The sequence below is a fragment of the Leucopleurus acutus genome (assembly GCF_964270905.1).
Source record: "Leucopleurus acutus genome assembly, chromosome: 6".
NCBI classification, from domain to species: Eukaryota; Metazoa; Chordata; class Mammalia; order Artiodactyla; family Delphinidae; genus Leucopleurus; species Leucopleurus acutus.
Window position 1 is genome coordinate 62164242 of NC_139149.1, and position 144179 is coordinate 62308420.

Sequence of the window (144179 nt, forward strand, 5' to 3'; positions counted from 1 at the left end):
TCATGTCTTACTGTCTCCATCCCTAGAACGGGTTTGACAATATTAATTCACTGGTGGTTGTTTTGAAGAACAGGTTTATTATTACCAATACACATTATACTTACTTTCATGTTATCATTTTGCTTTAAAAAATTCATTAGTATGTTTAAAAGATAGTACAAAGATTCTCATAGATGCATTAATCAACACACTTACTTGCTCATTTTTCTTTTAATTTTAGTTTTCAAAAATGCCCAAAGGCTACATCCATTACAGGGTAATGGACTGCAAAATGTTATTTAATTGCAAAGAACATATTTACTGGAGTTACGGAAAAGAAAAAACATATAATTCTATGAACTTCTATCAATTTAAAGGAATCAAAACAACCCCTGGAAAGGGGTAAGAGAACGCTTCCTCATGTTCTCACTCTCCCTCTCGCTCCCTTCTCTGCTCATTCACCTTAGCTCCACCGACCTTGAGAAAGCAGGAGACCTTGGGCCAGAGTATTTTCTACACTCAGAAGGCCCGAGACCCGTGGCTCAGAACTCTTGGGAGATGGATGTATCTAACACCCTCCTGGTTTGATTCTGATACAGGGCTTTAGAAAATTGCTCCCCACCAGCAATTTTCCAGAGCCTTCCTCCTCTGCAGCCTGAGAATGTTCAGCAGATAGATCTTCCAGGGACTGGCGGGGGGCAGGGGCTAGTGGGGGGTGGGGTGAGGGTGGGTGCAGCAGCCACAAGCAATCCCACTCATTGTGAGTTATTCCGGCGCTTTCCTCACTCACCTCACAGATAGTCTGAGCATTTTTTGGAGGTGACTAACCATGGCCTTACACCAACAATCTTATTTATGATTCTTCAATTATAAAATATTTTAAGGGAAGATTTTCCCCATAAATTTAAAACTGATAATTAAAAATATCAATAGATAAAACACATAAGTTCAGGTACACTTAATATACCCAAATTTTTCCAGCAGATCCTGGTACCATTACATATACGATTATATTTAATTCCATCGAAGATGATTACTTTGAACTGGATTCGCCTGCTGTCTATTTCTTGTTCCTCAGGGATCCTGTGAAAAATCCAAGGAAATTCCTTGCTGATTGGGGAGATATTAGATGCAACATATGGCCCACACATGTGATTAGTATTCCTCCAAGGAGAAACGCCAAGGGTTATATTTAGAATATGGGGTATGTGTTCAGTGGTTCTGGATGACCCAGGGGATTATTAGATTCTTCGTGTGGAATTTTCTGTAGTTAAAAGAGGAATCTGGAATTCTGACTGTGTGTTGGAGCTCATCTGTAGGCTTTGTCAGGTGTGAGGCCTGCCACATTTTCACTATTGTGTAGTTTCTTGAAAGCTATTCCTATAGCTCTTCAGAGATTTTCTGAGTTTCAGGGTCTCTACCATGTATTTTAGAGGAGGCTAAATTTTTACTTTAGAAAGTACACAGGTACTTTCTAAAGTAAAAATTAATAATTCACGAACAATGTTATTGGCCCCCAAATAAAATGGATTGAGCCTATAATAGCATTGCCAGTTTTGTGCCTACCTTAAATGAAATAATTCTACATTTTATTTTATTGTTTGTCCTGATGTTTCACCACGATGGTGTTTTACCATGCATTTGATCACGGCACTAGAGAATGGGATAGGATTTCTGATAAAATTCTGATGTTCATGTCTCCGTCCTGGGAGGCCACATGCTGATAAGTCGGGATTTCTGCTGCCTTGGTCCAAGGCCTTGGCTCATCTGACCACCTCAGATGCTCCACATTCCCTTCTCCATCTCCTGGTAGGATGTCATCTACTGTACTATGAACTCCTCGTTTTCTGTGTACCCTACTTAAGCCACTGAAGTCCTGAAGAATGTAAGGGCTGCCTATACTTGACTTTTCCACCTGAATATCCTACTCTCAACTCAGAATCAATACCCCTGACCAATTTACTCCTCAGAACTGGAGGTTCCCTTTCCCAGTTACCTGACTGCTGTCCTTGTGGTGACACCTACTTCTCTTCACTCCCAGTCAGCCAGATGAGAACTCTTGGGAAGTATACTTTTCTTCATTGTCTTACACTAATGTCTAAGTCCCTTTACTCACTTTCCTCTTCAAGTGTTTGGATTCACTTTCCATGTTCTCCTCATTTGACATTGCATGAGAAGCTTTGATTCTAGCTATTTGCCGTGACTCCTGTGTCCTCTCTCTCTCTCTCTCTCTCTCTCATTTGTGCTGCTCCCCTGGCCTCTAGGCAAACTGCACCAAGCTTAACTAGTTTATCTCACTCTCAAGGGCCACCTCTAGTAAGAATTTGCTTAACTCATCCAGCCTGGTTTTCCACTACTGCCAAAAAAACTTTCACTTGTCTCAGGTTAATTTCCTTTGGTCTTTTATTCATATTAAGATTTTACTTGCTTCTGTTTATTTTTTCAGGCATTTTTTTCTTCCTGAAATATTCCTTTTCCCATCTTTCAGTTCTCCATATTCAGACCTCTGATAACCCCGCCTCACAGTACTTTCTTCTTATCCTGTACTTAAAATTAACGAAACAAATCAAAACCATAAAAATGTGTTCATACTCTTTGATCCAGTAATACCATTTCTAGAACTGTATCCTAAGAAATGAAAAATTAACCAATGAGAGAAAGCTCTTGGGCACAAAGTTTCCTCTCCCGCACAACATTATTGATGATAATATTGAAGAACTGGAAACAAACTCTATATCCAATAATAGAATTAAATAATTATCATACATCCCTCTGTGGAAATTTTGCATGCACATAACAAATATTATAAAGACTGGAATTATATGAAATTTTATTTAAAATATAAAGTTAACTAAACAATAGAAACAGAATGCATAATATTGTATGTATATAAACATTTAAAGTCAGTCCTTAATGTGCAAATTTTAAACAAGCTTGGGTATTCCCCTTTTTTTAGATAATTTAACACTAAAGACGTTACTGACAAAAGAAAAACACATCCATTTACAAGTTTCTATGTAAATAAATTTGAATTTTTGTTAAAAAGAATCTAACATCTCTTATGTGCGTATGACATTCTAGTTACTTTATAATCATTTAATCCTTAAAACGTACCCAGTGAGGCAGGTATTATTAGCTCCATTTTGAAAAAAACAAGCCAGGAGAGGGTAAATAATTCTCCCAGGATCACACAGCTAGGAAATGGTAGATTCAGAATTTTCCCAGACTCTGATGCATGATAATCTGAAACAAAACGTTTCAGAGGACTTCAATATTAAATAATGTGACTATTATCATCCTTAAAAAGTAGGGGACAAGAGAAAGAGAGTTTTGGAATTACTTACATGGACTTCTTCCTAAGGAGTAGTGGAAAACATCACAGAGGTTAATGACAAAGGCCATGGTGGTGGACAGGTTGTCTTCTGGGAGCCCTTGTTCACCATTCTTAGCTTAAGGTTTATGATTCAGAGGTGACAGTAATAAAATTCTTCAAGCACTTGCATGGTTTGATTAGGATGCAACCCACCCTCAAAATCAGATAGAAGATTGGATGCTACTGTCTTTCTATAGGTGGCAATTCAGCTTGGTCCTTCATGAGACTTTGGTTGCAAGTAATCTGTCAGCTTTCCAAAGGTAGTTGGAGCTCCAGACTCAGGGCTGTTTCTGGAGCACAGAGGATCCTGGAGTTATCTCCCATGTATAGGTCTTAAGAAGCTGTGAGGTTTGGGCAATCTTTGGCTGCAAGGGATACCTTGATCTGCAGAGAATTTTGCAAAAATAATGTTGGCAAAAAGCTAATTTTACTGAATTCATGGAACTGGTAGCCACCTGGAAACGGGTATTTCAGAGATTCATACATTTTCCTCTGGGACTTAACAGTGTGGATTCCTGATTGAAGAGGACAGGTAAGATGTAGTTTTTGAGCTTCTTCCACGCTCTTCGAGCTATATGGGGGTGGCCTAGGCACCATGGATGCAGTGCTAGCGAGAATTTTAATCTCACAGTGATTTGGTTATTAGGTCAACCTTTGATTCTACCCAAACTGTGCTGTACTTGTCAGAGCCTATGGATAAATAACGCCATTAGTTAAAAAGATGAGACTGTTCATACCTAAAAAACTCAAAATTTGTTTCGCATGGCTATGGGCAGAAAAAAGGTCAGTGGCTAGTTTAGTTACTCATAAGCACCATCAGATAATTTTCAGAACAGTCCATGGGGTTAGCATGAATTGGGGAAATAATGCTTAGACACAGCCCTTTGTTACTAGAGTGACCAAGACAGACAAGGATGGAGTGTACATTTGTTGTGTGGGAGGAGGGTCGAGGTAGGATGGCTGAAGATCATGTACGGCCAACTCTTATCAAGGTAAGGGAGAATGGAACTGCCTTTCCCCCTTTCCCCACACACATTTCAGGCTTCATATTATTCATATTGCATTTATATATAGTAAGATTCATATTATTCATATATATTCATATTGCATTGTTTTGACATTTTGTTTGCTTTCAAGTCTGCCCATACTGTGTATTTTAACTTGAAATCCACTGTGCAAAAATTCTGGGATGCAGGAGGTAGTGAGGAAATTTTAACTTCCCCAAGCATGGTGCTAGCTTTTGTATCTCCCTCAGGGTGGCATTACTTTGGTTAAAATTTGCAGTTTTGTGAAATCTGTTCCCTGTTGAAGAGTGAGGAGTCCAAAGTTTAGAAGTGCCTCATGTCCACCAGTAGCCTTAGCATTGTTACCAACACGTTGTTAAATAACTCGGTTGTGTGGTATTTGCTAATGTGGGTATTAAAATTCCAAACAATTAAAAAAAATTAAAGCTTTTAGCGTGAGCAGCTTCAGGGGACAGAATATGCTGAAATTAGCAGAGGGGCATGGAATGACTAAGAAGATCCACCAACCCTTCTACCTGAAAATCTTAATGCCAGAGTAGAGAGGCCTCTTGGATCTTGTTTTTCTTTCTTTTTTTTAAAAAAAAAAATTAATTAATTAATTAATTAATTAATTTATGGCTGCGTTGGGTCTTCGTTGCTGCACGCGGGCTTTCTCTAGTTGCAGCGAGCAGGGGTTACTCTTTGTTGCGGTGCGTGGGCTTCTCATTGCGGTGTCTTCTCTTGTGGAGCACAAGGTCTAGGCATGCGGGCTTCAGTAGCTGTGGCACATGGGCTCAGTAGTTGCGGCTCACAGGCTCTAGAGCTCAGGCTCAGTAGTTGTGGCTCATGGGCTGTAGGCACGCGGGCTCAGTAGTTGTGGTGCACGGGCTTAGCTGCTCTGCGGCGTGTGGGATCTTCCCGGACCAGGGCTCGAACCCATGTCCCCTGCATTGGCAGGCAGATTCTTAACCACTGTGCTACCAGGGAAGTCCTGTTTTTATTTCTTTTTAAAAGTACTTTTAAGCTTACCTAAAGTCTCTTTTTATTATGGAAATATAAAAACAAATATGCAGTCTAAACTTATCTTGAGAATTCTATTCACTTGGATGATTTTCAAGCTAGATAACTGTGATGCAACTTGGATATTTTCTTAGCTTATGTTTTCTGAAAAAAAGATTCAATATTTTGCTTTTGATGTACATCAGATGAGCAAAGAATAGAATATCATATCTCGATATGCTACTTAGGGATTCTATTATGAAGAAATTTTGGAGTTTTCATAGTGGTTGTTATATGAATGGTATTATTTTTAATAAAAGCATGACTTTTGGCCATCATTTTATTCCCCTTTCACTGAGCTATAAGCAGCATCAGATAACTTTCTTAAGATTGTGAAGAAAAAACCCTATTATTCTATCGGTGACCTTTGCCAGGCACCTGCTCTCTTGAACTGCTCATGTCTCTGGAGTGTCTGACTAAGGTTTCTTCTGGTCAAGCCATCGACAATCCAAATGTCAAACAACAATGTGGCCATTTTTCATCTTGAGATAAGCGTTTCTCCAGTAAGATGATCAATTAGTCTCATTCACATTGTAACACTCCTCCCCATGTATTTTTATGCCATACAAGGATCTCTATAGTCCTATTACCTTCTTATTAGAAAACCTCTTCATTTAAATTTCAGGCTATTGGAACACATAATCAATCCAAACACACCTCATGTGTGACCTATACGTGTATTGACAATTTCATTATACCAAAACATCCTGCAAAGGTGGTATTATGAAAAAAAAACTCTCTTCTTAAGGATATGAACTAAAGTCTTTCATAGAAAATGTCCCACTTTATTTCAAGTTCTGGAAATGTTTTTTTTCCTGAAGCAAAATTTATGTTTAATTAATTACAAATAGGATTTTTTTTACTTGGAAATAAAGCATTTCATGGAATGCTATGTAAGAAAAATTCCAAAATGTATTTGCTTTTTGCTGTAAAGACACTTAAGATGCTATATTTTATTCTAAAGAAAAGTATAATGTGGGAAACATTAGGTGTACATTTTGAGAATAATTCTCAGAGAATCATTACATATTACTTTTGGAAAGTTTGAGTGCTGTCTGGGTTTGCATAGCTATAGCTATAACCACTGCTTCAAATGCAGCCAGATTTTAAATATGAATTGTTTTTTTTCTTAATTCCTTGTTAATGGTTCATCATCCACATCTACCCAAGTTTTTTTTTTTTTTTTTTTTTTTTTTCTACCCAAGTTTTTGAAACTGTTTTACATTACAGCTGGACGATTTATAAATCCTGCCCAAGAGATACCTATGTTTTAGAGAGACTTATGAATGCTCTCGTTTTTAGAGAGCTAATTTTTAATTAATGAAATTTAAAAAGGCCCTTTCAGAGAATGTTACTTGGGAGCTCAGAGTGCTTACACCTCTGAATATAAACTGTTTCAAGTCATTTTAGGAAGCACAATAAAACTATAGTACTAAATATATATGCATATGTGTGTCTGTGTATAGTGAGAGAGGAAAAATAGTTCCATGTCCAGAATCAGTCTTTAGTAACACACTTCAGAAATTTGGAATGGTTAACATAATCAAAACAGCTGGCTTAAAATAAGAAGATACTTTTCGACATTTGAAAGTGAAACAGCAGTTCCAATAGGCATTATTAATAGAATGATCTTCATTGGTTTATTAATTCATTCTTTCCTAAGACAAGCCAGTGACAAGCACCTAATCTGGGCCAGGTAATGTACAAGGCACTAGAGATACAAAGATAAATGACAATCTGTGCCCTCCTAGAGATTTTTTTCCTCTTGGAGTTTTAATGTTTAATTTCTTTTGTGCTTTTATTAGGAAGGAAAGGCAGAAGAGGAGGAAAATGATTGTCTAAAATAGGAATGGAAGCTTGAGTCAGAAGTCTGAACTCATTCCATTATTAGAATGGTCTCAGTTCTCCAACTGAAATGAAACATACACACTCCTTTTCTCTCATGCAAAGGGAGGATGAATAGTAACAAGAAAAGGGCATGGGTTCTGGAGTCAGGAAGGTATGGGCTGGAATACTAACCCTGCTACCAGCTGGATTGTGCCTTTCTGTAATTTACTTAACTAGCCTCCTCGTAGATTGCTTTCTTCATTGCAGAATGGGAATAGAAATATAGGTTGGTCCTTGCTAAAAGCCAGTTCTTTCCCCTCCTAGTGCCTTCCTTTCCCTTCAAGCACTGAATATCACTGATCTGAAAACAAGGTTCCAAACAAAAAAAATTAAAATAATTTGAAACCTGGGAATTATAACTTTCAAACGATGTAGCTTAACTGCTAACCTTGATGTTTTATAAGTTACTGGAGTAAAAATGATGTTGGGGACCCCTAATTTCTTGGTCTGTCTGTGCATGCTTGACACTGGTCCCAGACTAAATATAGCACATCTTGCTCCTTGGGTCAATATAATTTCTAATCCCTAGGTTGAATGAGCAAACCTTCCCAGACAAAATTTAATTCTCAAATGCATTTAGGTAGACAGTGGATATATCTAACAGTGCATCACCAAGTGAAAACAGGTCACCAACATTAGCTCAGCTAACTGAAAAGAAACTTGCATTAGGAAGCCAGCAATCTCACCAACAATCCTGCTGGGGATTGACTAAACATAACTGTTAATTGAAAAAAAAAATATTAAACATAGAATATTAGGGATATATTCTCCCACATAATTCCCCGAAGTGTAAATGGAAGCTCAGCAAGTGCATCCTCAGAAGCGAATCTACCTCTTAACATCCACGTTCGTCGCTCAAGCTCCATTCACAGACTCTTGAAGGGGGGTGAAAAAGGAAAGAAAATCCCATGGAATTTTCAGGTAAGAGTCCATCTCTTTGCACTTACCAGTTCATCACAACATAGCCTTAGCTTTAAAATGGCTGAACCGTTTAGAGTCACGTGTTCTCATCTCTGGAGGATGGACTTGGCCCTTTACCTTTCTAGAATAGATTAATGGGTTTCATCTCACTTACCCACATGAAGGACAAGGTTTACAAAGCCAGGCCCCTCTGATTTAGATGGACTGTAAAGCACTTTTTTTTTTTTTTTTTTGGCCTTGGTCAAAATGTCTCTGAATTCTTAGACTTAAAGCTGAAAACAGGCTTTATGCTCTCAGAGTGTCAGGAGAAGTTAAACGTCTTTATTTTTCCATTCATTTCCCTTGAAATAAACAAGCCTATATGTTCCAGTTTATTCACTAACTGGAATCAATTTCTGCGGTGGATGAAAGTTACTATCACAACTGAGTGTGAAAAATCAATGAGAAATTTAAGACTGCTGTTTCTGCCACCACTTGTAATGATTACGACAGCAGGCTTAGACTGCCTACACAGTAGTCCTATAAGCCAGGCCCCAAAGAATCCTTATATCTCTGTGCAATCCTTCCTAGTAAAACAACCATTTTAATCTAAATGAGACTGAAAAAGGTATCCTTTAGCAATTTGTTGTTTGGCTTGTGGCTGGTATTAGTTTTCTGTAACTGCCTTAGCAGAGTAGCACAAACTTAGTGGTTTAAAACAATCCAAACTGATTATCTTACAAATCTGGAGGTCAGAAATCTGATGTGGGTCTCGCTGGCCTAAAGTCAAGGTGTTGGCAATGCTATATTCCTTTCTAGGGGCCTTAGGGGAGAACCTGTTTCCTGGCACATCCAGGTTCCAGAGGCTCTGTATTCCTTGGTTCAGAATCCTCAAAGCAAGCAATAGTAGGGTGAGTCTTTGTCATATCACATCACTCGACACTGATTCTTCTTCTGCTTCCTGCTTCCACTTTTAAAGACCCTTGTGAATACTGGATAACCCAGGATAATCTTTTTATTTTAAGCTCAGCTGACTAGCAACCTTAACTCCATCTGTAACCTGAATTCTTCTTTGCTCTGGAACATATATCCACAGTTTCTGGGGATTAGGACACAGACATCTTTGTCTGCCACGGGCTGAATAAAACCTCCTCTCAAAACAAATAAAAACAAGCAACAACAAAAAAGGCAATACATTTCCCTTTTTCAGAAGAGTAGAATAAAAACCTTTTTCAGATGAAGACATTTGTCATTTGGTTGGAGCCTTGGGAGCAACTATGTTTGAATCACAAACCCCGAGTGAGCCTTGTCGAGCTGGGGGAATTCCCAAACTAGTGACAGTCGGAACTAAAATAAAGTTCTGAGTCCTCTGGGGGTTCACCTCCTGTTTCAAACAGTAAACTGGAGTAAACAATTACTTTCTTACAGGTGTCTGGAGGAAACAGTTTAAATATGTATCATTCTAATCTGAACTGGGCTGAGAGAGCTAGCTGTCTCCCCTTTCCTAAAAGCTTACATTACAAGTTCCTGTACTAGGTGTGAAGACCCTGACTACCGTACTGGCAATCCAGGGTGGGCAATTTTGTAGAGAATGGCTTTGATTGGCAGCTGGCGCATAATTAGATACTTACTATCATTCCATAATTGGTACATCTTTCTCTGTCTTTTTCTGATAATTTGGGGATAAGGAGTCATCCTTATTTCCTCTTCTTCCTCCCACCCCTCATTTCTGCCTGATTGTGTCTTTACCCAGCGCCTCGCAAATGGAAGGGTATAAGTTATCATTCTGTGAAATGTGTGAAGTTTTTACAGCAGAATCCTACGTAACTGAGGCAAATCACCAGCCTGGGCTTGGTTTTTCTCTATTGCCTTCTCATTCTTCCTCTGACCGTTTAAAAAATGTGATATAAAGGATCTTTCCCAAGTCAAAAGATTCAAAGTATTTCCATAATGCTATAAAAAATCTTTGTACTTACAACTTTTTATTTATTTACTTATTTTTGGGTGCGTTGGCTCTTCGTTTCTGTGCGAGGGCTTTCTCTAGTTGCGGCGAGCGGGGGCCGCTCTTCATCGCGGTGCCTGGGCCTCTCACTATCGCGCCCTCTCTTGCTGCGGAGCACAGGCTCCAGACGCGCAGGCTCAGGAGTTGTGGCGCACGGGCTTCGTTGCTCCACGGCATGTGGGATCTTCCCAGACCAGGGCTCGAACCCACGTACCCCTGCATTGGCAGGCGGATTCTCAACCACTGCGCCACCAGGGAAGCCTTGTACTTACAACTTTTATTGGCTGCATAATATTCTCGTAAGTGGACGTACAATAACTTACCTGATTTCCTCGTTCTCTTTGGGCATGTTGGTTACTCTCTAGTTTGTTATTTCAATTTGCAGTTGAAAATAACAGCAATTATTGTCTTGTGTATCTGTCTTCTTGTTTTCTTTCACCACTTTGGTTTTTCCTTGGTACAGTTCTCCGTTTGTTGTAGTAACTCCTCAGATAATCCTCAGTGGATGGCAAAATTTCGGAGTCACTTCATGTCCAAAGTTATCTTTGTTTTTCTCTTCATTAAATATTCATCTGGATGGCTGTTGATTTTGGGTTGAAAATTGCCACACGCAAATATATGGCAATATCAAACAAGAGAAATTCCATCTCCTCAATAAGAAGATAATTTAAAAGTTTTCTGCTAAAATTGAATATACAATTTTATACATGCAAACAAAATTGGTAATGTATATTTATAATATTTAACTTTATCTTTAATTTCATAACACAAGCATTTAAAACAACATATTAAAAAAATCACTTGTTCTTGTTTGAAATACTGCTTTCTTTTTTCTTGTTGAATTCGTTAATATTTTTGTTGTGGTAGAATATACATAACATAAGATTTACCATTTTAACAATTTTTAAGTGTACAGTTCAGTGGCATTAGTACATTTACATTGTTGTGCAACCATCACTACTATCTATCTCCGATTGGTGTTATCTTCCTTCTGGATTAGGAATTTATTAGAGGTGTGATTATGTGGTTAGAGGGTTTGAATCACCTGCCTGCTTTGAAATTCAATAATATTGTAGTGTCAAGCGCATGGATTATAGCGTTAGACAAACCTAGATTTGAGTCTTGAATCTGAGTAATATTTTACAACCTTGGGGAAGTTATCTAACCTCACTAAATCTCACTTTCTTCTTCTCCAAAGTGGCGGTAATAATGGGACCTAATAATACCTAATAATAATCTGTCTGAAATGATATATATAAAGTACATAGTATGGTGCCTGGCACATAGGAAACACCCCTTATTTATTTAATAATATGTAAACATATGTAGTATGTAAACCTATTATTTATCATTATCATTATTATCATCATATTCACAATCATATAGAATCAATTATTCTTTGAATACTGTGGCTTCTGGCATTTTACCTCCATATTGTAAGGATATTTTAAACAATATTTGCATTTTGAACAAGTTGTGATAGTATCAGGATTATGTAAGGTGCCATTGGGGTGATTCTTGTTAGACTTGAAGGATCACCTTTTTACAGAACATGGAATTAAACCACAGAAGTATTCACAGCACACCACAAGGCAGATTTCAATATCAGATGAAGTGCAGTGGGAAAGAATATAAAACAATGAAAGAGAGAGACAGAGGAAAATAGATTGATTTTGAAAAAGTCAATAACTAGGGAAGCTTCTAGTTATTAATCCATTAAGGAAAGCAATTGTAGAAAAAAAGGGGATCAACGTATAATCAAGTCCTGCAAATATCCTCACAATACACTCATGAGACAGTGAAGAGTGTCTAAGCCTAAATACAGGAAAGCTTACTATTCCCAGCCTCACACAGCCATTCATTGGCTGATTAGAATTTAGGTTCCCAATCCCATGATTCCATTTGCCTGTGGCTCACTGATTAAGGACTGAGTTTAGAAGGAGGTCCTTTTTACTTGGAACAAGTGGGTCTTTACACAGACACAGACTCATGGAGAATAGACAGAGCACAGCTGAGTGGCAGAGCTGACATTTGTCCCATGAGATCCCTGCCTACCCTTCTCCACCTTGCTCCCTGCATCAGAATTGGCAGGCAGAAGTTGCACTAAAGGGCTCTCTCTCTTTTTTTTTAATATATTTATTGGAGTATAATTGCTTTACAATGGTGTGTTAGTTTCTGCTGTATAACAAAGTGAATCAGCTCTATGCATACATATATTCCCATATCCCCTCCCTCTTGCGTCTCCCTCTCACTCTCCCTGTCCCACCCCTCTAGGTGGACACAAAGCACCGAGCTGATCTCCCTGTGCTATGCGGCTGCTTCCCACTAGCTATCTATTTTACATTTGGTAGTGTATATAAGTCCATGCCACTCTCTCACTTCATTGCAGCTTACTCTTACCCCTCCCTGTGTCCTCAAGTCCATTCTCTATGTCTGTGTCTTTATTCCTGTCCTGCCCCTAGGTTCTAAAGGGCTCTCTTGCCCTCCAACTTTCTGCTGGTTTTGGCCAAGGAGACTGGAGGGAGGAGAGTTTTATCCTTCTTGTCTCCTCCCTGCGGGCTTGGGTCAGGCTGGCTGTGTCCTGGCTTCTGTCTGGCAGCCCTCTGGGCACAACCCCTCAGTCTTCAGGTTCCGGTAACTTCTCTACACTCTTGTTAGTGCAGGGTAAAAATAACCCCAGTGCACTACCGTATTGTTCCTTGTTCATTCCTTATACCTTGATCATAACCTTGTAAATAGTCCTTTTACCAAAATCTCCTCAAACAGTCCCCATATTATCAGCTTTCTGCTGAGACTCCAACTGATATACAAGCTTTATTGCTGCTAACCAGAACTTCTGGGGAAGAAAGAAGAGGTGACCTAGCCTAAGAGGGATCTAGATGCTTACCACTCCAGACTGGGTTTGGCCCATGCTGATGGGAAAAGAATGTGAGTGCAGTTATTCCAATAGCTATGGGTCCTCCAGAAAACTGGATCCTTCCTCTTCCAGTCAAAGGGGATATGACATTTGCATTGATGGGGTCTCACCAGGACAAGAAGAGAGACCTGCACTGGGTGGTGTCCTGTTGCCCTGGGCTGTCCTGGAGAGTTGGCCATGAGGCCCCTCCCCTGGGTATAGCCTTTTGTCTAGAGTGGCCAGGTAATCTGGAGCTGGGCAGCCCAGGCATTTACTGATTCTTAAAAGTCATAGAGCTAAAAGGCAGCCGAATCCTTACATTTCAGACCTATCATTGGCACCTAAATTACCGTGATTTTTTTGGCCACACTGTGTAGCAAGCAGGATCTTATTTTCCTCACCAGGGATTGAACCCATGCCCCCTGCAGTGGAAGCGTGGAGTCCTAACCACTGGACTGTCAGGGAATCCCTAGTATATATAATCAATATAATATCCCAGTATTATAATCAAGCTTTATATCTAAGGCTTTCAGGCTTTGGATACTTTAAGGAACAGTTTAGTGACCAAATAAAGTCATTTGTTTGGAGGTCTCTAGACTCCTGAGAAGAGATATCCTGGGAAGCCCTACCACAAGACCAATGTTGTCCCATATGGAGACAGCAGCTTTGACGTTGGGGTTGCTGCTTTATGCCCTCTCTTGGGAATGCTTTACACATTTGATAGGCTGCCAGGCTCTGGCCAACAGGGAGAGCTTCTTCTATTCTATACGAAATGGGAAAGCCCAATTCTAACCTTACCTCCAAACCCCTTGACTATCATTTAGCTATCTTCGCTTCTCTAACTGCTTCAGGCTTTAATTTTCTACCCCTCACTTCGGTAGCTGACTGTGTAGAGGCTACCTTTTGTTGTTACTTCAAAGGTGTATGTTCATTTATTTATTCAATTATTTATTGAGTGGGCAGGGACCGGGCTATAACGGGCAACTGTGAATATGATGAATATAATCTCTGCTGTCCTAGAATTTATAGTCTAGTGGAAGATACAGATACATGGAAAGATAATTACACATGCTTGTTCCTTGTTTTGCCAACTTTGTTGTAAGCAAGAGGCAGAATTCATACCTACTGTTTTGTATCCATCAAGTACTAAGTACATGGTAACATTCAGTAAATACTTTGTTTTATACATTTCCTGTTAATAGTTCAAAGTTTGTTACTCTGTGTATTCTTTGGTGTCAAAGGCATCAGATCTGGCCTCTAGGCAAGGAAGGAAATCAGATTGCAAACTGATGCTTGCTTAGCCCTCTCTCTACACTCCGGGACAGCGGTCAAAGCAGACTAGCTCGCTTCGGGTGTCTGCTAGACCTGGCCAGCTCCCCCATTCTAAGCCTTCTTCCTGGAGGTACCCATGCTCCCTCACTGATGAGCCTGCCCACCGCACTGGGAAGAACTATTTTACAGTAAGGAAAAGAAAAAAAGAGGAAAGAACAGAAAGCTCTGTATCTAAACCAGTTTCATCTCTCAGGGATAAAAAGCTGTTCTCCAAATGACTTCATTGTAGGGAATGGGAAAGGAGTCTATCTGAGGCTCACTGGAGTTCAGCCACTATCTCTTACTTTGGTTTTCTTGCTACATTCTGGATATGTATTTCCACTGCTTGATGTATTTTACTATTGCTCTTTTAGGAACTAAAGCCCAGTTATTCCAACTAATATATTCTAATATTGTTTGGGAATGGTTAGTTTCAATTATTAATTTAATTTCCAACATTCTTGACATTTTAAGACTTTTAATTAAGATGAATTTGTTAAATGCATCAGGATTTGCATGATGGAAATGGTTCTTTGCGAGGTTCTTTTTAAACTGAGTGGTTTTAAATGGACAGTAGCCCTTATATTGGTCACTATCATTTAGTATTAATACTAGCCTTTCCAACTAGATCAAATTAAAGACTTAAATCAGATGCAAATTCAAGAGTTAAATCAATTATAGTTATAATTACATTCATAAATTTCTTCAAAATTTTATTTTTATGAAGTTACCCACTTATGTAACTTAATTTTCATTCATCTTAACCAGTTATGATTTTTATTTAAGATTGTTACCTTAACCTGCCAGCATGTCCGTCTTATATTTGTAGTAATTTGTTCATGATCTTAGGCTTTATTATGTATGTATTTATTTACAGTTTTATTGAGAAATGATTGACATATAACACTGTATAAGTTTAAGGCGTATAGCATAACGGTTTGATTTACATATATTGTGAATAGGTTCAGCTAACATCCATCTTCTCATATAGACACAATAAAAAGAAAAGAAAGAAGAAAAGAATAACGGAAAAAAATTTTCTCCTTATGATGAGAACTCTTAGCATTTACTGTCTTAACTTTCCTGCCTATCACACAGCAGTGTTTGCTATAGTCATCATGTACATTATGTCCCTAGTACTTATTTATCTTATAACTGGAAGTTTGTACCTTTTGAAACTTTCCTTCAATTTCCCCTCACAAGTCTGATCTCTTTTCTATGAGCTTGGTTTTTTCTTTTTTTCAGATTTCCCATGTAAATGAGATCACATAGTATTTGTCTTTCTCTGTCTGACTTATTTCACTTAGCAAAAGGCCTTCAAGGCCCATCTGTGCTGTTGCAAATGGCAAAATTTCATTCTTTTTTACAACTGAATAGTATTCCATTATATATACACACACACACACACACACATATGCTGTATCTTCTTTATCCATTTATCTGCTGATGGACATTTAGGTTTCTTACATATCTTGGCTATTGTAAATAATGCTGTTATGAACATTGGGGTGCATGTATCTTTCTGAATTAGTGCTTTTGTTTTCTTTGGATATATACCCAGGAGTGGAATTGCTGGATCAAATAACAGTTCTATTTTTAGGTTTTTGAGGAGACTTCATACTGTTTTTCACAGTTGCTACACTAATTTACATTCCCATCAACAGTGTACGAGGGTTCCCTTTTCTCCACATTCTGGTCAACATTTGTTATTTGTGGTCTTTTAGATGATAGCTATTCTGACAGGTGTGAGGTGATGTCTCGTAGTTTTGATTTGCATTTCTCTGATGAATAGTGATATTGAGCATTTTTTCATGTGCCTGCTGGCCATCTGTATGTCTTCTTTGGAAGAATGCCCATTCTGGTCTTCCGGGTTAGACTTATTTATAATTTTGAGGCCACTGGAACTTCTTCTAACACTGTCTGCAGGGAACGAGGTAAAAGGCTCCTCTGCTGTTTACTCTGCTGCTGGACTAAATCCTAAACTACTCTTCTAGACCCAATCTGGTGCTCGCCGATCCCACTGAGACTTTCTCCACAGGTGACTATAACTCATTTATCCATATAGTTCATTTATCCATCTAGTTCTTACCTTGTCCTTCTGACTGGAAGTGCTCCAGTTGTCTTCTGGCTTACAACTTCAGCATCTCCTAACTTCCCCATTCCAGCAACAACTTCAATGGCTACCACAGGAAATGTTCTCCCAACCTCCACATTGGAAGGGAAATGATGCTTCCATCAGACTTGTCCCAGGCTTGAGATGGAACCCAGATGCCCTGTTCCTTAAAAAAAATTTTTTTTTTTGCTAATTAAATGTTGAATTGTGGAAACTGGTGGGATGGATTGGATCAGAAACCAGCCTAGAGGTGGGCTTAGGGCTGAATGCTTTAGATAGAATTAGAATATAGCACGCTTTAGCAGAATTAGAATATAGCAGAAAGCCAATAACTGGTATTTTCAGCTATTACTTTAATATTTGCAGCTATTCTGCTGTTTAAATCCTTTTTATAACTAGGATGAATTAACCAGAGCTGTGAAAAGCATAATTTTTCTCAAGGAATCTCTAGGAGAAGGAGTAATGATTTTCAAGGTAGAGAAAAAAGTATAAGTATTAAGAATGAATTCACCTAAGATGGAATAAACCAGGAATCTATAAGAAAATACATCAGTTAGGTTTAGACCTTGTAGCAAGTAACAGGAACCCAAAATAATAGTGGCTTTACCTAAGTGGAGCTTTATTTCTCTCCATGTAAAAATATTTCTCGATTTCTAGATTTCTACTTCTGTAGACAGTCCTTGAAGTCATCAGGGATTCAGGCTCCCCCATCTTTTGGCTTTACTGTCTCTAGTGTTCCATTTCCTGGCCCAAAGTGGCTGCTAAAGCTCCAGCTGTCACGTTTGCATTCCAGCCAACAGGAAAGAAGGCTATTACATATATATATATTACTTTATCACATTAGATATAACTTAGTCATATGGCCATACCTAGCTGCTAGGGAAGCTGGGAAATGTCTTTTACCAAGTGGCCACATGCCCAGCTAAAAATCAGTACTATTGCAAGGAAGAAGGAAAGATGTTGGGGAATAGATAAATATGATGTAACTGGGGACTGTTGGGGGTAAAAGGACCCATGAGCATTCTATGAAAACAACTGCCAAAGAATTTCTGCCTTCTAACATTAAGCAAATAATTTAAAATAGATGTGAAATCATTTTCTGGAACATTTTTATAATAGAACTACAGCACAACTCTCAAGAGCCCGGTAGTAAAAGCACATGACAAGTTATAACTCTTAATGTAGGTGCTGAGAATGAAGAAGAGTGAGTGACTGTTGAAAACAAAGACCTCAGAGACTTTCGGATGAAGGGACACCAGAAGTGTAACAGCAGCCTGTCACAACGTGAGGAATGGTTTTGATCATTGTCAGAGGAGTACCTCTGAATCGCAGATTTGGGACTTGCAGAGTTTTATTTGGGTCAGGTTCTCATGGGAAGCATTTCTGTACTTAGATTTTCAAATCAGAGAAACTGAAATCTCAACTCCAGAGGATACCAATTATTTTCAAAGTAGCATTTTCCTTCCAAATGAGTCAATTTCAGTCCCTTCTTGCCATTTCCTGAAGCAATAATATATTTATCCAGTGTACTCCAAGTTAACTTAATGTGCTTAATTTGTTATGAGGGAATGATTCATGTACCCTGAAAAATAGAATTCACTAGTTTGAGTGTGGGTAAAAAATCCAAAAGAATGTTCCCTATGAACCACCAGATCACTTACCATCACATTTGGCCTCATTTGTTCCCTCTGGAGGACTTGCAGATCAAAATCTCTTGAGGCTAGGGAATCTTTCTATTTCACTTGGTATCCCAAGTGCCTAGCACAGTGGCTTTCACAGAGCTAGCTCTCCATAAACATTTGTTGAAATAGTCTGAAGATGGTTCATCAGAGACATTGACAGAAAAGCACAGAATCAAAATTAACAACACAGCTCTTAGTTAGTCTTGGGTTGTTTTTAGTACTTCTAAGAGAAAAGAAAATTCACAGCAAGACGGCCCTGGGAAGTCTTGAGCTTTTGTAAAGAAGTGATGAAGGAAAAATATTTATTTGACAACTGCTCTTCAGTGTGAAAAATCCACAGCTGTAAACCACAACGAAGCAAAGAAAACCTAATCTATAAGAGCTTAAGCATTTTTCCATACTACATGTCAAGATACACGATTATTCCTTTTGCTACTTCTGTTTGCCAGTTCTGCCCATTTGCCAAAATAAAGACGTTCTTTCTCCAGCCAAACCTCAGCTGTGAGAGTGAACTAATGACTTAAGAATGGAAAACATGCTTCCTGCAGGAGGATTCCTGGGGAAGACAAAAACCATGTAACTAGGACCAGTTATAGAGTTCGTGAGGCTCAGGGCAAAATGAAGATGTTGGGGCCCTTTGTTCAAAAGTCAGGAAAAAAGTGCCATTAAAGTTACTAAAATATAAAGCTTTTTCCTTTCTTCCACCGCCTCTCTCTTGACTTGTCACATTGCTTTTTATTATTACTTAGTTTTGCTTTAAGTAAAGAAGAATTAGACAGTTTAAATTACTGGTGTGATTTTTACCATTCATCTTTTTATCGTGGAATTCCAGTTTTTTTTGTTTTTTGTTTTTGTTTTTCCGGTACTAGGGCCTCTCACCGTTGTGGCCTCTCCCATTGCGGAGCACAGGCTCCGGACGCACAGGCTTAGCGGCCATGGCTCACGGGCCTAGCCGCTCCGCGGCATGTGGGATCTTCCCGCACCAGGGCACGAACACGCGTCCCCTGCATCGGCAGGCAGACTCTCAACCATTGCGCCACCGGGGAAGCCCTCAACTGTTTTTTATTTCACTTCTCGATACATGCACATTCTACCAACACTCCACAGAAGCCAATGTCTTCCATAAAATGCTTACCTTGTACTTGCTTTGAGTCCTGCTGAACTCCCGTGCTGAGTCCACTAGAATTCTGTGCTCAGGCAGCACCAGGACCGCTACATGCAAATGGGCTGGCAAGGAACTATGGACACACATATATTGTGCATATCTGCTTATGCTGCACTATGCTGTGCCTTTGGACTTCACTTACAAAACACAAGTTCAAAGATAAAATTATTATGAATTTCAACACAGTGACAGTAGCACATTAAACCAAGTATGGGGCCCTTCTGAATGTGGGGCTATGTGACTGCCCAGGTCACACATCCATGAAGCCAGCCCTGCAAGTAACCAAAGTAAGAGTTACTCTTTCTTTTTCAATAAGTTGAAAAATGTGTAATCATAGGAGGAGCACAAACAAAATGAGCACATGGCAATAGGGGCAATATAAAAAAATAGTACTGTAATGGGTAACTCAAGCATGAGGTGAATCTTGAAATATTTAAAAGAGTTAATAGGAAAAAAAGAATCTGAAGGCAAAGTTCAATTGAGAGACATCTGAAGTGCAATAATAGTTGTGTGGAAAATTAGTGGATTAAAAATTTTTAAAGAATTAAACATTTTTGTTTATTGCTGCAAACCTTACAACTTTTAAGAACTAAAGTTTAAAAATTACAGAGCGGTCGTATTAAAAAACTACTCACAATTTTAATATATTTTGAAAAATTTGTTGCATATATCTCTAACATGACCATGTTTACTCCTAAATCAGGGAGATGACTTAAGAATAAACAGTCTTGTTCTTTTCATGCACTCAAATTTTGTATAACTTTGTCGATGAGAGTCAGCACCATAATAGCCCCAAAGGAAAATCCATCTAAACATTTTCAACTTGAAGAATTTAAAGAAACAATGATAAAGAAGGCATTAATTTGTTTTCATTTTAATGTATCTTGTTTTATATTAGGGTGAAAAATTCAGCTATATTTTCAAATGATCAATAAAAATAGAAATAGCTATATTAGAATGATACAGAAAATCATTTGTGACAAGAGGGCCATGATTAAGTTGTATGAATATACAGCTCTGTGAGTATTAAAGTGTTGCTGCCAAATAAAGATGTATTATACACTCACTAATAATATTTTATAATAAAATTAACCAAAAGCCAGATTGTTCTTGTGCTTAATCAAATATTCCTTAAAAGTAACTCTTCCAAACACATACGCATGCGTGCACGTACACACACCCACACCCACACACACACACTTGACTATGCATTGAATATTTCTAAAAGAACGTTCAAGAATGTGTAGTTAGGTGGTTCCACACCTCTGGGAGTGAGATTGGGTGTTGAGAGAAAGACTTTTACTTTTCACCTTTTCCCTATCTTCTATGCTATTTGGATTTTTTGTCAGGAACTTGATTTTGTTTTAATAATTTAAAAACTGGTTAATTAACAAAGGTAGTCATTCAGTGTGTATACACTAAAACACAGTCTACAGGCACACAAGGAAGATACATGTTTCTACCTTGCCTTCATTTCTTTCTTAAGTTGGTTGCAGCCAGCCTCTAGCCAGGGGGGCATCTCTGCATTAATAATGTCATTGGGGGTCCCCAGAGAAACAAGAGTCTGCAAAGGAGAGGCACTTCTTGCAATAGAAAGGCTTAATTGTCAATCATGAGGAAGAGCAGTATCCATGAACCTTTTCCTGTCATATGTTGTATGTAAATGATATTCTCTCATACTTTTAAAACATTTTTTAAATGGAAAAATTCAGATATATACAAAGGTAGAGAGAAACGAGGCCCCACGTATCCATCACCCAACTTCAGCCATGGTCAACTTATGCACAATCTTGTTTTGTTTATACTCCCACCCATCCCCTCCTCCCAACTGAATTATTTTGGAGCAAATCCAAATATCCTATCTTTTCATCCATAAATATTTCAGTATGTATTCCTACGAGGACTATAAAAAAAATAACCACAATACATTATCACATCTAAGAAAATTCTCAGGAATTCCTTACTATTGTTAAGTATACAGTTACTCTTAAAATTTCCCTGATTGTCTCATAAATGTTTTTTATGGTTGACTTGTGTCTCTGTTTTCTTCCTTACCCTTTATTTGTTGAAGAAACCAGTTACTTTGTCCCACAGAGTTTTCTGTAGCTTCAATTTTGCTGATTGCATCCCCGTTATCAACATGTTTTCTGTCCCCTGTATTTCTTGTAAATTAGTAGCTAGATCTGGATGTTTGGTCAGAGCATCTCCTATTATTGGGGAAGACTACTTCATAAGTGGTACTGTGTACTCCCTGCTACATTACCTCGGAAGCTGCATAATGCCTGGATGTCTCTCTCTGTGTGAGGTTAGCATTGACCGGCAGTTTAGGGGCTGTCAGTAGAGCGCACTGTAGTATCCTTCTCACTGGCCTCCCCACTTTGCCCTTGCTCCCACTCCATAAGGGGTATTTTCTGGGGAGACTGAGCTGTAGGTTGGCTCGGTGATTCTGCGGATCTCTGTGGGTCGGCTGGGCTTGGCTGGGTGATTTTTTCTGGGCTCATCTAGGGCTCACACACTAGTTGGTCAACTAGCAGTCTGATCTAAGGTGGCCTCCAGTGGGATGGGATGAGCCCAAGCATGTTCTCATGGGTAATTACAAAGGTCCAAGAGCTTTCCATATTTGATATAATCTGAGTCATTAAAAAGAGCAATCTTTCTTAGAAAATTCTTCATTGGGCTTCCAGTTAGTTTTCAATATGAGCATTCAATACAGATATACTATCTGATAGAGCTGACCTTTCTGAAGTTTCGGCAGTTCATTTTGTTTCTTATGTAACAGGATAAGGTTTATCATTAACGTATTCTTGTTCTTGTACTTAAATAGTTTTATAGACTTTCTGACGTGATTAAAGGTCTTTATCATTTTATTCTTGAGCTTGTCAGTTCAGTCCACACCAGAATTCTTTATTTCCTTTAATTTGTCTCATTGACTCTTTTACTTTCTGAACAATTCTTTTTCTTTTGGAAACCAAAGCAGATTTACAGACATTGCTGTTTTAGCTGTGCCGGCCTGTTTATTCAATTTATCCTTAGGAGATTCAGGTGAAACCTGTTGCAGTTACCTTATAAGCTTCTGTGATATTTACTTTACAAATGTGACCTTTAGGAGATCAAGGTAGGCATTGACTGAGTTGACAAATAAGATAAATAGTGGGATGGCAAACTCAGGCACAGGTAGAGGGGAGAGTCACTCTGGTATGATGCTTATATGAGATGAGGAATATTTTCACCCCCCAATGTTGGAAGCAGCTCTGCCAAATCATTCATTTCTTCAATAATTTACAACTTCTTGGGCCTCTTAGAGTATAAAAATTATATCTATATCTATTTTTGCCCCCTTGGCTTGACCAAATATATCTTATTTGTTGCTTCATACTCTTCAAACAATTTTAAAAGTAATAATTCACTTCATAGTGACAAAACCTTGTGTCATACTTCAGGAAGTGTTAATTCAGAGGCAAAAAAAAAGACCCTAAAGCTCAGGAAGATGGCTTTCCTCTAGCTCATGGCAGAGGCGAGAGCACACAAGCCTAACTCTATGCTTACAGGCAACCCCTTACTCACCCCATATGCAAAAGCAGGTAACTTATAGCCTGAACTTGAAGGATGTTGCATAAGAAAGTATTTTGCTGGAAATTAAGAATTGAAAGCCTTGGATGGATTTTGCTAAACAACACAGTGATCTGTGAATGCTAAAGAAGTGGAAAAGAAAAGCAACTCTTTTTTCAGAGCTTAGCCAGCCTTATGTGAACCCTAAGGGACAAGCTCAACAATAATTAAAAATGAGAAAGAGCTTGAGTGTCTTACGTTATAAACAACCTTACAATCTGGGAACTTCAAAAAGCCTTCTGGAATACCATTATGACAAATCAGTTAAAAATATTATCAGTTTAACACTGATCAATAAAACACTCTCAGTTTAAAAATATCTCTTGAATGTCTTAACACTGTGTTTGGTACTTCCAGGGAAGGCAGATGAAAAGAAATTGGCCCTCATAACTTTTTAAAGAGACAGTAACCTCTTTTGAGTCACAGACTACTTAAGGATCATTTGAAAGCTATGAATTGTCTCCTCAGGAAAATGCACATCTGAACATACACTCCAAATTTTACATTTGGTTTTGGGGAGTTTAGTGGGCTTTCCAGAAGCCCTTTCATGGATCCTCTTGGGGTGAGTTATGGACTTCAGTTGCCCCTAGTGCACTGGGAAGAAACTAAGTAGGAGTCAGATATTCCCCTAACTTGCCATTTGATCTTGGTGAAGTCATTCATCATCTTCAGGACTCAGTTTCTCCATCTGTGGAAAAAAGAATAATGGACTCAATAACCTTCTTTACATAACGTCCTCTGTCTTTTGGACAGTAATCTGGCTGGAAAGTTAAAATGAACGCTCACACAAATTCAAGGCAAAATTTTCCCAACATTTATTATGAAAACTGTTAGACAAGCAGTGAAAAGGGGAGAATTTTATAGTGACCACCCATATCTCCTTCACTTGAATTCTACCATTAAGTTTTATCACATATTTATGCACTTAGTAATTCCTCTATTCATCTATCAATTCATCTCTTTAAAAATGCATTTCAGGGCTTCCCTGGTGGCACAGTGGTTAAGAATCCACCTGCCAATGCATGGGACAAGGGTTCGAGCCCTGGTCTGGGAAGATCCCACATGCCACGGAGAAACTAAGCCCGTGAGCCACAACTACTGAGCCCTCAAGCCGCAACTACTGAAGCCCATGCACCTAGAGCCTGTGCTCTGCAACAAGAGAAGCCACTGCAATGAGAAGCCTGCACACCGCAACAAAGAGTAGCCCCCACTCGCTGCAACTAGAGAAAGCCTGCGCACAGCAACAAAGACCCAACACAGCCAAAAATAAATAAAATTAAATAAAACTTTAAAAGTGCATTTCAAAGTAAATTAGACATCCCTACTTTCTAAGTTCTTCAGTACGCATATCATTAAGTTGAGTTCAACACTTGTTTGCAGTTTTCTTCTTTTGGTGTGAAATTTACATATAAGGGAATGCACAAATCTTAAGTTTACGTTTGTTGAGTTTTGACAAACTAGTCACTCTATAATTGATCACTTGCTACACCCCAACTCTTCTGTCCCTTCTCTGTTTATTGTACTCGGCTGGAGAAACCAAAACTCTGCTTAAATCCAGCTCTCCAACCAATAAAAACTTATCTGTGATGCTGAATGAGATGAGACAGAAACAACTATGTTGACTGTGTGTTTTAAATTCATGATTACTAGCATCAAGTGGGGGCTTCATGCTTCCTAACAGTTATACTGTTTGCTTAGTCAGTTTCTCCCACATTTTAAACAAGTGTTTTTCAAACTATCTGTGGTGAAGGGCCAGTTTCTTATAATTTAAAATTCATTTTAGAATAATACTTTTTTTTTTTTTTTTCGGTACGCGGGCCTCTCACTGCTGTGGCCTCTCCTGTTGCGGAGCACAGGCTCCGGACGCACAGGCTCAGCTGCCATGGCTCACGGGCCCAGCCGCTCCGCGGCATGTGGGATCCTCCTGACCGGGGCACGAACCCGTGTCCCTTGCATCGGCAGGCGGACTCTCAACCACTGCGCCACCAGGGAAGCCCTAGAATAATACTTTTATAAAATACAATTGAAATGGGTTACAAGAAAAATGAAATAAAGACATGCAAAATGCAAATTCTAAATTTGTCTAAAAATTACTCTGTCAAATTGCTATAAAAGATTCTAAATGCTTACTCTTAATTTCTGTATTTATCCTTTCATGGACAGGTAACAGAGAATTTGCAAGAAAGCACTGGTCTGCGTGCTACCCTTTGAGTAGCACTACTGTAAGTGTCTAGACTATTTTGTACCTTCTCTCCTCAAACCGCCACCACCTCCTTGCCTTTTTTTTACTCTCAGTTGATGACTTCCCTTCACCAAGACACTTGAATGAATCAGAGGAGAATTTTCACAGCTCTCACCATCTACCTGTATCTGCATCCATATGTACTGTCCTTTCTCATATTACTGTGGATGAAGTGCCACATTCCTTGAAAAGGCCAATCCTTTCATCCATTTATGGCGTCACACTCTGAACTCAAGGGTGTTGCAACGGCAATTCTCTCCCTCTCTTCTGCATCGTTGTTCCCCCTCCCTATCTCTATATATCATTCCCATCAGCATACAATCATGTTGTTATTGCTCCCATCTTAGAAAACCTCCCTTGGCCCTCCCTTCCTGTCCAGCTACACACTTACCTCTCTGTCCCTTTCCTGCAAAACTCTATGAATTAGTTGTTTATACCAGCCCTCTCCAATTTCTCTCCCTAATTCTCTCTTCGACCCACTTTAGACAGATCTTCACCCCCAGCACTGCATTGAAACTGCTTTTTTTAATGTCACCAAAGGCATTCGCATTTCCAAACCAGTAGTCATTTCTTAGTCCTCATCTTCCTTGACCAATTGGCAACATTTGACAGTTGATCCTGTTTCTTAGAACACTTTCTACCGTCTTCCAGGACATCACTCTAGTTTGCCTTTCCTCCGACTTTTCTGGCCTTTCCTTTGGAAATGTTTGAGTACCCAATCCTTGGATTTCTCCTTTTTCCTGTCTCCATTTATTCTCTATATGATCTTAGTCAAATTCATGACTTTAAATATCATCTATAGGCTGATGAATCTGAGGTTCTCGGAACCTCTCCCCTGAACCCCAGATCACCTGCTTATATCTCTCATTGGGTGTCTAGTGAGCAACTGAGCATTTCAAACTTAACATGTTCAAGCATGGCTCCAGCTACTTCCTTCTGCCCCCAAATGCTTTCTCAGTCCTCTGTATTTTAGTTAATAGCAACTCCATCCTTCCAAAGCCCTAAAACTTTGGCATCATCATTGGCATTTCTCTTTCTCACACACCACATCTAATCCCTCAGCGATTCTTGTTAGGTATCTCAGTTTATCCAAATGATGAAGAGTTTTTGCATAAAGATCGAAGAGTAATACTTTTTAAAACAGAAATACTAGGAGAATGCCAAAATAGCCTCTGTGCCCATTGAATATGGGGATGGAAAATGAGCAGCCTCCATTCCAGAAGGCTGCAGAGGGTTGCTGGGGCACAGAATGTTCTCAGATTCTCCACAGGCAAGAGAGGAGTCAGATTTTGTAAACAGACTGAGGATGAGAGGAATTTGCTAACGTTAGAATTACTGTTCAGAGGGCACAGAGGAGAAGACTCAGGAGATAACACTGGGAGGTTATGTCATCACCATCATCATCATCATCATTGTCGTCATTGCCATGTAGTCTCACAGCCTATTAGAAGAGTAGTAGGGATACATGTACATATAGATGCACTGGGTTGGACCCTAACATCTTAAATGTGATATACATGTGGCAATGTTAACTTACTAATTTAATGCCAAGGCCAAGTAATCAATAATGAAGTCCCCAATTGTAGCTAATTTATAAGAATTGAAGAAAAAGGACAAATATTGCATGATTCCACTTACCTAAGATACCTAGAGTAGTCAGATTCATAGAGACAGAAAGAATGGTGGCTGCCAAGGGCCAAGGGAGGAAGGAGGGGAGTCAGTGTTCAATGGGTAGAGAGTCTCAGTTTGAGAAGATGAGAAAATTCCGGACATAGATGGTGGTGGTGGTGATGGTTGCACAACGATGTGCATGTACTTCATGCCACTGAACTGCACACTTAAAAATGGTTAAAATGGTACAGTTTATGTCATTTGTTTTTTACCACAATAAAAAAATTGAAGCAGTGTGCATTTTAACACTTGCTAATCCAAGTGAGTTCACAGAATGTCAATTGCACACACTAATAGGGGTCTAAGGCTATGGAAAGTGTTCTACTCAGTTCCTTTTGTTTAATCCTCACTTAGCCTCATCAGGGAAGTATAACTATCTTCATCATAGAAGAGGGAAAACAGAGAACCAGAGAGTGTTCCTTTTTTTGTTTGCTTTCTGTTTTAGTTGATTTATAATGTGTTAGTTTCAGCAAAGTGATCAGTCATATGTATATATACATATATATACACACACACGTATATAAAAAATATATATAAAAGAATCTGAAAAAGTATGTATATATAATATAGATTATTACAAGATATTGAATATAGTTCCCTGTGCTATACAGTAGGTCCTTGTTGTTAGCCAGAGAGTATTCTTATCCAGTCATATAGCTGGTAAGCAATGGAGCTGGGAATTATATCAAAGCAAACGTGTCTCCAAAGTGTATGTGCTTTCTACATGCTAACCCCATCACACTGCAATAGGGGAGATGTCAGTTCTGTTTTTAAAATGTTCTGAGGTCCACATTTAAGCATGTGGCACAGTAGCGGACCGCTGGCAAACACTAGCAACAGACAGTTAAGGCAGCTTCTTGTAGACAAAAGCCAGACTGTGCTCAAGTTGAGAAGCCAGTGCTGTGAACCAGAGCAAGCTCCAGGAGAAGTGACCAAGGCCTTTAATGAAAGAACACTGCTCAGTGGGAACACTGCCGAAGGACTCGCCAACATACATCGGATTCCTCAGCCATCTCTGCACACACAGGCAGTAATTGCTGTCATGGGGCATCACCTCTGGATAACGCACAGCCGAAACACGATGTGCTCAGAGGTAAAATTAAAAGTTTATATCTGTACTTTATAAATATAAGTATTTCATAAATACAAGGCATGAAAATGATTTAGATTTCACAAAGCAGTGTGGGAACAGGAATGGTTTTATCAGATGCGTGTCATAAAGTTCATGAACTGCCAAAACAACGGTGCCCGAAAGGAATTAGGTACAGACCACTCAGGGAAGCTTTGTATAATGCCACCTTGATTTTTTTTTTCTTTTTCCCACCAAAGCATGTTTTGGAAAATCTATGCATGTATCCTATTGTATAGAAAACTTCAAAAGACTAAAGTGGACCACTGCAGAAACCTCAGAATACTGTCTTGAGAATACTTCAAATATTTTCAAAACACATCAGTATAAAACATCTGCACTGTAAGTTAAAGATGCCAATTGGGTTGCCAGTAAGGGCAAAGTTTAATATTCCCAGATGTTATTATACAGTATCTGTGATATGCTGGCTGAGTAGGGTATTTGAATACCCTGTACCACATGTACACTGTGGTATTTTTTCAAAATGTAAATCTAGTCCCTGGAGATATAACAATAGCAAGACTGAATAAATTGTCTGAAAAGTAAAATTCATATTTCTTTTTTATTGTTAGTTTGAAAGATGGGGGAGGGAAAGAGTAAGAGAGCTAATTCCGCTATTAAACAATATATTTTTCTTATCAAAATTATAAGCAAATTCTTAATAAGCATAGATGTGAAATGAATAGTTTTTAATTTTGGCATTGAATATTCCTATTACTGATCTTCAGGAGGAAGTAATGGAAAGTAAATATGCTAATTTACTTAATAAACTCTCTTGCTGTGGTATTGACCGTGTTATAGTATACTCCATTTTTAAAGCTTCCTATATTTTAAGACAATTGATTGAATTCTATCTAAGATGTTCAAAACAAAACAAAGCATGGTGATTTCACAACATCAAAAAGCCACACCTATATTACAGAAGTATTTTGGAGAATCCATAACATCCTTGCCCTTGTGGGAGTTGGTAGCGACGATAGAATAGTAAAAGCAGTTTCATTCTCGAAACTTTCTCCTACTTAACTCCATTCAGAGTTGAGATTCAGTGATAATAACCACAAGGAACATTTTTAAGTGCAAAGTTATTTTGGTTAACCCAAAGAAAAATTTTTATCCAGTCACTGTCTCATTCAATTATTCAATAGATTTTGAACTCAAAGTATCATTATAGAAAGCAGAAAGGGAAAGTTATCAAGTTGTCCTTCATAAAAATAATACAGTTAATGTACCAGTCTCCAAATATTCTGGCATTATGCAAAAACCTTCAAGGTATAGATCAGTAAACAAGGTTTCTAAACTCTAACAGTGGGCAGTTGTGCAACATTGGAAAAGTAATTTTAGCTCTTTGGAACTATGTTTCTTTATCTTCAAAATAAGAAAGTTAGGTTAGACTGATGAAGTTAGCTTTATCATCAGAGTACCTCATTTCAGCAGTTGTCAGAGGTGTCCTACTTTGGAACTTCCAATTAGCTTATGTAGTCAATCTGAGGACAAATGCACAATGTCTGTTTGATGTTAGGCTAGGATGAGGGGGTTTTCAAAGTTTCCTTCCATCTCTAACCGTCTATGATCCTATGACTTATTTGGTGGCTACCTTTCAATCATCTTCAACAACAATGTGTTATGGGTGTTATTGGGCTAGGCAAGGAGGATACTAAAAAGTTTAAAAGATTCCTCTTCAGTCTGATTGGGAAGATAGGTTAGATAGATAAAATTAAGGGAACAGAATAGTGTGTACTGGTTGGGAATGACGCTCTAGGACCAGAGTGTTGAGGAAGGCCTTCACAGATCGGACTGGAAAGAGTTAACAAGGTAGAAGAGGGTGGACCTGTGCGAAGGAGTGATAAGGCCTTTCTAGGTGGGATAAACAGAATCACTGGGAACATAGGAGCAGGAATATTTAATGTCTGTCTTGGAATAATGCGTAGGCCAGTTCAGCTGGAAAGAATTGTGTTATTATTTAATGAGTCTTTAATCCCAAATTGTGTACAGCAGCTTAGCTGTTATTTTAGCAAATGTGGTAGTTATTATTGCTATGTTTAGCCAGCCTGTGGTGCATCAGACTATCCAACTGTTTACAATTACTTTTATTAACCCTAGGGAAATTATTGATGTGTCTCAAAATCTAACATTGACACAATGGAACAATCGACAAATATTTATTGAATCCATATAGCGTGCAAGTCTTTATGGGGCCTAAAGCTGGATTGGAAAGGTTCTGGCCCTAAGGGAGAACACTAGCTGCTGTTATAAAATGCCCTCGAGGAAAAGCAAAATAAAATACAAGACAATATAGCCAGTTTAGCACCTTAAAAAATAAACCTTCAAGCCACCTATACTTACAAAAATGATCTTACTCATACCCATGATGCGAATGATTATCTTGGTATGCTGATCGGTCTAAACCTCTAGCTCTGGTCCAAGTCACTTTTTTTTTTTTTTTTTTTTTTTTTTGGCTGTGCTACATGGCTTGCGGAATCTTAGTTCCATGACCAGGGGTTGAACCCAGGACCTCGGCAGTGAAAGTGAGGAGTCCTAACCACTGGACTGCCAGGGAATTCCCCCAAGTCACTTCTTATCCTCATAAGCTCTGAAACAGCATTTCCTTTATTTTTTTCTGCAGATCTCTACCTGGTATCTCACAAGCATGCCAAACTTTAAGCTCCAATAGATTTTGACATAATCTTCTCTCCCCAACACAACATCTCTCTCCCAAACAAAATATAACAAAAGCAGAAACCACTTCCGTTGCCACTACCATCGTAAAAAAGCAGCCACTAAAAAACTCCAAACCAAACAAATCCAAACCCATCCTTTCTCTGGCAATTCCCACCTTGGTGAATGGCACTACTTCCAATGACCCAGTCACTAGGTCAGAAATTTTGGACCCTGGAAGAAGGACATGATGAGATGAGGGAGTATGGCATACACGAAGGGGGTAGGGATAAGGAACCATTATGAGGCCAAGGGATGTGCCTGTCTTAATCACTGTATTTCTACAGAATCTGTCACTTAGTAATTGTCCAATAAATGTTTGTTAAATTAAGTAGAAAGTTGCCCAAGAGCAGAAATTATTGCTTTATCAAAAGGGAGGAGTAAATTGTTATTCATCTTTTTGCATTTTTTGGACAGCATAAAATTTTGACCCACAGATTCTTAAACTGGTCCTGAGCGCTTGGGTTCAGTTTCCTTAAAGGCTAAGTAGACTTCTGTGAGCTAGCTTCAAAATCTACACAGATAAAAATGAACTTATTTACAAAACAGAAATAGACTCACAGACTTTAGAGAACGAATTTATGGTTACCAGAGGGGAAGGGTAGTGGGGAGGGATAGTTAGGGAGTTTGGAATTGACGTGCACACACTGCTCTGTCTAAAATGGATAAACAACAAGGACCTACTGTATAGCACAGGGAACTCTGCTCAATATTATGTAACAACCTAAATGGGAAAAGAATTTGAAAAAGAATAGATACATGTATATGTGTAAATGAATCACTTTACTGTACACCTGAAACTAACACAACATTGCTAATCAACTATACTCTAATATAAAACAAAAAGTTAAAAAAAATCCAACCAGCATTTATAATCTGACTTCTGAGGGAGATCGTATTCAGCATTTCAAGCAGCCAATTTATAAAGATATCTTTGGAATACAACTTGTTTGTAAATTGGGGATTCTTTGTACTCTATGTGACAATGATGAGTGAATATTTGAGATGCTAGAACCTAATGGTGTACTCAGAGGGGCAAGATTCCTTCCAGGGTGTAGGTGAGAGAGCTTTTCAAGATGAAAGATTTGAATAGAAACTTTAAAAAAAGGGCAGGGATTGAAAAGGAATAGAGAAGGAAGACGGGCATTCTAGATGAGAGTAAAATTATGAACAAAATCAAGAATTAACAAGGAGTACAGGCGGATAGTGAGTAAATGTCTAAGTTGTATAGGGAAGTATGAGAGAAATGTAGAAAGCACGTCACTCAAAGAGCAGCTTTTTAGGAAGATTAATCTGGTGGTTACCAGTGGCATGATTTGGAATTGAGAGAGACTGGAAATGGTAAAATTGGTTGAGTCTATTTTATAAATCCCGGCATGAGGTACTGGCCTGAACCAGGGTGATAGTGGATGTACAAGGAATATGAAAAAAGATAATAGGAAATGAATGATATTTTATTATTTCACAGAGCAGAAATTATATCCTAAGCCTTCTGATTTATAACTAATATATAAACTATAGTGAGACATTCTCTGAAATACATCACTGTAAGATCTTGTATTATTTTTCTTGAAGGTACTTTTTAAAAAAAATTATTTATTTGTTTGTTTTTTTTGGCTGTGTTGGGTCTTCGTTGCAGTGCCCAGGCTTCCCATTCTCGTGGCTTCTCTTGTTGCAGAGCACGGGCTCTAGGTGTGCGGGCTTCAGTAGTTGTGGCACAAGGGCTCAGTAGTTGTGGTGCACAGGCTTAGTTGCTCCGCGGCATGTGGGGTCTTCCCGGACTAGGGCATGAACCCGTGTCCCCTGCATCGGCAGGCAGACTCTCAACCACTGCGCCACCAGGGAAGCCCCTCCTGGGCCTTTTGACTCCATTGGTTTGGTGTTCTCCCTAACCCTCAACAGCATCCCTCTCATCTTCAGAGCACCCTCCTGCTCCCCCCAAGCTCACAGGTGCCGGCTTTAGAGTAATTCTCAGCATGCTGTTCAGCTGGGGCTGCGGTGTGTCAACACTAGGAGTACTCTGGCAATCTTCCAGGGTAGGAAAGTTTTGTTTCCTGTAAAATAAAAATAAAATTCCTAGATTCTGTGTTTGACTTTGAGGGCAGAGAGGAGGCTGAAGAAAATTGGTTTACAGTGTGCTCTAAAATTTCCAAAGTGTATTCCAAGATACATCTTGTCCTGAGGATCCCTTTGGAAAAAAAGATTGGTTAGGGCATCATTAGGTGGGACTTCCCTGGTGGTCCAGTGGGTAAGACTCCGTTCTCCCAATGCAGGCGCCCGGGTTCCATCCCTAGTCGGGGAACTAGATCCCACATGCATGCCTCAACTAAGAAGTCTGCAGGCCACAACTAAGAACTAAATATCCCGCATGCCACAACTAAACATGCTGCAGTGAAGATCCCACTTGCTGCAACTAAGACCCGGCACAGCCAAAAAAAAAAAAAAAAAAAAAAAAATGCATCATTAGGTTAATTTACTACAAAACGTATGCAAAATATTTCTTTTTGCACATAGTATAACCTCTATTAAAATGAATGCTACAACTCAATGAACAGATTTTTGAGAAATCCATCCAACTCTTTGTTATCTGGCTTCCACTGTTACTATAATTTCTTTAACTTTTAGTTGGTTAAAAAAAAATGTAGAGGTCTGCATACTGTTCTCTCTTATGGGAATTCATAATCCATGGAAGCATGTTAATAGCTCTGAGAAATCCTGTTTAATTTTGATTAATCCAATGCTTTTCAAAACATTTTGCTCTCCATTAACATTTTTCGAATAATACCTGTTATCATCCTGAAGGAACTAGAATGCTGGGAACTGAGCTTTGGGAAACACCAGAATTACCTGCATTCAATGGCGTTTGCTCAGGCCTCACTGACTTTTTGCAGCTTCTGCATAGAGGCTCACTTTTACTCTCTGGATCTTTCTTCTTTCTTGGCCTCTGTGACTTCCCTTAGTCTGATGTTCCTCCTACCACTGTGTGTCCTAGGCCTGGGTGTTCTTCAAGGTTCAGGCCTCAGCTTCCAGTTTTCATCTTCTTTTTAAAAACTCTCTTCCTTTGGTATTACATTCCCTCTCCTGGTTTCAATTATCATCCATACCTAGATTAAAAGAAAAAAATTCAGTCCCTAATACTTCTCCTAGCTTGAGTCCTGCATCTCAAAATGCCTCCAAAACATTTTCACTGCCACCTCAAATTCGACATGTCTACACTTCTCTTCCCACAATATGTGCCCCTTTCTGTGTATATACACAAACAATAACCAGTTACAGTTTATAAATTTGGAGAAAACCCCATTTTAATAGCAATAAAGAAGATTAAATACTCAGGAATAAACATAATAAGAAATGTGAAAAACCTAGATGTGAAAAATTTAAAACACTCCTGAAAGCCAAAAATGTAGACTTGAACAAATGGAAAGACATTCTCTATTCCTGGATAGGATGAGTCAACATTATAAAGATGTCAGTTCTCCTTAAATCAGTGTATAGATTTAATGCAATTCCAATAAAAATACCAACAAGCTTTTTTTTTATGGAGCAATATAAGTTGATACTGAAGTTCATGTGTAAAAATAAACATGCAAGAATATACAGGATAACATTCAAAATTTATGAGAAGAGAAAGACACTGAAGAAGATAAGTTACTTCATGTAAAAAGGAAGGAGGTTTTAAGAAAAGAAACATTTATCTGCTAACTTCTACAAAAGAAATGCAGGAACAATAAACCAGAAATAATGAGATCGGTTACTTATAGGGAGTGGATGAGAATGGGTAGAAAGAATGTGTACTATGAATGAGGGAGACTGACATTTCTCTGTGACTGTCTTTTTATATTGCTTTGACTCTTAGAACCATGGTAGTGTTTCACTTGCTCCCCCCTCCCCAAAACAAATAATTGAAATAAGCCAGGACTTGGGGGTAACCTCAACTAGAACATGAAGAGCCATAAATGAACCTAAATGTATTAAATGAATAACATAGTCACACTGAAATGTGTGGGGAAGAAAAGAACTAACTTAACTAACCTTGGAAAAATAGTTTTTTAGCTATAAACTATAAGGCTAAAGCCAAAAATCCTGCACAGAAATATTGTACTCTATTTAGTAAATTTGTTTCCCATGGGGATATGGCTTTGCAATTCTGAAACTACTTTATGTGTACACTATGATTGAACAAATAAGAAAATATATTGTGGATAATGCGAGCCAGACTTCTCACTGTCAGAGAAAGAAGTTACAAATAAGGAAAGGGGGGAAGGCTAAAATGAATTTTGTGGTGTTGGATTAAAATTGAAGGTATCAGTATGAACTCATGGTTTTATATATTTATAACGTATATTTTATATAATGTATACATATATGTATTGTGAAAATAAAGGAAACCTCATTTGAACTGGAGTGGGGAAGTCCTGAAGGAGGAGCTCTCATATCCTACCACTTGCCACTCCTTGCAGACTCCAGCAGGAAGAAGCTTGCTTTACACCTCTGCAGAAGGTGGAAAGATTTTTCTCCTTCCCTAGCCAATGAGAAACCACTACACTCAGCCAACCAGAAGCTACCACCACCCTGAACTCCTGCTCCCCTCCAATAAACTTTTGTGGCAGACAGCCCCTCCTAACCTCCTCCTTTTCTCTGTAAAAGAAGATGGCTTCTCCTCTGTTCTCTAGATTTGTCTATGTATGGTTCACCATGGTTTGCATGTCCCGAACTGCAATTCCTCTGCTATTCCTGAATAAACTTAATTTTGCTAGCTAAACCACTTACCCTTTTGTTTTATATATGTTGATAAATATATATATATATACATACATACATATATATGTGTTGATACATTCACACACACGGATGAATAGTTTTAGAAATAAATATAGGTGTGTGTGTGCATGCGTTACCATACACACATTTATTTCCTACCTTTGTTCACTGAGTGGGTCTGAAAGCAATAAAAACCCAGTGGCATTGGGCATACCTAGCAACCAGATCTTGGTTTCTAACTACCACTCCACTAAAAGAAATCAGGCTTCCTTAGAAAATGATTGATTCCATGGCTGGAGCAGGGAAAATACAAAATGAGCCTGGAACATCTTCTAGTGCTAGAAGATAAGGAAATGCTCAAAAAATGATAGAGCCATTTTGAACAGACACAGGAATCAACTTGCAAGATCTACCAATAGCCAAATCTGGGGAAATTTGAGCAACAAAATAAACTATGATAGCTTTGGTTTATAACCAATAGAATAAAATTAATATTCCTGAATCCATACTGCTATAGATGAAAAATCAAATGAATAAATAAATAAATTTAAAAAAGAGGAGAAAGCACAGCCCTTTCTCGAAGTAGGATTCTATTTATAAATGTGAGAGGAAAGACAAAAGTAGAAAATCACCATTAGGCAAACATCAAAGTAGTAATTGTTGCAGGCAAGAACCATCAATGGATATCAAAATTAGTGGACAGAAGTATGATCAGAGACAGGATTTTGTGTAGTCTCAAAGTATCTTCCACAATGTACTTATCAATTACAAAATAAAATGTAACTGTGCAATGGAGAAAACTCAGTATCTTAACCAATGATCAGATTGAACATGACCAGTAATAAGATGTATTGATGTCTACCCCTCATATGATGTATTGAAAAAGACACAACATCACTTCTGGGGGACTCTTGCCAAAAACTCATAACCTCAATTTATCATGGAAATATCAGAGAAATTTAAATTGAGAGACATTCTACAAGATAACTGAGCAGTATTTTTCAAAAGTGTCAATGTCATGGAAAACAAAGAAAAAGAAAACCGGAGAAACTGTCACATATTGGAGGAGACTAGAGACATGACAACTAAATGCATGTGAGAGCCTGGACCAGAAAAAGTAAGTTAGTAGGAAAACTGGAGAAATTAGTATAGGTCTGTAGATTCGCTAATGGTATTATATCACTGTTAATTTCCTGGTTTCAGTAATTTTATCATGTTTTATTTTACAGTTACAAATGCACATACATTTTACAAATACATTACATTTACAAATACAATTTTGTATTTACATAAAATATAAAATTATATTTTTCTCTAAGATATTAACATTAGATAGAGCTGAATAAAGTTTATATGGGAACTCTGTACAATTTTTGTCACTTTTCTATAAGTCTAAAATTATTCAAGACAATAGTTAAAAACAATTAGATAAAAGGACTTAACTACAGCTACTAGGAAGATATACTTCAATACTCAGGAATGGAAATTTTAAAAAATACTGGGAAGGCTATGATACTAATTTTAATTTTAGGCTTGTTATTGTGTGTTTTAATCCAACTTACACTTTCCTTAATATGCTTTCTTACCACAAAATGATCAGGCAGTGCTGGTAAGCTTAAAGTGTTTTCCAGTGTGCCATTCTTTTTCTAAAAGCCTTATATCTTGCTGTTAACATACACTTCAACATGATGGACATTAAAGAAAAGTTGAAAGATATATTTTTAGCTTATCATAGGAATATATTGGCTACTTATATGAACTTTAAGTTGTTAGATACCAAAGTAAATTTATTATTATTAAAAAAAGTTCTCTTAGGTATCATCTTTTTTCATTCTGTCTTCATCGCATCTTAAGATACTGAGATTCGTTGTTTTTCACACTTGTGTTTATGTATGTGTGAAACTATATCTTTCTAGATACATTATATATGCAGGTTCTCTTTCTCAGATATGGGGGAGTTTAGCTACAAATCCTCTGGAGAAAACTGGATGAGGGAGTCCTGTGCAAAGAAACAAAATTCTCTTATCCCTCCTTAGCTAGTGAAAGGCCTTCCTATTTGAGTTTTTAACACTTCAGCTTTAGATTACAGTTGAGATGCAACTAATGTGCTTTGAGCGCTCCTCATACAGTACTTTTTCTCATGATTTTGGAGTAGTAGCCTAACAACACTGCTGGTGTTATAAATACGACTTTAAACAAAGCAAAGGCAGTTATTCTTCGTGACTTTTATAGTTGGAATTAGGTTCTTTACTGACAGTAATATACAGACAAAACTAAATAGAAGATCTCAGTAAAGTTCATGTGGGCTCATGCGAATGACCGGGTTCAACAGCAAAGAGAGGAATATTCAGTCACTTATTAAAAACTTTCCAGGAAGAAAATGGGAAACATTGCTGTGATTGGTGAGAAGTGCTGCTTTCCAATATTAGTTGCTTCTATTCCTTTTGAGTTCCTGTGTTTTATTTCTGGGATACTGTTTTAAAAAAACGGAAGCTGGTAAGATACCAAATGTTTCATGCTGAAATTTGAGCTGACCAACAGCTTAAAATGATTGCTTTTAATTTTGAGGAGTATATGGTGAGATGTTTTCATTTTATCTAGAAAGGAAAAAGATAATGAATTGCCATGAACAGAAGAAGCACGTTGTGTCTCTGAGAGACTGTGAGGTTCATACATGTGCCAAAATAAGGTTGCTCATTACGCTTGTGAAGGCTAAGATATTTGATGAGTTTTCAGGTTACTGAAGGTGCACTACGTACCAGCCTAAGGAGTTAATTTTCAGACATCTAATTTCAGAAAGGCATTTGGTGTCCTGGCAAGGGCATTTCACTTACCCTGAAGAGTTGTGGTAGCTATGGCAACACAGCAACTTAAAATATTTCTTACGTCACATTGCCTGTGACTTTGAATGGGTTTGGACACTCATAACGCTTGTTACACTGTTGAAATGGCTTGTTTGCTTGTGCATCTTCTCAACTGGGTCCATCTCAATTAGATGGTAATTCAGAGCAGACACTGAATTTTGTTCACCATAGTATCTCCATGATCATGTTAAGGGCCTACCATTACAAAAGGGGGTCCAATAATTACCTGATGGATGAATGAATGAATGAGTGAATAAATCTCATGCTCTAATACAGATTCTGATTTGAAAAAGGGGCAAAGGAAAACAGTGGTGGCCATGTTGATGGACATAATCTTATAGATGCCAACTTTATATCAGAGGTGACCTATTTTTCCATAATGAGAACCTTTTCCTCCAAGTGTCTCCAACTGTTCAGGGGTCCTTTCAAATTTCTGCTGTCTTAGGCCCATTCTTTACCGGTTGTTGGTGACACACATGTTGTAGACACTCTTGCTTCAGGTTCCTTAACCACTTTCCTCTTCAGCTTTGTTTAAGGGTTATAAGGTAAAATATGAAAACTCAGACAAAGTTTAAAGTCAATGCCAAACCATCATCAAAAGCAAGAGTCTCTATAACTAGTCTACAAAGTTTGCTAGTTTCTCCCTACTCAATGCACCAATCAGCATTTGACGATAGGAGTCACGCTTTGAGATATATCTCGTCCAGGTGTGTGCAGCATTGACTAAGGACATGCAATCAAGCAGTAATGTATTTTGGATGTTGTTCTGTCTGCACGTGTTCTTCTCTCGTTACCGTAGCAGTGAATCTCTGCTATGGAACATGCAACTTGTTAAGGCAGGTTCTCAAGAGTGTAATTAAGGCCGTGGAGACCTGTACTGTGAGGCCTGCATGTAGACAGGCCAGCGTGCTTGTCCTCTTAGTCACCTTCTAAAAAGTTCTACTCAGTGTGATAAAAACACTTTTTTCCTAAGTTGTAAAAGTGGTAGAAAATACGGCAGAAAGTTTAGAAGACAGCCAAAAGAAAAAAGATCAAAATCCCATCCCTATGTTGCGACAGTTTTACCACATATGAGAAATCCCACCCAGTTTTTTTTGTGCATATTTTTGCATCGTGGTATTCACAATAAAATACATTTCACTTTCTGCTCTTATTACTTAACACTGCATCATTCATATTTTCCATGTTTCCATGTTGTTATATTCACACATATTATTTATAGCTTCAGAAAGCGTATATCCTTGTTAGCCCGCTCTGGAAGGATAATATATACACCAGGGGATGAGACAATTGTGTGTGGGTTTTTCGTTTTGTTTTGCCAACCTGTAAGTTTACTGCTCTAGTGATTTAGGACTGAGTTAGCTTATTACATTTATGTAAAAGTAATTACTTTTCCGTAAGTATAATAATGTCATAATAAATATATATAAATAATAAATATAACTTGTTGAAGGTATCCTCAGCTCTTCCTTTTAGTTAACACAATCATCAGAATCTCTCTCTCTTTCCCCCACCTCAGAGACTGTAGTTAAGACGTCATTGCGTTTTATTATCCCCTTTGTAGAAATAAAAAATACCAAAGAGCTTAAATGGCTTTTCTAGTTTTAAAACAAGTGGCAGCCACAGTGTAGCACTCTTGAGTCTTACTGTAGACTGTGGTACTATGGTTTTGGCTCCTAGCATCTTTTCTTCCATTTTTACTTCTTATAACACGTCCCATTTCTCCCTGGCCTGGTTGATCACTGAACCCATTCACTTGGACAAAATATTAATCGAGAGGTGAGAACATCCAAGCAATTATCATTCTTCCCTGGGATTGATTTAAGGAAGTTGGGGTTGCCCGACTAGGAAGGTGTTAAGTCGGTGCTGCTGGCAGCTATCTTTCCTGCCATCTGGGAGAAGGTGTGTCTTCAATTTAAAAAAAAAAAAAAGCTGAACAGAGATGAGAGGTGGTGAGACAGAGAGCTGAAGCACTAAGGTCCTGGTTCCTAGAGCTCTTCATTCAGTTCTGGGAATTACTCTCGTGTCTTTTCTGCCACTGTGAGGCAAAAAACTTAAACTTTCTTATGTTAGGTTTAATTGTGTTTTTATAACTTGCAACCAGAGAAGTCCTAACTCATTCAGTTCCTGTAACTGTAGATAAGACATTTATCCACCACCAGTGAAGAGCACCCTCAGTAGATACGGTTAAGAGACTCAGCTCCCAGTATTAATGTAAAGCTGTGAAAATGAGGTAACATACATATTCTGCAGAATATTTTGGAAATTAAGCATTTTCACTTCTTTTGATAATCAGTTAATGTTTGAAGAATCTAGGCCCACTAGAATCGATAATGTAGATAGTTCCCAAAGTGTAGGCCAATAGACTTGCAGTTCATATGAGGGTGTGCTAACCTAAAATGCAGGAGGGTGGGATCAGAAAGTGAGAAAGAGGTAAGAACCTAATAGTCCTGGATTGACCATGATTTCTTAGGAATTAAACAAAATGCGGGAAAGAGGGGTTGAGAGAGATAAGAACCAACGGCTGTCACATTTCTGTACCCTTTAAAAAAAAAATCTCTGTAATATATTAGATTGCTTATAGTTGCCTACAGTTCCATTGTTTTTAAAGAAGTAAAAACTGTTAACAGATGAACAGAAAAGCTCTGGTGCATAACATGGTTACCTTAGTGTTTTATTTTTTTATTTTTTTTACCTTAGTGTTTTAAACTATATTAACACTCTATTTGGATTGATTGAATTAATCATAGTTAATTCTGTTGATGGGAGTTGGGGGGGAACTAATTTGACAAAAAAGACCTGAATTTATTATATCATTGTTAAGTAAATAGTATAATTTTGAAGAAATCTCAGCCTCAAATTTTCTCTTGCAGGCATTTTTGAAAAAAGAAAATATTTACATTTAAAATATTAACATTCTGCTACAGAAAAACGAAATGAAGATAAAATGCCTTAGTACTTTAAGCTTAATAAAGCATATATTCATCATGATCACTATATATTTTTAATTTAACATGGTAATATAAAATCCAGATTAAGACTTGAAAATGACATTGACAGAACAGTTTTGCAAGAAAAGTGATTTTGTTAGGGCAAACAGTAAGGCTGTTAGCATCATGCATTAATATTTTATTTTAAATAATTGTGTGATTATCCTTTTAGTAACATATGAATTCCTTAGCACTTTTGTTTTATGACCTCATTCTTAGAAATTCCAGTGGCTTGTTTTCTTGTATGTTCCCTAATTGTGGTGATCTTAAACAGATCTTCAGTTTTAAATCTGCCAGTTGTTCTAATACAGATGCATAAATATATTTTCTCCAGTTGGCTATTTATTACAAAGACAGCTTGTTTGTGGGCACCGTCAGGACATCTGCATTTTATTGGATTTAATTTTTAGTAATAAAGACCTCCCACATTTATAGATTCTTTCCAGCACAAATTAGCCTGTGTGGGAAGCAAAGAACTATCAGTCAGGGAGAAAAAGTGAATCCATATGGTGCCAATGATTCTGTTTCCCCGGCTACAATGAAGAAAGAGTTGAGCGTAGACGGTTTCCCCTAGCAGATCTTTGTTTTTTTCTCAAAAGCTTGCCAGAACAGGATTGGTGTCAGTCCCAACGCAGTACCTTTCAGCCAGCCCAGCTCATCCATGTACCACGCATCAAGTCATAGACGCTCAACTGAAATATCGAGGGTGAATTCTCCTTTTCTTCTAATCTTGTTCTGTTTCTCTTACATGTGTGCCCAGTCCCTGGCTCTTGCCATTCTCTTCCATTTTGGGGCTCACCTCTGCCCTTTGGACTTGTTTTGTTTTTGCCAGTCCAAATCCTCAGCACTTTCTCAGGGCTTTGGTTCAGGTTCCCACACAGGGTCTATGATATGGAGAAATCTTTAAAAAAAAAACGTGCTTGTGTCAAAAAGCAGTCAAAACATTCTATCTTCAGCTTTTTAAAGGTGACAAACTAAACTTGGTAATAGAACTTGAACAGATGATGGCTATTCTTCACTTTTAAAAGTTATATATAATTCCCTGTTGTGAGAGAACAGACAGGAACTGAAAGTTTTTCTTTCAGTTGACACCAAAGTACCCGGAACAGTTCATTTCCCTTGGTCAATGTCATCCGTGGGATGAGGAGGAAACTGGGCATAGCATGCATACACTTTACTATCAGTGTTAAGTCCTTCAGCACAAGAAAAAACCTATTATCTCTGCCTCTTGGCATCTCTTAATCTCAGCCAGAGAGAAGATGCTGCTTTTTTTTTTTTTTTTCGGTACGCGGGCCTCTCACTGTCGTGGCCTCTCCCATTGCGGAGCACAGGCTCCGGACGCGCAGGCTCAGCGGCCATGGCTCACGGGTCCAGTCGCTCCGCGGCATGTGGGATCTTCCCGGACCGGGGCACGAACCCGTTTCCCCTGCCTCGGCAGGCGGACTCTCAACCACTGCGCCACCAGGGAAGCCCGATGCTGCTTCTTAAACACTACTATGTTTATGTCTCCGTGAGATTTTGGTAAATTTAAATTTAGTTTAACAAGTTTCCTAGCTGTAGAAGGTGATACAAATATTGATGACTTATCCTTAAAAATTTATTATCTAGTACAGTGGGTAGAACTGTGTTCCCTATCCCCCACCCCCAATAAGATATGTACACATTTCTAAACGCTGGTACCTGTGCATGTGACCTTAGTTGGAAATAGGGTCATTGCAGATGAAACCAGTTTAAGATGAGGTCATTCTGAATTAGGGTGGGCCCTAAGCCAATGACTGGTGCCTTATAAGAAGAAGGAAATGTACCCACATAGACACAGAGGGAGAACACCATGTGATGACGGAGGCAGAGATTTGAGTGATGTGTCTATAAGCCAAAGAAGGCCAAGGACCGATTGCTGGCAACCCCCGAAAGCTACAAAGAGGAATTCCCTAAGAATTCTTCCCTGCAGCTTGGAGAGAAAGCATGGCTCTGTTGACACCTTGATTTCAGACTTCTAGCTTCCACATTTTTGAGAGAATAAATTTCTACTGTTTTTAGCCACTCAGTTTGTGGTTATCTGTTATGAAACTACTGCACTAGTTAAGGAGGCAGAAATGTGAACAATAAACTGTCACACAGTTTTAGAGACCTATGGAAGCATAAAGAAAGGAGACATTGCTTTCTAAATGTAATGGGCAATAATTTTTGGAACATCAGGTTTCTTTGCAGAAACTTAGTAAGCCATCTGACTTTTAAATGTACTGTGTGATTCTTTTTTTTATTGAGGTATGATTGACATACAACATTGTATGAGTTTCAGATGTACAGCTAAATGATTCCATGTTTGTATGTACAGTTGCAAAATGATCACCACAATAAGTCTAGTTAACAGTCTGTCACTATACATAGTTACAGAAGTTTTTTCTTGTGATGAGAACTTTTAAGATTTAGCAATTTTTAAATATGCAATACATTATTGTTAACTATGGTCACCACGATGTACATTATATCCCCTTGACGTATTTTATAACTGGAAGTTTGTACCTTTTGACTCCCTTCAGCCATTTCACCCAATACTTACACCCCGCCTCTGGCAACCACCAATCTGTTCTCTGTATCTATAAGCTTTTTTTCTTTTCTTTTCTTTCTTTCTTTTTTTGAGATTTCACTTATAAATGAGATCATATGTTGTCTTTCCCTGACTTATTTCAGTTAGCATAATGCCCTCAAGGTCCATCCATGTTGTTGCAAATGGCAAGATTTCATTATTTTGTATGGCTGAATAATACCCCATTGCATGTACAAACGAATACCACATCTTCTTTATCCATTCATCTGTTGATGGACACAGGTTGCTTCCAAATCTTGGCTATTGTAAATAATGCTGTGAACATGGGGGTGCATATATCTTTTCGAGTTAGCATTTTCCTTTCTTCAAATGAACACCCAGGATTGGAATTGCTGGTTTGTATGGTAGTTCGATTTTTAATTATTTTGAGGAAACTTTATACTGTTTTCCATAGTGGCTACACCAACTTACATTCTCATCTACAGTGCACAAGTTTCCCTTTTCTCCATATCCTCACCAACAATGTTATTTCTTGACTTTTTGATGATAGCTGTTCCAACAGGTGTGAGGTGTATCTCATTGTGATTTCGAATTGCATTGCCCTGATGATTTGTGATGTTGAACATCTTTTCATGTTGGCCATATGTATGTCTTCTTTGGAAAAAAGCCTGTTCAAGTTGTCTGACCATTTCTATTTTACTTTATTTTATTTTATTTTGGCTGCACTTGCACAGCTTGTGGGATCTTAGTTCCCTGACCAGGGATTGAGCCCAGGCCCTGAGCAGTGAAAGCACAGAGTCCTAAACACTGGACTGCCAGGGAATTCCCTCTGCCCATTTTTAAATCATATTTAAAAAAATATTGAGTTGTATGAGTTCTTTATGTATTATAGATATTAACCCCTTAACAGCTATGTGATTTGCAAATATTTTATCCCACTCAGTAGGTTGCCTTTTCATTTTGTTGATTGTTTCCTTTGCTGTGCAGAGCTTCTTAGTTTGATGTAGTCTCACTTGTTTATTTTCACTTTTTTTTTTTTTTTTTTGCGGTACGGAGGCCTCTCACTGTTGTGGCCTCTCCCGTTGCGGAGCACAGGCTCCGGACGCGCAGGCTCAGCGGCCATGGCTCACGGGCCCAGCCGCTTCGCGGCATGTGGGATCTTCCCCGACCGGGGCACGAACCCACATCCTCTGCATCAGCAGGCGGACTCTCAACCACTGAGCCACCAGGGAAGCCCTATTTTCACTTTTGTTGCCTTTGCTTTTGGTATCAAATCCAAAAAAATCATCACCAAGATCGATGTCAAGTTGCTTACTGCCCATGTTTTCTTCTAGGAGATTTATGGTTTTAGGTCTTATATTCAAGTCTTTAATCCATTTTGAGTAAATTTTGGTGTATGGTGTAAGGTAGGGGTCCAGTTTTATCCTTTGCATGCAGCTGTCCAATTTTCCCAGTATCATTTATTGAAGAGATTGTCCTTTCCCCACTGTATATCCTTGGCTCCTTTGTCATAAATTAACTGACATATACATTGGTTTATTTCTGAGCTTTCTATTCTGTTTTATTAATCCATGTGCCTGTTTTTATGCTAATACCATTCTCTTTAGATTACTACTGCTTTGTAATATAAATAGTTTGAAACCAGGAAGCATGATGCCTCCAGCTTTGTTTTTCTTTCTCAAGATTACTTTCGCTATTTGGAGTTTTTTGTGGTTGCATACAAATTTTAGAATTGTTTGTTCTATTTCTGTGAAAAATGCCATTGGAATTTTTATAGGGATTGCACTGAATCTGTATGTTGCTTTGGGCATTATGGACATTTTAAAAATATTAATTCTTCCAATCCATAGCACAGAATATTTTCCATTTATTTGTGTCTTCTTCAATTTTTTAAAATCAATCATAATTATTTTTTATAAGTTTATTTATTTATTTTTGGCTGCGTTGGGTCTTCGTTGCTGTGCATGGGCTTTCTCTAGTTGCGGCGAGTGGGGGCTACTCTTCGTTGTGGTGCGTGCGCTTCTCATTGCGGTGGCTTCTCTTGTTGCGGAGCATGGGATCTAGATGAGTGGGCTTCAGTAGCTGTGGCATGCGGGCTTAGTTGCTCTGCAGCATGTGGGATCTTCCTGGTCCAGGGCTCGAACCTGTGTCTCTTGCATTGGCAGGCCGATTCTTAACCACTGCGTCACCAGGGAAGTCCCTATTTTATTATTTTTGATGGAATTGTAAATGGGATTGTTTTCTTAATTTTTCTTTATGACATTTTGTTGTTACTGTATGGAAACAACAGATTTCTATGTATTTATTTTGTATCCTGAAACTTTACTGAATTCATTTATTAGTTTAAAGTGTTTTTGGTGGTCTTTAGGGTTTTCTACATTTAATATCATAGCATCTGCAAATAGTGACAGTTTTTCTTCTTCATTTCCAAACTGAATTTCTATTATTTCCTTTTCTTGCCTAATTGCTATGGCTTGGATTTCCAATTACTGTGTGATTTAAAATGAGTCACCTCATCACTCTGAACCTGTTTATCATCAGTGAAAGAGGGGCTTTGGCCCTCCAGATGATCTCTGAAGTCTGTTTCACTTGTAATATTTCATTCCTCTAAATCTGTAATATAGTCTGAGTTTTCTTGAATTGTTTATGTATAATTTAAAAAGTTATTAGGTTAAGGGGTAAAAAGTCACCTATGGGATTTAGGTGTCTCCACTTCCTGCCCCTCTTACCCCTGAAAGGAATGAACTGAAGTGTGTGACTAGAGTATTTTTTTCTCCAAGATGAGCTTCATTTCAGGTGTACAGAGATGAAGGGCAAACTTTTAGCTTAGGTGCTGCTCAAGCCGCCTTCTCTCTGGCAAGCATGTTTGAATAAAGAAAGAAACACTAACGTCTGTCCATGGACTAATCAACCTAACAGTATAGTTGAACGGAGGAAATTAATGTGGGTTTGAATCTGGGCTTGAGTGGACTCCCTGTGCAGGCAGTTTAAAATCCCTAAGCCTGTTTCTTTATCTGTAAAATGGCAATAACATCATCTTATTGGTCATCTAGAGGATGACATGAAATAGAATACTGTACATATTTTTTAAGTGCCTAGTATCCAGTGGACACTTAAAACTGTTACTTGCCTTGATGATATCCCTTATTTGTGGAATCTAAAAAATACAACAAATATTGTATTTGTGAATATAACAAAAAGGAAACAGACTCACGGATATAGAGAACAAATTAATGGTTACCAGTGGCGGGGGGTAGAGGCAATACAGGGGTGGCGGAGTGGGAGGTACAAACTACGGGGTGTAAGATTAGCTACAGGGATGTACTGTATCAATACAACACGGGGAATATAGCCAATATTTCGTAATAACTGTAAATAGAGTTTAACCTTTAAAACTTATATAAAAAATAGAATTAAAAAAATCACCAACCTATACAAATAAGAGCAAACAAATGCTTGTTGTTTGAAACGACTTTAAAAAAAAGTTACTTGCTTACAAAATCCTCGCTTAGAAAGGAAACTGAAAACCTCTGGGGTACCCCCGCCTTCCGGGTAGGCTGGAGTCGGGAATCAAACACCCTTCTCCCCTCTCCCTCCCCTCCCCCCGCCCACCGGCGGCCCCCAGCGGCCGTGAGCCCGGAACAGCACCGCCGGGAGGAGTCAGAGGCGGGGCCGGCGGAAGTGCTTGCTCGCCGCTGTCAGCTGCGCCGGAAGTGCCTGGCCTGGCCTGGAGGTAACCTTAGGGTCTTCGCCGCACGAGCAGGCACGGCTGCCGCGGGGGTGGGCTTTGCTAGTCCGAGCCTCAGCCGGTGCCAGGTCTGTTAGGTGCCAGGAATCGCCGGGGTGCGCAGGAGTTCGCTGAGGTTCCCGGGGAGTAGGAACCGCGGGCGCAGGGCCGCCCAGCCGACATGTCTCTAGTGGCAGAAGCCTTCGTCTCGCAGATTGCAGGTAGCGTGCATGGCCGCGGACCCGGACGGAGGCGGGGACCGGCGTGGGGCAGTCGTGGGGAGCACTGTGGGCTTTAGGACTGCAGGTTTCCTCCAGCCTTGCAGCATTAGACGCTGAACCCAGGCCTGGGGATGGAGGTGGGCACTGACTACCAGCCGCATCTCATAGATGAGAAAACGGAGGGGGAGAAATTTGGCCAAGGTCACCCGGTAGGACTGGGAGTTCCATCTGTCTTTCCTGGGCACTGCTTTGTCCAGCTGCCCACTGGGTCTGGACGTGTTGGGGTGCGTGGAGAACGCCGTGGGTTGGAATTAAGGTAGGGGCGTGGCCACAGGGGCAGGGCTTCCGAAGGCTTCAGTGATTAAGTATGGGGGCAACCTCGGTGTGGGACCTGAAGTTTAAGGTGATTGTCACTAGTGAGTCGCCATTGTCATTTGAGTGGCCACAGAAGTTTCCTCTCCGAGCAGCACAGTATTATCATTTGCTACGTCTCTAGGATTCATTGACACATTTTTAAGTCTACATGAATTTTTTGAAACACCTTTGACTTGACGGACTGAACATGACTGATGTAAATAGATTTATAATGTATTTCTGTTATCGAGGTTCTTATTTACTGTAGTGAAAGAAATTACGTATTGTTGAGAAAGTGAGGAGACTATTGTAGGTGTAGGTTGATGGGTCATAGTTAATCTTTAAATGGAGTTAATCTTAAACAGCCTAGCAGTATTCTCAGGGTGAGTATGGTAAATATTCAGTCACGAGGATAAATAGGTACATTTACAATAAGGTAGTATTTTTGAAATGGAAAGTACTGAATGTGTTACAGAATTTGCCAAAATGTTTTTCATTGCATTTGTGTGAACATACACTTCTTGTTTTCCTTTTTTCACTTAAAGACTGTTTTCTAAAAGACAGGGAAGCTCCCACTAGATTGCAAGCTTCATGAAAGCTGGGATAATACTTAGTTTGTCTCTAGTATCCTTTTTTCTTTTTAAAATTTATTTATTTATTTTTGGCTGCCTTGGGTCTTCATTGCTGCGTGAGGGCTTCTCTCTAGTTGTGGTGAGCAGGGCCTACTCTTTGTAGCGGTGCACAGGCTTCTCATTGCAGTGGCTTCTCTTGTTGCAGAGCACGGGCTCTAGGCATGTGAGCTTCAGTAGTTGTGGTACGTGGGCTCAGTAGTTGTGGCTCGTGGGCTCTAGAGCGCAGGCTCAGTAGTTGTGGTGCACGGGCTTCGTTGCTCCGCAGCATGTGGCATCTTCCCGGACCAGGGCTAGAACCCCTGTCCCCTGCATTGGCAGGTGGATTCTTAACCACTGCACCACCAGGAAAGTCCCTGTCTCTAGTATCTTGAGGACCTGTCAGTTGGTGCTCAGTAAATATTCGTGACCTGAATCAATGAATAATCTTGAGATTTCAAACAACGATTATTTCTATTTATATACCATTTATGTTTAAAACAAATTAGATCATTAATTTAATTTAGATTGCTGCTATGTTAAAATATTTCAGTGTATGCTGATATTAGTATACTGTATTCCCTAATGTGTGATTTCTTTTAAAGAAAAAATGATGAATATCTTTTAGTAAGCTTTTAATAAGTTTGGAACTTTGCTTCCATTAGTGAAATTTAAGAATTTCTAGGAATTTTATCAGTCTGTCATCTTAGCTTTTTGGAGTGGTCACTCTAGGAGGAGGCGTTTATAGATGGATAATTCAATAAATGGTGTTGGGACAACTCGTAAGTCATAACATTGCTAGAATAAATTCCAGATGAATTAAAGATTTAAGTGTAAAATAAGAACAAAAACCAAATTGTAATAAAATAATTAGGAAAAAATATAGGAGATATAGCGTAGGAGGCCCAAGCAAGACACAGAATTCAGAGTTCATGGAAGAAAAAAATTATGGATTTTATTGCACGTAAATTTAAAAAGCTTTGTACAATGAGAGACATAAATTTCTAAAATTAAGAAAAATACAGTCCAACAGAATCAAAAATAAAAGACAGGAACAGGCAGTTCACAAAAGGGGAAATGCAAATCAGCAGTGAAGGTATGAAAAGATGCTCTCCACTAATTTCCACTCAGTTGGACCCTCAAAGTATTGGTGAGTCTGTAAGAAATCACTGCCTTTTGGGAACTTAACATAGCAATATTTATTTAAATGCTGTTACTTGACCCAGAAATTCTTCTTAATGAGATTTATCTGATAGAAATAGAAGGACCAGTATTTAAAGAAATATACAACAGTAATAATTGTAGTATTATTTGTAATAGCAAAAACCCAGAAATGTCCTAAGTTATGGCATGCCCACATTATTACAGATACTAAAAATGAAGAGGTATATCTGTTAAATGTATTGGCTTGAAAACTCTGATTATCTTAAGTAAAAACAAGTTATAGAATAGTGTATGTGTGTATATGTAAATAGTATGAACCCACTGTTGTTAAATAAATGAACCCTGTATACACATGTATATGTAAGCAAAGAAAAATGTAGAAGAATATTCAACTAATTTTAACTGGTAATGTCAGGGTAATAAGGATAGGATGTTGGTGGAGTGAGAATATTTTACTTTTGAATTTAAATGGTTCTAATTTAAAAAATTTGAAAGATTATATTTTGGCAACAGCGAAAAAAGGGTGTCTATACCAATAATTTATATGAAACCTTGTATTTGACTTGTAAGTGTGACTCAAATCTAACAACTAATCACAGCAGTCTGCTTCTGGCAGTAATAACGGTTTTCTTGGAAGAGATCAACCTCAAGAGATTAGAGATATATATCTACATAGTCCCATTATAACTTAATAAGTAAATGTGAATCTGTTTTTGTAGTTGAGAGCTCTGTTTTTTAATGTGTTTAACACTTTGCTTATTATTCTTTCTTTCACTGGGCCAACAAACTGGTATTTCTTTTGGAAACATTTAACGACATCTTACATCTATCTGTGCTATTCATGAAGTGCCTTCCTTGAGAACCTCATTCATAAGGACATCTTTTTGAAAGCCTTCTCTGAACTCCCCCATTTAAATGAACCTTCTGTCTCTTTACCACTAGTGTATCCCTCACCAAGTCCTCTCAGTTCTTACTCCTTATTATGACTCAGTAGCTATTCTCTCCATCTCCACTGCTATATTATTACCTTAGTTTACAGCTTTGTTATTTCTTGCTTGGATTACTGTAGTAGTGTCTGAATAGGTTTTCCTGCTTTCAGTCTGCTCTCTTTCTAGTACAGCCTCTACACTGCAAAGCCTCTGTGGGTTTTTGTCTGTTTGTGTTGTTTTATTTTTATTTTCCTAAAATGCAGATTTAACTCCTCTTGTTTTAACACCTCATTGGTTCCCCGCTGTCAGTAGACTGGAGTGAGGCATACAAGAGCCTCCGTGAGTTATTCCAAGTCTGTCTCTCCAGCCTCATCTCTCATCACCCCTTTCCTTGAACGCTTGCCTTTCTAAACTATTAGTAAATAAATAAACTATTAGTAGTGTCCATTTTTGGCAAATGTTGCCTTTTCCCTGAACTGTCCACTTTGCTTGGATAACTCCTGTCTGTCCTTTAAGACTCTGAGCACATTTTAGCCTGTAAGTCTACCTGACATTTTTTTCCTGTGTAATAAGAAAGGTTTATTGTTTTTCTTCTTTTTTTCTCATAATAAAAATGATACATTACTACTGTAGAAAATGAAAACAATCCAAAAGAATACAAAGTAAAAATCACCTAAAATCATAAATTTAAAATCTCATCCTCATCATTAAAACTTTGGTGAACAAAGCTACCTCATTTACTCTCCCTACAAATAAAAAAAATGAACATAATTAATATATAATATGATTACTTTTTTGTAATCTGTTTAGTCATGTAGCATATCGAGATCTCCTTCCATGTCTATGAATGGACTGACATATATATCATCATTGTTAAATGGTTGCATTAGTATTTCACTGTAATGAAGAAATCATAATTATGATGGGTATTTGGGTGTTGTATTAATTCGGCCTGAGAGGCAGAAGTGGTAGGAGCTCTAGCGCTACTTCTAGCTCTGTACACACACACACACACACACACACACACACACACACACACACACACACACACACACACCCCTCATGCATGCACGCACGTGGAACTGGCTTATGCTGTTGTCGTGGGGTTGGCCAAGCAAATGCTAAGTCCGAAGGCAGACAGCCCTGAAGGGGGTCCAGGAAGAGGAGGGAGCACGTGCCGCAGGTGCTGCTTGCAGGGCCTGAGCTCAGGGAGGACTTAGGTCCTCTGTTGGTAATTTGGGCCCACCCAGGATAATCTCCCTTTTGATTAACACAAGGTCAGCTGATCCTGGACTTTAATTATAACAGCAAAATCCCTTCACAGCAACGCCTAGATTAGTATTTGAATAACTGGGAGGTGTTTGCTACAAAATGGCTGTTGCCTCCCTTCTGTCTTCCCAACACCTGCTGGAGGATACCCCTTGTAGCTCACCCTAATAAACAGTAGAAAGGGTATTCTGGCAGATGTAGTTCAGTCTAGCCAGTTTCATGTGCCTCAAAACCATCACAGGTGTATATGACTTTGTAAACAGTGCTTACAAATACATATTTGTGTATCTGAGTAGTTTCTTTGGATAAATTTCTTAAAGTGGGAGAGAATTTTGAATTTTTCTTTTAACTCAGTGACATGGAAATAAATGGTAACTTATGATTTTGAATTAATAGCTTGGATCTCTAGATAATGATATGCTAGATTAAGAACTTTAAAAAGAGGATGAAAATAGTCCTGGATATTGAGTGGTTTTGAAAATCTTTTGTAATAGCCTATGTATTTTAAATTTTAACTTGTTTTTTTAACTGGCAAAATTTCCCAATACATTAGTTGAGTTTCAGGTTAAAAAAAATTATTTTTTTCAGACAGTTGGGTAGGCACATATCCCGGGGAAGGATTGAGTATTCCCATTTGGGTTGTATGACCATATTTGGAGTAGTCACTGTAGCCGAAAGGACAGAGTACTGTGATGGACAGGCCTGACTCACTTGCCCATCTCTTTACCAGGAGTGACTCCAGTTTTTAGGGCTCCACAGTGCCACCAGATACACGCAAAAAGCTAGAGAGGTGCTGAGCGCTAAACTGCAGGAATCTCCTACAGTGTTGATCACTTCCTTCACCTTGCTTTCTTCCTGTGGACTTGGAAGTGAGAGTCAGACCTGGGTTCTTATTCAGCTACTTGCTAAATGTGTGACCTTGGGCAAATTACTTGCCTTTTTAAGCCTCAGGTTTCTTATTTGCAAAGTGGTAAAGATAATTATAGATTATTTAAGGAATAGATGACAAAGGATAGAAAATGCTTGGCATTGTGTCTGGGACATAGTAAGCACTCAATAAGTGTTCATTAATATTATTTTTAGCTCATTTACCTATCAGTTTTTCTCTTTTACTGGACTTTGCTTCTGTCTTCCTGTGTGAAGATATAAGTTTGGTAAAGCTTTTAAAATTACCTATAAATAGAATACATAATTTATTTCAATAATATAAAACATCTGTAAAGTTAATTTTATTAAAATTACTCCTGTAATAAATTATTCTAAGATATTTGTTTCAAGATTATACCTTTGATAAGTTCCAGCCATATTTATCTTCATTATATAATTGGATCTTCAGTATAGGTCATAGGTATAAATACTCTGAGACTTTTTCAGTGGTGATTTGTTTGTTAGCATTGCCAAAAGGTTTTAGCCTTAAAAACTTAGCTGCTAAGTATCTGGTTGATGATAAGAGTAAGCGTCCTTTTTTTTTTTCCTTTTCTGCGGTACGCAGGCCTCTCACTGCTGTGGCCTCTCCAGTTGCGGAGCACAGGCTCCGGACGCGCAGGCCCAGCGGCCATGGCTCACGGGCCCAGCCGCTCTGCGGCATGTGGGATCCTCCTAGACCGGGGCACGATTTCGTGCCCCCTGCATCGGCAGGCGGACTCTCAACCACTGCGCCGCCACCAGGGAAGCCCCTAAGCGTCCATTTTTGACCCACTGTGCTAGATGATATATTGATACATAGTTGCTAGTATTAACAATTTGATCATGTTAGGCATTTTTCTTGTTTTATGGATGAGGAAATTGAAACTCTGTTAGGTAATAGAGTATAAAAGTTAGGAACAAGGCCATTGGAGTGAGACAACTGAATTCTAAGCTCAGTTCTGCTTTCTGTTTTATGATCTTGGGCAGCGCTTTCTAGGCCACAGTTTCCTTATTTGTGAAAAGGGGATAGTATATTTTATAATGTATTCTAATCACCTAGGGTAGTACATGGTATGTTCAGTATGTGGTAGTTTGTTACTGCTTTTGTTCCCTAGGTGCCTCTGAGGATGTTACCTTTGTACTGTTATCCCTTTACCATTTTGGTCAGCAAAATATCCAAAGTGTCTTTATTTTTATTAATTTCTATACCATCGTTTCTGAATGATCTTATTACTTCACTAATGTGTTGATATAGTTTAAGCATATTAGTTAATTTCATCATACTATGATTATTAATCTTTTGAAATCAGGACAATATCTGTTCTGTTCTTTATTTAGAAGCTCTGTAAACTATGTAAAGGATGAAAAAGAAGACTTGGAATATTTCATTTATCTCATTGTGGGCATGCAGGTGCTTAATTATTTAAATTTATTATTAATTTCATTCTCGCAGTTGCATTAATTTATGGTATGATCTAGGAAAGTAGTTTTATAGGTTCCATGGCACCGATATGTAAGCATTTTGAAAGTAAGTATAATCAATATAGGCATGTTTAAAAAATTTTGTTTTTATATCAATAATAAAGTGCTTTTTATTCCATCTTTCTTCCACATGAATACTGGGAAATTTGGACTTTGAAAGCATCTCAGAAGCGTCTTAGAGGCCCAAAGTGGAAACTATGGGTTAAAGGTCCTTTGTAAGATAGAAGTGATGCTATTGCTCAAAAGATTTATTAAGAGTGAAGAAAATGATAGTCAAGGCTCTTACATCTGTATATCTAATATCTAATAATTGCAACAGATATTTGAAAAAATACAATGCGTTCAATTCTTTTGCTCTTGAAAATAAAGATATTTTGTTAGTTATTTGTAGTCCACATTCTGAGGATTCTCCAGTATTGAGGGAGGCACGGAGGAATTATTGAGAAGTTATTGAAGTGGCCATTACATTTCAGAGAATCTTCTTTCATTTGTATTAGTTGTATGAATAGACTCATACCGTAGTGCTTATCACCTTGGCACATGTAAAGTTGATATTGAAGGGGCAGATGGAGAAGCAAAACAAAGACAAAATAGGTTATACTTTAGATTAGAGGCAAAATACAGTTTATTGACAGCAGTGTGACCTATTTTCTTTTATCATATGAACAGGTTGAAAACCAAATTCTTAAAGACAATGTTTATTTCCTTTTAGAAAACTTTGGTATGCTGTTAAGATCACTTGGAAAGCTTGTTTTTGATCTCGTATAATAGTCCATATTAAGCATAATGTGAGTTTTAATTTTCTTGTGTGCTTCATTAACATTCTGTACTCTGAAATTACATGATTTTTCATTTTTAACTTAAAAGATTTTGGTGATGTATGCCCCATAAAATTTGTCAGTCTTTCTTCTGTGAAGACTTTTTTTTTTTTTTTTTTTGCGGTACGCAGGCCTCTCACTGTTGTGGCCTCTCCCGTTGCAGAGCACAGGCTCCGGACGCGCAGGTTCAGCGGCCATGGCTTACGGGCCCAGCCGCTACGCAGCATGTGGGATCTTCCCCGACTGCAGCACGAACCCCGTGTCCCCTGCATCGGCAGGCGGACTCTCAACCACTGCGCCACCAGGGAAGCCCCTTCTGTGAAGACTTCTGAGTTATTAATGTTAGCTCAAGCCTTTCATATATGAGTGAAAATTCAAAGAAAACATCAAACTTCTTAACATTTTTCAAACATTTTTGATATTTCTTGATAAGCAGTTTTTAGATGGGCTGAAGATGTCACATGAAGATGAGATATTAAATTCAGGCTTCTCATTTTTTGTTCAAAGACAGAAGTTATAATATTCAGCAAATCCAGCCACAGACATTTATGTGTAGAAGTTTCTGCCTTGCCAGTAAGAGAAATGCACATTTTAATTTTTTATTGCTTTGTAAATGATCCTGTACTCTATTCTTGAACACTTCTTATTTTTGTACGCTCTATAAATGAATCATGGTTTTGAACTTTCCTACATCAGTAATAAAAATGAAATTTGATTGGTTAGTAATAAAGAAGGTTCTTTTCATAAAAACAATCATTTTGTCATGGCAATTCCCATTAACTGTAACTGCATTAGCAAAATAGAAACCATAAAAAGCATTTCATTATGCTTGTACACTTAGCTATGTTTTTGTACTGATTTTATATATATATATATATATATTTTTTTTTTTTTTAAACATCTTTATTGGGGTATAATTGCTTTACAATGGTGTGTTAGTTTCTGCTTTATAACAAAGTGAATCAGTTATACATATACATTGATTATATATTTTTATCTCTAAGAACTTTTATAAACCAGAGAAGTTTCTTCATGGCTTAACCTGAGATGTTATCATTCCTAATTTGGTTAGATGGTTTTATTTCCAGACTTACAGCAATTTTTTGCTGTCAGATATCTTTTAGGCTTTAGATAGCAAAAGACCTGCTTGTATTTTCCGCAGAATATGTTTTTAGGTTGAGTATCTAATTTGCATTAGGTGCTCTGCTAAGTGCTGGGGTACAAAAATGAGTAACAGTTGTTGTCTTTGGTGAACTTATATTCTTGTGTTGGTCAGATCCATTGAAACAAATACAAAGTGGTGTATCCTGTAATAGAAATGCTAATTTACTGAGCCTTTTACCTCCCTTCTCTCAAACTGAATTAGGGGTGTTAGATATTTAGTGAACATCTTAACTCCTCTCCCTGCCCCTCACCTTCTGTCTAGTGCACTTGTGATTATTTATTTTTACCCAGTTCATATTTCGTCTCCTCTCGTGAATTCTTTCCTGTCTTCATCAAGCTGATTGTTATTTCTTCAAGAGGATTCCTGTAGTGCTTTATACATCCCTCTGGTCTGATGCTTATATTAATAACTGTTACTGAGTACATTCTGTGAGCTTAGAGACTGTATATGGCATTTACGTAGTTTATCTAATTTTATTCTTCCTAGAACCTTACAAGGTAGATGATATTTCCCGTTTTTACAGATGAAGTAAATGAGGCAAGAAGAGGCTATGCAACTTGGCGAAGGTCACTTAGGCAATAAGTTGTAGAGTTGGGAGGGGAACCTGGGCATGTCTCACTTCAAGACTTATGTTTTTTCCCTACACCACCTGTATTCATTTATTGTATTGTAAATGGTTATGTGCATCTCAGTCACCTCTTCTCACTCCCTCTGCTCTGTGCCCCCCACCCGCTCAACAAAATTAGATCTTAGAGAGCAATGGCAGTTTTATATTCATCTTTGTCCATTTATCATAGTCCCTGGTACATTTTCCAAGTTTAATAACCTATGGTTGTTTAGTTAAGTGCTTTAATATATTTTTTTCAGCCTCTCTGAGGATTTTCTATCCCTGTGCTTCTGTTCATGAAGGGATTCTGTGATGGTTGGTCTATGTTATCTTATTTCTTGTTTGTTTTTTCCTTTTTTTTTTTTTTGTTGTTCTTGGGGAATCTGGCAATTCTGCCAAGACTTCTGCAGGTATAACAACAGATCAAATCCTCTGTAGGGAGTCATCTGTTTCACAGCTAGCTGAGAGGAGTGAGGGAGGAGGAATAGAGAGTTCTTTGGTTACCTAGCTTGATATGAGAGAGTGAGTATATGTCACGTACTAGAAAAGGGCAGATACTTAAAATAATAGGTACTATTGTTACAGTGATTGTAATTGGTTTAGAGTAGTGGAGAGGATTGTTTCTTAGTTGGAGGGACATTTATTTTCCATTTTCTAGGATTAGATTTAGAGAACCATTAAATCTTGAAGGTTAACACTGTTAACAATGTTGAGGTCTGATACTTGTGTGGGACTGTTTGTCTTCTCTCTGTTTTTTGGCCAGATACTGCACTTTTAATCTTAACCAGCTGTTTTTGCATAGTTCTGCTATCGATCTCATATTCATCTCTATTTCTGAGAAAAGTTCAGACACAGTGTCAGTGTTTCCTCTTTTATGAATTATAGATTACCATTTTTAAAAAGAGAATTCAAATTTTGAGCCCTAGCTACAAGGTTCATATCTGTTCATAGTCACCTGGAGTTGGCCTGCTGTTTATTGGAAATTAATGAAAAATGGTGGATCTTTTTTATAATGGGGTGAAGTCTAAATATAGCCATTTGAGAGGATGACACATGAATCCTTACTAAGAATGGAAGGTTTTCAGTTTAACTTGTATTCATTTTAGCCTGAGTTATTGGCTTGCTGATGCTGTGAATTTGTTTTCTTCACCCTTGTTAACCTCCAGAAGTTTGTCAGTTTTATGAAATTGATCCTTGAATACCATTTTGAAATTGATCTCTAGTGTCACATAGATAGGTTCAGATGGCTCACGTTCAAGTCTCGTAACTACTAACTTAATTTTACTTTCCTTATTGATTACATCTAATGGAAAAACTATCATTTAACCACTTTTTGGTTCCAAAGCAAGTGCAGCCTCAGTTCATTAGTCTTAAAAGCTTATTCTGGAACACTATTAAATTGCAACATGTTACTAAAGCATGTTTTAAAACATGGCTTTAAGCCATATCCACAAATACTTAAGTAGAATAAGATGGGTAAAAATCTTCTTGAATAAAATTAATCTACATAGATCCTTACTGCCACATTCTATGAGGCAAATGAATAAAAGGGGTGAAAAGAACTTAATCTTATTTGAAGTGTACTCCATGTCCTGTGGACAGTACTTTTTTTTTTTGTGATGGTGGTCACAGACCATCTGCATCAGATTTACTGGGAGTGTGTGTGGCAAGTTTGGATTCTTGGCCCTCGTTTCTACAGTATCAGAATATCTGAGTTTAGGGTTTGGTGGAAATATGCAATTTTACAGAGTTCCTTAGCGGATTCATATACATTAAAGGTTGAGAACCATTGTTGTAGGATGATTGTAATTTCTTTAATTATAATTAATTAATTATTATAATTATTACCTAAGAACATTTATTTGTGGGCTTTGTAAGAAGTTAGCTAATACAGTTCTGTGTTCATTGAATCTGGAGCCAGACTACCTGGGTTCAAACCCTGGCTCTTGTCACTTATTAGTCACTGTGACTTTGGCAAATTACTTATGGTTGTTCCTTAATTTTCTTATTGTAAAATAGGGATAATAATAGTAGTGTCTACCTCATAAAGTTGTTGTGAGGTAGTTACTAGGTCAGGCACTTAAGTGCACAATAAATGCAATAAGTCTTTTAAAATCTATTTCAGTTTTACTGAGGTATAATTTATATACCCTTTTAAAGTGTACAATTAATTTTTAAAATATATTTGCAGAGTTGTGATTATTACCACAATCCAGTTGTAGAAGAAACATTTTCATCACCTCCAAAAGAAATTTCTTGCCTGTTTACAGTCATTCCCATTCCCATCCCAGCCTGAATCAACCACTAACCTACTTTCTGTTTCTGTAGATTTGCCTATTCTGAACATTTCATATAAATGGAATCATACAATGTGTTTTCTTTAGTGACTGGCTTTTTTCACTAGGAATAATGCTTTTGAAGTTAATCTGTGTTGTAACAGGTATTAATGCTTGGCTCTTTTTTTATTGCCAAATAGTATTCTATGGTATGGATATACCACATTTAGTTTATCGACTCATCAGTTGATGGTCATTTAGGTTGTTTCCACCTTTTGTTTACTGTGAATAACACTGCTGTGAACATTCTTGTACAAATCTTTGTGTGGATATGTTTTTCCATTTCTCCTGGGTGAATACCTAGGAGTGGAATTGCTGAGTCATAATGGCAATTCTGTGTTCAACATTTTGCGAAACCTCCAAACATTTTATACTCCCACCAGCAATGTGTGAGAGTTCCAAATGCTGTACATCCTCTAAACATTTGTTATTGTCTGTCTTGTTGATTAAAGCCATTCTAGTGGGTGTGAGGTGGTGGCATCTCATTGTGGTTTTGATTTGCATTTCTCTAACAACTCATGATACTGAGTATCTTTTCATGTGCTTGTTTGGCCATTCATGTATCTCCTTTGGAGAAATATCTATTCATATCCTATGCCCATTGAACGGATTGAGTTATTTGTCATCTTTGTTATTGAGTTGTAAGTTTTTTATATATTCTAGATACTAGCTATAAGGGTCTTAAGGGACTCTTTAACTGCTGTCACCGTCCCCCACCCCACCCCCCACCATTATCATCTGCCTCAGTAGCAGTCTAGTAGCAGTCTAGACCAGAAAGAGGTAGATTCTCATTATTCTCTGGTTTCATTTGGGCACCAGCTTTGGTTGTAAGAGAGAAGTTCTGCCCTTTACAAGTTTTCCTGAATTTTCAATCTGTTTTGCTTTCCTTCTGCCTCCTGAATGGCAGGATATTAGAACCCATTTGCCTTGGATATTAATTCTAATGTATCATTCATTCATGTGCCCTCACTTTGAATCATTTTAGTCCTTTGTTTACCACGTTGTTACAAATGAATAGGTGGTTGGAGATATTGATGAGGGATTTGTGGGGTTGATGATTTGTCTGCCATGGGCTCAGTATTGGCATTCATTTGGCATTCTGGAGATTGTGTGCTGTTTTATGTAATTTTTTTTCTTAGCTCTGTGTAACATGTAGACAGAATTAAGCCTTGTTATGGGTGTATCAGATGATCTTTATTGTTATTTTCAGATAGGCTCCAGTATTCGTCAGAGTTTTAAACTTGAAACATTATAAAGATAACAGATAGGGAGATGGGCCATATGGTACCACTAAAGTCTAAGTGCCTTAAAGGCAGTTACTTGATTTTCTTTATAATTTTATCCCTAGTGCTTAGAATGGTACCTGGCATATTATATTCAGGGTGTGTGTGTGTGTGTGTGTGTGTGTGTGTGTTCTGTGAATATTTATTGAACGACTGATAAAACGGATTTGTAGAATGTGGCTTAATTTACTTTCTAAAATGAGAGCTATGTACAGTTTACTACACATACTTATATGCAACAAGCAATAAAGAATATGCAGTGGATTCTGATGTCAATCAACAAGTTTTTAAGGACTGATGATAACTTGTAGCCAAGGGAATGGTTCTAGTGTGAATCTTCTTCCAAAGTTTGGCAATCCCTTTGTATTTTTGTCTTACACTTCTCTAGTCTGTCTTAGAATGTCTGCTCCTTGCTTTAGGACCCTTATTTCAATCTAAGGTGTTTTTTTTTTTTTTTTTTTTGGTGGTACGCGGGCCTCTCACTGTTGCGGCCTCTCCCATTGCGGAGCACAGGCTCCGGATGCGCAGGCTCAGCGGCCATGGCTCATGGGCCCAGCTGCTCCGCGGCATGTGGGATCTTTCTGGACCAGGGCACGAACCCATGTCCCCTGCATTGGCAGGCAGATTCCTAACCACTGCGCCACCAGGGAAGCCCTAAGGTATTCTTTAATCTTTCTATCTGCACTTCCTTGCAGTATATATTTTAAGTGGCTCCTGTGATCTGAATGTTTGTGTCCCCTCCAAATTTATGCATTGAAACCCTAATCCCAAGGTGATGGTATTAGAAGGTGGGGACCGTTGGGAGGTGATTGGGTAATGAGGGCAGAACCCTCATGATTGGAATTAGTGCCAAGAGATCCCAGAGAGCTCCCTAGCCCCTTCCACCATGTGAGGACCCAGCAAGAAGTCGCAGTCAGTGACCTGGAAGAGGTCTCCTACCAGAACCCAACCATGCTGGCACCCTGATGTTGGACTTTGAGCTTCCAGAACTGTGAGAAACAAATTTCTGTTGTTTATAAGCCACCCAATCTGTGGTATTTCGTTATAGTAGCCCAAGTGGACTAAGACAGAGAGTAGCCTTACCACTGTGTTACAAAATACTACCTGTCAGTATTTTAAATATTGGAACTATTTTAAGTTTATGGAAATGACAGCATGGCACTACACCTCTCCATTCTCTAACATGAGCCACTTTCTTTAAAATTTTTAAAAATTGAAGTATAGTTGATGTACAATATTGTATAAGTTATGAGTGTACAATATAGTGATTCACAATTTTTAAAGGTTATATTCCATTTATAGTTATTATGAAATATTGGGTATATTCCCTGGGTTGTACGATACATGAGCCACTTTCTGACGTGAACATTGATCTCCAACTGTTGAGGTGATGGGAGAATTTTTTTTTTTTTTTAAATAAATTTATTTATTTATTTTTGGCTGAGTTGGGTCTTCGTTGCTGTGCGCGATCTTTCTCTAGTTGCAGCCAGCGGGGGCTACTCTTCGATGCGTTGCTCGGGCTTCTCACTGTGTTGGCTTCTCTTTGTTGCAGAGCACGGACTTTAGGTGTGTGGGCTTCAGTAGTTGTGTCACGTGGGCTCAGTTGTTGTGGCTCACGGGCTCTAGAGCGCAGGCTCAGTAGTTGTGGAGCACGGGCTTAGTTGCTCCGCGGCATGTGGGATATTCCCGGACCGGGGCTCGAACCCATGTTCCCTGCATTGGCAGGTGGATTCTTAATCACTGCGCCACCAGGGAAGTCTGAGAATGATTTTAAACTCTTATTGTGTGAAGAGTCATGTCCTGCTTACACATCTTTGAATTGTACTATAGTTTGCAGGCTGAATTGTTGAATCTAATATATAGCTCTTAAAATTCTAGCTTTGATAAAGTCACATGTCATCATATTTTAACTCTGAACATCTTAAAAATCTACTTTAAATGAAGGCTTCATATCATAACTGCCTAAAACTTGACAGGTGTTGAACTTAGTGTCTATGTTGATATCACTGAGATCATCAGTATAGTATTTATGTCAAACAGTAAATTTATTTCCTCCTTTCTCTGTGTGTCTTGCAGTAACTTGTCCATGTTTAAGAGCTGTCAAATGTTCTTTGAGCATTTTGTTATATTAGTCGTATTTGCATTTACACCTTTGGCAGAACGACATCCAAATTTGGAGATAGGTTGCATGCGTTTCTTATTCCTTTAGACTGTCTAAATAGTCTTTGGAAGCGGAAGAGATGGCATCAATGAGCTTTTGGAATCTAGTTGCCTAAGGATAAACTGGGTTTGACTTCATTAGTGCACAAATGATAGTTTTGTGTACAGTTATTATAGCATTAATCTACTTGATGGATTGGAAATATGACAGTACTGAAGCAGCATGTAATATTAGTGCCTATTATCCTACAAATTATGTCTTCACCCACATTCATATGCCAGAGGAGTCATGTTGTACATTAAGAATGAAGAATTAAAAAAAAAAACCCCGACAACAGAGGGCATCTCTTTTTATGGCCCTTCTCTTGTCCTTTTAGATTAGATCATCAAGAGATGGACTTTAGAATTAGACTTGTTTATTAGATCATAGCACTTTCATACTGTGAAATACCCTGAATTGAATGGAATAGATAGATCATTTGCCACCAGAATGACTTATCACCCAACTTGATACTATAGAGAATACTGCAGGTAAAATGGAGTCTTTAAGAAACCTAGGTATATACATATGTGAATTTGTTGGCCAGTAGTCATTTCTCTAAAAATTGTAATGGATTTGTAGTAAAGAATATTGATGTTTTTGTTAATATTGGTTGATAAAGCTTAAAAATAATAGGTACCTGGGGCTTCCCTGGTGGAGCAGTGGTTGAGAGTCCGCCTGTCGATGCAGGGGACACGGGTTCATGCCCCGGTCCGGGAAGATACCACATGCCACGGAGCGGCTGGGCATGTGGGCCATGGCCGCTGAGCCTGTGCGTCCGGAGCCTGTGCTCCACAACAGGAGAGGCCGCAACAGTGAGAGGCCCGCGTACCACAAAAAAAAAATAAAAATAAAAAAAATAATAGGTACCTTAAAGATAATTAAATAAGAATCAAGTATGTATTTCTGGGGGCTATGGGTTTTGCTTTATCATGTGTGTATTTCTAGCACAAAGTCATTTATTTATGTATTGTTTATTTTATTTTGTTTATTTATTTATTTTTTTGCGGTACGCGGGCCTCTTACCGCTGTGGCCTCTCCCGCTGCGGAGCAACAGGCTCCGGACGCGCAGGCTCAGCGGCCATGGCCCATGGGCCCAGCCGCTCCGCGGCATGTGGGACCCTCCCGGACCGGGGCACGAACCCGTGTCCCCTGCGTCGGCAGGCGGACTCTCAACCACTGCGCCACCAGGGAAGCCCTGTATTGTTTGTTTTATATTAGGGCTTTCAAAAGTCCAAAAGTATGTGTTCTCTCTCTTTCTAAGCTTTTTTCTCCTCCAACATAAATACTTGTGGGAGGTAGAAAATATCTTTGAAAAATTTAAAAACATTCCTTTGCATAAAAAAAGCTATCACTAAAGGCTGAGACTTTAAGAGGAATCACCTTTGCTCCTGGTAAAAGAGACACTAGTGTAAAATACTCAGGGCAGTTTTACCTGGGCAAAATTGGAAAGAAAGTAAAGGATAAAGGGGTTAAAAGACCTTTAATAATGTTATTTGGATAGAAAGTTATGCGGTGTTCTGATATTTGCTTTATTTCTAGATGTTTTTTATTTATACCTGTAAAATAGGAATATATTTCTTCTTTATAAAAATGATAAACACTTTCATGGACCTTTTGCTAGGGAATAAGAAGTCATTCTAATTTTCAAGAATGAATGTAGGTCACTAAGAGTATCTTGGAGTAAGTTATTGCTTTGGTATGAAAATGATATAGTAGTTTCTGATTGTGAAAGAATTAATTTCTGAAAGGTGGGTAGTTTTACTTTGGAACTCTTGTGGTAAAGATTAGTTTTAAATGATACTTAGACCAAAAAAATTTAAATATTGCTTAATTTGAATTTCATATTTTGGCATGTATTGTACATATCATTATAAATGCCATATTCAAGTTTGGAGCAATTGAGGAGCCTAGTCTTTAATAAATAATCTCAGGACCATAGGAATTTTCACATTCTAGGAACTTAACTGCCTAGAAACGGAGATAAGATATTGACATAATAATAGAATAGAGAAGAAAGCAATATATGATATAAGACAAGTACAAACTGCTATGAGCAGTATAGATAAAGGAGAAATTAGATTTGTTTAGTTACAAAAGCCTTCTTGATAGAGGTAGCATTTTAAGCTTGGTCTTGAAAAAGGTGTAGGATTTGGGTATGTGGTAGGGAAGGAATATTCTGGACAGAGGGGAACAATTTGAGCAAAGTCACTAAGGTGAGGAAGTATGAAGTATATGGGGGAAATTTTAAGTACTCTGGTAGGATACAAGTGTACTATTATTAGGTGATGGGTAGGCAGGTATTCCCCCCGCCCCCATTAATTTGTGTGTGTTTTTTCCAAGCTTTTTTCGTGGTCAAAAAAGGTGATTTCACTAGAATAGAGGAGGACTCTTCTTTGTTCAAGGGTATGTGAATGGCTGGGTTCCCTGTTGAAACTTCAAATAAGTAGTTATTTAATTAGAACAATGTTTTCCAAGGTGGGGTGAGGTATATATACACCCTGTTTTATGCAGGACAATCCTTTGAAGTACAGGAAGAAAATATTGGAACTTAGGTTTCAGTTTATGTTTAACTGTTTTTTTTTTTAGTGTATGTTTTATAATGTGCATGATTAATTAGCTTAGGAATACCAGCCATATGATTTCCAAATCTATTTGGGTCTGCATACTCAAGTATTTCTTTTTTTTTTTTTTTGGCTGCGTTGGGTCTTCCTTGCTGCGCGCGGGCCCTCTCTAGCGCAGCGAGCCGGCGCTACCCGTCGTGGTGGTGGGCGGGCTTCTCATTGGGTGGCCTCTCCCGTTGTCAAGCACAGGCTCCAGCAGCCGCAGCACGCAGGCTCAGTAGTTGTGGCTTCCGGGCTCCAGAGTGCAGGCTCAGCAGCTGTGGCACACGGGCCCAGCTGCTCCGCAGCATGTGGGATCCGCCCCGACCAGGGCTTGAACCCGTGTCCCCTGCATTGGCAGGCAGATTCCCAAACACTGCGCCACCGGAGAAGCCCCCTCAAGTATTTTATTGATGGGGACATGAGATTTTAAAAAGTGATATGTTAGAGTTAAAGAATATGGAAAGGGGAATAGTGAGATGACTTGTCAGATGGTTGAGGGCCTTGTGTTGGTCTTAGGAGCATTTCAACAGTAATATCCAGTGAAAATTGTATATTTGGTATAAAACATAGAAACAGATTTCCAGTTTTAGGGTCGGTGCATAGGTAAGTTTACAGGATTAGATTCTGCCAACTATTTCAGGCAGCTGTTTAATATTTTCATAGTTGTGCGATTGGTTGTAGTATTGGAGTTCTCTGGGTAAAAGTTTCCCTTTTTTTGGCCAGGTTGTGTAGTTTTCTTATCTTCCCTGATTCATTCTTAGCCTAAACAGTACAGAATCATAATAATGATAGTAGTAATAGTAAACACAAACATTTATTCAACCAGCATTTACTGATTGCCTGTTTGGTGCTAGGTTCTAGGAATTAGGTGGTAAGCAAAAATCAGACATGAACACTGGATTCATGTGCTTATTTTCTAGTGGGGGAGGTAAACAAGTAGTCCTCAAATCCCTGTAAAAATGTTGACTGTGATAAGTGGTTCAAAGAAGTGTGCATCTTATTCAAGCTTGAAACAGAGAGGGTTTGAACTATTCCGGAGGTCACTGAAGTCTTCCCTGAGGACAGGACCAGCTACATAATTTGTAGGGCCCAGTGCAAAATGAAAATATGAGGCCCCTGTTTAAAAGAACAGGGGCCTCAAGACTGGCACAGCAGAACATAAAAGCACCCGTGGAGCCCTTCTAAGTACGGGCTCTGTGCAGCTGTTCAGGTTGTAAGTCCATGAAGCTGGCCCAACCTGAGGAAGTGATGTTTTTGCTAAGATGTAAGGACACTAAAGGAGGGGAAGATAGCTCCAGGGTAGAGGAACCAGCTTAAATGAATCTCTGGGGCAGGAAGGAACGTGATGCATTCAGAAACTGGGTGAAGGCCATTGTGGCTGGTGTATAGAGTGGGTGGAGAGGAATGACGAGGACAGAGAGGGAGAGAGGGTGATGTGTAAGGCCAAGCCGATCTTTATTCCAAGAGCCACACAAACTACTGATGTGTATGAAGCATAAAAATTACTTTTGATATGCAAATAATACCAGTAATTGGCACCTTGACGGTGTTGGACAACGTTGTCTCTCAGTCCTCATTTTCTATCAGTCTCCTTTTCAGAAACATTTATCCTCACCTTCTATATTTATTCTAAGGCTGGCCCTTCCCTAAGGCAGGTTTAAAAAGGCTCTTCACATCAGGGAGAGATTTTGGTGGTAGAAATTGAAAATAGGATAGGTGAGTCATGAAATTTTATTCACTATTGAATTAGTCTGTGGTCTAAAACATTTTAGGTTGGCTAAAGTAAAACTAGTAAGAGATGAAAATGTTTTATTATTTATTTTTAAAGATTTTTCTTTTTAAATGAGGCAGATTTTTAAGGTCTGTTGTCAGTACTATTATTTTGAATTCTTAATCTCCCTCTCTTTTACACATGATCAGGGACAAGGGTGGATATTAACTTCCCTAACCTTGGGAAAGAGGAGTGGGGAAGAAATTGTATTTTTGGACTTTGTCTTTCACATAACAGGCATTCTCAGTGAAAAGGCTTTAATTAATATTACCCAAACCAAGAAATAGGCTTTGTACTTTGTTATGTGTAGGTAATGTTCATGATTCATGGACTTACTTATGAAAGCTCATTTCCTAGAAAGAAACCTACATGGTTGATTTGTAGATCCATTGCCATGCCACACAACTTAGTATTTTCACTATTGTCTCTCTGTTGAATAACACACCAGCCATTTCTTCTCCCATGTCATTCATTCCCTGATCATTCCCTGCATACTCTGCTATTTCTTGCCTCCTGGACTATGGATATACTGGAATTCCAAGCTGCTAAAATAGCATGGTTATATAGGTTTATATCTGCCTACTTGCCTTCTCTTTTTAAATGATAGGTTCTGTTTGTGAAGATAACATCAAATGTTTTGGCAGAGTTACTTTCTGAGAATTTACTTTCAATAATAATTCCTGAGTTGGAACATAGTCTGTATATTGGAGCAAGGAAAATATACTCCGTCATCCCCATTTCCAGCTTTAGGTTCTTAATAACAGAGCTTTTAGTATTTGTAGATAACTCCTTTGTTCTTACTTGCAGTCGGGTAATATGTTGCAAGATTTCTGTTACTTTTACATATGTCGGTTGTATTATATCAGGAGAAAGGGGGTGATGATAAATGAACTTTTAACTGGAATTACTGAACACAGAAGTTCCTATTCATATGAGAACTCTGATACTGCAGAGTAGTGATGTAGCTTCTGATTTATCAAAGAACACTTAAATTATATTCAGCATATATTTAATGCTAAATGTTGTTTTTCCTTTGTTTTGAAAATTTGTAATTCATGTCTAATATGTACACAAAATAGCTAACCGAAAGTTAAAATTACCAGAATATTTAATTAGAGCACCTTATTACTTTAACATAGTTGATAATTAAGTTCAGTAAAACTTTGATTAGCCAGAATGTTTAGGAGGTTGACTGGTAGGTTTCTTTCCATGCACAATTAATGATCACCAACTGTATGCAAAACATGGCACAGTGTGGCATACACAGATGCATATGACATATTTGTGTCCTCAAGGAACTTAATTTCAATGTCTTTAGAACTTCTGTAAATTTTATTCCTCTGCCTTATTGCTTTCTTTAATAAGAATGAACCTCATTGTATTGTTTCTTATATAGATGTAAACAGTGTAGGTGTGCTGATCATACAGTTTATCCTAAAAGGTTATTTTTTAGTAAATTGCTGATGTCAGCTTGTTTTTGTTTCCCTGACTTTTATTTTTAAAACCGTTACACAGGTTAATTGGGTTCTTATTGAAATTTTACTTTGTTAAAAAGTTTACAGTAGCATATAGTGATATTTAGTTGCACTGCCTTTTTGGTATGTGAGTTGAAATTCAGTAGCCTTTACGTGTATGTATACAGACAGTCCCTAACTTACAACGGGTTTGACTTACGATTTTTCGACTTTACGACAGAGCAAAAGCAATACGCATTCAGGAGAAACTGTATTTCAAGTTGTGAATTTTGATCTTTGCTTGGGCTAGCGATATGTAACTAGATACTCTTGATGCTGGGCAGCAGCAGGGAGTCACAGTCCCAGTCAGCCACGAAATCACAAAATCAAACGGGTGAACAACTGATACGCTTACCACCATTCTGTACCCATAAAACCATCCTGTTTTTCACTTTCAGTACAGTATTCCATAAATTACATGAGGTATTCAACACTTTATTATAAAACAGGCTTTGTGTTAGATGATTTTGCCCAACTGTAAGCTAATGTAAGTGTTTTGAGCACGTTTAATGTGGGCTAGGCTAGGCTATGATGTTTGGTAGGTGAGGTATATTAAATGCATTTTCAACTTACAGTGGGTTTATCGGGATGTAAACCCATGGTAGGTCAAGGGAGGTCTGTAATACTGTGGATAACTGTGCAAAACTGTGTATGGTCCATTATTTGCTTGGTGACTTCATGTATTATCCCTAAGTATGAGTTTAATTTTGTGTAGCCCAGACCAAACCAAAATTTATAATTTACAATAATACAATGTTTTTCTTTTCATTCTAAAGTGGAAGTAAAAGGAAATTAAGGTGTCCACCCGTCCCTCCCACTCCTAAGACTGTTTTAGTGCATCTTAAATGATCAGTCTTAGGAAAAAAATGCTTCATGTGTATAAATTTCTTTTTTAAAAAACCAGCTGGAAGTATATATTAAAAAAATAGTTTGTTACTGTGTCACAGAGACTGTATTAATTTAAACACAGAAAAATACCAATTATTATCAAATTTCATATTTGACTTTCTTGCTGACAGCAAATATAGTTAGAACGTTAGAATTGGTGATTCTGATGTTTTATGGCTTTTACAAAGAAGAATTCAACAAATGATATACTGTATATTCTGTCAGTGGAGGAATTGCTTCTTAAGTGCAGTTGATTAGACAAATTCAATCCTAGTGCTTTTTCCAAGCACTGGTAGGTTGCTAATATTCTCTTTGTAGTTGGAGTCTTCTCTGGATGAGAGATTGAGTCAAGGTCAAGCCTGGCTTCAGGCCTAAAATTAGCTTTAGTAGCTCTACTTCACATTGTAGGTACTTAACTGCTTCATCATGTTACTTCCCTTTGTTTTTGTGAGATGGTATTGGTGAGGTCAAGGCAATGAAATGTAGACAACAACAGGATTCCTCTGTTTAAATACTACCAGCTTATGAGGAAAGATGCACAGCCTGATACAGATGTATTTGATTCTTTCATACAGTGTTGTCTTTTGAAAATTTACTTTGTTAAAAGTTTACAGTAAAATATTATAAATATTGCTTCACTACTTTTCTTTTTGATAGTGAACTGAAATTCAGTATCTTTTTATATGCATGAGTAACATTTTGGATATGTCTGTGTTTGAAGGAGGCTAAAGGAGTAGTAGCATTTAGGCTGTTTTATTTTTTTAATTTTCCCTTTTGATTGGGCAAGATGTCTTCCACCTCCTCCCCATAAAAAATGAAACTGCCACCAAACATTCACTTAAAAGAAATTATCTAACCTGCTTATATAGGTTCCCATAGAATCTAAAGTAATGTGACTAGTTGCCATATTTAAGGTGTCCTTGGCAATTGACTTTAAATGCTCTAGGCAAATGTATGTGATTATTAATTTGGTTGGTCATTGATATGTTTTTACCCTATGTGCCTAATTATCACTGCTGTGTTTCCACAGCTGCAGAACCTTGGCCTGAAAATGCTACATTGTATCAGCAGCTGAAAGGTAGGTACTTGTTCTCAGTTAAAAATGGCTTTGTATCAAAATATATTTATTACCAAAAACACCCTTCAATAATAGAATCCTTTGCAAAGAGAACATAAAATATAAAGAAGGGATTCCCTTGTATAATTTGTCTAGGAGATTTTACCTAAATTTATATCTACCAGTGTAAACCAACTATTCATGGCCTATAAGGTCCTTAGTTTATTATTGACTCATTATATTGGCTGCTGTAGGCAGTGTAAAATGATGTGGTTGCAGGAGCAGTTGGCAGATTTACTGTGCCAATAGCTGACACAGCAGATTTTTGAAGTCCTGTGGTAAAGTGGGCTCTCAGTAAAAAGGAACTGTTAAAATGTATAGGCTAGGATGGTTCAGGCTCCCTTTAGCAGCTCTTCATATATCATCAGGTCACATTATGGACCCCATTTGGGGCTCAGCAGCCTGCTACAATTGTCAGAAGACTGCAAAGTAATGAAGACTAATAGGCAGCAGCCCTAGTCTTCTAAGCATGGAATTTTTATTGCAGCGAACTTGTCATCTTTCTTTTGTGTGACAGACCTAGACACACTGTGTAATATTAACTGTAAGCTGGTTTTATATGATTTTGAATGCTTTTACTTTTAACTAGAGAGGTTTGAGTAGAGATACTATTTTACTTAATTTTAATGAAAAGAAGAGGAGTTTCTTGAAAACTTGGAAAACGAATTTGTTTTTAAGTGAGCGATTTTCATTATATATTGTTGATAAAATACAGTAAGTGATCAATTAGTTTTAGAGGAAATTGTTGATAATATACAATAAGTGATCAAATAGTTTCAGAGTAAATAGTTTTGTTTCATTGTTATTTACATACTATGATAATTTAATCAAAATTATAATCACACATTGATATAGACATATAGACACAACAGCATTGATATAGAACTTCATGATTACATTTTCTTTTTAGAAATAGGAATAGTTTTTAAAAATAAAAACACTTATAAATGTATTTTACTTGTTTAGCAGTTATGCTTTTGACTCAGACCTTTCATTGTATTTCCACAGGGGAGCAAATTTTGCTTTCTGACAATGCAGCTTCTCTTGCTGTGCAGGTAAGTATGTAAATAATTTAATTTTTTAAATTTTGAGTTGCAAATTTTTTTCCTCTCCAGTCTGATACTGTACGTTTAGAATTTTTTATGATTTATCATTATCAATATAACATCTCTTTGTGAAGTATAATTTTATTATGTAATATTATTCAGGTAATTGTTGCCGGTATGTAAAGTGAACATAAAAATCTTCATTATTCATTCTTTTTATAAACATCACTTATGTTGTGGGTGCATTTTCTTTATTTGCTGTTTTGCTTTTGGCTAGATATGATGGTATTGATTAGTTGGGGTGATATGTTCATTTATAGGCACAAAACTATTTTCTAACTTATTTGTAAAGTTTTATTCACTACATATTTTTAAGCATCATTCTCTCATTCTAGCCTTAATCCATTTGGTAATCATGAAGCAAACATATTCTTCTCCAGCCATTCCTTATATATTTATCGATTACATTAGTGTCTGTTATCCCCAGACCACTTACTGAATATAATAACTCTTCAAGTTGTATATCACAGTTGTGTAATCCAAAAGATTAGTGGCCCTGTAAACTTTAAACTGCACTATAGGAAGAATAGGATACTTGGGAATTGTTTGCCTTAAAAAAAAGAGAAATGTTTATGTAGATTATGGAATTATAATTATTGAAACATTTTACATATTTAGTTGCTGTTTGGTTAGCTTACATAGTTTGAATCACAGAGGATTTTATTGTGTAGCACTTAAAAGAGAAATCTAAGACGTGACATTTGTTGGAGATGAGACTGTGAGCTTCTTGAGGACAGAAAGAAAAGGAAGAAGAGGGACTGCTTTTGCTGCGTTCTAGGCATGATGCTAGGCACTTGGTCATCTTGTTTTTTTTAAATTCAACTTGATAATCATCTGGGCTTAATAACTATGTCTGATACATAGTTTGTCATTCAGTACATTTTAGTTTTGTTTAAGGCAGGGAAAGAAAGAAAAGACAGAAAGAAATGTGTTTGGACAATAATTTATTTGTATGAGTATGAGCTTTTTTAAGTTTCCTTCTTTTAGAAGATTTATATATTTTTACCAAGAATATGAATTTTGTTTATTTTATTTACTTACCTTTATTTTATCTTTAGGCACTAGTACTGTAACTAGTGTATTTTCTTTCTTACGGTAATCTTTGAGAGGCAGAACTTCTTAGTTGGTTATATTTAATAAATATGGACTTTATACTGCCTTTTTGGCAGGGGTATAAGGAAGTTGAAATTTAAGTTTAGTTTTCAAAAACTAATGACACAGTGCCTAGCTTATAAAATGTACTCAATAAATATTTGTTGAATGAAGGGTTTATAAGTGTGGTAGAAGCAATCTTGCTTGATAACTGATAGCACAAGTAAATTATTTGCTGTGTGTGAAATAGTGTCTTCAATCTTTATACTTTTGAAAAGATAGCTTCAGGGCACAGTGAATTTTTTATTTTTTTAACATCTTTATTGGAGTATAATTGCTTTACAGTGGTGTGTTAGTTTCTGCTTTATAACAAAGTGAATCAGCTATACATATACATATATCCCCATATCTCTTCCCTCTTGTGTCTCCGTCTCTCCCACCCTCCCTATCCCACCCCTTTAGGTGGTCACAAAGCACCAAGCTGATCTCCCTGTGCTATGCGGCTGCTTCCCACCAGCTATCGATTTTACATTTGGTAGTGTATATATGTCCATGCCACTCTCTCACTTTGTCCCAGCTTACCTTTCCCCCTCCCTGTGTCCTGAAGTCCATTCTCTAGTAGGTCTGCATCTTTATTCCCGTCCTGCTTCTAGGTTCTTCATGACCATTTTTTTTTTTTAAGATTCCATATATATGTGTTAGCATACTGTATTTGTTTTTCTCTTTCTGACTTACTTCACTCTGTATGACAGACTCTAGGTCCATCCACCTCATTACAAATAACTCAATTTCGTTTCTTTTTATGGCTGAGTAATATTCCATTGTATATATGTGCCACATCTTCTTTATCCATTCATCTGTCGATGGACACTTAGGTTGCTTCCATGTCCTGGCTATTGTAAATAGAGCTGCAATGAACATTGTGGTACATGACTCTTTTTGAATTATGGTTTTCTCAGAGTATATGCCCAGTAATGGGATTGCTGGGTTGTATGGTAATTCCATTTTTAGTTTTTTAAGGAACCTCCATCCTGTTCTCCATAGTGGCTGTATCAATTTACATTCCCACCAACAGTGCAGGAGGGTTCCCTTTTCTCCATACCCTCTCCAGCATTTATGGTTTGTAGATTTTTTGATGATGGCCATTCTGACTGGTGTCAGGTGATACCTCATTGTAGTATTGATTTGCATTTTTCTAATGATTAGTGATGTTGAGCATCCTTTCATGTGTTTGTTGGCAATCTGTATATCTTCTTTGGAGAAATGTCTGTTTAGGTCTTCTGCCCATTTTTGGATTGGGTTGTTTGTTTTTTTGATATTGAGCTGCATGAGCTGCTTGTAAATTTTGGAGATGAATCCTTTGTCAGTTGCTTCATTTGCAAATATTTTCTCCCATTCTGAGGGTTGTCTTTTCGTCTTGTTTATGGTTTCCTTTGCTGCACAAAAGCTTTTGAGTTTCATTAGGTCCCATTTGTTTATTTTTGTTTTTATTTCCATTTCTTTAGGAAGTGGGTCAAAAAGGATCTTGCTGTGATTTATGTCATAGAGTGTTCTGCCTGTGTTTTCCTCTAAGTTTTATAGTGTCTGGCCTTACATTTAGGTCTTTAATCCATTTTGAGTTTATTTTTGTATATGGTGTTAGGGAGTGTTCTAATTTCATTCTTTTACATGTAGCTGTCCAGTTTTCTCAGCACCACTTATTGAAGGGGCTGTCTTTTCTCCATTGTATATTCTTGCCTCCTTTATCAAAAATCAGGTGACCATATGAGGGCACAGTGAATATTTTAGCTCAAGCACTAATTCTTAACCCTTTTAAAAAAAATATTTATTTTTGGCTGTGTTGAGTCTTCGTTTCTGTGCGAGGGCTTTCTCTAGTTGTGGCAGGTGGGGGCCACTCTTCATCACGGTGCGTAGGCCTCTCACTATTGCGGCCTCTCTTGTTGCAGAGCACAGGCTCCAGACGTGCAGGCTCAGTAGTTGTGGCTCACGGGCCAAGTTGCTCCGCGGCATGTGGGATCTTCCCAGACCAGGGCTCGAACCCCTGTCCCCTGCATTAGTAGGCAGATTCTCAACCACTGCGCCACCAGGGAAGCCCCCTCTTAACCCTTTTTTAGTTGCCATTTTTGGGATAACTCTTTCAGGATCTCATGAAAGCTACTATGGAATGTTTCTCTAGGAAACATTCCAGTGCGTATAGAAGTATAAACATACCCAGGCAATTCTGCATGTGGTTTCAGGAGGCTTACTGATATCCCTGCTGAAGGTATCTGGGGGTCCCTTGTTAAGAGCCTCTAAAACTAAAGAATAGTAGTTTAGGAAGTACTGAAGTAATTTTCACCAATAGGAAGGTTATTTTGGGTAGGAATAGACCAGTAGTTCTTAACTGAGGGAGGATTACTACCCCACAGAGGACATTTGACAGTGTTTAGACATTTATATATTTTTTAACATCTTTATTGGAGTATAATTGCTTTACAAACTTGTGTTAGTTTCTGCTGTATAACAAAGTGAATCAGTTATATGCATACATATATCCCCATATCCCCTCCCACTTGCATCTCCCTCCCACCCTCCCTATCCCACCCCTCTAGGTGGTCACAAAGCACCGAGCTGATCTCCCTGTGCTATGCGGCTGCTTCCCACTAGCCATCCATTTTACATTTGGTACTGTATATGTCAATGTTACTCTCTCACTTCATCCCAGTTTACCCTTCCCTGTCCCCGTGTCCTCAAGTCCATTCTCTACATCTGCATCTTTATTCCTGTCCTGCCCCTAGTTTCATGAGAACCATGCTTTTTTTCTTTTTCTTTTTTTAGATTCCATATATATGTGTTAGCATACAGTATTTGTTTTTCTCTTTCTGACTTACTTCACCCTGTATGACAGATTCTAGGTCCATCCACCTCACTACAAATAACTCAATTTTGTTTCTTTTTACGGCCAAGTAATATTCCATTGTATATACGTGCCACATCTTCTTTATCCATTCATCTGTCAGTGGACACTTAGGTTACTTCCGTGTCCTGGCTATTGTAAATAGAGCTGCAATGAACATTGTGGTACTTGACTCTTTTTTGATTATGATTTTCTCAGGGTATATGCCCAGTAGTGGGATCGCTGGGTCATATGGTAGTTCTGTATCAATTTACATTCCCACCAACAGTGCAAGAGGGTTCCCTTTTCTCCACACCCTCTCCAGCATTTATTGTTTGTAGATTTTTTGATGATGGCCATTCTGACTGGTGTGAGGTGATACCTCATTGTAGGTTTTTTTTTTTTTCCCTCATTGTAGTTTTGATTTGCATTTCTCTAATGATTAGCGATGCTGAGCATCTTTTCATGTATTTGTTGGCAATCTGTATGCCTTCTCTGGAGAAATGTCTATTTAGGTCTTCCGCCCATCATTGGTTTGGGTTGTTTGTTTTTTTGATCTGCAGCTGCATGAGCTGTTTGCGTATTTTGGAGATTAATCCTTTGTCTGTTGCTTCATTTGCATATATTTTCTCCCATTCTGAGGGTTGTCTTTCCATCTTGTTTATGGTTTCCTTTGCTGTGCAAAAGTTTTTAAGTTTCATTAGGTCCCATTTGTATTTTGGGTAGGAATAGACCAGTAGTTCTTAACTGAGGGAGGATTACTATCCCAAAGAAGACACTTGACAGTGTTTAGACATTTTTGATTGTCACAACTGCTAGGGAGGCTGCTTTTGGCATCTATTGGGTAGACACCAGGGATGCTGTGAAACAGTGCATGAGATAGTCCCTCCACAGAAAGAATTATCCAGCCCCAAATGTAAATGGTGTCAATGTTGAGAAACCCTAGAATAGACGGTTTAACTAGTTTTCAGCCCAAACCAAGATATCGTTATATTACTGTTAAAAAAAATTAACATTTTAAATAATCTGGGGAAGGAAAGAAAAAAGAAATCTTAGTGTGTACCTTATCTAGTAATTCTGTTTTTATGGTTCTTATTAATTTCCTTTCTCACCATGGCATCTCAAATCACAGTTGCAATTAAAACCAGAAAATAAGAACCTTTTAAAATGCAGAATTTTGCATAACTGTTTTAATTTTTTTTGTTATCCTACGTATGTCACTTAGATGATAAATTAACCAGCATATATTAAAAATTCTTGGTTTTCTTCAATATTCTTTGACTTGACAGCTGATAGTAGCCATGACTATAAATGTGACTTTTCCAGATATCTGATGTAAACTTTATGGAGTAATTTTCTTCTATATAGTGGACCCATATCCATTTAGAACAATCAGTTAAATGTATAAAATTGATCAAAACAATGTGATGGGTATCCGTAAACTGGTTATTTTCTAGAAGATATCAGATATCAAGCATCGGATATTTTAGTAGTCTGTCAGTTAAGCCATCAGGAAATTTAAATTTTACTTACCACATAGAATTGGCATTTATTATATTCCTGGAACTAAGTGGTTAGATTTTTTTTGTTGTTGTTGTTAAAGGAACTTTTATGATTTCAGTTTAAAAGAAAATAAATTTTTTTCCCCCATGGCTGTTATTTCCTCTTAGATTTGCTTTCCTTCTTTCATCCACAAAGTATTGGTATTACCTGAAGTGTTTGCCTAGTCATAAAATAATCTTGTATGTTGAATATTTTAAAGTATTAGAGTAGCGTGTTCCTCTGGTTCTCCTGAGCAGTGTGTGTGTGTATAAATATATATACACACACACACATATATGGCAAGGTGCACATACACAGTACTACATACACAAACATGGGGGAGAGAAATCTTCTATTTCATAATATTACTTCCACTTTGAAGCTTGTAATGGTTGGTAAAAGAATTTTGATAACAATTCTCTGTTGCTATCCTCTCATCCCCTAAACCTAAATCAACTGTCCAGTAAATATATAATGTATATAATGTTGCCCATATATGTAATTTAAAATTTTGAAGTAGCCCCACTAAAAGAAGTAAAAAGAAACAGGTGAAATTAATTTTAATAATATATTTTATTTAATATTATCAAATATTATCATTTTAACATGTAATCAGTACATAATTTATTAATGTGATGTTTTTTGGTTTTTTTATATTAAGTTCAAAATCTGTTGTGTATTTCACACTTACAGCACATCTCAATTTCTGCCAACCACATTTCAAGTACTCTGTGTAGCTGGTGGCTCTTGTATTGGGCAATACATGTCCAGAAATACTGTATGAGCAAATGCATATGGACTTCAAAGTTTTCTGCAGAAAATGTTTCATTTGATTTTTCTTCAAGAAGTTTATGTCTTTACTGATTCAGTATATGTTGTTTTTTATAGCAGATTCCACAAATGAAAATGGGTGGTTGGTCTCTGTTGCAAATATCTTAAACATTACTCTTTGTTTCAAGTTTCCTCATCTGTAAAATGGAGATATAATAGAAGCTATCCTACTGGGTGTCATGAAGACTGAATGTGTTAAAAAATATGTAAAATATATATAAAAATTAAAGCATTTAGAAAAGCACCTGGCATATTGTAAACATGCAATGAATATTGGTTATTATTTCCTTCTTTCCTGATTCTTTGACAGAAATATACATAATCAGTGTCAGCATTAGGAATGGAAGCTTGCAGGCTTTGTAATGCCTAAAGTAATTAAAATAAATGTTAGGTGTAAGAATTATTTTTGGACATATTTAAAGCTGTATGAACATTAATAATTTTTATATTCATTGTTTCATTCCGTAACTAAAAGTTGTTAATATAGAGTGCTTGAATTCAAACAAACCATTATTTTAATAATACTAAATAAGGTTTGTTTTAAAGTTGAGTATTTATTGAATGCTTTTATTGTCTAAGGCACCTTATTGAGAGCTTTTATGTGTGTTATCTCATTCAATCTTTACCCTAACCCTAGTGTAGGGCACTATTATTAAGCTCATTTTAAAGATGTGGAAACTGAAGCTCAGGAAAGCTCTGGCCAAGGTCATAGAGCCCACAAATTGAGGAGGTAAACAGACACCAACAGCATTGGTGGAGTGCCTACTATGTACTCATCACTGTGCTGAGCACTTAATTCTTATGAACTCATTTAATCCTCATAATAACTCTATGAGGTCAGTGCTGTTATAATCCCCATTCTGCAGATAATATTAATAAGAACAACAGTAATAACTGAAGCTAAAATTTACACAGCACTTACTCCATGCGCCAGGTCTTGTTCTGTGTACTTTAGGTATCATAGATAATGTTTACACACAGGCACCATATGAGGTAGGTAGCATTGTTATTTCCATTTTGCAGATTAGGAAGTTGAGGCAGAGAGGTTAAGCAATTGGCCCAAACTTATATAATTAGTAGTTGACAGAGTTGGAATGCAAATCCAGGGAGTCTGGGTCTAGAGTCCACCCTTGTAACACTTTGCTGCATACCAGTCCAGTCCAGTGATACAGACCTTTGGAGTTTTATCCAAAAATAAGTAGACGCTTAATTCAAAAATCATTTCTGACATTTCCTAGCAAATTATATCTTACAGTTTACGGATTACATTAAGATGTGAGAGATAGATATGTTGCAGCTTTTGGATCTCTGAGATGTGATAAAGGTAGTATTACCTATGTTATGGGTTATTAGGAAGTTCAAGTTAGGTAATAAATGGGAAATTCTTTTGAAAAAAGTGAAAGCAATAGAACTACAAGATGATGTTGAATGCTGAATTAGTGCCTATTTTTGCTTCGAAGATTTATATACATATTTTGTGAATGTCTTTATATAATAAAATGTTACTTCTAGTAAGTTTTAGAAAGGATTTTTGTTTATTATATATGAAGCCAGTTTAAAAAGAAACCTGTTTTCCTTTTTTGTATGGCTTAATCTAAATATTGTAAAAGTTTAGTTATTGAATTTATTTTTTAGAGAGTGTCTCAAACTGATTATTAGAATGCTGAATGAAAAAGTAGTCTTACTTTTTACTTCTTCATTTTTTAGTTACTTCAAGTAAGAATAACATTTAAGCTCAGGTTAAGGGAAATAATATTCTTATTTTTTCCTATCCTTTGTGAATAAATACTTAATCTCTAAAAAGGAAAGGGAACACACAGAAAAAAACTATATTCTTTCTGTTGAATATGTTGTTTTTTTTCTTCAGGTTTTGTGGTTTTTATTAACACAGGCTGTTACAAAAAAAAATTTGTTTTGCTTTTTTAAAATTATATCTAGTCATATAACCCGAAAGAATTATTTACTATTGGTACAAAAGGAAATAAACTGGGAGACCGAAGTCCTATTTTAACAGTAGGAAAATATAGTTTAAGCTATTCCATTGAGAGCCTGCCTCTCTGTATGCTCCCCCAAGTTTAATCATTAAAAATGTCAGCATTTTTATAGGCCCCATTAATACTGGGCCATGAACACTAACATGTCAGATGTGCTGATAAGCAGTTAGCTGACCCTTGCTTTTTCCTTTTCACAATTGATGCTTTTTAGGTGGACATATTAATTTGAAGTTAAATGATAACATCCTAATGTAGTGATTGGGGAAGAACAGGAAAGAGGAGTATCTCTCTTTCCTTCAGGACTGCAGGTCAATTGTTGCATTGGAGAAAGAACTGTGATTATGAAATTACAGCTGTTGTAAACTTGTTGTCATTCAGATGGTCACAGTGGACAACTTACCTATAGAACTTCAGAGGAAATGATTTTGAATTTTCAGTTTGGTTTAATACATTTTCTACTTTAAACAGCTTGTTTATGGTTTTATGTAGTTTCTAAGTGTCAGTTTAAACCTGATATAAATACAATAGGTGGGAATGCAGTGATACATTCATTTTAATAGAGAATTAATAGAATACTATTTTATGTAAAACATTTTTAAGTTGATATAACTTTCTTAAAGTTTTATAAAGTATAAAATTTTAGTTTTTTAAAGTATGTTTATCCCTTCCACTTGATCATTTTCTGCAAGATGAGGCTTCTGTGTTCACTTTCAGGATTTGGAGAAGGAAAGCTAAGGGATAGAGAGAATTTAGTGGATCCTTTTCAGTGTTCTAAAATGAGCAAAATAAAGGCTGCAGATGTTTCCTTGATATCACTGAATTTAAATTCTTCAGATTGAATGTGTTACATTACATTACCTTTTTTATATCAGAAGTATTATAAAGCATTTTGGTGATATATGCATATAACACCTGGAATGATTTAAATGTATAAAATGTGACCTTTAGGAGGGATGATTGTGAACTTAAAGTGCAAATAGAATTAGCAGATTAAAAAATTCTCAGTGTTAATATTAATCCCTCAACACATAAATGGTATGGTGTATATAAAACATTTAAATTAATCTTACAGATTTGTGAAAATGAAGTATATTCAAAATAGAATTAGGTGGCTATTAGAGTTGTCATTTTTAGTAATTAGTGAGATAATGTAAAATGGTTATACAGGATAATGGTTTGCTAATATAAATATCTATTTAACTTAGCAGAAATTTACATTTCTGTAGTTCTGAGAGTTTGCAAGTTAGAGTATCAACCGTATACTTTTCTGTTTAAAAAGTAAATAGCAAGCAGGATTTTAAAATTTGTTGCTGTTAAACAGAACAATAAAGACATAGCAGTAAGATGAAAAAAATGACAGTCTATTTTTTAAACAGAAAAAGGCTAGAATTCTTCATGATTAGATATACAGTATCAACGTAATCGATCTAGCAGCATTATATTTGAGCTGAAAATGCACTTAAATTTGAGACCATACACTACCCCATGTGAGCGAAACATCTTTCATATAGTTCTAAGATGAAATTACCCTTGAATGAATAGCATCTTCATTTATCTTCAAACCTCTTCTGTGCTTTTAGTGAATCTACTCTTTCAACATTCTACAACAAGAATTACATTATACCATTATACCAGAGTATTTCTGCAGTGTGAAATAGATTGGTTTGGAAAATGAACCTGGCTTTGATATAAATTACATTGCCAGGTACAAAGGAATTTGTTATTTTGTTTAAAATAGTCACAAATATAATTAAGGTCTTAATTTATGTTAAACTACAAATATGGCTATTACTTTAACTGGATTAGGAACTTAATCTGTCACTTCAAGAACGATACCTAACACTCTTCATTTGTAACCTTAGATACATTATTTCAATTACAGGGTCTGCAGCTGTTTGATATAAAAAGTGAATTATTTTGTAGATAGATTTGTTCATGGTTTTTAATTTTAAAACGTGTCTCTTCAGTAAGGTGGAAAATAATCCTTCAGTTGTCACAGATTTTCCTTTGTGTTTGGGTAAAACAAGATATGAATTAAAATTCAGAACCATTTTTATTTTGTGCCCTGAAAATGGTATTGCGTGCTTTAGAATAGTTCTTAGTGAGTTCTTACCTAAAATATTTCAAATTTAATTATGAAATGAATAGAAGCTTTGTCCTAAAGAAGAAAACCTGAGGCCTGCTGTCTAAGGATAACTGGTAATGGTTGGACTGAAAATGGATTTTTTTCTATTTAGAATTTGGATAATTTTGTTAATGTTAAGTTTACATACATTTAGAAACTATGTTTATAATCCCTTAAATTCTACAGTGTTAATCAATTTAAAGCACTCAATCTTTTAAAAGGTTATTGAGGACAATTCCTTAAAATTTTGAGTTCTTTTAATATTTTTATTGGCAAGCAATGTTGATTTTATTGCTTAAGTGCAATTAAAGAGTATTGTTATGTATTTAACTTATAAGATAAATGTTCATTTTATTTTTGGAATAAAGAAAAGAAGTTAATTGGTGTTGTTCATTGGTAAATGATTCAGTATCGAGTTACCATTAGGTTATTAAAATGAAATGAATACATTTTATATTGCTGCCATCTACTATTTAACTTATACTAAGAATTTTAAATTTAGTGGGTTTTGTTGTTGTTGTTATTGTTATTTTTCTCAGTTGGGAATATTTAATCTGTAAATCACAAAACTTTACAACATTCATTATAGGAACTCAGAAAAAAAGTAGTTTCCTGTCATTACTCCCAAATTGTTCATTGAGTGCCAGCTCTGTGACTGGTACTATATTAGGTTCTTGGGTTACAAGAATTATTCTTTCTGTCTCTTTGACTATTTTATAACTCTTTTACTTAATTTTGACCCTATGATTTACTTTTATTTATATTTAATTCTAACAGGGAAAGCTTATATCTTTTCCTATTCTGGTTATCTTTTTTGTTGCTTTCTTTCTGCACTTGATTTTTTTCTACAGCTGTCAGATATTGATATATTTAAACTTGAGTCATATATTCCAAGAGTGGTTTTCAGGTGAGAGTTGTGTTAATTAGGAAGGTCCTATTTTCTGATGTGATGTTTCGTATGTGTTCCCAATAGCATTTCATGTTTTTGGTAACAAACTTGCTCTATTTAGAGCTTTTTGTGCATATTGAATTGTGGTTTCTGATGATTTCTGCATAGCTAATTTTTTAAGAAGTTGAATTCCTGTTATTGTTTTTCTAAAACATACCTACTTAAATACCTCTGAATTTAACAGGAGTTACATTGATCTTTTTAATGCAGTGAGCTTTGGTAACATAAAATAACAAAATGCTAATCTTTGTTGTAGCTTACTCGTTTTCTGTGAACTTAGGTATGTTTGTATTTATTATTGTGAATATCTGTGTCTTATTCATTAAGCAATCGTTTATTGAGAACCTGTGGTGTGCTGAGGATAAAGTAGTGAACAAGATAGGCGTGGTCATCATGTACTAATGGAACTTATGTTCTGTAGGGGGAGGCCTTTTATCAGTTTCATCAGTGTGTATGACTTTGAAAAATTATTTGTAAAGTAAAAGTTTATGTCAATATCAAAATGTCTTCAGTTGTTTTTGCCTTGTTGAGAAGATTTTATATTGTATAAGCTTTTGGTTATGTTCCTTTATTCTTTTAATATCTACTTAGAGATTTCTGTCTTAGGGCACAATTTTTCTATTTTGATTATAAATAAATATAACTAAGTTACAGTATATAATTATTATTTGCCCTTTTCTCTTAAGGAGGTGTTTAATAGGTAATAAAATAAGTGAAGTTTTCTTGTGAAATCACCAAGGTTAAATAGTCTTTCTTCTTTTGCAGATAGCTTTATGAGTATTATTACTAATATTATTACTACTAATTTTAATAATAATACCTTATATTTATTGAAATACTATGTGCCAGGCAGTATGTAAAGTGTTTTACATACAACACTTCAGTTAATTTGCATAATAAGGTGTCTTCATTTTAGAAATGGGAAAGCTTACAAGGTAAAGAAACTTTCTCAGATTAACACAGTCATCACCAAGATTCCACCCAGAGCTGTCTTACTGCTCTATTAACTTTTTTTTGTTCTATATTGACTTTTAAGACTGATGCAGGGGATTCCCATTTTTCAAAAGACACTATAGTCTCCCACTTAAACAGTTTGCTTCTTAAATCTCTACTCTGTTAGGATCCGTTAGGTTCTGCTAGGGCACTTAACCAGTGACACATAAGGAGTGAGAGTGTGCTAATAGTAGCCCAGTCATAAGAGTGGTATGGCTTATGAGTCAGCAACAGAAAGTCAAATTACTCTAAATGATGGTAAGAACAGCATCTCAATGAGGCAGCATCTTCCATGTGCAAATGCAGTGACCAGCGTGGGCCTTTTGTTGGCTGGCTGTGTTTCCATTCAACCAGGGTTGAGCCCTTTACACCATTTCATGAACTGAATATTTTTAATTACCTTTTTGGTTGTTGTTAACATAATGCAATTAAAACAAAGGATATTTGATATTTTAAGGTTTTTAAGGTTGTAGATTCTATTTCCTTACTTCTGTCAGGGACCATCATAATTATTGTTTTCTGTAAAAGAAATTGATGACTTTTTGGCTTAAATTTAATTCCACTGATTTCCCTCTAGATTTTTTCTGGAACACTATTTGAGATGTTTTGTTTTGTTTGATTTGCTCATTAATGTTATTCTGCTTACCTGCTTTTATTACTTGTGAGACTTGCATGCTTATTTTAAATTTTCTGACAACTGGGACATAGTTGCTGAGATTTTAAAGGACTCTGGCTGACAGTGGCTCCTTCATGTGTTACTTCTCAGTAAATTTTCAGAAGATAATACTGTTCTTATCAGATGGTTTCTTAGCTTCTTAAAGCTTCTTGTTTAACCAGGTGTTAAATTGACTTTTCAGTTTTTAAGCGTGGTGGGCTATAGATGCAGAAAAGATCAAAGATTAAAACTGTCCTTGATTGCGTGTTTATTCTGCATATCTGTAGCTCTACCCATTTCTTAACACCTCGATATTACCATACTTGCAGGAAAGTGTTGACAAAGATGATACTGATTTGTTCTGTCCCCTTTGTTCATAAAAGAGATGGGGTGGCCTTTGAGATTGGGCTTCTTGATGTTTCATTAGAATCTGTTTATCTGGTTTCAAAGCATATAACTGTGCCATTTGCAACTCCAGGCCTTTGAAAAGAGAGCAGAGTTTTCTGCTGTTCATTGCCTGTCAGAAGTCTAACGGAGAAGCGGTAATTAGAGAAGACCATCTAAAGACCCCTGAATCCTCCTCCTCCCTCCAAAACCTGCTCATCCCACAGTTTTTCCTATTTCGGTAAATGGCAATTCCGTCTTTCTTATTGTTTATGTGAGAAACTTTGAGTCATCTTTGGAGTCCTCTCTTTTTTTGCTATGTCCACATCCAGTTACCAGCAAATCTTTTTGGCCCTACCTTGAAAACATAGCCAGAATCTGACTTCTTACCACCTCCAGCTCTCCTATCCTGGCCTGGGCTGCCATCATTTCTTGCCTGGATTAGTGCAAAATTTTCTTAACTAGTTCTTGTGTTTCCGCCCTTCTACTCTTTACAATCTAATCTCTGTATAGTGGTTTGTAATCCTTTAAAATGTCAGTCAGATTCCAGCAATCCTCAGCTCAAGCCCCTGTAATGATTGTTCGTCTCACTCAGATTAAAAGCCACAATCCTTACAATTATCTATATGTCCTACATGATCTCCTGGTTGTCTCTCTGAGCTCGTCTCTTACCACTCACTTCCTTAGTCTGCATTGTCACACAGGTCTTGTTGCTGTTCCTCAAACACTCCAGTTGAAGCACAGAACTGCTTTGAACTTGGACTGCTCTTCTCCTAGAAACCTACATGGCTTGCTCCCTAACTTTCTTCAGGTTTATGCTCAGATGTTATGTTACCGGTGAACCCTTATCTGACCATCCTACATATAGTGGCAATACCCTCACACTGCTTTGTATTTCTAAGTAGCAGGAATCACAGTGGATCTATTCTTGTTTATTTGCTTATCATCTGTCTCCATTAGAATGTAAACTCCATGAGGTCTGGGACCACTCTATTCCCAGTGTCAAGAACAGTTTCTGATATTATAGCACGTGCTCAATAATATTGAGTGAGTGAGTGAATGAGTGAATAATTGCTTTCCATTCATTCTTCTAGATATTCAAAATTATATCCTCCTACCAAGTTAGTTCACAGGAAGCTATGCAATGGACCAAATAAATTAGCTTTTTGCAGGCCTTATTAAGCTATGGTTTAAGTGATTTGCTCCAGGCCTTTAGAAGAAAAATAATACAAAAAGGAATTCTGCATTTGGTGTATACTGTCTTATGTCATTCAGTAGCCCAGATGAGAAATGTCTTTGGAGTTTAGTGTGAGAAGTTCAGTTGAGGGGCAACCCCATTCTCTTTTGAAGGCTACAAATATTCCATTAATAGATTCACCACAGTTTATTGAACCAGTCTCTTATTGATGGATATTAGGCTATTGTTATAATTATTACTTTGCTACTATAAATAGGGCTTAGGTGTGAATATCCTTATATATATCTTATATAATCTTATGTAAATATGCCCATATGATATATTTCTAGCAATACAATTACTGGGTCAAAGGCTATGTGTATTTAGAATTTTGGTAGATGTTACCAATGTGCCCTTTAAAAAGATTACATTGATTTATACCCCGACCAGTGGTTGAGTATAAATTTTGTTTTGAATTTTGACAAAAGCAGCCTTTTTTTTCCCCCTGTGTTTTTATTATCAGAGGTTTCTATTGTTTCATTTAGAAAAGTTCATGTACGACTAGAACTAGGTGTACTGAGTTTTGGATTCTCTACTCTTTGTTTATTTTGTGGTTTACGTATTGTTCAGATTTTTGTGTGTTTGTTCATTTATTCATTGAGCTGATAATTATTATCTGTTATGTACTAGGCACATAACTGGGAATTACAGCAGTAAAAGCTATTTAGAAGACAGAGGGTTCTGAAATGAGAAGAAAGAGGAATCAGAAGCCTTGCCACCGTGTTACTGAAGGATTGCTGTTACAGGATCCCTGTCTATATTTCTGACATTCTTTTTTTAAAAATTTATTTTATTGACGTATAGTTGATTGACAATGTTGTGTTAATTTCTACTATACAGGAAAGTGATTCAGTTATACATATATATACATTCTTTCTCATATTCTTTCCCATTCTGGTCTATCACAGGATACCGAATGTAGTTCCCTGTGCTCTACAGTAGGACCTTGTTGTTTATCCATCCTATATATAGTAGTTTGTTTCTGCTAACCCCACACTCCCAGTTCATTCATCCCTCCCACTGCTGCCACCCCCACCCCACCTGACCCCAGCAATCACAAGACATTCCTTTATCTGCAACATGTGTTAGGTTTTCCCCCAACATTTAAGATGCTAGTTTTATGATCTAATAAAAGGAGTGGCAGTGTTATCTAAAATAACTTTAGCATATAGGATTTAAAGTATTTGTAAGGGTCAAATTGATTGGTAACAGATTGTTCTTATTTCTTTAGACTCCTGGCCTTAGTTTCAATTATATGTAAATGAAATATATTCTGTTTCTCAAAACTAGTTTTTACAAAATATTTGAGCTGTAGTTCCCAGAAGATACGATTCAGAAGTAATTACTGAAGAAATAGAATTTAGAATCTTCATGGATTATCATAGGTGTTACCTTCTGGGATTGTTTCTAGAATTTCTCTGATTTAAAAGTTGTCCAAGTATGCTATTTCTAAAGAATTTAGAGTTAAGAAAAATGTGTAATCTTTTTATATTTTTTGCTTTTTTATAATAGCAATTGGTAACATTATATATCCTTTTTAGCTTGGAATTAGGAATTTTAGAGTTGCTGCTCATGTTAACGGACATTTGAGTTCCTTTATTTGATTATATGGACGAAGTTGCTAGGAGCATTCTTGTATGTTAGTGGCTATATGCCTCGTTTCTTTTTGGTGTATTTCTGGGAGGGGAATTGTTGGCTGACAGAGTAGGCATCTGCTTAATAGTCAATATTACCAAACAGTTCAAAGTGGTTGGCTCGTTTACCACTCCCACCGTCAATATATGGGAGTCTTATCACACACAGAAAACAGTCGACTGTCCCACCCTTACCTCACCGCAAATCCTGATACCCAGAAACAACCACTTTCTGTTCTTTCAGCTGTATTTTTTTTCCCTTGGTATTTATATTTCTAAGTAAGATGCTTGTGTTGCCATTTCATTTTTTAATTTAAATATATCTATTGAATTCCAGTATGAAATTTACCATTTGCAGCTCTCTTCCACTTCTCCTTCTCCATCTTCCCAATAGTTCTTTAACTTTTGTTAAATTAATATTCAGTGTTTATATTATAATTAGAATGTAAATATTGACCCCAGCTGAGTGGCTTAGTGTACAATGAACATATTCTTTCTATATGATTTTTTTTCCATTGAGTAAATAATTGCTTTATTTAATTCATTTGGGTAGTTTTCTCTCCTAAACTCTTTGACTGAACTGTAAAACTCCCCCTCACAATGGTCAAACGCGTCAGGTCCTTTATTTATTTATTTATTTCTTGGAACTATTACCTTTGAAAGCCCTGTTCCTTCTACTTTAATTGGGACAGTTTCTTACTTGGTTGGCGTCATAGCTCGTCGTTAAGACTGCTGTTCATCATCATTCAGGGAATTCTTCTTGCCTTCCTTTTATGTTGGATTCCCTAATTTTCTGCATCCTATGTTCTTTTTTTCTTGGTTTATTATTTTTATTTTAGGCTTTTAAAAAAGACCTTGCTTGTGTTATGTTTTTTTAAAATTCTGTCTTCACACCTGATTGATTCCTTGGCCACATGTAGAATTTTAGGTTGGCAAGATTTTTCGTTAGAATTTTGAAAGCCTTTTGTCATCCTTTAGCTTTTGGAGCTTCTTTTGAGACATTCAGTGTCATCTCAGTCCTTTGTATGCTTTGCTTCTTTTCATTTTCCTTTTTTCCCTTTTTCTTTCTTTCTTTTTTCCTTTCTTTCCCTTTTTCTCTCCTTTCTTCCCTCCCTCCTTTCCTTTCTTCCTATATGCCTTGAATAGATTCCTTGACCTCCCTGTACTTCTGTTTTCTCATCTTAAAATAGGGATTTTTTTTTTGTACCTACCTCATAGAGTTAAGCTCTTATGCAAGTACCTGGAACATAGTAAGTGCTCAATGAATATTAGCCATTATAATTTTTCTTTGAAGTTGCTGTCTGCATTTTCTGTTTCCTCTCAACTACTTTTTTTTGTAGTTTGTTTTGGCTCTGTATGTTTGAGGCTTTCCTCAAATATCTGTTGATCTCTGCTAACAATTTATATTTAAGATTGAGGCACTAAAAAGCTGATGGGGCATTGAGGAACTTTTTGACATGCGGGCTTCACTATAGACTGATTGCACAGTGGCTATTTTTTGGCCACTGTCCCTACCCCTCACTAAAATCATCAGTATTGGTAGGTGTTTTCTATGGAGGGGTACTCTGGAGGACTTACTGTGGCTGCCAGTGTTTGGGAGCTGAGAGGGAGAGGGTGCTGTGGCTCTCTACAGTGTACATACTTTCCCTTTACCTTCCTTCCAGTGTGACCCTCTACCGAGGGCCCTCTGCTGTGCTTGGGTCCTGAGTCAGGAGCCTTTCTGGTTGGGTTTCTCCAGAGAATGAACCCCTGTCTCCTGCCAGATTGGGGGCGGGCTAGTTGTCTGATGCTTTTACAGACTTTCATCCAATTCTCCTATTTGTAGTCCTTTACCTCACCTCTGCCTTCTGTGGTACTTGGTGCCTCCAGTTTCGGAATCTTCCCAGTTTCTGTGTTGCAAATGTATTGATTTTCTCCTCTGCATGCCCTTAGGTTTCAGCTTCCTGTGCCCTGCTAAGTCTGCTTTTTATCTTTAAAAATGGGTTGACATCTCTGGTCTGCTTTGGTCTCCTCTTCCATTCTTTGTGTTTTTCTGGGTTTACACATTTTCTGCCTCTTCACTGTTACTTCATTGGATTTTTTGAAAGGTTGCAGAGATAAATGTGTAAGTTCAATCCTTCATGTTTAACTGGTTCTCGATGATCTAGTATTACTTTTTTCCTTTGAATTTTTTTGTAGAAATAAAAAAATATACAGACATACCCTTCAATGAATTTTTTTGATGCTATGAACTTAATTAATTCACTCAATATGTTGAAACTACATGAAGCTGATTAAATTTCAGGGTCTTAGACTTTAGGTACTGGGTATTATGTTCTGTGTGCATGTGTGTGTGTGTGTTTAAAAAAGTCCTACCATGTCATATGTTTAGGTACTCAGTAAATTTATATTCAAAGAATATATTGATTGGCTGTGCTTTAATTTATTCATTCTAAAGTTCTTAGTTTTCACATTTTAATAAACTTACCTGACCCATTTTGTCAATTGGGGTTGCTCAGCAAATGAGTAAGCCCTATATTAGTTCTTTCTGAAAATTGAAAATATTATGGTGTTTAATGTCTCACAATCATCACTGTAATACTGTGCAGGTTGTTTTTATAATATTTAGCCTAATCTCTTTCAGATGATGTCAGCCTGTTTTGTTAAGGTATCTTTTATGCACTGATTACCATTGCTATTGCTATTACCATTGCTATTGCAATAGACCCACAGTGTCCAGTAGAACTTTCTGTGATGATGGAAATGTTCTGTTATTTGTACTGGCCAATAAATATGGTAGCCACTAGCCACATATGGCTGTTGAGCATGTGAAATGGCTATTGAGCATGTGAAGTGGCTAGTGTGACTGGGGAACTGAATTAAAAATTTTATTCAAATTTAATCAATTTAAGTTAAATAGCCACAGGTGACTAGTGGCTGCCATACTAGACAGCACAGTTATAAATCATTGTTCTCATAGGATGTGCTAAATTTTTTATTTAAATTATTTTATGTTGTCAATCACTTGAATTAGTTTGGAATAATGTATCCAACAGAGGAATAGGAGTTGGCTGAATTTTCCTAACTTTCCTTATTATGATTAGAACTACATTTTTCTTTGTATTTACATAAGAATAAAAGTATGCAGATTGTTATTCAGAATTGAAAATAAAATGTGTTTTAGGTTGGTGTATCACACCTGTTTTAATTAGAGTATTTGAGGTGCTGATAAGAGATTGAAAATGCAAGTGAAAGGTGAAAGTCCTATTCTGGAGCCTCAGAGATTTTTCTCCTGTGCTACAAGAGAAAGGAGAAATACTGTTGAATCAAAGTCTGTTTTGGATTTGGAATTTTTATATTCTTGAAGACAGTAATGGTAATGTTTTGGTTTGCATTTTTAATGTTTGGATGAAAATACTGTGTTTGTGACATCAGACTTCTTTGTGATTAATTCAGATTAATTCAGAAAATTTCTTTTGAATCAGGGATGAAGAATAATTGCAGTAAATGCCATAAAATTAATCTTTGGCTAAGTAGAATTGTGCCATCAATTGAGGTCTGTGGTAAGTTGAATGTTGTTAAATTGGTTAAAATTAAGCCAGTTATTTTTTAGTAAAGAAGTAAAAAATTCACAGGACTGGAAACACGGCTTCGATTGTAGAACGTTTCAATTTGCTTAATCTCTTTTAGTGAAACACAGCTTTTTGGAACAATGATTAGTACAGTTACCAGTATACATGGAGGTTAGCAAAATATACCATATTTACTATTTTATATAGTACTATGATTGTTAACTAACAACTGAGTATTATTCTGACCTTTGAGAAGATGCATTAAGCAGTTCTTTCAAATTCTTTTTGTTCTTCTGAAGGCCTAAACCCCTTCTTGGTCCTACATTCTCGGCAGATGGTTTTTTCTCCCATTTCACAGAATATGAGCACTCCCTCATTTTCTTGTCCTTCTCACTTATCAGCTTGCAGTCATCATCACTGATGCTGACCACCCCTTGCAAGTACAGTGGAAAAAGTGTCCTGTTTCCTGAAAAAAACAGATGCTTCCACCTGTGCTCTTATTTCATTCCTTTTTATCTTCTCATGGATCTTGTATGTCAGTTATTCTGCCTGGTTCTTGTCATTTCAGTCTATTTCCTATATATGTTTTAATGAGCTCAACCTTTTTCCATCATTGGGTACAGATACATATATAACAGAACGGAGCTGACGCTTCTTAATTCCCTTCTTCCTTCTCAGTCTTCTTGAAAGGTCTCTTTATACTTATTCTAATTCTTCCCTTCTTAGCAATCCGTGTTTTAACAAGCCTGCCACATGACTTTGATGGTACACTGAAGCTTGAGAACCGCTACCTGGAGTCCATACTTGTGGGCCAACCAAGAAGCTCACTATTATTGTTATAAATAGGGAGCATAGGTTATAGTATTTAGAGGACTGTTAGTTATACTTACATAGACATAGAGGAGTCAACTTTTGTTTGGGTGAGGTGCTGTTTAAACTTAGAAACAGTAATTGTTGGTAAATTAGTCAGGATTAGATTTGGCTGTGAGTTATGGAAAACCCAAAATAGCAGTGGCTTAAAAAGATAGAAGTTTCTTTCTTTTCTTTCTTTCTTTTTTTAATACAAGTAATCCAGGTTTGGGACTGAATGATTGTCAAAAACTTAGACTTCCTGCCTCTTCTTGTTGCTCTACCATCTTCAACACTCAGCTTTTACTGTGATTCAGTTTGGCTACGGTGGCTGTAAGTCATCTTTTTCACATTCTAGTCAGCAAGAAGGAAAAACAGGAGAGGTCATATCTCTTCTTTTTAAAGAAACTTCCCGAGCAGTTGCCCGGAACTTTGAGTCCCGTTGGCCAGAATTTAGACATTGGTCACACCCAGTTGGAAGGAAGCTTTGGAAATAACGTTCTTATTTCAGGCTGTCATGTGTGAAGATATAATTAATGATTTTAAAAAATTGTTGTATAAAATTATATGGTTTGCATTTACCATAAATAATTTAACAGTTCCCTATTGTTAGACAATTAAGTCACTTATAAAATTTTTGTTGCTATAAACAAAGTAAAAATAAACAATTCTATATCTTTAAAAAGTGAGTTAATAAGCATGAAAGCTACACATTAGGATGTTGAGTATTATTGGAGAGAACTTTGAAGTAGTAAAATTAACATTTTGAGAGTTTTCCCCTAAGACAGGAAAGATAAGGATTCTGTAAAGAGTAGTGGAAGTTAGTAATAGCTTATAAAGTTTGGACTTTAGTCATCTGTTAAAGAAAATTAAATAAATACACAGTATTGCTGACTTACATAAACTAATGCAGTAAAATAAGTGGATAATTTACATTTGTGTGTATAAATGCTTTAAGTTTTATATGTTTACTGGTGTCTAAGTCATATTGATTTTTAGTATTGAAATGACATTTTATTTTTGTTTTAGAGTACAAATCTTTCACTTTAAGTTGATTCATTCTTTTTCTTTTCCTGAGCTATTAAGTTTGGAAAAGAAATAAATAAAAAGTTGTGTTCGAATATGCATATACTTTCACTAGACTTACCGTAGACTTCTCTTGGTTGACAGGCCTTTTTGCAGATGTGTAATCTGCCCGTCAAAGTGGTTTGCAGGGCAAATGCAGAATATATGTCTCCATCTGGTAAGTGTTTTTTAGTTTTGTTTTTCTTCTCTGTTAATATTCTGCATTGATAAAATTGCAGTGATAGTCCAGTTTTACCTAGATTTTTTAAATGCCTATATTTTTTGTTTACCCTTTGAAGAATTTTCCCATTCTATAAAGTAACAGTTGCAAACTTGACAGTCTTGGGGTGACATGTCTACTCATTTCAACTCTGTGGTCAGAGATGATTACTGGAAAGTTAGGGGAATTGTTTCAAATAGTAAATGTTAAGAAAATACATAATCTCAGATTTCCCCCAGTCTTATTTACATAAGACTGTTCCTTCTTCAGAAAACAAATTTTAATATGTGAATCCATTTATTATTAAATACACTTCTCTAAATTGTATTCTCCCATTATGCCAATGGAAGAAGAGAGATTGTGGAATAATTAAATTAACATGTCATAGATCTGTCTTTGGTCTTTGGTTTCTGATTCTTTTTGTTTCATTTTAAGTTTTTAAGTTACTTTTTCTTACTAAGGTTTTAGCCTTTCTGTTATTTTTTATAATCAGTATTGCCTTTTCTGTGTATCATGTATTAGTAGATTAAGGTACAGTTTTAAATAAATATGATTCAGGTAATTTTTAATATAAAAATATAGTGCCACCAAATCTGATAAATAGAATTGGTATGGGTTATTATAATTATGGTTTTGCTGGAGCAATAATAACACATAGAACCACTGCTCTATGAATAAATTCGTTGAATATAACTGATTGGTACAAGTGTATTACGTTGCTTTTTAGGGAGACATTTATCGATCTCTTTATTGTGGTGATAATTTAGGAATGACTTGGATGGTTAGGAATGACATTTTTTTCATCATAAACTCTTAAGGGTGGTAATAATTGTCAACAGTTGTGAAGACACCCTCTCTATACATACTGAAAATTCTATATGAATATCTCTACATTTATAGGTTTATGAATATACATTTTAAAAATGTTTCAATAAAAGAATTTTTAGACTTATAAACATATACATCTTTTAGATTCTTGAAGGCTATTAATTGAATCATTTTGTTTTAAGTTTATACATAGGTTTTATAAACTTTATTGAATTCTGGTGAAATGAATTATATTGGGTTCTGTCCATCTTTTTCCTCTGTGTAGTCATACAAAGAGTGTAGATATACATATAAAAAGGTTAGTAATCTAATACTAAAGTTAATATCTTTGACAAATCAAGGAGAAGCCATATAGCTTATCCACCTATTTCCTAAAATGACTGTACTATATGTAGTATTACCTAGGTAGTTATCCATCTTTATAGATTCTAGGAAAGACAAACATAAATAGTATAGAGACTACAATACATGCATATATACATATATGCATAGGAGAAGTCTCCTATAGGTAGATGAAAATGGCACTTTCTATTAAGGTATTTAAATTTCATCATCTCTAGTGTTTCTTTCATCATATGATTTGGGTGACCATGGGAATGTGTTATATTTTATTTGCTTGTTTGATCTGGTTGTTGGTAGATTTTTAAAGCAGAGAACATCATGGAATAGTCAGAAGACCACTTGGCTAAGAGTTAGGAAATTTTTAGTCTAACCCTTCTGTGACTTTGTCACATGTTAACAGTTTTCTTGGGAAATTCACTTCTTTTCTTTGAGTCTCAGTGGCTTCATCTGTAATATGAGGTGGTTGCATTAGATGACATCCCGGGTCCTTTCTATTTCTAATATTCTCTGAATAAATAAACTTGCTTGGCAACATCTTGCTTTCTTTAAATATAAAAGTTCCAAAAATGATTATTCTGCCTAAAATGAGAAGCAGGGCCTTTGGGGTTTTTTTTATGACCTTTGATTGGTGCCAGAGGATAACTGTCTCACTCTGCATTTGCCTGATCACCTCCAATAATAAGGATATAACACTGGCTCTACCTTAAGTCAGGCTAGTGACAGAAAACATTATTTACTTCTAATTTGTTGCCTTGATTTTTTTAAAAAATTAATTAATTTTTTGGCTGCGTTGGGTCTTCGTTGCTGTGCATGGGCTTTCTCTAGTTGTGGCGAGCAGGGGCTACTCTTCATTGCGGTGCGCGGGCTTCTCATTGTGGTGGCTTCTCTTGTTGCGGAGCATGGGCTTTAGGCGCCTGAGCTTCAGTAGTTGTGGCACGTGGGCTCAGTATTTGTGGTTCGCGGGCTCTAGAGCGCAAGCTCAGTAGTTGTGGAATGCGGGCTTAGTTGCTCCATGGCATGTGAGATCTTCCTGGACCAGGGCTCAAACCCGTGTCCCCTGCATTGGCAGGTGGATTGTTATCCACTGCGCCAACCAGGTAAGTCCCTTGTTGCCTTGATTTTTATTTATTTCTTTGTATTTAGAGATATATGAGTATTCAATTGGCTACCCACACTGCTTCCCTGCTTCAGAATCTACAATGCTCAAAGTATTTTTAAGAAAAGAAATAAAATACAGGCATACCTTGAGATACTGTGGGGTTTGGTTCCAGACCACCACAGTAAAGCGAATATCGCAATAAAGTGAGTCACATGGATATTTTTGGTTTCCCGATGCATATAAAAGTTATGTTTACACTGTACTGTAGTCTGTTAAGTGTGAAATAACATTGTGGCTAAAAAAACACTATACATATCTCCATTAGGAATATTTTATTGCTAAAAAATGCTAACCATCATCTGAGCCTTCAGTGAGTCAAACCTTTTTGCTGGCGGAGGGTCTTACCTCCATATTGATGGCTGCTGGCTGATCAGGGTGGTGGTTGCTGAAGGCTGGGGTGGCTCTGGCCATTTCTTATTGTTTCTTTCATTCATTAATTCATTCACTCATTGATTGATTGATTGATTGCTGCGTTGGGTCTTCATTGCTGTGCGCGGGCCCCCTCCAGTTGCGGTCAGTGGGGGCCACTCTTCGTTGTGGTGTGGGGGCTTTTCATTGCAGTGGCTTCCCTTGTTGCGGAGCACGGGCTCTAGGTGCATGGGCTTCAGTAGTTGTGGCACATGGCATCAGTAGTTGTGGCTCACGGGCTGTAGAGTGTAGGCTCAGTAGCTGTGGCGCACGGGCTCAGTTGCTCCGCAGTACGTGGGATCTTCCCGGACCAGGTCTCGAACCCGTGTCCCGTGCATTGGCAGGCGGATTCTCAACCACTGTGCCACCAGGGAAGTCCCTGGCCATTTCTTAAAATAAGACAGCATTGAAGTTTGCCTTTTCGACTGACTCTTCCTTTCACAAACGATTTCTCTGTAGCATGGAATGCTGTTTGATGGCGTTTTACCCACAGTAGAACGTCTTTCAGAATTGGAGTCAGTCCTCTCAAACCCTGGTGCTGTTTTATAAACTAAGTTTATGTAATATTCTAAATCCTTTGTTGTCATTTCAACAGTCTTCACAGCATCTTCACTAAGAGTAGATTTTATTTCAAGAAACCACTTTCTTTGCTCATCCATAAGAAGCAACTCCTCATCCTTTAAAGTTTTATATTTATAACAAATATAATAATAATGAAAATGTTTGGAGTATTGTGAAAATTACCAAAATGTGATATAGAGACATAAAGTAAGCAAATGCTGTTGGAAAAATGGCACCAATACACTTACTCAATTCGGGGTTGCCACATACCTTCAGTTTGTAAAAACACGCAATATCTGCAAAGCACAATAAAGCAAAGTACAATAAGACAAAGTATGCCAGTATAAACTCTGTCTTCCAAGAACTCCAAACTGGATAATGAAAATGAGAAATATACTTTGATCTCAAAATGTACCACCACAAAATACTCTTCAGTCTAGACATTCATTCACAAATCGTTTTCATTCTCTGGTCATATTATCTCAGAGGACCTGCACTATTTCTATCAGTATAGTAGTTACAAAGATATTATCCCAAGTTTAAAAAGAGTATGATCTAATTCTTAATGCAGATAAGAAATTTTTTTCTCTTTTGAAAGATTTATAAAGCGGTAGAAAAAAGGAATGCAGAATTCAGTGTTTTTATATTGGTAAATGGAAATGTCTTCTAAATACCTCTGTTGAGTTGTATTCCAAAAGGCCTGCCTTTCCTTTGTAATGTCCTGTGGACGCAGATGAAGCTTTTGTTGGTGCTGTGCACCTCATCCATTACCCTCAGGCTGTCTAAGCCAGAGAGGAGTGAATCTCTTGAAAAGGACCACGAAGAAGCCAGCTGTTAGTGTGAACTCTATTTGAACTAGGTCTGACAAAGTTTCATCCTCTAGCATTTGAGGTAGACTTTATTGCTATTTGGAGATCGTCATCTCTGATAATTTCATCTATTATTAGTATTTAAAAAAATGAAATATTACTTTTTTAATGTGGCATTTATTTAGGGAAACCAGTTTTTGTAAGCATACTAATTCTTTTTTCCCCACATGTGTTGGGAGCATACTTTGTATTATAATTCATAAGCTAGCATACCTTCAAAGATTGTTATTGTCTTAATTCCTGAAATTTTTGAGTCAGATAACATTTATTAATGCACCATTATGTGCTTAAACAATTGATCTGAATGGGTACCTGAGATTTGAAAGTAGTAGATGTAAAAAAAAAAAAATAAGCTTCATAAATGTAGCTTAAATATAGATTGATTCATTGTACTCTGAAGAGAAGGCCCAGTTTAATTTTTTCGGATCTATCAGTGGTCATGAACCAATGACTAGGCTTGGTTCATATAATTTGAATAATTAGTATTTACTGCTATATAGTGATTTATTAGTGTTAGCTCTGAAAAGGGAATATTTTGATCTGTTATTACATATAAGAACTCTAGAAATGAATCTCCTTTTTTTTTCTTTTGTTTTAAAATTAGTAATGTTTAAAAATTTTTAGAATTTAACATACGCATTTAACTATAATTTTCAAAAGTCATAGTGTTAGGAAACTGTGTGTATTAATAAAACATATCCCAGTTTTGTGTTGATTTCCTTTTTAGCACAAACTTTAATTTATGAAGAGTGTTTTCACATTTTTTTTCCCCCTCAACAGGTAAAGTACCTTTTATTCACGTAGGAAATCAAGTAGTATCGGAACTTGGTCCAATAGTCCAATTCGTTAAAGCCAAGGTAATAAAAAAGATATTAAATGCATTTGATCACAGTTACTTTTAAATAAATCATTCATCATTCTTTAGGGTGTTGTAACATTTACGTTGATTTTAACCTAGTTTTACAAAATGCTGATATAAACTACCAGAGAAATATTTCTAAAGAGTAAGTTTTTTTCCCCCCATAATGTAAGTCAGTGGCAGAAGAGGCCATTTGACCTTTACAAAGTGATAGATAATTTTCTAACTCATGCTTAAGAGAATTTTGGTCACAAATGAAAACTCTTCATTGTTGTAAAATATCAGGTTAACCTTTGAGAAGGGAGTTATAGAATATGTTTAAAAGTTGAATGTATCAATGCTAATTTACCCATTTGAATTATTATTCAGTTTAGATTTTAATAGTTATCAAAGAACAACCTCCATTAACATTTTGGAGAACATGCTTCCAGAATTTTTTTTTGCATATGTAGAAAAATACAGGTCATACTGTTATGTATTATTTTGCAACCTGCCTTTTAAAATCATCAGTGTGTTTTGAAATTCTTCCATTTAATGACTATAGATATATGTTATCCTTTTAAATTGTTGTATAATATTCTATCATATGGATGTATTATGATTTATTTAAGTCTTTATTGATGGACACTGAAGTTGTTGCCAATTTTCTGCTGTTATTGAGTGCTAATACAAATATTCTTGTACGTACACCTTTGTACACTTGTTAAGTTATCTCCTTAGGATAAATTCCTAAGAGTGATAATACAGTGTTATAGGGTATGCATTTTAAAAATCTTACAACTAAAGCTTATACTATTTTATGCATCTACTCATTACTATACTGTATTAGAATTTAAAAATTAGTGTCTGTTTCCCTATCCTTTACTAATAACATTTAAGAAAATCTTTGACCACTTTATAAGTAACACATGTCAATCTTTGGAATTTATTTTATTACTAAAAAGGTTAGTCTCTTAAAAAAAACAAGGTTTACTGACCATCGCTCTTTTCTTCTTTTGTGAAATAATAATGTAATTTTGTCTCTTGAAAGATACATTTTTATAATGACAAGTAAATACTTCTTATTAATATTTTGTAGTGATAGCAAAGTATTATTTTTTCACATAAAATAATTACGTTTTAGGGGGCATTTTGGAAATGAATCCATTGGACATTTACAGTAAAACATTGATGTTGTATTACTTGGTAGTAAGATAACTGAAAGTTTTTGTATATTTAATATGATGCTCTTTTAAAGTTTTTTAAATTCCCTTTAGGGCCATTCTCTTAGTGATGGGCTGGATGAAGTCCAAAAAGCAGAAATGAAAGCCTACATGGAATTAGTCAACAATATGCTGTTGACTGCAGAGGTATAATAGAAGATAATAGGCCTTGAAAATAAGCTTTTTCTCTCATAAAAGATCATTTTTCTTATGGGTTATGTTAAAGTTACTGAAAAATAGGAAAACAGTCAAGCCACTTCTAGGGCTAGTGTCGTTAACCAAATTATTTGATCATTATCATTGAACAAGTTGCCTGATATTATCATTTCTAGTTTTTCTGTTTGTAAACAGGAGTGACTCTTGCCCACTCATTATTTTATTTTGGTCTTGTGAAATTCACTTAAATGGTATCTGTAAAATACTTTAATGGCATTTAGAGATGTATTCTATGAATAAGAAATATTTTTATAGGTACCACCATTAAGTTTAATAATTCTATGTAGCAACATTAGCCAAGAAAAAACAAAAACAACCCTCACATATGTGACTTTTATGACGTTAGCTTATAAAAAATCACCCTGGCAAGAAGTAACTTTCTTTATCCATTTTCTCTTTGATACTTTAAAGTTTTGGTGACTGTTTTTTTTTTCCTAGTTGTATCTTCAGTGGTGTGATGAAGCTACTGTAGGGGAGGTGAGTGGTTCTGCAACATTTATCTTAATTAAAATTTAATGAAAAAACACTTTTGCTCAGAATCATAAGTCCCTGCTCATAAATGAAACATTGTGGTTTATACCATTAGTGATATAGTTTTTCACTTGAATTTTGCTTGCACATACATTTTAGGGAAGCTGTGTGTCATTGTTTGATATAACTGGTTGCAGAGTATGTGAAAGTTTATATATTTTTAAAGAGAATGGTTTAAAATTTTAATTTTTAGATTGCAAGCTATGTTTTGTTTTATTTTTTCAGATTGCTGTTTGTGGTCTCTGGAAATATATTTCCCTTAGAATTTTATTTGTGAAAACAGGCTATGTTTAGAATCATGTTTTTAACATAATCTTTTTGCTTTAGATCACTCATGGTAGGTATGGATCTCCTTACCCTTGGCCTCTGAATCATATTTTGGCCTATCAGAAACAGTGGGAAGTCAAACGTAAGATGAAAGCTATTGGATGGGGTAACAAGACTCTGGACCAGGTCAGTTCAGATTGAAGTTGGTAAAACCCTCAACTTTAATACATAAAGAAAAAACATTTTTAATTGTTGGTCCTTTAAAAAAAATCCCAGGGGACTTCCTGGCGGTCCAGTGGTTAAGACTCTGCGCTTCCAATGCAGGGGGTGCCAGTTCCATCCCAGGTCGGGGAGCTAAGATCCCACATGCTGTGCGGCGCAGCCAGAAAAACCCACAAACTCCCAACATAATAAAAAAAATTAACATTTGCTCTTATTTTCTCTGACATGAAGTACTTTTTTGTTTTATAAAAATCACACATGCTTATTGTAAAACAAATTATGTAATACCGAAAACTTCAAAAACGGAATAAAAGTTGGCTGGAATCCTACCATCTAGAAATTGCCACTGTTAACTATATGGAGAACACTCTTCTAGGTGTCTCTTAATAACATTTTCTTTAAATGGGGTCATAGTATAACTGCCACTCTATAACCTAATTTTTTTTATCCATTCAGCAATACATTGTGGACATTTTTTTATGCCAATAAATATAGATCTGCAGCATCAGGGCTTAAAAAGAAAAACCCAACCCTGTTAGATGCAGTGCTTAATATACCTGCTTTTCTTTGGTCTTAAATTTACTGAAGTAGCAAAATTATAAAAATATATATCTTGTCAAGGTCATGAGTTTGAGCCATTAAGCTAATTAATGTCTCATTTTCAAGGATACCCCTAGTCGTAGTCAGCCAACTCATTGATGTGTGCCATTGGCCACAAGGGGGATTGGGTAAATGAATAGGGATGGAGTAAATAAAATCTATTTCCACTAGTGGGAAAACAATTCAAATGATTTTTACTCATGGTAGGTCAGCAGTGTCATCTTTATGAAGCAGATTTTTTAATATATGTGAAGTCATTTGATTATATGGATTCAGGAAAACATTTTTGTAGGGAGTAGAGTTTTGAGATAAAAACTTTCTTGATCATAATCCTTATAAGTAACTTAAATGTACTTGTATTTAAAGGAAATTTGCTCTCAAATCTTCTTCCGGTTTCTTGTATAGAAATTATTACGTATGTTCTCTATGTGGTCTATAGTCTGATTTAAATATACTAAAAATGGTTACCTAAATTTATATTTTTATTATAAACTATGATATGTATTAAGTTTAGACACATTTTATTGCTTTGCTAATTTGAATATTTTTCTCTGGGGTCTGTTGCTTGTGTTAGGTCTTAGAAGATGTAGACCAGTGCTGTCAAGCTCTTTCTCAAAGACTGGGAACACAACCGTATTTCTTCAATAAGCAGTAAGAATTTATTCTTTTTAGTTAGTTTCTTTTCTGTATTATTATTTTATCATACATGTCGTATCAAACATTTTATCGTAGAGGAATTGTTTTATCAAGAAATATTTACGAAAAGATTTAGTTATATTAAAGTTCATTTTTGCATTCATTAACCATTTAATTTCTTGGGTGTCAGGCATAGCACTAGCTTCTGGGAGACCAAGATTTCTAAAATGCAGTGCTAGCTATTAAGAATTTTCTCCTGAGGGTAGACAATGTAAACCAGTCATTATTGTATGATATGATAGAGGTTCTACTAGAGGTAGTTCAAGGTGCTTTGTATGGAACTATGACATCTTAACAAAATCTGAGCTTGCAAACTACTATTAAAACGTGAAGCGTAGCCATACTTGTCTGTATAGGATGATACCCTGAGGACTAGAAAAGTGAATAAAACTAAACTGTAAACAATATTGTTGGATGGACAAGCATTATTATGAACTTTTCTTTTAAAATTTAATGAAAATATTTGTAAAGCATAGAAATAATTGTGAAGGATATAGATTAAATATATGTGTGTATATATGTAAATTGAGTAATTCATGTTTTATTAAGACAGAATTTTTTTGTAATTTGGAAAATAATATCTAATGTAGGCAAAGAATGAATTTTCCTTTTTTTTTTTAAAGTTACATTTTAGTATATCAGAATCAGCTATCCTGTGATCCAGTTTAAGATGGGTTTAAATTAGCATTTTAACCTCATTGGTTTGCTTAGAATTCTAATCTTTTCTTGGCTTTTTAATAAAAATCTCTTGACTTTTAGATTGATAATTTTTTTTTAATTTTTAATTTTTTGGGGTACACGGGCCTCTCACTGCTGTGGCCTTTCCCGTTGCGGAGCACAGGCTCCGGACGCGCAGACTCAGCGGCCATGGCTCACGGGCCCAGCCGCTCCGCGGCATGTGGGATCTTCCTGGACTGGGGCACGAACCCGTGTCCCCTGCATCGGCAGGTGGACTCTCAACCACTGCACCACCAGGGAAGCCCTAGATTGATAATTTTTAAAAAGGTTTATTTGTTATTATTTATTACATCTTCATAGGCATTCATCTATAGCTATATCAAACATCTTTTGGTAGAGATGTTAATATTTGTAGCAAAAATGGCTATGGTGATAGCTTGGAAATATTAAAGTTATATTAATGTATGTGCTATACAACTGATATTAAAATAAAATTGGGCTCTGTTGATCTTTGAAGCAGAAAGGTCATAGAGTTCAAACCATGAAATCCTGGTAGGTAAAGTTTCTACAGCTATGTTATTATTTCTAGTGATGTTTGCTATGCTGATTCTAGTTGTTTAGTCTCTAATACAAAAGAAAGGTATCAAAATGTTAGTATTATGTAGTCCCCTTTCTTTCTGATACAGGAATTCTTAGGAGCTGAAAAGCTCAGAAGGGGTGCATTTTATTGTTTAAAGTGCATCACTCTGTTTTAGGAGTTAGTTTTGTTATGCACCCTGTCTCCATGGGAAGCCAGGATAATAGATCTAACTTATTTTTCTCCTCATTGAAACTCAGTGTCAAAGAGTTAGTAACCAGGTATCATTTGGCATGTGATTCAGTGGAAATATCAAAAAATATTTTTCTTCATAAGGGTATAATTATTATTATTTTTAACAACCTTATTGGAGTATAATTGCTTTACAATGGTGTTTTAGTTTCTGCTTTATAACAAAGTGAATCAGCTATACATATACATATATCCCCATATCTCCTCACTATTGCATCTCTCTCGCATCTTCCCTATCCCACCCCTCTAGGTGGTCACAAAGCACCGAGCTATTTTACACTACCAAATGTAAAATAGATAGCTAGTAGGAAGCAGCTGCATAGCCCAGGGAGATCAGCTCGGGTATAATTATTTTTAAACTTGTAATGAAAAATTCAAAATTTAGAATAGGTACAAAAACAATTGAGAAACTGTTTAACTGGTATTAAGATGTAGGTTTTTGAAATAATTTTACCTAATATGAGACTTAGATAAACATTTTTATGATTGAAGTATAGAATAGTTTTAATTTTTAGTTTTAATTTTACCTAATTGTTTAATATTAAAATTTATTTCCCTGTGTATCCTCTCCTTACCCTCTAAAATTAGAATCAGCTTTTCTTCTAGCTTACCTACTAGACATGTTGAGAGGCCTCATGAAAGAAACTCAGTAGCTTTACTTGATGTGAGAAAGGGAAAGATAGTTGAGGGAGATCTTGCAGCAAGAATAGTAATTGGGAAAAGAGGACAAAGAAGCTAAATGGTGGAAAGGAAAAAGGAAAGCGAATTTGAAAAAAATTAGAAATAATACAAAGTAGATACTAACAATTGTCCTTTTTATCTTTCATAATATATAGTTGGTAGCTTTTAAATATTTAAATCATATTTCTAAAATGCAGCTCAAACAAAATCTGTGTTATCTGTTGTATCTGTGATCTTGCTGATGTGATATCTGTTAACACACCTACACAAAGACTGGGTAGTTTATTCCCTTTCACCTGGTGAGTGGATTTGGAATAAAAAACCAGAACTGTTCTTGAAGTGATATTTTCATGTTACCTTTTTAATAAAGGGGAAGAAGAAGAAAAAAATAATTTTTCTAAATGTAATCAGAATAGAAAGAGTTAATACTACTCCAAAGCATTTATGAGCTCCTTGAGGGTTTGTGTTTTCCAACCAAAACCTATTAGAGGACGCTCAGTAAATGTTGGTTAAGACTAGATTAAATTGAATGAGAAATTGGAAAAGGAGTTAGGTTTGAAAAAGAAAAAATACTGCTATTAACCATTAAGTAAATGGTAAAATTTGAAAATTTACCTTCATATACTGATAGGAAAGTATTTTGAAGAAATGATGCAAAAATTATACTTGGGAACCTTAAGAAAAATTTCAGGGGGTAATGGGATTTCATTGAAGTTTATTCAATTGAGAAATCACTAGTTAAGAAAATTAAGGGGAAATTGCTCAAAAATATCCAAAAGCAAAATATAGCAAAGTTGATGGCAAGGGGCTTGATTTACAAATTTGAATGATAGTCCTAAAGATTAGTGATTGATACATAAAGAAAGGATATGTAGATTATTTCTGTTAGTATGAAGAAATGACAAGTTAATAGTATAATGGGAAAGAAAAATTGGGGAACATTCAGACAAAATTAATGTTTTTGAAACTAGACTGAAAGAGAGAAAGAAATATGGAACCATAATAATTGAAGAAAAAGATAAGTACAAAAAAATTTTTAGTGGGAAAGGTTAGGAAAACATTCGCATTTTATGGTACTGTTTTTATTTTGATATTCAAATGAAAGAATAGTAGATAATCGGTGGATGTTAGCTGAACCTGTTGTGGCAACGATTTTACAATATATTTATGTAAATCAAACCATCATGTTGTACACCTTAAACTTATACAGTGATGTATGTTAATTATTTGCCAATAAAACTGGAAAAAAAAGAATAGTAGGTAACCAACAGAAATGTGGAAAGAATGATAATGCAAGATGAGAAGGCAACAATGTGAAAGTTGTTGAAGGTCTTAGGAGGAGAGTTGCTATCTATATCCAAATTACAGTCTACAAACTACTTAGTAAGCAGAAGGGTGGAAATGTTATGTTTTCTCTCCATATTGTATAGAAAAGGTAATTAAAACTGGAGGTACATGAAATCTTGGCTTGATTAAACAATTCAGTGGAAGTATTGGCTAAAGTGTAATTTTTTGTCCTTGTCTCTCATAGGAGTTGCAAATATTTTTCTGAACTTATTGCTTTTTTTAAAAGTCAGGTTTATCGTGGCATAATTTACAAAAAGTAAAATTGACGCTTTTATGTGTATAGTTCTGTGAGTTTTAGCAGTGGTATACAGTTGTGTCCCCATTACCACAGTGTACTTTTTTTTTTTTTTTAAATATATTTTTGGCTGTGTTGGGTCTTTGTTGCTGCGCACAGGCTTTCTCTAGTTGGGGCGATCAGGGGGCTACTCTTTTTGCGGTGTGTGGGCTTCTCATTGCAGTGGTTTCTCTTGTTGTGGAGCACGGGCTCTAGGCGCGTGGGCTTCAGTAGTTTTGGCACGCAGGCTCAGTAGTTGTGCCTCATGGGCTCTAGAGCACAGGCTCAGTAGTTCTGGCTCATGGGCTTAGTTGCTCCGCGGCATGTGGGATCCTCCCGGACCAGGGCTTGAACCCGTGTCCCCTGCATTGGCAGGCGGATTCTTAACCACTGCGCCACCAGGGAGCCCACAGTGTACTTTTTAAAAAGAAAGAATTGTGGGAATTGATAACATATATGTCAGAGTCAACTAATATAAGTAGTTGCTGAAATTTGTAAGGATTACAAAAAATATGCATTAAGTTATGTGTGTGTTTTGTTTGATTTAGTATAGTGTATTCTACTTCCTGTTAGATGTTCTAAAAGTAATTTGTCACGAAGTTGCTATCTTTAGGTAACATCAGATCAGTTTTTGTATGCTCATTACCCTACATAATTCAGCACCTTTTGAGTTATGTGGATGTATATTTGAAGCAAATAATATTTTGACCACTTCAGGGGTACTTCTAGACTACTCTGGTTTGAACATACCTTCATACCTGAGCTCATTCAGAGCCTTCCCTTATTGATAAAAGATGCCCATCTACCCTACTGGAAGTTGCATCAGAGAATATATTCACCTTTTCTTAGGCTCTAGTACAAGAAGCAGAGGGTAGTTAATCCTAAATAAGGATTAGGAAAATAAATCCTAAATTGGTAAGATACACGTTTTAAGAAATATGTTTAGGGATCTGGAAGAGTTGGTGTTTATATTACTTCTCACAAAGTCCTTCAGCTCAATATTTATCCACCTTCTACATCCTTGGTTTTTCTCAGGTATCCATTTGTTATTGATTCTTCATCTGTAATGCTAGGATCATGGTGCTATTAAGTCCCAGGACACTTGTGATTTTTTAAAACTATCCTATTGACTACCCTCTTAAACATGGCCATAAATTGCACATTTGACTTTGATTAATACTTCATGAATGTGTCAAAAGAGGGAAGGCTTTGGAAGAATGTGAATAACTACTATTGAAAAATTAAATATCCTATACAACTTAGGCAGGATGCTTTCTTTCTCTTTCGTGTATTCATTCAGCAAATAACCATTCAGTTCCTTAGATACTTTGCTAAGAACTGGGGTTATAAAGATATATGCAGTGTTATCTTTAGAGAACTTAGAGTATAATGGGGGAAACATTAAGTAAACAGTTATAGTATGGTATGAGAAGTACTTCACCTTTTTATCGATTCATTAAACACATTTTTTTTTTTTTTTTTTTTTGCGGTACACGGACCTCTCACTGTTGTGGCCTCCCCCGTTGCGGAGCACAGGCTCCGGACGCACAGGCTCAGCGGCCATGGCTCACAGGCCCAGCTGCTCCACGGCATGTGGGACCCTCCCGGACCGGGGCACGAACCCGTGTCCCCTGCATCGGCAGGCAGACTCTCAACCACTGCGCCACCAGGGAAGCCCCATTAAACACATATTTATTGAGAACCTACTTTGGGCCAGGCATTGTTGCAGGTGTTGGGGACACAGCAGGAAACAAGTAGACTATGTCCTGGTAGAAAGAGATAGACAGTTAATTAAAAACAAATATTAGATAGTTTTAAGTGCCATATAGAGAATTAAAATAGAATCACATCACAATAAGCGGCTATATGTCCACTTTAGTTTGAGTGGTCAGGGAACGCTGACCACTCAAACTAAGATGTGATATTTAAGTTGTATTCTGAAAAACAAGGAGGAGCCAGCAGTATGAAGTCAAGGGCAGGGTGTTCCAGGCAGCAGGAATAGTTGGGTCAAGGCCCTAAGATTGGCTAGAGTTTATGTTCAAATGGAAGAAGCAAAACCATTTATGGTTGTGTGTAGAGAATGGTAGGAGATGAGGCTGAAGAGGTAAACAGGAGCCAGATCTTCTAAGATTTGTATGTTTTGGATAAGGAGTTTGGCATGTTAGTGTAAGTGGAGTGGAAATTCATTCCAATGTTTTATGCTTGGAGGAGATATAGATAAGTGGTGGCATTCAGGACATATTTTGGTGGTTGTGTCTCACCAGGCTTGCTAATGGATATGGGAGGGTAAGAGAAAGAGAGGACTGAAGAGTAACTCAGATTTTTGGCTTGAACAGGTGGTGGGTAATGGTGACTTTTATTTTGGGAAGATGAGGGGACAAGAAGGTTTGAGATGCTTATTCAACATTCAAGTGGAATTGTTATATAGGCCTTTGAATGTATGATTCTGGACTTTAGGGGAAAGATTCAGATTGGAGATAAATATTTTAGGAATTAGTGGCATGAAGAGATACAAAGCCATGCAACTATTAAAAGAAGTCATTCATCAGTGGCGATCAAGGCCACATAGCTAGTAAGTGACAGAATTAGGATTTGACGGACCCCCAAATCTGTTTTGCCAAACCAGATTACTGCAACATATTTTTACAGTTTAGGTCGACTAATATATTTTCTCAGTAACTTTTTCACTGCAGGGCTGACAACAATAATTAGTTCATAATAATGATGGTATTTTCTCCTTTTAGTAATATTGTACTAGTACAGTACAATTTGAGGGCTCAGGGTGCTGACCCTTTGCTGCAGCTGAAAATCCATGTATAACTTTACAGTCAGACCTCTGCATCTGTGGTTCTACATCTGCAGATTCAGTCAACCCTGGATTGTGTAGTATTGTAGTACGTATTTATTGAAAAAAACCTGCGTGTAAGTGGACCTTCACAGTTCAAACCAGTAGTTTTTAAAAATTAATTAATTAATTAATTTTTGGCTGTGTTGGGTCTTGTCGCTACGCCCGGGCTTTCTCTAGTTGCAGCGAGTGGGGGCTACTCTTTGTTGCAGTGCGCGGGCTTCTCATTGCAGTGGCTTCTCTTGCTGCGGAGCACGGGCTCAGTAGTTGTGGCTCAGGGCTCTAGAGCACAGGTTCAGAGAGGTGTGGTGCATGGGCTTAGTTGTGGCGCACGGGCTTAGTTGCTCCGCGGCATGTGAGATCCTCCCAGACAAGGGCTCGAACCCTTGTCCCCTGCATTGGCAGGTGGATCCTTAACCACTGCGCCACCAGGGAAGCCCTCAAACCAGTGTTGTTCAAGGGTCTACTGTAATTATTTTAATGTAATATAGATTGGTGATGTCCCATTTATAGACCGTTAGTAGCAAGGTAGATAAATTTCATCTTTTTGTTAGTAATATATAATTAAAGGGAAAGAAAACATAGAAAAAATTTTGTTGAAGCCATTCTTACATCTCCTTCAGAAATCTAAGTTTACTTTTAAAATGGTAAAATTAAAATTAAATCATGTTGTAATATGATGATCAGGTAATCAGGTATCATTCTGTTTTCCTAGCACCACAGTGAAATTCTCTGCTCTGACAGCATTTTGGTTATGCATCTACAAAAGCACTTACTAAATTGTGTTGTGGTAATTTATGTTTTGTGTCCATGTCTTAGAATATCTTTCTTGCTTTTATATCTTTGGCATCTGGCATAGTTCCTGGCACACTGGAGACCTGTTGTATATATTTAGTGAATAAATTAATGAATAAAATGAATATGATCATTTACACCAATATTATTATTATTTTAAGGTTACACACTATATAATTCCATTTGTGTGACATTCTTTTTTCTTTTACACCAATATTATTTTAACACATTTAAATGATGCTATTTAAAAAAGCAAGTCACACAACTAGCAAATCGTAGTTTAAAAGATCTTTTTTTCTTTCATATCTTATAACAGAAACTCCAATAAAATAGAATAAATTCTATCAAGTTGGGGTAGGATTTATTGCTTACATGACTTTTTTTCTTTTAAATAGATGAATAAAGTATTTAAAAAAATAGTATATAGTCTACCATACAAGTTAAACACTGTTCATGTTACTCTCATTTCTGCTTTTGTCTTAGGCCTACTGAACTAGATGCACTGGTATTTGGCCATCTGTACACCATTCTTACCACACAGTTGACCAATGATGAACTTTCTGAGAAGGTGAAAAACTATAGCAACCTCCTTGCTTTCTGTAGAAGAATCGAACAACACTATTTTGGTAAAGTCAGCTCATCCATCAGATTGTCTTAGAGTTATGTGTTAATTTAGTTATTATTTTTAAAAAGTTTAACTTTTGAAATATATGTTACTTGAATGATGTAATAGATAATAGTATCAGAATTTTACAACCAAAAATACTGCTTTTCACAACCTCAAAACAAATTACGTGATATATTGTATACGTGTACCTTATACTGCTATTTGTGTATACATTAAAATAATTTTGAATGATTTCATTTGATATGTTGTACTCTATATCTTGAAATTTTTGGTTTCTTTGACACATGTATGCATATAAAAATAAAGCTCAAACAACTGTGTGACCGGTGTATTTACTTTCTTTCCATCTTTCTGAAAGCTACTCTCTGAGCTTTATACATGGAATAAACAGTGTCTTTTCTAAGGCAATAATTTGTATTCCATACTCCCAAGATTACTTTGCTAGATGTAATGCATGGTAAACCTGGTCACGGGAAGAATGTTCTTAACGGTGAGCACTTAGAAAATGCACATGATTACAAAGTGATTAAATCCTGGAACAGATTACCATTTAAGAGCATTTTTCTTATCTAAACTTTATTGAACTTAAAAACATTTTATCAGAGCAGCTATAATTTACATTTGATAAAGGGATAAGTTTCAAGGACCTTATTTTTTTGAAACTTCTTTTTGGAGAAAATAATATTTTAATAATGCTGTTTTATTCCTTTTGTGGGGGAGGATAGATTTCACAGAAGTATCAATTTATACATAAGCATAAAAGATTATATGCTGTATTTCTTTCAGTTTTTCTAATATTTTATGTAAAGCCAGAGATGCTATAAAAGAGTCAGATGTACAAATAATTTCTTGAAAATGTCTAGAATAGTAGTACTTCTATATTCCTTTTTATGTACCAGACATTTTAACTCATTTAATCCTTACAAAAACTATGAAGGTTATTATTCCCAGTTGACAGAAGAGGAAATGGAGACACAAAATGGGTAATACCTTGCCCAAGGTCATAGGGTTAGTAAGTGGTAGAGTTGGAATTCAAACCTAGGCGTCTGGCATCTGTTTGGCTTTTAAAGAAAACTACATTTTTTTTTTTAAGATTATAGATTTATACCTTATAAGGGATGTATTAGGTTCTCCTTAGCCCAAGTCCCACATAAACTTTGGGTGCTCCCTTTTGACTATAGTGCTATTTATTATTTTCTTGAACTAATTTTGTAATTTGTTTCATTATTAAAATAAAAATTTCCAAGTTATCGATGCTTTTGTACAATTTTTATGACAGTTTTTTTTGGTATGTATTTTTGTATGCTTGTTTTATACTGAATGATGCTCTTTTAATAATGCCATAGGGCTTCCCTGGTGGCGCAGTGGTTGAGAGTCCACCTGCCGGTGCAGGGGACGCGGGTTCGTGCCCCGGTCTGGGAAGATCCCACATGCCGCGGAGTGGCTGGGCCCGTGAGCCATGGCCGCTGAGCCTGCGCGTCTGGAGCCTGTGCTCCGCAATGGGAGAGGCCACAACAGTGAGAGGCCCGCGTACCGCAAAAGAAAAAAAAATAATAATGCCATAACGTTCATTTCATAGAACAAGTACCTTCTGTACTCAGTATATAAAATCTAGACTTTTTTCTTTGAGCTTTTTGGATATAAAGATATGACAACAACATGGGCTCTGATATTTTAATCTTAATCATTACAACTGGCTGGCTGTATTATCTTAATATGAGAAACTTTGGCAGACAACGGTTGTTTATTCCAAGTTGAGATATTTACTCTTATTTAAGACTTACTGACTATGGATCACTTTGATAGAGGTCTTGTTTTTCTCTAGTGTTGAGTGAATCACCCTCAAAACAGAATGTCTTAAAAAGTAGAAAACTTGACATTCAGTTATGGTTATTTAATACCTGCTTTTATCTTTTAAATTTGGGTCCATCAAACCAAGTCACCGTAGCTAAAAATTACCACTGAAAAGCTAGTTTGCTGACCAAAGAGTTAAAGGTTTTGCTGCCAGAACACTTAGGTGTGTACTGAATTTTAAAGTAAGTAGCATGATTCCTTATTTAAATTAAAATTTAAGTCATAAGTAGTGAGAAACTTTAAATCAAGATGGGTATAGTCTACCCTGTCATTTGATGACCTCTGAATGATGTACATTGTTGGGTTTAAAATAACTACAGTCATCCAGGACCTCCCACAAATATCAAGATCTTTGGATGCTTAAGTCCCTCATATAAAATGGTACAGTATTTGCAATAACCTACACACATTCTCCCATATACTTTAAATCATCTCTAGATGACTTGTAAGTGCCATGTAAATAGTTGTAAACACAATGTAAATAGTTGCTGGTGCGAGGCAAATTCAAGTTTTGCTTTTTTGGAACTTCCTGGGTTTTTTTTGTTTTTTAATATTTTAGGTACGCAGTTGGTTGAATCTGCTGATGTGGAAATTGCAGATATGGAGGGCCAACTGTATCTTCTATCAAACCCTTTAGAAGCCCAACTTGTTACTTTTTTAATTGATTTGAATGTTGTATGAGTAGATACTGTGTTAATTCATTTGGAACCCTAAATCCAGGAAAAGGAGAAATTATAAAATATGTCAATCTAAGAGACTAATATATTTTGATACTTTTTTGATGAATAGATAACAAGTAGTTTTCTTACTGTTTATGATTGTCGTTTAGTGAGAATGGGTAAAAAGCAGTTGTACATTGAGATATTTCAAGATACTACATTCTAAAGTAAAATTTAAGATATAATTTTTTGCACTTATTTTACTTTCTTGTTTTAAAGTATTACAACCAGTTGCTTCTTATGAGATAATTTGTAAATTTCATTGAGTCAAAAGGAAATATTAAAAAGTTTGATTATATCTAGATCGATAGAAATATTTTCCTAATCTATTTTTAAGTTCCTAAGACTTGGGATCGGATTTCTATTTTTCTTTTTTTTTTACATTTTTATCAAATTATGGTAATTGAATTTGTCATAAGACTGTAGTAGAATCTCTGGGTATTTCTCCGTTTTTTTGGCCACGCTGGCTTGTGAGATCTTAGTTCCCTGACCGGAGATTGAACCTGGGCCCTCAGCAGTGAAAGCACAGAGTCCTAACCACTGACTGCCAGGGAATTCCCAGTCTGAGTATTTCTACTTAGTCTTGTTTTCTGTGAATAGAAATAATTTTATTTAATACTTTATAATCAGTATGCCTTTTGCTTGTTTTGCCATATTGCAGTAGGACTTCCAGTACAGTGTTGAACAGGAGTAGTGAGAATGGACGTCTTTGCCTTATTCATGATCTTAGGAGGAAAGTATTCAGTCTTTCACCATTAAGTATAATTGTAGGTTTTTGTAGTTAGTTGCCCATTATCAGGTTGAGAAAATTTCTGTTTCTAGTTTGCTCAGAGTTTGTGTGTGTGTGTGTTTCAATCATGAATGAATGGTGTATTTTATCAGAAGCTTTTTCCATATCTGTTGAGGTGATTATATATATTTTTTCCTTTAGACTATAGAAATGGTGAGTTATGTAATTGATTTTCAAATGTTGAATCAACATTAGTTTCCTGGGATAAACCCCATATGGTCAAGATGTATTACTCTTTTTATATATTGTTGGATTTGATTTCCTAGTATTTTGTTAATGATTTTTGTTTCCATATTCATGTGGCATGTTGGTCTCTGGCTTTCTTGTAATGCTTTTTTCTGGGTTTGGTATCAGGTTATTGCTGGTCTCATTAAATGAGTTAGGAAGTATTCCTTCCTCTTCTATACTCTGGAGTTTAGATTCGGTACTACTTTTTCCTTGCATGTTTGGTAGAATTTACCAATGCAGCTAACTAGGCCTGAAGGTTTCTTTGTTGGAAGATTTTAAGCTTAACATTTTTATTTACTTAATAAATTTAGGACTATTCAGATCATCTGTTTCTTCTTGAGCTTTGGCATGTGCCTTTCAAAGAATTTATTTTCTCTAAGTTGTTGAATTTATGGGCATAGAGTTGTTCTTGGTATTCCATTTTTATCCTTTCTGTGGTACCTGTAGTGATGTCCTTTCTTTTATTCTTCATATTTGTAATTTTTATCTTCTCTTTTTCTTGGTCAGTCTGTGCTAGGTTTATCAATTTTTATTGATCAGTCCCCTCCCCAATCCAGCTTTTGGTTTCATTGATTTTTCTCTGTAGTTTTGTTATTCTCATTTTCTTGTCTACCCTTATTATTATTTCCTTCCTTCTTGCTTTGAGTTTAACTTGCTCTACATTTTATAGTTTTTAAATATAGAAGCATAGACTGATTCAAAGCTTTCCTTTCTAATGTAAGCATCAATGCTAAAAATTTCCCTCAAAGCACTGCTTGGAGGGAATTTTGAAATGCCATGGTTTTATTTTCATTTGGTTCAAAATATTTTCTAATTCCCTTGTGATTTCTTCTTTGACCCATGGGCTATTTGTAAGTGTATTCTTTAATTTGAAAATACTTGAGGATTTCCCAGGTATCTATTATTGATTTCTAGTTTAATTCTGTTGTATTTCTAGAACATATTTTATATTTCAGTTCGTTTAAATTTGTTAATATTTGCATTATGGTCCAGTGTATGGTTTATCTTGGTGAATGTTCCATGTGTAATTGAAAAGAGTGTGCATTTTTCTGTTATAGTATGGAGAATTCTATATATGTTAAGCTCATCTAATTGGTAGTGTTGCTCAGGTCTTTTATATCCTTATTAATTTTCTGCCTACTTGTTCTACATTGCTGAGAGAGGAGTGTTGAATTATGGCTTTTTTCCCCCTCCTTTTATTTCTATCAGTTTGCTTCATGCATTTTGAAGATCTTTTGTTAGGTATATATATATTTGGGATTATTATTTCTTCTTGAAAAATTGATCCCTTCATTGATATATACTGTCCTTCTTTATTCCTGGTAATATTTCTTGCTCTGAAGTTATTTGTCTGATATTAATTTAGTTATTTCAGTTAATTTAGTTATTTGATATAGCTACTCAGTTTTTCTTTGACGTTTGCAAGGTCTATATATATCTTATCATTTTTCTTTTAGCCTTCTTACATACTTAAAAAATTTTTTTTTTTTTATAAACAGCTTAGAATTGGATCTTGGATTACCTGACAATTTCTCTTTTAATTGTTTAAGGTGTTAACATTTAATGTAATTATTGATGAAAATGGGTTAAAATATATCGTCATGCCAGATATTTTCTATTTGCTTTTATTCTATGTTTCTTTTAATGATTTCTTCTTTCTTTTGGATTGATTGAGGTGTTTTTTAAAATGAGGCCATTTTATCCCCACTATTGGCTTATTATTTATACCTTAATTTTTTTTTTTGTAGTGATTACCCATGGTTTACAATATATATCTTTAATCAGAGCCTGTGTTCAAATAGTATATACTGCTTTACTCCCAGTCTGTGGCTTGTCTTTTCATTTTCTCAGTGGTGTCTTTGGGAGAGCAGAAATTTTTAATTTTGATGAAGTCGGTTTATCAAGTCTTTCTGGATTATGCGTTTGTTGTTATATCTAAGAAATCTTTGCCTAATCCAAAGTCCTAAAGATTTTCTTCCATGTTTTCTTTTAGAAGTTATATTGTTTTAGCTCTTATATCATTTAAGTCTATGATCCATATTGAGATAATTTTAATGAGGTGAGGTAAGAGTCTTAAGTGTTTTCTGGAGGTTTTTTGCATGTGGATATACAACTGATTTGTTGATATATTTGTTTCATGTGAGAAATAGGGAAGAAGGATCTAGATGGGGGTTTTGTGCCTTTCCTGTAATTGCTGCTATTCTCCTCTCCAGGGAACCACACGGGACACTTTCTCAGATTCCCACCATGTCTCCCGTTTGGGTTTTTTTTTTTTTTTTTTTGGTGAACTTCCTGTGAGTTCCTTCGAAAAGACCCTGTGAGTAAATGTGAATTCCTCTTTTCGTTTGTGGCCTCCAGGGTTTTGATAGGCTTTTGTTAGCTCACACTCAGCCTTTAGCCATTAGTTTAAAATATTAGCTAAGTTCTTGCTGTTGTCCAGTAGTGTCTGTCTCAGGTAAGCAAGTGCTTATGTCCCTTTTCTCCTTAGATTTTGGGTTAGTTGGCCCTGCAACCTCAGCTCTCTGCTGCTGGGTTCAAGAACCAGGGTGAATTTGCAGATTGTATGGTGTTCGTCATTACTGTAAGGGGGGGAGCAATGCTCTTTTTAGCCTTCTGCATTCTAAAATGGGAAATCTGAGTTGCTTTTTATTTTTTGAATTTTATTTATTTTTTATATAGCAGATTCTTATTATCTATTTTATACATATTAGTGTATATATGTCAATCCCAATCTCCCAATTCATCCCACCACCCCTCCCCCCGCTTTCCCCCCTTCCTGTTCATACGTTTGTTCTCTACATCTGTGTCTCTATTTCTGCTTTGCAAATGGGTTCATCTGTACCATTTTTCTAGATTCCACATATATGCGTTAATATATGATATTTGTATTTCTCTTTCTGACTTCACACTCTATGAGTCTCTAGGTCCATCCATGTCTCTACAAATGACCCAGTTTTGTTCTTATTTATGGCTGAGTAATATTCCATTTTATATATGTGCCACATCTTCTTTATCCATTCGTCTGTCGATGGGTATTTAGGTTGCTTCCATGTCCTGGCTGTTGTAAATAGTGCTGCAGTGAACATTGGGGTGCATGTGTCTTTTTGAATTATGGTTTTCTCTGGGTATATGCCCAGTAGTGGGATTGCTGGGTCATATGGTAATTTTATTTTTAGTTTTTTAAGGAACCTCCATCCTGTTCTCCATAGTGGCTGTATCAATTTACATTCCCACCAACAGTGCAAGAGGGATCCCTTTTCTCCACACCCTCTCCAGCATTTGTTGTTTGTAGATTTTTGGATGATGCCCATTCTAACCAGTGTGAGGTGATACCTCATTGTAGTTTTGATTTGCATTTCTCTAATAATTAGTGATGTTGAGCAGCTTTTCATGTGCCTCTTGACCATCTGTATCTCTTCTTTGGATAGATGTCTATTTAGGTCTTCTGCCCATTTTTGGATTGGGTTGTTTGTTTTTTTTCAATATTGAGCTGCGTCAGCCATTTATATATTTTGGAGATTAATCCTTTGTCCATTGATTTGTTTGCGAATATTTTCTCCCATTCTGAGGGTTGTCTTTTCGTCTTGGTTATAGTTTCCTTTGCTGTGCAAAAGCTTTTAAGTTTCATTAGGTCCCATTTGTTTATTTTTGTTTTTATTTCCATTACTCTAGGAGGTGGGTCAAAAAAGATCTTGCTGTGATTTATGTCGAAGAGTGTTCTTCCTATGTTTTCCACTAAGAGTTTTATGGTGTCCGGTCTTACATTTAGGTCTTTATAATCCATTTTGAGTTTATTTTTGTGTTATGGTGTTAGGGAGTGTTCTAATTTTATTCTTTTTTATGTAGCTGTCCAGTTTTCCCAGTTATTGAAGGGGCTGTCTTCATTGTATATCCTTTCCTCCTTTGTCATACATTAGTTGACTGTACGTATGTGGGTTTATCTCTGGGCTTTCTATCCTGTTCCATTTATCTGTATTTCTGTTTTTGTGCCAGTACCATATTGTCTTGATTACTGTAGCTTTGTAGTAAGTCTGAAGTCAGGGAGTCTGATTCATCCAGTTCCGTTTTTTTCCCCTCAAGATTGCTTTGGATATTCAGGGTCTTTTGTGTCTCCATACAAATTTTAAGATTTTTTGTTCTAGTTCTGTAAAAAATGCCATTGGTAATTTGATAGGGATTGCATTGAATCTGTAGATTGCTTTGGGTAGTATAGTCATTTTCAGAATATTGATTCTTCCAATCCATGAACATGGTATATCTCTCCATCTGTTCATGTCATCTTTGATTTCTTTCATCAGTGTCTTATAGTTTTCTGAGTATAGGTCTTTTACCTCCTTAGGTAGGTCTATTCCTAGGTATTTTTTCTTTTTGTTGCAATGGCGAATGGGATTGTTTCCTTAATTTCTCTTTTCGATCTTTCGTTGTTAGTGTATAGGAATGCAAGAGATTTCTGTGCATTAATTTTGTATCCTGCAACTTTACCAAATTCATTGATTAGCTCTAGTAGTTTTCTGGTGGCATCTTTAGGATTATCTATGTATAGTACCATATCATCTGCACAAGTGACAGTTTTACTTCTTCTTTTCCAGTTTGTATTCCTTTTATTTCTGTTTCTTCTCTGATTGCCGTGGCTAGGACTTCCAAAACTATGTTGAATAATAGTGGTGAGAGTGGACAACCTTATCTTGTTCCTGATCTTAGAGGAAATGATTTCAGTTTTTAACCATTGAGAATGATGTTTTCTGTGGGTTTGTCATATATGGCCTTTATTATGTTGAGGTAGCTTCCCTCTCTGCCCACTTTCTGGAGAGTTTTTGTCATAAATGGGTGTTGAATTTTGTCAAAAGCTTTTTCTGCATCTATTGAGATGATCATATGGTTTTTATTCTTCAGTTAGTTAATATGGTGTATCACATTGATAGATTTGCATATATTGAAGAATCCTTGCATCCCTGGGATAAATCCCACTTGATCATGGTCAACGATCCTTTTAATGTGTTGTTGGATTCTGTTTGCTAGTATTTTGTTGAGGATTTTTGCATCTATATTCATCAGTGATATTGGTCTGTAATTTTTTTTGTAGTATCTCTGTCTGGTTTTGGTATCAGGGTAATGGTGGCCTTGTAGAATGAGTTTGGGAATGTTCCTTCCTCTGCAATTTTTTGGAAGAGTTTGAGAAGGATGGGTGTTAGCTCTTCTCTAAATGTTTGATAGAATTCACCTGTGAAGCCATCTGGTCCTGGACTTTTGTTTGTCGGAAGATTTTAAATCACAGTTTCATTATGTGTGATTAGTCTGTTCATATTTTCTGTTTCTTCCTGGTTCAGTCTTGGAAGGTTAAACCTTTCTAAGAATTTGTTCATTTCTTCCAGGTTGTCCATTTTATTGGCATAGAGTTGCTTGTAGTAGTCTCTTAGGATGCTTTGTATTTCTGCGGTGTCCATTGTTACTCCTCCTTTTTCTTTTCTAATTTTATTCATTTGAGTCCTCTCCCTCTTTTTCTTGATGTGTCTGGCTAAAGGTTTATCAACTTTGTTTATCTTCTCAAAGAACCAGCTTTTAGTTTTATTGATCTTTCCTATTGTTTTGTTTTTATTTCATTTATTTCTGCTCTGATCTTTATGATTTCTTTCCTTCTACTAACTTTGGGTTTTGTTTGTTCTTCTTTCTCTAGTTCCTTTAGGTGTAAGGTTAGATTGTTTATTTGAGATTTTTCTTGTTTCTTGAGGTAGGATTGTATTGCTATAAACTTTCCTCATAGAAATGCTTTTGCTGCATCATAGGTTTTGGATTGTCATGTTTCATTGTCATTTGTCTCTAGGTATTTTTTTATTTCCTCTTTGATTTCTTCAGTGATCTCTTGGTTATTTAGTAACGTATAGTTTAGCCTCCATGTGTTTGTGTTTTTTACGTTTTTTTCCCTGTAATTGATTTCTAATCTCATAACATTTTGGTAGGAAAAGATGCTTGATTCGTTCAATTTTTTAAAATTTACTGAGGCTTGATTTGTGATCCAAGATGTGATCTATCCTGGAGAATGTTCCATGTGCCCTTGAGAAGAAAGTGTAATCTGCTGTTTTCGGATGCAGTGTCCTGTAAATATCAATTAAATCTATTTGGTCTATTGTGACATTTAAAGTGTGTGTTTTCTTATTAATTTTCTGTCTGGATGATCTGTCTGTTGGTGTAAGTGAGGTGTTAAAGTTCCCCACTATTATTGTGTTACTGGCAATTTCCTCTTTCAGAGCTGTTAGCATTTGCCTTATGGATTGATGTACTCCTATGTTGGGTGCATATGTATATATAATTGTTATATCTTCTTCTTGGATTGATCCCTTGATCATTATGTAGTGTCCTTCCTTGTCTCTTGTAACATTATTTTAAAGTCTATTTTATCTCTTAAGAGTATTGCTACTCCAGCTTTCTTTTGATTTCCATTTGCATTGAATATCTTTCTCCATCCCCTACAGTTTCAGTCTGTATCTGTCTCTAGGTCTGAAGTGGGTCTCTTGTAAACAGCATATATATGGGTCTTGTTTTTGTTTCTTTTTTTTTTTTTTTGCAGTACGCAGGCCTCTCACTGTTGTGGCCTCTCCTGTTGCAGAGTACAGGCTCCGGACGCACAGGCTCAGCAGCCGTGGCTCACAGGCCCAGCCGCTCCGCGGCATGTGGGATCTTCCTGGACTGGGGCACGAACCCGTGTCCCCTGCATCAGCAGGTGGACTGTCAACCACTGCGCCACCAGGGAAGCCCTGGGTCTTGTTTTTGTATCCATTCAGTGAGCCTGTGTCTTTTGGTTGGAGCATTTAATCCATTCACATATAAGGTACTTATCGATATGTATATTCCTGTTACCATTTTCTTAATTGTTTTGTGTTCATTTTTGTAGATCCTTTTCTTCTCTTGTGTTTCCCACTTAGAGAAGTTCCTTTAGCATTTGTTGTAGAGCTGGTTTGGTGGTGTTGAATTCTCTTAGCTTTTGCTTGTCGGTAAAGCTTTTGATTTCTCTGTCACATCTGAATGAGATCCTTGCTGGGTAGAGTAATCTTGGTTTTCGGTTCTTCCCTTTCATCACTTTAAATATATTGTGCCACTCCCTTCTGGCTTGTAGAATTTCTGCTGAGAAATCAGCTGTTAACCTTATGGGAGTTTCCTTGTATGTTACTTGTCGTTTTCCCTTATTGTTTTTAATAATTTTTTTTGTCTTTAATTTTTGTCAGTTTGATTACTGTGTGTCTCAGCATGTTTCTCCTTGGGTTTATCCTGCCTGGGACTCTGTAATTCCTGGACTTGGTGGCTATTTCCTTCCCCCAGTTAGGGAAGTTTTCGACTATAATCTGTTCATATATTTTCTCAGGTCCTTTCTCTCTCTTCTCCTTCTGGGACCTTTATAATGTAAATGTTGGTGCTTTTAACGTTATCCCAGAGGTCTCATAGGCTGTCTTCATTTATTTTCATTCTTTTTTCTTTATTCTGTTCTGTGGCAGTGAATTCCACCATTCTGTCTTTCAGGTCACTTATCCGTTCTTCTGCTATTGGTTCTTTCTAGTGTATTTTTCATTTCAGTTATTGTATTGTTCATCTCTGTTTGTTTGTTCTTTAATTATTCTAGTTGTTTGTTCTTTAATTCTTCTAGGGCTTTGTTAACATTTCTTGTATCTTCTCGATCTTTGCCTCCATTATTTTTTCCGAGGTCTTGGATCATCTCACTATCATTATTCTGAATTGTTTTTCTGGAAGGTTGCCTATCTCCACTTCATTTAGTTGTTTTTCTGGGGTTTTATCTTGTTCTTACATCTGGTACATAGTCCTTTGCCTTTTCATTTTGTCTTTCTGTGAATGTGGTTTTTGTTCCACAGGCTGCAGGATTGTAGTTCTTCTTACTTCTGCTGTCTGCCGTCTGGTGGATGAGGCTATATCTGAGATGCTCTGCAAGCTTTCTGTTGGGAGGGACTGGTGGTGGGTAGAGCTGGGTGTTGCTCTGGTGGGCAGAGCTCAGTAAAACTTTAATCAGCTTGTCTGATGAGGGGTGGAGCTGAGTTCCCTCCCTGTTGGTTGTTTGGCCTGAGGCTACCCAGCACTGGAACCTACAGGCCTTTTGGTGGGGCTAATGGCTGACTCTGGGAGCACTTATACCAAGGAGTACTTCCCAGAATTTCTGCTGCCAGTATCCTTGTCCCCATGGTGAGCACAGCCATCCCCCGCCTCTGCAGGAGACCCTCCAACCCTAGCAGGTAGGTCTGGTTCAGTCTCCTGTGGGGTCATTGCTCCTTCCCCCTGGGTCCTGTTGCACACACTTACCTTGTGTGTGCCCTCCAAGAGTGGAGTCTCTGTTTCCCCCAGACCTGTCAAAGTCCTGCAATCAAATCCTGCTAGCCTTCAAAATCTGATTCTCTTGGAATTCCTCCTCCTATCGCCAGATCCCCAGGTTGGGAAGCCTGACATGGGGCTCAGAACCTTTATTCCAGTGGGTGGACTTCTGTGGTATAAGTGTTCTCCAGTTTGTGAGTCACCCATCCAGCAGTTATGGGATTTGATTTTATTGTGATTGCGCCTCTCCTACTGTCTTATTGCGGCTTCTCCTTTGTCTTTGGATGTGGGGTATTTTTTTGGTGAGTTTCAGTGTCTTCCTGTTGATGATTGTTCAGCAGTTAGTTGTGATTCCAGTGTTCTCACAAGAGGGAGTGAGCACACATCCTTCTACTCCGCCATCTGTTTTTTACTCTTGAGGCAAGAAATGCTCATTAAGAATTTTAAGTGCTGACTATTTAAAGCATTTTTATTATGAAAAATTTCAAACATACAAAAAGAAGAGAAAATAAAAAGAACTCCCATGTACGTATGAACCACTACCTCACTTCAACAGTTACCAAGTCAGGGCAGTCTGTACTCCCATTCTTTTTTATATGCTTTATTTACTTTATAATATATGTTGCCCAAATGTTCATGTAAGTCTGCTTTTGAAGATGTAATATATAAACATGTTCTTAAAAATATTTTGTTGTTATGTAGATTATATCCACACCTAGGTTAAAAAATAGAACATTACTGGTATCTTAAAACCTCTGTTTGACACTATTTTCATCTAATCCCAACTCCTTGCTCTACCACTGGAGGTTCCCGCTATCCTGAATTTTGTGTTAATCATTCCCATGATTTAATTTTTTACTTTTGATATTTCTATAAATGGAATCATACTATATGCATTCTGCTGTGTTTTTCTTCTTTCACACAATATTACGTTTAAAATTTTCATTCATTTTGTTGCACCTAGCAGTGGTTAATTACATAGTATTCTTTTATATGCAAATACAACACTTTATTTCTCTGTTCTGTTGTCAGTGGGCATTTTGGCTGTGTACAGAATTTTGCTGTTAAAAAAATGCTGCTTATGAACAATTCTGTATGTATGTTCTGATATAAATGTGTAAGAATTTTTCCAGGGTATATACTTAGGAGTGTAATTGCTGGGTTGTCAGGTATGTGTCTTTCACTAGGTAATTCCAAATTGCTTTCCTAAATGTTTGTGCCAGTTTACACACTTACACTTATCTACCACTTTGCAGATATTTGGAATTATTGGACATTTTTTTTTCCATTTGGGCTTTAGTTAGTATTTTCCAGATTACCAATGAACTGAGTACATATTTATATTTATTGGCCATTTTCTTCTTCCATTTTTTTTTTTTTTGAAATGACTCTTCCTAGTGGCTTTGCCTATTTTTCTGTTGGGTTGTTTGCCTATTCTTATGATTTATGGGAGTCCTATTTGTGTTATAGATATTAATGCCTACTTGGTTATAAGGGTTACAAATATCTCCTAGCTTCTTGTTTGTCTTTTCACTCCCTTTATGGTGTATTCTAATGTACGGAAGTTCTCAATTTTTATATAGTCAGTGATGATCAATCTTTTCCTTCATGATTTGAGATTTTTGTGCCTGCTTTATACAGGACATCCTTCCCAATCCTTGTGTGTAAGTCAGGCTTCAGTCTTACAGTCCTCTCATTCATGGGACTCCAAAATAAGGCCTTACTTTTTTTTCCATGGGAAGCGACTCCTAAAGCCTTGTGGCTAGTTTACTTTCTGTATTTTAATCAGTCCAGTGGACACAGTCTTGTGAACCAGTATGGTTATGGTAGGTCTCAGTGTCATAGAGCGGGTAACTGGAAACTATACCCATTGTATCATGTTAAAATATTTCCATGTATTTATTTTAGTGTTCCCCTTGTAAGTTCTTGCCTACTTTACCAACTGAGTGGAGACCTTAAATGAGATGTTAAAGGTAATACCACAAAGAACACTTTATGAAATTCCTAAGCACATTCAGTTTACTTTTTTGTTGAAATTTGTGGAGAAAGACAATGGGAAACTGACAGCAGATATGTTGAGAAAGGTATAATTTTCAACTGCATAGCACTCCTATATGAAACTTAAGGAAAAGAAAAAAAGTCAAGTTCTTCAAGAACTGGTTAGCTTGAAGAATTGTTCTACAAAAAACTAAACTCTGTCTACCTGAATTCTGTGTTCTATACAGAGTTTTTTGGAGATAATTTATGATGACTCTATTATATTGGTCTATTCCATGTATGGCTATCCTACTTTGCATCAAAATCAAGTTCTCTTAATTACTATAGTTTATATCAAATTTTGATATGTGATAATGCAAATCCCCCATTTTATTCTTTATCTTCATAAATTGAAGTTGGACCTTTGCCCTTCAATGTCAGTTTTAGGATCAACTTTTAAAATTCCATCAAAAACAAGAAGAAATTTGATTGTGTTTACATTGAATCTCTGGATCATTTTGGGAAGAATCACTACGTTTACAAAATTGAGTCTTTATATTCATGAATGTGTCATGCTTCCACATCTCTCTTTAATGTCCTTCAGTAAGGTTTTTCTCCATAGAGGTTTTGAACATCTTTGGTTGATTTTGTTTCTATTTTTTCACTCTATTTTTAGCCATTATAAATAACAATTAAAAATTTAAGTTGTTGATATAAAAAATGTTCATGACTTTTGTATGAAATCTATCCAGTAATCTTTTGAATGTTTTTATTCTAATGATCTTTCTAAGGATCCTTTTGGGTTTCCTATAGATAAAATAATATAATGCCTAGATAATGGCAGTTTTGTTTCTTTTAAACTTTCGTTTCTTTTACTTGTCACATTGTGGTAACCAGCACCTCTACGTTAATGTTAAATAAAAATGGAAGATCCTTTTCTTGTAGATTAATTAGATGGGAATTGACAGTTTAAAAATATTGAGTTTCTGCTCTTAAAACATGGTAAATATCTCCATTCATTTAGATTTTCTTTTGAGTACTTCTTGAAAGTTTTATATTGTGTTGCATATAAACTGATTTTTTTCCCCCTTGTTACAAGTTGTATTTTCCTGCTTCTTTGCATACCTGGTAACTTTTGATGTCAGATATTGTTAATTTTGTCTTTTGGGGGGCTGGATATTTTTGTATTCCTATGAATATTCTTTTTTGGGGGGGGGGTACGTGGGCGTCTCACTGCTGTGGCCTCTCCCGTTGCGGAGCACAGGCTCCGGACGCACAGGCTCAGCGGCCATGGCTCACGGGCCCAGCCGCTCCGCGGCATGTGGGATCTTCCTGGATTGGGGCAGGAACCCGTGTCCCCTGCATCGGCAGGTGGACTCTCAACCACTGCGCCACCAGGGAAACCCCCTATGAATATTCTTGAGCTTTGTTCTGGGATGCAGTTTTCAGTTGAATTTGGGTGTTTTTCTCTCATGGAATTGGTTTTCTTTATATGTTTGCCAATTCTTCATTGCTCGTCTTTGTTTTTGAGAATTGCTACACATTTCTTTGTGGGTGCTAGTTATATTACCTTGTCTGGTTCTTCTCATTTTCCATGATGTGCTTCTAAATAGAGTTTGGTGGCAGTTTGTGAGTGTGTTGTTCCTCATTCTTGGGATTAGTTGTTACTTGTGTGCTTCACTGTCTCTCTAATCTCAGATCTATGTTCACTACATCATTCTGAGAGCAAATACTATATTGCTGTTGAGCACCTCTTTCTTAGCCAAAGCTGGAGATGGAGGAGAGCCCCATTAGCCAAGGTGCTCTGAATTAATTTTCCTAATTAATCACTTGAATACCTAAAATCCCTTCCTGCAATTTGTATAATAAGGTGGTACCTACCAGCGGAGTTTCCTTGGACTGTTGCCATTTTTTGTGATAACCTTCTGCTTCTACTTGGAGCTTTGGTTTCCTCCAAACTTATTTCTGTGTAAATCTTATGCCATCTGCATTATTATTATTATTATTATTTTGCGGCACGCGGGCCTCACACTCTTGGGGCCTCTCCCGTTGCGGAGCACAGGCTCCGGACGCGCAGGCTCAGCGGCCGTGGCTCACGGGCCCAGCCCGTATGGGATCTTCCCGGACCGGAGCACGAACCCATGTGCCCTGCATCGGCAGGCGGACTCTCAACCACTGTGCCACCAGGGAAGCCCCTGCATTATATTTTAAAGCACAATTTCTTCAGAATTTCTGCCTCTCTGGTAGCCCTTTTTGTTTATTTGTTTTCCACTGTTGCTATAGATATATTCTTTTAAAATACTTATCTTTTCTGACAGTTTATGGGCTATAGGGTAGAATATTGTGGACACTTGTTCAGTGGTTACATGTTTCATTATATGAAGGTGTACCATAAGTAGTTTATCACCCTCATTAATAAGAGATTTAGGTGGTTTACAGTGTACATATGTTATATTGTAGTAAACATTCTTGAACATATATCTTAAAATATGTAAATATTTCTGAAGGGTAAATTTTTTTTTTTTTTTCAGTTTACTAAATCAATTTATTTATTTTTTTTATCTCCTCTCCCCTTAATTCTTTTTTTTTTTTTTTTTACATCTTTATTGGAGTATAATTGCTTTACAATGGTATGTTAGTTTCAGCTTCACAACAAAATGAATCAGTTATATATATACATATATTCCCATATCTCTTCCCGCTTGCATCTCCCTCCTTCCCACCCTCCCTATCCCACCCCTCCAGGCGGTCACAAAGCACCGAGCTGATCTCCCTGTGCTATGCGGCTGCTTCCCACTAGCTATCTACCTTACGTTTGGTAGTGTATATATGTCCATGCCTCTTTATCGCTTTGTCACCGTTTACCCTTCCCCCTCCCCATAGCCTCAAGTCCATTCTCTAGTAAGTCTGTGTCTTTATTCCTGTTTCACCCCTAGGTTTTTCATGACATTTTTTTTTTTAAATTCCATATATATGTGTTAGCATACGGTATTTGTCTCTCTCTTTCTGACTTACTTCACTCTGTATGACAGACTCTAGGTCTATCCACCTCATTACAAATAGCTCAATTTCGTCTCTTTTTATGGCTGAGTAATATTCCATTGTATATATGTGCCACATCTTCTTTATCCATTCATCCGATGATGGACACTTAGGTTGTTTCCATCTCTGGGCTATTGTAAATAGAGCTGCAATGAACATTTTGGTACATGACTCTTTTTGAATTATGGTTTTCTCAGGGTATATGCCCAGTAGTGGGATTGCTGGGTCATATGGTAGTTCTATTTGTAGCTTTTTAAGGAACCTCCATACTGTTCTCCACAGTGGCTGTATCAATTTACATTCCCACCAACAGTGTAAGAGGGTTCCCTTTTCTCCACACCCTCTCCAGCATTTATTGTTTCTAGATTTTTTGATGATGGCCATTCTGACTGGTGTGAGATGATATCTCATTGTAGTTTTGATTTGCATTTCTCTCATGATTAGTGATGTTGAGCATTCTTTCATGTGTTTGTTGGCACTCTGTATATCTTCTTTGGAGAAATGTCTATTTAGGTCTTCTGCCCATTTTTGGATTGGGTTGTTTGTTTTTTTGTTATTAAGCTGCATGAGCTGCTTATAAATTTTGGAGATCAATCCTTTGTCCGTTGCTTCATTTGCAAATATTTTCTCCCATTCTGAGGGTTGTCTTTTGGTCTTCTTTATGGTTTCCTTTGCTGCGCAAAAGCTTTTAAGTTTCATTAGGTCCCATTTGTTTACTCTTGTTTTTATTTCCATTTCTCTAGGAGGTGGGTCAAAAAGGACCTTGCTGTGATTTATGTCATAGAGTGTTCTGCCTATGTTTTCCTCTAAGAGTTTGATAGTTTCTGGCCTTACATTTAGGTCTTTAATCCATTTTGAGCTTATTTTTGTGTACGGTGTTAGGGAGTGATCTAATTTCATACTTTTACATGTAGCTGTCCAATTTTCCCAGCACCACTTATTGAATAGGCTGTCCTTTCTCCACTGTACATTTCTGCCTCCTTTGTCAAAGATAAGGTGACCATATGTGCGTGGGTTTATCTCTGGGCTTTCTATCCTGTTCCATTGATCTATCTTTCTGTTTTTGTGCCAGTACCATACCGTCTTGATAACTGTAGCTTTGTAGTATAGTCTGAAGTCTGGGAGCCTGATTCCTCCAGTTCCTTCTTTCGTTCTCAAGATTGCTTTGGCTATTCGGGGTCTTTTGTGTTTCCATACAAATTGCAAAATTTTTTGTTCTAGTTCTGTGAAAAATGCCAGTGGTAGTTTGATAGGGATTGCATTGAATCTATAGATTGCTTTCGGTAGTAGAGTCATTTTCACAATGTTGATTCTTCCAATCCAAGAACATGGTATATCTCTCCATCTATTTGTATCATCTTTAATTTCTTTCATCAGTGTCTTATAATTTTCTGCATACAGATCTTTTGTCTCCTTAGGTAGGTTTATTCCTAGATATTTTATTCTTTTTGTTGCAATGGTAAATGGGAGTGTTTTCTTGATTTCACTTTCAGATTTTTCATCATTAGTATATAGGAATGCCAGAGATTTCTGTGCATTAATTTTGTATCCTGCCACTTTACCAAATTCATTGATTAGCTCTAGTAGTTTTCTGGTAGCATCTTTAGGGTTCTCTATGTATAGGATCATGTCATCTGCAAACAGTGACAGCTTTACTTCTTCTTTTCCGATTTGGATTCCTTTTATTTCCTTTTCTTCTCTGATTGCTGTGGCTAAAACTTCCAAAACTATGTTGAATAAGAGTGGTGAGAGTGGGCAACCTTGTCTTGTTCCTGATCTTAGTGGAAATGCTTTCAGTTTTTCACCATTGAGGATGATGTTTGCTGTGGGCTTGTCATATATGGCCTTTATTATGTTGAGGAAAGTTCCCTCTATGCCTACTTTCTGCAGGGTTTTTATCATAAATGGGTGTTGAATTTTGTCAAAAGCTTTCTCTGCATCTATTGAGATGATCATATGGTTTTTCTCCTTCAGTTTGTTAATATGGTTTATCACATTGATAGATTTGCGTATATTGAAGAATCCTTGCATTCCTGGAATAAACCCCACTTGATCATGGTGTATGATCTTTTTAATGTGCTGTTGGATTCTGTTTGCTAGTATTTTGTTGAGGATTTTTGCATCTATGTTCATCAGTGATATTGGCCTGTAGTTTTCTTTCTTTGTGACATCCTTGTCTGGTTTTGGTATCAAGGTGATGGTGGCCTCGTAGAAGGAGTTTGGGAGTGTTCCTCCCTCTGCTATATTTTGGAAGAGTTTGAGAAGGATAGGTGTTAGCTCTTCTCTAAATGTTTGATAGAATTCGCCTGTGAAGCCATCTGGTCCTGGGCTTTTCTTTGTTGGAAGATTTTTAATCACAGTTTCAATTTCAGTGCTTGTGATTGGTCTGTTCATATTTTCTATTTCTTCCTGATTCAGTCTTGGCAGGTTGTGCCTCTCTAAGAATTTGTCCATTTCTTCCAGATTGTCCATTTTATTGGCATAGAGTTGCTTGTAGTAATCTCTCATGATCTCTTTTATTTCTGCAGTGTCAGTTGTTACCTCTCCTTTTTCATTTCTAATTCTATTGATTTGGGTCTTCTCCCTTTTTTTCTTGATGAGTCTGGCTAGTGGTTTATCTATTTTGTTTATCTTCTCAAAGAACCAGCTTTTAGTTTTATTGATCTTTGCTATTGTTTCCTTCATTTCTTTTTCATTTATTTCTGATCTGATTTTTATGATTTCTTTCCTTCTGCTAGCTTTGGGGTTTTTTTGTTCTTCTTTCTCTAATTGCTTGAGGTGCAAGGTTAGGTTGTTTATTCGAGATGCTTCCTGCTTCTTAAGGTGGGCTTGTATTGCTATAAACTTCCCCCTTAGAACTGCTTTTGCTGCATCCCACAGGTTTTGGGTCGTTGTGTCTCCATTGTCATTTGTTTCTAGGTATTTTTTGATTTCCTCTTTGATTTCTTCAGTGATATCTTCATTATTAAGTAGTGTATTGTTTAGCCTCCATGTGTTTGTATTTTTTACAGATCTTTTCCTGTAATTAATATCTAGCCTCATGGCGTTGTGGTCAGAAAAGATACTTGATACAATTTCAATTTTCTTAAATTTACCAAGGCTTGATTTGTGACCCAAGATATGATCTATCCTGGAGAATGTTCCATGAGCACTTGAGAAAAATGTGTATTCTGTTGTTTTTGGATGGAATGTCCTATAAATATCAATTAACTCCATCTCGTTTAATGTATCATTTAAAGCTTGTGTTTCCTTATTTATTTTCATTTTGGATGATCTGTCCATTGGTGAAAGTGGGGTGTTAAAGTCCCCTACTATGAATGTGTTACTGTCGATTTCCCCTTTTATGGTTGTCAGTATTTGCCTTATGTATTGAGGTGCACCTATGTTGGGTGCATAAATATTTACAATTGTTATATCTTCCTCTTGGATTGATCCCTTGATCATTATGTAGTGTCCTTCTTTGTCTCTTCTAATAGTCTTTGTTTTAAAGTCTATTTTGTCTGATATGAGAATTGCTACTCCAGCTTTCTTTTGGTTTCCACTTGCATGAAATACCTTTTTCCATCCCCTTACTTTCAGTCTGTATGTGTCTCTAGGTCTGAAGTGGGTCTCTTGTAGACAGCAAATATATGGGTCTTGTTTTTGTATCCATTCAGCCAATCTGTGTCTTTTGGTGGGAGCATTTAGTCCATTTACATTTAAGGTAATTATCGATATGTGTGTTCCTATTCCCATTTTCTTCATTGTTTTGGGTTTGTTATTGTAGGTCCTTTCCTTCTTTTGTGTTTCTTGCCTAGAGAAGTTCCTTTAGCAGTTGTTGTAGAGCTGGTTTGGTGGTGCTGAACTCTCTCAGCTTTTGCTTGTCTGTAAAGGTTTTAATTTCTCCATCAAATCTGAATGAGATCCTTGCTGGGTAGAGTAATCTTGGTTGCAGGTTTTTCTCCTTCAACACTTTCAATATGTCCTGCCACTCCCTTCTGGCTTGCAGAGTTTCTGCTGAAAGATCAGCTGTTAACCTTATGGGGATTCCCTTGTGTGTTATTTGTTGTTTTTCCCTTGCTGCTTTTAATATGTTTTCTTTGTATTTAATTTTTGACAGTTTGATTAATATGTGTCTTGGCGTATTTCTCCTTGGATTTATCCTGTATGGGACTCTCTGTGCTTCCTGGACTTGATTAACTATTTCCTTTCCCATATTAGGGAAGTTTTCAACTATAATCTCTTCAAATATTTTCTCAGTCCCTTTCTTTTTCTCTTCTTCTTCTGGAACCCCTATAATTCGAATGTTGGTGCGTTTAATGTTGTCCCAGAGGTCTCTGAGACTGTCCTCAGTTCTTTTCATTCTTTTTTCTTTATTCTGCTCTGCAGTAGTTATTTCCACTATTTTATCTTCCAGGTCACTTATCCGTTCTTCTGCCTCAGTTATTCTGCTATTGATCCCATCTAGAGTACTTTTAATTTCATTTATTGTGTTGTTCATCGTTGCTTGTTTCATCTTTAGTTCTTCTAGGTCCTTGTTAACTGATTCTTGCAATTTGTCCATTCTATTGTCCATTCTATCTCCAAGATTTCGGATCAACCTTACTATCATTATTCTGAATTCTTTTTCAGGTAGACTGCCTATTTCCTCTTCATTTGTTAGGTCTGGTGGGTTTTTATCTTGCTCCTTCATCTGCTGTGTGTTTTTCTGTCTTCTCATTTTGCTTATCTTACTGTGTTTGGGGTCTCCTTTTTTTTTTTTGCAGGCTGAAGGTTCGTAGTTCCTGTTGTTTTTTGAGTCTGTCCCCAGTGGCTAAGGTTGGTTCAGTGGGTTGTGTAGGCTTCCTGGTGGAGGGTACTAGTGCCTGTGTTCTGGTGTATGAGGCTGGATCTTGTCTTTCTGGTGGGCAGGTCCACGTCTGGTGGTGTGTTTTGGGGTGTCTGTAGACTTATTATGATTTTGGGCAGCCTCTCTGCTAATGGGTGGGGTTGTGTTCCTGTCTTGCTAGTTGTTTGGCATAGGATGTCCAGCACTGTAGCTTGCTGGTCGTTGAGTGAAGCTGGGTGCTGGCGTTGAGATGGAGATCTCTCGGAGATTTTTGCTGTTTGATATTATGTGCAGCTGGGAGGCCTCTTGTGGACCAGTGTCCTGAAGTTGGCTCTCCCACCTCAGAGGCACAGCACTGAGTCCTGGCTGCAGCACCAAGAGCCTTTCATCCACAGGGCTCCTTAATTTGGGATGATTCGTTGTCTATTCAGGTATACCACAGATGCAGGGTATATCAAGTTGATTGTGGAGCTTTAATCCGCTGCTTCTGAGGCTGCTGGAAGAGATTTCCCTTTCTCTTCTTTGTTCTCACAGCTCCCAGGGGCTCAGCTTTGGATTTGGCCCCGCCTGTGCGTGTAGGTCGCTGGAGGGCGTCTGTTCTTTGCTCAGACAGGACGGGGTTAAAGGAGCCGCTGATTCGGAGGCTCTGGCTCACCCAGGCCGGGGGGTAGGGAGGGTCACGGAGTGCAGGGCGGGCCTGCAGCGGCAGAGGCCGGCGTGACGCTGCAGCCTGAGGCGCGCCGTGCGCTCTCCCGGGGGAGCCGTCCCCGGATCCCGGGACCCCGGCAGCGGCGGGCTGCACAGGCTCCCCGGAAGGGCGTGTGGCTAGTGACCTGCGCTCGCACACAGGCCTCCTGGCGGCGGCAGCAGCGGCCTTAGCGTCCCATGTCCGTCTCTGGGCTCCGCACTCTTAGCCGCGGCTCGCGCCCGTCTCCGGAGCTCTCCCAAGCAGCGTTCCCAATCCCCCCTCCTCGTGCACGAGGAAACAAAGAGGGACGTAAAAGTCTCTTGCCTCTTCGGCAGGTCCAGACCCCTCCCCAGACTCTCTCCCGGCCAGCCGCGGCGCACCAACGCCCTGCAGGCTGTGTTCACGCCGCCAACCTCAGTCCTCTCCCGGCGCTCCGACAAAAGCCGGAGCCTCAGCTCCCAGTCCCGCCCGCCCCGGCGGGCGAGCAGACAAGCCTCTCGGCTGGTGAGTGCCGGTCGGCCCGATCTTCTGCGCTGGAATCTCTCCGCTTTGCCCTCCGCACCCCTGTTGCTGTGCTCTCCTCCGCGGCTCCCAAGCTCCCCCACTCCGCCTCCCGAAGTCTCCACCCGCGAAGGGGCTCCTAGTGTGTGGACACTTTTCCTCCTTCACAGCTCTCTCCCGCTGGTGCAGGACCCGTCCCTATTCTTTTGTCTCTGTTTAGTGTTTTCTTTTGCCCTAACCAGGAACGTGGGGGGTTCCTTGCCTTTTGGGAGGTCTGAGGTCTTCTGCCAGCGTTCAGTAGGTGCTCCGTAGGAGTTGTTCCACGCGTAGATGTATTTCTGGTGTATCTGTGGAGAGGAAGGTGATCTCCGCGTCTTACTCTTCCGCCATCTTCCCGGAACTCTGAAGGGTAAATTTTTAATGGAAATTTTTTGTGAAAGCATATATGTTTCTTGCTTTTGATAAATTTTAAGAGTATACGTTGTCAAATTATCCTTCTAAAAATGTGTATTTACATTTGTTCAAACCCAAAGAATGTATAATACCAAGAATGAACTGCAAACAGTGGACTTTGAGTGACTATGATGTGTCATTGTAGGTTCATCAGTGGTAACAATTGTACCACTCTGGTGAGGGATGCTGATAATGGTGGAGAAGCTCTGCATACTTGGGGGCAGGGAATAGATGGGAAATCTCTGTACTTGCCCTTTAATTTTGCTGTGAACCTAAAATTGCTCTAAAAAACAAAGTCTTAATTTTTAAAAGTGTATTTATTTAGTAAAGACTTATAGTAGTTGCAGATGTGAGTCATTACTCTAAGCTCTTTACAGATATTAAATAATGTGTTCTTCTCAATAACCCTATGATGTAATATTATCCCCATTTTAGAGATGAGAAAACTAAGGGGGCACAGAGAGATTAAGAAATTTGTTCACGGTCATATAGCTAAATTATATCAGTTCACATCACACAAAACTGTGTTTCACCATGAAACATTTAAATATTTGCCAATCTAACTGAAAAGTAGTATTTCATTACTCTTTCATTTTGTATTTCTGTATAAGTGAGATTAAACATTTTTTCATATCTTTATTAGTTATTTGTAATGTCTGATTTTGCTCATTGTCAATTAGATTGTTTCTTTTCCTTATTGATTTACATGTGATCTTTGTATCATGCATAAATTAACCCATTGTTTTCATAGGTATTGTGGATCTTTGTCCTCAGCTTGCCATTTGCTTTTGACTTCATTTTTTCCAGAAGTAAGTTAAACTTTTTTAAATGTATTGTCATATATTCTTTTTTATTATGGCTTGATTTGTATGCTTATTTTGGTCTAACTGGAAGTTATCTTGAGGCAATAATTGAGAGAGTTAAGGATTTGGCTTTATTATTTGTATGTTCATTTATTTACCTATTCATACAAATGGCTAGCCAGTTGGTCCAACAGAATTTTATGAATTCGCTGATTAGAAATGCCATACTTATCATACTAAATTCCAATTTGAAATTTTGTCCAGAAATGTTACACTAACTTTTGTTATTATGGTAAATTATAGTATTTCTTGTTACATGGATTTTCAGTTTTCAAATCATTAAAATGCAGTAGGATGTAATTAATAGTGAAATAGCATCAGGCATAACTTAATTACTCAGAATGAAGCAGAACGTATTCTAGGATATTATAATGCTTCAGGTTATTTTTATGAAAATCAGTTATAATTAGAATGAAGAATTTTAGTGCCAATTGATTATATCTATTGCTAGAATGCTAGATACATCATAATTATTAATATTTATAAAGTTCTAAAACATAGCTTATTTGATTTGCTCGCATTCTATTTAAACACTAAAGGTATAAAGTATTCATTTTATCCTCACCTGCCTACTTGATGAGATCGTATTGGAGGAAAAAATATTGATTCTAATTTGAAAAACAATGTTTCTCCCTCCTGAGTCCTAACTTCCTCCATTAGTGAGAGAGAGTAAAAGGCTATACCTTAAAAAACAATCATACCCTTTGTATTTACTAAGTATTTTGAAAACTTTACTAAATTACAAATACTACCTAATATCTTAGGTGATGGATTGTTAATTTATACTGAGTATTAGATCAATGTCCTAAGTTTGGTGTGTTAGATATTATTCAGTATGTTTGTACATTTCACACCCAAATATTTAATATGTGAACTTTCAGTGATTATTTAGTTGAAACTGGGGAGGGAGGAGCATACTTAAATCTCTCTGTGCCCACATAACATGTGTATTTTGTTAATGTTGAACATGTAATTATTTCATTTTGGTTTAATCATACATTCAAAAGAAATACCATTTATAGGCACAAGGTTGTTTCTGGGGGATTAGCTCCTTATTGTTTTTCATTGCCTAGGTTTTAAAACTAAACAGAAGTTATTTTAAAAATAATGTATAAAAGACTATAATATAGCTTAGACCAGAAAAATGACTAATTTTATGGGATTTTAATCAGAAATGTTGGCTTACCGAGTTTAATACAATGTACTTTCATCAGTGTAATGTTTCACTCCTATAAAACCAGAGAGCATTAAAAATAAAACAGTAAGGATATTGCTGTTTTTAGCTTTTTATTGTAAATATTTAGTTTGAATTCCCAGTTCTCTTTACTTTTTTCTGTTGGAATAAGCAAGGTATGTACTTAAGGATATCATTGAGAATTTGTATCACAAACAGGGAAACTGAAAGACAAGAAGAAAGTGCATGAGGAAAAACATATGAGAGTCTCATTATTGACCATACATGGAGTTTCAAAATGAAAAGACAAAGCTAATTAATTAAATCAATTGAATTTTTAAAAATTTCTAGGCTTTTAAATAGGAAAGATCTTTCTCCAACTAGCTAGTTGTTTATTATGATAGTTGACTATTTATTTACTTATTTATGTATGTATTTGGCTGCATTGGGTCTTCATTGCTGCGTGTGGGCTTTCTCTAGTTGTGGTGAGCAGGGGCTACTCTTCGTTGCGGTGAGCGGGCTTCTCATTGTGGTGGCTTCTCTTGTTGCGGAGCACGGGCTCTAGGTGTGCGGGCTTCAGTAGTTTCGGTGCGCAAGCTCTAGGGCACGCAGGCTTCAGTAGTTGTGGCTCAGGGGCTCTACAGTACAGGCTCAGTAGCTGTGGTGCACGGGCTTACTTGCTCTGTGGCATGTGGGGATCTTCCCAGACCGGGGATCAAATCCCTGTCCCCTGCATTGGCAGGCGGATTCTTAACCACTGTGCTACCAGGGAAGTCCCTGATTTTTTAAATAGACTGGAAAGTTAGTTAACAGTCTATGATATGTTCCTGCATATAAGGCTATAATTGTGTAAACAAGAATTTAACACATTATTCATACGGGGTAGATCTACTGTATCATTTATTGGCAGTCATTTGACTATGTGATGTTAAAAGTTTTTTCCAACTAAAAGCAGTATCAGATTAGGCATCCATTATCTGTTCCCTTGGAGAATTTAGAAGTGCTGAATTTCTCATTAGCACAAGAAGCATTATTTTGGCAAGTTCTTGAATACCCATGTAGTCTTTGTCCCTTGGTATCAATCATATTCTTCATCACTAGATTAATACTCTTGAGAGTTAAGTTCTAATCACATTTCACTTGTACATTCTCCCAAAGTGCTTATATTCATTCACTCAGTAAACACCTTTAATTTGCCAGGGACTGTGCAAGGTTAAGTAGTCAGGATGAAGATCTGCTATTTTCCTGTCCCGTATCTCCAGAAACTTACTAACTTGTTGAGCATATGGCAGGTGCTCAACAAATAGTTTCCGAGTAAATTTAGGTCATGGATAACCCCCTAACATTTGGAAATTAAACAAAACACTTCAAAACAACCCATGGTCAAGGAAGAAATCACAAAGGATATTAGAAAATGTTTTGAATTTAGGAATAATGAAAATATATCCAAGCTCATGTGATTTAATTTAAGCAGTGCCTAGTCGGAAAATTATAGCTGTACATGCTTATATTAGAAAAGGAAAAAAGTTTACAATCAACTATCTCAGCTTCCATCTCTAGAATCCAGAAAAAGATGAGCGATTAACCCCCAATAAGTACTATGAAGGAAATAACAAAGAATGAAAATCAATAAAATCGGAAATGGACAAACAATAGAGAAAGTAAACCCAAAATGACATAGAAAACAGAGACAAGATAGAGAAAACCAATAAAACCCTAGATAATTCAAAGGGGAGAATAGATAGGTTTTTAGATAAATGATTCTGGAACAACTCAATATCATGGAAAAAAAAACCCAATATTACCTCAAGCATAAGAAACAACTCAAAATGTATTATAGATCTAAATGTAAAAGTTAAAACTCTAAAACTTCTAGAAGAAAACACTGGGGAAAAATCTTTGTGTCCTTGGGTAGGCAAAGGTTTTATAGATAGGACACAGAAAGCACTTACGAAAAAAAAAAATTGAAAAATTGGACTTCATTTAGAACTCTGCGCTTCCAAAGACACTTCATAAAATGAAAAGGCTTGCCACAGATGGAGAAAATATTTTGTAATAATATATCTGATAAAAGTCTTGTTACCCAGAACAGATAAATAACTCTTAGAAATTAATAAAAAGACAACCCAGGTTAAGAAGTGAGCAAAAGACATAACACAGACATTATACAAAAGAAAAGATATAAATGGCCAATAAATACATGAAAACAAGCTTAATGTTATTAGCCATCAGGTAAAAGTAAATTAAGCCACAAGATATCACTACACACCTATTAAAATAGCTAAAATTGGAAAGTTTGACATTACCACGTGTTGACAAAGATGTAGAAAAATTGGAATTCTCACACACTGTTAGTGGGAGTATAAATTGGTACAAGCATTTTGGAAAACTGTGTTTCTTAAATATGCATTTACTGTATGATTGAGCAAATCCACTTCTAAGTATTTGCCCTAGAGGAATGAAACCACGTCCATATAAAGATTTGTACCTGAATGTTCATAGCAGTTGAATTCATAATAGCCTGGAGTTTGAAAAAAAAAAACAAATTCCATCCACAGATGAATAGATAAATTATGGTTTATTCAAACAATGGAATACTACTCATAGTAAAAGGGACAGAGTACTATGACTTACAGCACCCTGGATGAATCTCAGAACCATTACGTAGGCTGAAGGTAAGAGGCCAGAAGTGAAAATACATACTCTATGTATGGATATATGAAATTCTAGAATAGGGAAAGTTAACCTATATTGACAGCACATCAGTGGTTGCCTGGGGTGAGGTATTTTGGGTTTGGGGGGTTTTTGTTTTTGCTTGAATACAGAGGGGCACAAGGGAGATTCGGGGGGGAATGAAAAAATTCTATATATTTTGATTTTGTTTATAAGTTGTATACATTTGTCAAAACTCATCAAACTGCATTTTATTCTATGCAAATTGTACCTATATAAAGTTGATATAAAGTTATGAATTAGATGACACTCTGTTCTCTGAAACTTATAGGGATTGTCATTCTTAAAGGTTATTGGATTTGGGGAGGAGTAGATTTTTGACTACCAATTCAATTTATATTATTTGTATTTAATTTATTTAGATTTTATATTTTAATTTAAAGAGAAAATCAGTGATGAATCAATAGTCTAGAATTTCAATTTAAGGTACTTTTCTTCACTTCTTTTTTTTTTATTATTTATTTTTTTTGTGGTACGTGGGCCTCTCACTGTTGTGACCTCTCCCGTTGTGGAGCACAGGCTCCGGACGCGCAGGCTCAGCGGCCATGGCTCACGGGACCAGCCGCTCTGCGGCATGTGGGATCTTCCCGCACTGGGGCACGAACCCGTGTCCCCTGCATCGGCAGGCGGACTTTCAACCACTGCGCCACAAGGGAAGCCCTCTTCACTTCTTATTAAGCGTTATGAGATGTTTGGTTACTGAGGGAAGAGGGTTCTTGTTTCATTCTGTTTCTTTCTCCATTTATTTCAAACCTTGGCTAAACTATTCTTAAGAGTTATCCTGAGATCTAGGCTGGGTTATATTCTGCTCTTCTGTGTTTCCATATCACTTATAACATTGTGCAATTTTCAAGAGATCTTGATACCGTGCCAGGCATTGCTTGTTTAGGTAGGGCAGAGGTAAAATATTTCTTAACTGAAGAAATTGATGCTTAGATAATTTGTGATTCTTGAAAAATCTCTGGATATATTTAGCCACATATCTTGATCCAGGTTACTTTCTCAGTTTTTTTTTCCCTTGGTTGTTATTATTTATATCTTTCCATTTAGCTAGGGATCATAAACTCAGTTTGGAAGTCAGAATGAGTGAGCTGGACAGGATATTAAGACAATAGAGAATGGTGGAGGCTGTGCAAAACTGGAGAACGCATCCCTCTGACTAAGGCATTTAAATAGCATAAAGAAATTAAAACAACTTGCCTGCCAAGCAAATATGTCTTTAGGCCACGTTCAACTGGTTGACACCATTATGAATCCATTGACTTGTGACTTAAAATATATAGTACCATTTAAAGAAGTTTCTCAATTAAGAGGCAAGGAATATCCTGGGAAGCTTTTCAAACAATACATATTCCCCTTACCATCTGCCTAACTGAGGGTGACGGGTATACTACCTTGGTATCCGGTGCTAAATGATCATAATCAAGTTGATGGCACCATGTGGCTTTAGTTACTGGCCATTGCTAACAGTTTTCTTTTTGCCAGCAGAGAATGTTAATTTTGCTGTGGGTTTTAGCAAAACTACATTTGTGCACAATTGCATTATTAGAGAAATGACAAGAGATAACCATATGTAGTTCTCAAATGACCCATATTACAATGTCGAGTACTTGGGCAAGAATTCTCTTTTCTCATGTATTATTCATCTATCCATTTATTCATCCATTCAATAAATATTTAAATGTATGCAACAATGAGTTAGTGATTTCTTTTCTCTGAAGATACTTAAAACTTAGTGTTGGGTGGGAGAATATCTAGCACTGGTATTCAAATGGTGAATGTCACTGAGATGGGCTTAATGAAGCCTCTTAGGATCAGCTGGACTGCTAGCAAATGCTTCATTTCCTGTGGCTTTCTTTCCTCACAAGCTGAGCAGAGCTTCAACAGTTCTCACAACAATTATCACCCTCTTGTTCTGTAGGTCTCAAGTTTTTTGCATTAGTCAGGTTGAAGGATTCATGGTATTAATCAGGACTGAAGTTGTTATTTATCACCTGCTGGGTGAGAAATAATAATTTTGGCACTAGTGGGGCAGCAGGCCAGAGGTATCAAATTAAGTAAAACATCCAAACACTAGCAAGGATCATTTCTCTGATTAATGAATTGTTACAGAGAAAAAGTGCTACTCATTATCTGGTCTTACCAATACAAAGTGGGGCATGTAAGAAAAAAAGTACCAGCTTGCTCAGACCAATTTTTCTGTTTATTTCATTCCTTCCTTTTCTTGCCCTTTCTCCATTCTCCCTCACTTTTTTTTTTTTTTTTTACTATGAACAGACTTGTGTAGCCAGTCACATTATTTTTTGCTTTTTGCTACCAAATAACACAAATGGACCAATACTTTATATTTTAATAGTACATTAGGAAATATTTCTGGCTATCAAAGCAATGATTTTTGTGACCATTAAGAAATTAAACTGAGTTCAAAAGAGGTTAGGTAAATAACCTTTTAAATGTTGAATTATCTCCTCATACATGTATAAATTAAAGACTTTACTATAAACATCAATGTATTTTACTTTTTCTACTTTGAACTAAATACCGTTTCTGAAGGGCTTATTTTAGAAAGGGTAAAGTTTCATTTCTGTTCGTTAGGTTTTGTTTTGTTTTTTCACAACTCCAAATAAGAAAAACTCGTTTTTACTCTGACTTCTAGAGTAATCTTTACTTTTCATTAATGCCATCTAAGAGCTTCCACTTCCAGTCATTATGGGAGTAACAGGGACTGGATTTATTTTCCTGCCTTAAACAGCTGAAGAAACCAGACAAAATAGATGAAACAATGGTTTTCAGACATGAAACAATAGTCAGTTCAGGACAGTGATCCTTGCATGAAAGGGAAACACAGGGTGAACCTTCACTTACCCCCGCTTCTGCCTAGAAAGCATCTCCACGCTGCAGCAAAGGAGAGAGGAACCCTAACAGAGCTCAGTAGATTCCCTGAGTTGAGAAGACAAGAGTTGAGAGTTCACGAAGGCCAAGGTGGTTAGCATTCACAAAGCAGAGTACTGGTGATAAGCCAACTGCATAGAGAGAGAACTCTGGAGAGCTGTAGAGGGTTCCACTTCTAGTGTTCAACTGAGTGTTGATCATCACAAGGGTATGAAGAAACTACCAAGACTCAGGAAAAAAACTATTGGAAAAGAACAAGCAGAACAATCTTTAGAGCTCATGGAGGGCTGCAAAGAACTTGTGGTCCCACCAGTTCAGATTGGAAAGATTACCTGGTAAACATGGGGATCAAATGGAGTCCTCAGAAGGGCATTGCCTCAGAAGGGGATTAGGGCCAAATTAGACTTAGACTGAAGAGTGTTTGGACCTGCCTACTATAGCTTCAAAGCAAGTCTCAAAAGAACGGAATTAATTCCAAATAACTAACTGCATCCCAGAACAAAACCTTAACATAAATATCTCCCGCACCCAATAATGTAAAATTCACAACGTCTGGCCTGCAAGAAAAAATTACCAGGCATGCAAAGAAACATGAGGAGAAAAATTAGTCAGTAGAAGTAGACCCAGAAATGACAGAGGTGACAGAATTAGTACATAAGGATGTTACAACAGCTGTTATACTTCCTATGTACAAGAAGGTAGATGAGAGAATGTTATGTAAAATAAGTGTTATTCTAGGTAGACAATTGATGTTAGAGCTTTAAAAGTGTGCTAAGGACTGAATCAATGCAAATAAGCCAGGATTAATATGATTGACTTTTCAGAAGATGCATTTTAGTAAGTAGAGAAAGCCTTGAGGAATTTGTCATTTATATTTTCAAACAATAGGAAAATTATCCTGAATGGCAAATTGAAATGCTGAACTTTATTATATTTATTCTTGTGTTAAAATTATCCTAAAATGATTAAAAATATACAAAGGAATAAACAAAATGTAGGTTTGTGTTCTTTTCATTTGGTATGCCATCAAAGCTTTACAATATATTTGATAATTACCACTGATTAATGACACATTTCTCCTAGTGAAGTTGTTTCAAGTGGTTTTCTAATAGGAGTCAGTGAACACCATCTCTGTGTAAACCTAATCAGAAAATAATGTGTCACATGAAAACTTGATTTCCAGAAGAGGCCAAGAAAAAGGTTACTTTATTTTAAACTCCTCATTTAATGATGATTAATAATATAGTATTTAAAATAAAATTTAAAAGAATATATCAAATTAGATTGAAAGTATCTAAAAGAGGGTAGTCAGGATATCTGTATATGGAATCCTATTATAATGCCAGAATGGAAATTCCAAGTCTAAAAACCATCTACTAACAAAACTCAATCAAAATGAATTCAATTCAATTAAACATATTTGTTGAACATTTTAATATTGCATTTGTTAGGTTCTGAAGGAGGTACAAAGATAGACATAGCGCCTGCTGTCAAAAAGATTGTAATCTGTATGGGTAGATGAGACAAAGATGTGTGAAAAGTTAAATGAGAGTACAAAAAAGCAACAATTTAAGAAGGGACATGGTAATACATAGTTAAGTATTCAAGAAATGACACTGAGTTTAAACATGTGAAAAATTATAAACATTTAATAGAATGATTGTGGAAAGATTCATGGAGAAGGTCAACTAAATTACATTTTTAAATGTAGGTAGGTAGATTTTGAATAGGGGAAAACTTTTGTTAGAAGGTCACAGTATGAGTAAAAAGGGCCCAGCAAGTTCATGGACAGTAGGTAAATCAATGTGGTTGGATCAGAAGTTTTCTCTAGGATAACCATGAAAGATGAAGTTATAAATGTAAATTTGTACTAGATTACAAAATACTTTGAGTGCACTTAAGAAATTTTGACATTTAGGCAATGTGCAGTCATCCTACACAGAATGGTATAATGGAAATTGCTCCAGGCTTGGAGTCAAAAAGACTTGAGTTGGACCCTTGGCTCCAGTTGGTAGCTATGTACATGGTTTCAGTCAAGTCACTCCCCTTCCAAGTTTTAGCTTCCTGGTCTACAAAACAGAAATGTGAATACCCGTTCCGCCAACCTCACAGGCTTGTTGTGACGATCAAACAAATTAATTAATGTGAAAGTGCTTTGTGGATTATGAAGCATTCCACAAATCCAAAGTGTTGTTGTAATTGGAGAGAAGAATAAGATATGATTAAATTGGCTGTTGAGCCAGCTTGATCAGGAAGTGAGGTGTTGGATGCTTCCTGTAGCTAGGAGGCAAAAATGAAAGGCCGTTTCATTAATTTAAATTGAGGTAAGAGACCTGGATTA

At 36.7% G+C, this 144179-nt stretch overlaps 1 protein-coding gene across 2 annotated transcripts; it reads left to right on the plus strand.

Moving 5' to 3' along the window:
- The first annotated feature begins 47635 nt into the window (after positions 1 to 47635).
- On the plus strand, positions 47636 to 111313 carry MTX2 (metaxin 2). Of its 2 annotated transcripts, XM_082841642.1 has the most exons (10): positions 47636 to 47851; positions 70782 to 70829; positions 71877 to 71923; positions 93856 to 93928; positions 98918 to 98994; positions 100253 to 100345; positions 100853 to 100891; positions 101273 to 101398; positions 102609 to 102685; positions 110663 to 111313. In XM_082841642.1, the coding sequence occupies exons 1-10, from the start codon at positions 47812 to 47814 to the stop codon at positions 110835 to 110837; spliced, it is 795 nt and encodes a 264-aa protein (XP_082697768.1). In that variant the 5' UTR covers positions 47636 to 47811; the 3' UTR covers positions 110838 to 111313. The 2 variants fall into 2 exon arrangements, with proteins under 2 accessions (XP_082697768.1, XP_082697769.1); XM_082841643.1 differs by lacking the exons at positions 47636 to 47851; positions 70782 to 70829 and adding an exon at positions 91750 to 91827 and having other exon boundaries at positions 71888 to 71923.
- The last annotated feature ends 32866 nt before the right edge of the window (positions 111314 to 144179 follow it).

Bases quoted from the DNA above. Each gene is read 5' to 3' on its own strand.
- MTX2 (XM_082841642.1), top strand. From the start codon at position 47,812: ATGTCTCTAGTGGCAGAAGCCTTCGTCTCGCAGATTGCAG. The intron at 47,852-70,781 runs GTAGCGTGCATG...GTGTTTCCACAG, and splicing joins CTTCGTCTCGCAGATTGCAG to CTGCAGAACCTTGGCCTGAA. The intron at 70,830-71,876 runs GTAGGTACTTGT...GTATTTCCACAG, and splicing joins ATTGTATCAGCAGCTGAAAG to GGGAGCAAATTTTGCTTTCT.